Below are 129,566 nucleotides of genomic sequence, written 5' to 3' on the forward strand. Positions count from 1 at the left end.
TGGTCTCTTGTGCTGGGCTACATAGTGGGGACATGTGCTTTGTATACACTGGTCTCATATACTAGTGGGTATATGCATTTTAAAGAGGGGGTCAGAATTTTGTGCCTAGGGCACCAAAATGCCATGCACCATCCCTGGATGGTGGTGTTGTGTGCACTCTGTATGGAAATATTATTCTCATTGTATATAAATATATATAATGTCCTATAAAACATGCAATAAGAAAAATGTGAATATTAGCTTTTTTTCCCAAAAAAGGTGATTTATAATACTGTAAGCCGATATGCTGGTTATACAAATAGAAAGTTACAAAAATATATGTGAAATTCTAAAAGTGGAGAGACATTTCATCATTACCATGTTATAGGATTGCTATATAACGGGTGAGTCAAGAACTGGGAATAATTCATGGCACATCTGTGACTAATCCATGGCAAAAGGTTAAATTTACTGTGAAATCTATACACTCATATTTATGTGCAGAACTCCATATACAGTATGTGAATTGTACTGTAAAATTGCCATGTCTGTAGTTTCTCTACGCTCAACTTCTGACCTTTGTGACTGTAAAAACAAATGCATCCTTAAAGGGGTTTTCTGGACTACAAAATATTGCTAACATATTCATATAATGGTGCCTTAACCCTTTGTTTTGGCCATCCTGTTTTGGGCCGAGCACTTCTTTCACCCACATCTTTAAACAGCCATGACTTTTAAATTTTCGGTCATCAGGGCTTGTTTTTAGAGGGTTGAGATTAATTTTGTAATGGCCACATTTTGGGGGTGCATAGAATCTGCTGATGAACGTTCATTAAAGGAGGTTTCCAGGGAAAAAGAACACATACTTACCATGCTCTGGCTCACAGTTCCTGCGCTGCTCCAGTACTTGCGTCCAAGCAGAAGTTCAGAAGGTAGGAAGTGGTGTTGGATCACATGAACTGCTTTATCCAATGAGTGGCCTCCTTAGATGTCACTTCCTTTTTCCAGTGAACTTCACTTCCTGTTTTGTTTCTACAGTCATCTAGAACCCCTTTAACCCTTAATTGGGGGAGAAGATTAAATTCCACAGTTTTTTAAAAAGTTTTTACATTATAAGAGACTACAAAAAATGAAATGTTTCCACTCATAATAATTTTATTACTGCTTTTTCAAGAGCTTATAGAAATGGACTAGATATCGAGGACATGGATAGACAGTGCAGTGGTAGGAAGTGGTTCATTACAGATTGGAGCAGCACCAGTCTGCTTAATGAAACAGAAAGCAGACAGCGCCATTCTCAGTGTTGTGGCTAAACTGAGTCACTGCAAATACAAATAAATGGATGCTGAGCTGCAGTAACCAGGTCTGACCACTATACTGCGAATGGTGTTTATGCATGGTGTCGGGCACCCACCAATCTTGTATTGAGAACCTATTCTATAGATATGTCATCAATGTTTTTAGTCTGGAAAACCCCTTTAATTTTTTGTTCTAGAGTTTTGACTGTATTCCTTAAGGCTTTTTATCTAGAATCTAGACGATAGCCATTTACGGACACTATCATCTCCAGCATTGATCCACCGATACAGAAGTGAAATATCCATTTCTGAAGAAATCCCCCAACCTTCAATCTCTTTTATATAAATCAGAATTAGCTTTATGCCAGGGAAGTTAATTGGTTATTGAGAACTTTGATGCGGCAGTTCTTTAGGGAGAAGGAAGATAGATGACTTATATAAGACCTTGAGATTTTTACATCCTTTTTGTCAAAGCTCCAGTTAGGCTTAAATTCCTCCCAGAGGACCGACCCTGTTCCACATCCTATAATGTATTTCCCGTACCGGCCGGGTAATTATCCGGCAAAACCAGAATTCTACAGCTCTGTCATTTTCAATAAAAAAATAAAAAATTACAAAGGAAATTAAAAGGGAATGAAAATATTAAATATGTATTTTTGAAACATTTAGCAGCATTGGATATTAAAGGGACGCTCCGCTATACTATATGATGCCTAATCTAGACCATGGAGTGTCATGCTGCACTAGGTATAAGATGTTTAAACTGGAGTGATAATTTATTGGCCGGTGGCAAGGTTACAACTTAACACTCATCCACAGGACAGGTAATAAGTGTCTATTGATGGAGATCTGACTACTGAGGTCAGGAGAATAAGGGAGGGGCCCCTTGCACAGTTCATCCATCACAATAGAGCATCATTCACATAGTTGTGCTGCCACAGTGATGGGGGCCCACCATCTTAAAACTCCAGGAAAAAGACCCTACCAGCCTCCAAATCGGTTTGTCTACTGAGCAGAACTCTGAGGTCCAGTATTGGGCGAGAGAATGAGAACACCAGAGGATCACCTTGTACTCTGGTGGGCCAGTACAACACTGGGTTGGCAGTGCTCCTGCATGACCACTGTATCCACTCACACAGGGACATATTGCAGCTTTTCCAAGTTAACTGGGGGAGCTTCCTCACATTGCTGCACTCTTAGCTTTGTGCATCCCTCTGCTCTGAGTAAAGGATGTTGGAGGCTTCTGGTTGAATACTAAAGCTAGGGGAAACGAGTCAATGCAGGTAGCTAAGAGCAAAGCAGTCTGAGAACACACAGCTGCCAACTTTGATTGGATTGTTCAATTTGACGACTTCTTTTAAGGACCCATATGGAAAAACCCTGGATGGGCACACACATGCTTCCACATAATACATGATAGCGCTGAGTTCTTTTTTGCAGAAGTTCTCCGACTTTGGTTAGTAATGGCAGTAGGGAATAGTAAACCCTACATATGGTCAGATGCCGTGGAAATTTCCATACAGTGATTTTATAGGAACTGAGAGATCCTAGTACTACGTTCTCCTTGCAAATAGGCAAATGATTCCAGGTATTATAGGAAATATATCAGAATATATATGATATAGCACATAATATAACACATATATATATATGGTATAAATTATTCAGTACAGCACATGGCAGTATGAATCATGACATGAGATAGGGGGCAGTACAAGGGTTCATGTACAGGAGTAAATTGCAGAAATTTATTAAAGGCACCAGGAGTGTAATGGGGAGGATAATATACGAGACACAGGGGACGATTGTATGGGAAGCCAAGTAATCATTACTGAGCTCCTGACATGGCGGAGTAAGCACATATGAACATGAGAAGGACATATAAACCCCTTGCAGATGTCAAGCTCAGTTTAGTACCTAACATAGAGCGTACCCTACAATTCTTATATACCGGCATCCATACAGGATGATATAAAATGGCTCAAAATGTCCACTTTATATGGGAAAGTTATTCCCGCAGACAACTAAAATGGGATAGTTGAGTGGTAAGTTATACACTGGCATTGATATTCCACTCAGTATTGCTGTATAGCAGAGAGCTCCCCCTGGTGGTGACTGCTGGTTGGCAAAATTGAACAACATAAAGGTGTATTTAGCAGTTGCATTGTCCAAGTGTGTAGTGCTCCTGCTTCCCAGACACATGTTGTAGCTCTTTGCAGAAAAGTCTGGTGAATGGGAAGGAGCTGCAATGCCAAGTACAGTCACTTAAAAATGGTATGGCGCTGTGCTTGGTAGTAGAGGTATGGAAGAAGCAGAAAAAGACTAACTATATGACTGTAATAAGTGTTTTCTAATCATAAACATAGCTGGATTATATTCCTTTTTCTATATAACAGAGTATGCAGCAGTAATAATCCATATCATAACTGGTAATGTCTATTAGATATTCAAAGTTTCCTTTAAGTAAAAGCAGATAAGCCATTATCTTAGATAATTAGTCTAAGATCGTTAGTCTAACACATGTAGTACAAATCATACACATGGGCATATGGCTACAATGGCTTAAAGGGATTTTCCAAGGAATCTGGAAAACCCTTTGTGGGCCAGGCTTGCTCTGGCACCTCTAGTGTTCAGGCCTCTTCCCTGTTAGGAGGTTTCCTTATACCAGGGGACAACAAAGAAAGTGAAACTGGACAACAGAAGTGAAGTCCTGTAGTCCGACGAGGCCACTCATTGGCTGCGCGGTGTCCTCTGAACCCATCCCAAAAACCAGAAGTATGAGAGGGAAGTGGCTTTGTTGGCTTACAGTGGGAATGTAAAAGTGAGAATGGCTAAACCTTCAGGTGGTGAATCCCTTTAATTCCTTAAACTGCACTCCAAGAATGATTCCACGTGTGATGTTGTCTCTTCTGATTTCGAGGAGTTAATCATTAAAGGCCTCCCTTCGAGCTGCGAGTAGGCGGCATTACCTCAGAGCGGCGGACATATGTTGTATCTGCATGATTAATATCATTACTGGAAGTCTGCAGGTGATCAGCACAGATTTCTCACATACAAGAAAGGATTTAGGAGGATTATTTCCTGGAGTTGTCACATTCTTTGGTGGTTTACCCAAAGGACTTTGTCTGGTCACCTCAAATGACCTTTACGTATCTAGATCAGTCTCTAGGTAATTGCTATCTCTGGCGGTTTTATGAGGGTGTTGCAGTATATGCATGTACTCATTTCCAGGCCGCAGTTTTACTTTCCCTTATACCGCACCCACATGTATGAGTACTAGGGTCACCACCAGAGTCTCAGAGTTGGGTTTCTTGGACCCAACAGATAATACTATTCTTTGGGCCCACAGAGATCCTTCTAGTCTCCATATAAGGCTGCCTTCTACTGTATGAATAGGGTCCATTATCAGGTTAGAGACTGGGCTCACCGGAGGATCTTCTGGTCCTCTCCTGGGCCCGTCCAACACTGGTCACTATCGTTGTATCAATAAATATTGGGCACAAAAGGGGGAAGCAAAAGTACCATCCACATTAGGAGGAAGTTGAGCAAATACAAAATTACTCTTTTGGGTCATATAACAAAAAAATACTTCTTTGGGCCCACAGAGATCCTTCTAGTCTGCATATAAGGCTGCCTTATACTGTATCATTGGGGTCTATTATTAGGTTGGAGCCTGCGCGCACCGTAGGATCTTCTAGTTCTCCTGTGGGACAGTCTAACACAGGGGGACGTAAAAGTACCTTCCATATTAGAAGGGAGTTGAGCAAATATAAAATTGTTCTAATGGGTTCTATAACAAAAAAAAATACTTGTCAGTAACTAGACAAGTCAATACATAAGCTTGGTTTGGGAATATACTCCTACCAAAATTGCCAACTTTTTTTTTTAATCCGCAGCCTGGGATCCTGGCTCGAGGATTACGTTGTGAAAATTCTGTGGTGACCCACTTCTATGGAAACCATGCACCTTATTATGACATTAATGGACTATGTGCTGTTCAGGCAGTAATAGGACTCATCTTTTCTTCCAGACCTCCTTTTTTTGGGAGCTTCCTTGTTGTCTCAGGAGAGTTGGCATGTATGACCCCCACCTGCCAAGCAGTCCTTGGCATGAACACGATGAACCAACGTCATGCTGGCTCATCAATCTACCAGTGGATCTTCTAGTCCAAGGATCTAATTCAATTATAGGACAATTGGTTAAGTAGAAGACAACCCAATTTTGAGATGGTTTTGGGCATTTTCTTCAACGATGACTCCTAAATAAATTCTTAGATCTAATTGATGACTTGTCCTCTTTATACAATGATGGCAACCTGGATGGAGGGTGGTACTCTGATTTGCATATCCACCAGATATTGAAGACCTATGACATTATTGGCCTGTCCTAGGAGTCTTTGATTCTGTTCATATTGCAGGGTTGTAGATGGATAAGAGTTGGTGGAATATGTGATATTTGGTGCTGAAGGGTTGGGAAGGGGTATGGCGGATCGCCAACATGCCACCAAAGTTTTCTGCCAAACCCTACAGAGGCAGGGACATCAGGAGGATTTACCCTGCTCCAGATCCCTGTTCCAGCTTTGTTCCAATACTTCCAATCTTCGGATTCGGTGCATGTCTGGAACACACAGGACCCATTTCAGCCAATATATGGTCTCCTCCGACCACAAGTGACATTACACAGCCCCAGGAGGCCACAGATTTTCCGAAGCTCTGATCTCTGCCTGGACTCTATGCCACAGACCACAATTCTGGGAAAATCCCTTTAATCTTTGCCCCATGTAAAGGTAGATTGGCACAGAGAGCTCTATCCCATTACTTGTGAAAACTGTTAACCTGAGTAACTGCTAATCTGAGGATACAGATGAACATGCACATGTGCGGTGTGTACCCCTTTAAGGAATATGTAACTGAACATATGGTTTTCCTTATGTAATTGGACTCGGGGGTAAGCAGATCCAGTAGATGGCCTGATATTGCTGTTCATGTACTTTTATGGTTCTTTGTGTTGCCGCTCCTATTGATTCGGTAAATGTTCTTTTGATGACACGCTCGCTTGTTGTGTAATTGTATTTTCTCCAGGGGAATTATTATTCTATGAGATAATAACTTCATTTTCCCAATGTGGCAGCGATTTCGTATCCAGCGCTGTATACATCTCCCACAATGGAGTAGTTAGGCCTAAATAGTTCACAATTTCTATTATAGATTTCCTGACTCCTAGTACAAGTGAAGGATGTGGCTTTTATTATTATAATACATACTTGATTGCAATGTTTAACCTCCAGCGTGGCCGACCGCGTCATAGGTGTCACACGGAGGCTTGGCTAAAAGCAAAAGGAATGGGGTATGACCATAGAAGGTATAAGCTTAGGGTATTCGTATTTCAGCAATCAAATATTAATGTACAAGTTGTTGAAAATAAAAGTATAAAAATGGATGCAAACGGATGCGACAAATACAACAGATACGTAAAAAAAAACTTGATGTGTGACCAAAAATGTATCAATTTTTAGACATATACATTGCAGCATGCGTCTTAATGGATGCACAAAACGAACCCAGTCTTATTTCATTTTTCCAATATACTTTCTGTAGCAATTCCTCATTGTTTCTAGATCTCTGCTTGCTGTCATTCTGTAGAAAACTTCATTGGTTACTTCCTGTGGACAAAAACGAGTTCCTGGTCATGTGATGTGACACAAGAGCACGGCTCGTTACATCCCTGGACATGTGATGTCTAAAAAGTGTGCAGCTCGCAATATCCCTGGTCATGTGATGTCACATAGCTACACGGCTCATTATCTCCGTGGTCATGTGATGTCACACAGGTGCACTGCTCGTTATAACTTGATCATGTGATGTCACACAAGTGCCGGCTCATTGGAGCTCATTTAATAAGGGTCCGCGGACCGCACTATCGTCTGGATTTCTGATGTGCGGCACATTTAGAAGGGGATTGTGTTGCACACGATCGGATTTTGCCACATCGGCGATGGCTTTCATGTAACAGAAATCGGGGGCGGGCCGCCGGACGATCCGACTGATTCAGACTAAGCGCGGGATTTAACATTCAAAATTGTGCCGCGTCCAATGCACTTACATGCACCGGGAAGAAGAAGGTGAACTCTGGCGGACCTGAGTGGGGAACGACACATTCAAGATATCGGGCGCACGATCTACATGGATCGCGGTAGACTTCATCCTCGTCAGACAACGCACCTTGGGAATCGTGCACGGACCAGGTATGTATATGTGCACCATTGTGTCCCATTACTGAATTTGTAATGCTGCTGGTTCGTGAGTTCACTGCAGAGGGGCCCACTGAGGCTCTGTCACCAAGGGGCCTACTGAAACCTGGAGCCGACCCTGGTCATAATACAAAAATAATACACACACCTAATGTGTCATAGGGCCCAGGGAAAGAAAAATGCTACATACTCTTGTGTTGGGGGAATGTTAGTACATAAAATTGGCAGCAGTTTAGCAGGTTTCTAAGTTTTAGAGCAGGTTAAGCTAAAGTCAAAGCTGCACCTACCAACGAGCAACATCCAGACATAAACCGTATGTATTATATATGCATGTTCACAATGTGGAGATAAGGATATTGCCGAAATGTTTCCCTCTTATCAGCCCGGCATAAGCTGTCTGCGACGCAGCACAATGTGATTAGGAAGAGTACGGTGGGAATATCTCCTCGTATACAGCCCTACCTATATCACACCGTAAGTGCTGATAAACCCCCGAAACTACTACATACACAGAATCATAGCAGGATCATTATTTCTTTATCACTGATGTAGACTGCGCACCAGGCATCCCGAAAAACGAGTGACGGTGTACCAGAATGCTGTGCTTCTGTCCTATATTGTAACACTATACAGATGAATAATACTCTACTATTTCCACTAGTATGTAGGGTAAGGATCCAATTCTCAGCTTTATTCATGTTCACGAGCTTTGTACCTTTCGAAGAAACTCTAATTAAAAAGGGAATAGTAACCGCGGCAGAGAAGACGATCCAATCAGGGGAAATGTAAGACTCCTAATAAGGTAAAAGGAGTTTTATGTAATTTTCTTTTCTCCAATATTTAATTTAGACCTAGCGCCATATGTGCCATTGACAGAGGCTGCACCACTGCAGCAGAAACAGCTGAGCCCCTGAGGCTAAATCCTGTTGTAGTGTAAGAATCCATTACGTCCTGTCTTCCTCGCTTTATCTTATGGACTAAGATCTCCATCACTATTTGGCGGTATGATTTGTTATGTTACTTGCATAGTGGAAGCGTACAACTTTCTATGACCGAAACAGTGATGTCAGGCTTCTGGGGTAGTGAACCCCCTGGACCACCACGGACGATGACACAAGACGACACCTGGGACCGGAATCTAAGTGGCACCCAGTCTACACCAGAGCCCACCGCAGGGGGATGGTCTTGCTGCTGCGTTGTACCACCATGTCGTTTCATAGGTGCGACTAGCCCGCAGTGGCAGCCAAGTTTGAAGTACACAATAGGCAGGTTCAAGGACAGGGACGGAGCAGGAGGTCAGGAGGTCAGGGCGGGCAGCGAAGGAGCAGAATTGGGAACAGGTCTTGGGTCACAACGAGAGGTCAACACTCGGGAAGGAAACACAGTAGGAAGCTTTCTTATAGGCATGATGCTGGGAAAAGCCGTTTTTTCGAGAATCCCAGAAATGGCAAGTTGGAATCAGCGGCGCGTTGGCCCTTTAAATCTGCGAGTGCCGGTGCGTGCACCCTAGGGAGCTGGGACGCATCTGAGTCCCCCATCTGAAGGGCAGGTCAGGGCTTATCTTCTACCTAGTGGTTAACAATTAGTAAAGGCACCACCCCTTTGAGTGGGTTAACATAGGGTGTTTCTAAAGAAAGTAAACTGATACCAACGCACAAGCCGTACCCCCAAGTTTTTTACTCTGAACCATGGCAGAATGCTATAGAAGTGGATCGGTAACATTTTGACCAATAAATGGCCCTTCTTCAGGATTCATAGCAAATGAAGGGTTGTTTGTTGAAACCTGACGAAACAAATGCTACAGATTTCATATGATCATCCAACCAGGACCGGTGCCAGCACTGGGCATACTTGGACACAAAAGGCTGTCCATAAGGACCCCATGGGGGTGAGTGAGGGCTGTCTCTAATGAATCTATAGGGAGGCTTTATATTAAATAACCATGAGGGGCTGTTTGGGTTAATAAACTAGGGAATATTTTAGGGAACTGGAGAGTTTCTGATTTTTTAATGCCACCTGCAAAAGGGCCCAGTGAGGGTCTGTCGCCCAGGGGCCTACTGAAACTTGGAGCCGACTCTGCTTCCAAGTATGATGAAGAGATGTTCTGTCCCGGTCTGTGGTAAGTTAAGACAAGACGACCCACCCCTTTAATATTAAATCTACAGCTTTCTTCCGAGATCCTCTCCTAAATACAAGGTTTTAATTAGAATGGCGGCGCCTTCAGCTATAAAACACCTATATTTCAGTTCTGCATAAATATCACAGTGTGATATTTGACTATTAGTCTCACCTCACATACAATTTAATCTTATTTTTCCCATTTTCAATTAAAAAAAAGAAAATCTCTGTGTTTTTTTTTTTGTTTTATAGTTTTATTTAATGAAGTGTAGAAACGGATTAACAATGAAAACTCAGATCTCGTAAAGAGAATTTCCATTCCTGAGAATCTTCCTGCAGATAAATCCTCATAATGGACAATTACGGACACTTAATGGCGGCCTCAGTCAATGGCGGGCGGGTAATTGCTCTGATATAATAGAGGGACCATGATACCCAATATTATATCAGCTGGAGTCAGATTATTGTGCCGGCCCGGCAGTGACGTCAGGAGATGATCTCCATTTACTTTCATCTGTAGCCTCATTGTTATCTTACATATACCTATAATTTGGATTATTGAATGGAGACCCTCCCCCATTCTAATTTCCAATATATGGAAGTCTTTTCCATCAGTAAAATGAATCTAATATGTTGGAATATTTTTGAAAATGATTTTTTTTCAAGCTGCAGTAATATAGAGGGAACCCTTTGCTTTCACCTTCCTCCCTAGCGTAGCGATAACACCCACATCGCTGTACCCTAGTGTAGAGGCAGGACCCACATCGCTGTACCCTAGTGTAGAGGCAGGACCCACATCGCTGTACCCTAGTGTAGAGGCACGACCCACATCGCTGTACCCTAGTGTAGAGGCACGACCCACATCGCTGTACCCTAGTGTAGAGGCACGACCCACATCGCTGTACCCTAGTGTAGAGGCACGACCCACATCGCTGTACCCTAGTGTAGAGGCACGACCCACATCGCTGTACCCTAGTGTAGAGGCACGACCCACATCGCTGTACCCTAGTGTAGAGGCACGACCCACATCGCTGTACCCCAGTGTAGAGGCACGACCCACATCACTGTACCTTAGTGTAGAAGCACGACCCACATCGCTGTACCCTAGTGCAGGGGCACGACCCACATCACTGTACCTAGTGTAGAGGCATGACCCACATCGCTGCACCCTAGTGTAGAGGCACGACCCACATCGCTGTACCCTAGTGTAGAGGCACGACCCACATCGCGGTACCCTAGTGTAGAGGCACGACCCTTATCGATGTACCCTAGTGCAGGGGCACGACCCACATCACTGTACCTAGTGTAGAGGCATGACCCACATCGCTGCACCCTAGTGTAGAGGCACGACCCACATCGCTGTACCCTAGTGTAGAGGCACGACCCACATTGCTGTACCCTAGTGTAGAGGCACAACCCTTATCGATGTACCCTAGTGTAGAGGCACGACCCTTATCGCTGTACCCTAGTGTAGAGGCACGACCCACATCGCTGTACCCTAGTGTAGGGGCACGACCCACATCACTGTACCCTAGTGTAGAGGCACGACCCACATCGCTGTACCCTAGTGTAGAGGCACCACCCACATCCCTGTACCCTATTGTAGAGGCACGACCCACATCGCTGTATCCTAGTGTAGAGGCACGACCCACATCGCTGTACCCTAGTGTAGAGGCACGACCCACATCGCTGTGCCCTAGTGTAGAGGCACGACCCACATAGCTGTACCTTAGTGTAGAGGCACGAGCCACATCGCTGTACCCTAGTGTAGAGGCACGACCCACATAGCTGTACCTTAGTGTAGAGGCACGAGCCACATCGCTGTACCCTAGTGTAGAGGCACGACCCTTATCGCTGTACCCTAGTGTAGAGGCACGACCCTTATCGCTGTACCCTAGTGTAGAGGCACCACCCACATCGCTGTACCCTATTGTAGAGGCATGACCCACATTGCTGTACCCTAGTGTAGAGGCAGGACCCACATCGCTGTACCCTAGTGTAGAGGCACGACCCACATCGCTGTACCCTAGTGTAGAGGCACGACCCACATCGCTGTACCCTAGTGTAGAGGCACGACCCACATCGCTGTACCCTAGTGTAGAGGCAGGACCCACATCGCTGTACCCTAGTGTAGAGGCACGACCCACATCGCTGTACCCTAGTGTAGAGGCATGACCCACATTGCTGTACCCTAGTGTAGAGGCACGACCCATATCGCTGTACCCTAGTGTAGAGGCACGACCCACATCGCTGTACCCTAGTTTAGAGGCACGACCCACATCGCTGTATCCTAGTTTAGAGGCACGACCCTTATCGCTGTACCCTAGTATAGAGGCACGACCCACATCGCTGTACCCTAGTGTAGAGGCACGACCCTTATCGCTGTACCCTAGAGTAGAGGCACGACCCACATCGCTGTACCCTAGTGCAGGGGCACGACCCACATCGCTGTACCCTAGTGTAGAGGCACGACCCACATCGCTGTACCCTAGTGTAGAGGCACGACCCTCATCGCTGTACCCTAGTGCAGGGGCACGACCCACATCGCTGCACCCTAGTGTAGAGGCACGACCCACATCGCTGTACCCTAGTGTAGAGGCACGACCCACATCGCTGTACCTAGTGCAGGGGCACGACCCACATCGCTGTACCCTAGTGTAGAGGCACGACCCACATCGCTGTACCCTAGTGTAGAGGCACGACCCACATCGCTGTACCCTAGTGTAGAGGCACGACCCTTATCGCTGTACCCTAGTGTAGAGGCACGACCCACATCGCTGTACCCTAGTGTAGAGGCACGACCCTTATCGCTGTACCCTAGTGTAGAGGCACGACCCTTATCGCTGTACCCTAGTGTAGAGGCAGGACCCACATCGCTGTACCCTAGTGTAGAGGCACGACCCACATCGCTGTACCCTAGTGTAGAGGCACGACCCACATCGCTGTACCCTAGTGTAGAGGCACGACCCTCATCGCTGTACCCTAGTGTAGAGGCACGACCCTCATCGCTGTACCCTAGTGCAGGGGCACGACCCACATCGCTGTACCCTAGTGTAGAGGCACGACCCACATCGCTGTACCCTAGTGTAGAGGCACGACCCACATCGCTGTACCTAGTGCAGGGGCACGACCCACATCGCTGTACCCTAGTGTAGAGGCACGACCCACATCGCTGTACCCTAGTGTAGAGGCACGACCCACATCGCTGTACCCTAGTGTAGAGGCACGACCCACATCGCTGTACCCTAGTGTAGAGGCACGACCCACATCGCTGTACCCTAGTGTAGAGGCACGACCCTTATCGCTGTACCCTAGTGTAGAGGCACGACCCTTATCGCTGTACCCTAGTATAGAGGCACCACCCACATCGCTGTACCCTAGTGTAGAGGCACGACCCACATCGCTGTACCCTAGTTTAGAGGCACGACCCACATCGCTGTATCCTAGTTTAGAGGCACGACCCACATCGCTGTACCCTAGTGTAGAGGCACGACCCACATCGCTGTACCCTAGTGTAGAGGCACGACCCACATCGCTGTACCCTAGTGTAGAGGCACGACCCACATCGCTGTACCGTAGTGTAGAGGGACGACCCACATCGCTGTACCCTAGTGTAGAGGCACAACCCTCATCGCTGTACCCTAGTGTAGAGGGACGACCCACATCGCTGTACCCTAGTGTAGAGGCACGACCCACATCGCTGTACCTTAGTGTAGAGGCATAACCCACATTGCTGTACCCTAGTGTAGAGGCAGGACCCACATCGCTGTACCCTAGTGTAGAGGCACGACCCACATCGCTGTACCCTAGTGTAGAGGCACGACCCACATCGCTGTACCCTAGTGTAGAGGCACGACCCACATCGCTGTACCCTAGTGTAGAGGCACGACCCACATCGCTGTACCCTAGTGTAGAGGCATGACCCACATTGCTGTACCCTAGTGTAGAGGCAGGACCCACATCGCTGTACCCTAGTGTAGAGGGACGACCCACATCGCTGTACCCTAGTGTAGAGGCAGGACCCACATTGCTGTACCCTAGTGTAGGGGCACGACCCACATCGCTGTACCCTAGTGTAGAGGCACGACCCACATCGCTGTACCCTAGTTTAAAGGCACGACCCACATCGCTGTATCCTAGTTTAGAGGCACGACCCACATCGCTGTACCCTAGTATAGAGGCACGACCCACATCGCTGTACGATAGTGTAGAGGCACGACCCACATCGCTGTACCGTAAAGTAGAGGGACGACCCTCATCGCTGTACCCTAGTGTAGAGGCACGACCCTTATCGCTGTACCCTAGTGTAGAGGCAGGACCCACATTGCTGTACCCTAGTGTAGAGGCAGGACCCACATCGCTGTACCCTAGTGTAGAGGTAGGACCCACATCGCTGTACCCTAGTGTAGAGGCACGACCCACATCGCTGTACCCTAGTGTAGAGGGACGACCCACATCGCTGTACCCTAGTGTAGAGGCACGACCCACATCGCTGTATCCTAGTGTAGAGGCACGACCCACATCGCTGTACCGTAGTGTAGAGGGACGACCCACATCGCTGTACCCTAGTGTAGAGGCACGACCCTTATCTCTGTACCCTAGTGTAGAGGCACGACCCTTATCGCTGTACCCTAGTGTAGAGGCAGGACCCACATCGCTGTATCCTAGTGTAGAGGCCCCACCCACATCGCTGTACCCTAGTGTAGAGGCACGACCCACATTGCTGTAGCGTAGTCTAGAAGCACGACCCACATTGCTGTAGCGTAGTGTAGAGGCACGACCCACATTGCTGTACCCTAGTGTAGAGGCAGGACCAACATTGCTGTACCCTAGTGTAGAGGGACGACCCACATCGCTGTACCCTAGTGTAGAGGCAGGACCAACATTGCTGTACCCTAGTGTAGAGGCAGGACCCACATCGCTGTTCCCTAGTGTAGAGGCACGACCCACATCGCTGTACCCTAGTGTAGAGGCACGACCCACATCGCTGTACCCTAGTGTAGAGGCACGACCCACATCGCTGTACCCTAGTGTAGAGGCACGACCCACATCGCTGTACCCTAGTGTAGAGGCAGGACCCACATCGCTGTACCCTAGTATAGAGGCACGACCCTTATCGCTGTACCCTAGTGTAGAGGCACGACCCACATCGCTGTACCCTAGTGTAGAGGCACGACCCTTATCGCTGTACCCTAGTGTAGAGGCACGACCCACATCGCTGTACCCTAGTGTAGAGGCACGACCCACATCGCTGTACCCTAGTGTAGAGGCAGGACCCACATCGCTGTACCCTAGTGTAGAGGGACGACCCACATCGCTGTACCCTAGTGTAGAGGCACGACCCACATCGCTGTACCCTAGTGTAGAGACCTCACCCACATCGCTGTACCCTAGTGTAGAGGGACCACCCACATCGCTGTACCCTAGTGTAGAGGCACGACCCACATTGCTGTAGCGTAGTGTAGAGGCACGACCCACATTGCTGTAGCATAGTGTAGAGGCTCCACTTTCATTGCTATATCCTATTGTAATGGACAAAATGATGGCACCAGTGTACAGGGCTCGGTAGGTGCATCTATAACTAGGGCATAGTCATATGTATTATAGAGGCAAAACATTGAGATATTGGGGCTGCGGATCGCATTTCGGTCGGACTGTTCATGGTTTACTAGGTTTGCACCGCTGTGACAGGGATTTAGAAGGGGATTGTGTCGCACAAGATCGGATTTTGGCGCAGTGCATGGGTTTTCATGCGACATAAATCGGGGGACATGCTGTCGTACGATCCGACTGATTCGGATTGAGCGCGGGATTTAATATTCAATGGACTTACATGCACCGGGAAGAAGAAGGTGAACTCTGGCGGACCTGAGCGGGGAGCGACACATGCAGGATATCGGGCGCACGATCTTAGTGAATCGCGGCACAGTGCATTGGAGTCGGGCAATGCACTCTCAGGGATCTCGAGAGGCTGGGTAAGTAAATGTCCCCCATTGTCTCAAATGTCAAGTTATAGGGGGTGAAAGAAGCCAGGGACTTCTGATCTTGCTTCAGTCGCTGGGCATATCCATTTATGTGCCATATATAGGTGTGTTGTAATATTATGTGTTATTCATACAACACATGAGTCCCAGGACATCCTTTTATTTCAGAAAGGAAAAGTATACTTCTACATCTGAATACCAAAAGCTAATGGTCCCATCTTTATAGGCAATGTCTGGAACTTTGTTGCCATCTTGGATCAAGGGCAAGATATAACAAATCAGACTGAGGTAATCGATTTCAGAGACCATTCAGGTCTTCTCTGCTACATGACCATGTTCTCATTGGAAAAACTTGCCTTTGATCCAATATGGCAGCTTTTGAGAACTAGATACCTTGTAGCACTGGTCTATATACCTTATGGACTTTCTGAGGCTCCCGGGCCTGGGTGCAAACCCTGTACCCCATCAGTTATGTATATTCATATATATCTATGCTTCTTCACCGGACAGGCCCAATTACTTTATGACACGGTGGGTTAAGTTGTATCAGTATCCTTCCTACTTTTTCTGTAGGAAGATTATGAACCAGATTATGAGCTTTTCTAGACAATGTGATTTTGAGATATTGGGGGTCATTTACTAAGGGCCTCGATTCGCGTTTTCCAGACGTGTTACCCGAATATTTCCGATTTGCGCCGATTTTTCCTGAATTGCCCCGGGCTTTTGGCGCACGCAATCGGATTGTATCACATCGGCGCCGGCATGCACGCGATGGAAATCAGGGCTGTGGCGGAACAAAATCCCGACAAATTCGGAAAAATCGCCGCATTTAAAAAAAAAAGTGTCGCTGGACACACGCTTACCTTCACTCGGCCCGGCTTGGTGAACTCCAGTGCATTCAGCGCAGCAGCGACACCCGTTGGACGTCGGAGGAACTGCCTTAGTGAATCGCCGGAAGACCCGAATCCACCACAGAGAACGCGAATGGACCGGGTAATTAAATCTGCCCCAATATTTCACAAAGTGTTGTGCTATATTTTATTCTATATTGTGAATTGCAGCCTCTCACGTTTTGCCGCCATATTGTATTCCATAAATTCCACAAATTGAAGCTAACTGATGACACATCCATAAGTTATAAAAATGAATGTGACATATATTATATTGTGATATAATAAACTATAATAATAGACACCTTCTACGACCTGCCACTTCTGCCTTGCTCACATTATTCCTGCTCCCCCCCACACCAGGTTGGATGTCTCATCCCCCCTTATTATCCACACATCATCCTGTCCTATCGTTCATCCCAAATACCATTGTTCCCCTGAGCCCGCGTAGTCCTGGCATTTCCACCTACGCAGTAAACGCTGGACCGCGTGATAAGAGACTGGAAGAGACAGACACCACCGACTGCATCAGATTGTTAGCGGGAGACAATAATCCACTTATTAAATTACGGCCTGCGCTAATGTTATGTAATGACCAAATTAAATTCAGAGAAATGGATTTTTTTTTCCTGGTTGGCGCGTGCGTCTATACATCTGTTCTCCATCGCTCGGGAGGCTGAGGGTCTCCATACAGAGGGATAGAGTTGTGTTCATGGCTTTCATGTCAGACTTGTACAAGTGGCACCGATAACATAGAAATCAAATATGACTTCAGGCTGCCAGTGCGCCCAGACAAAAAGCCAAAAGGCGGCCATTTATTCGCGGCTTACCTGCTTACATTATGGAGTAAGCGGTATTGAAAGAAGAGAAGCGGCGGCTTTTGTTGTGCATTCGGGAATCCAAACACAGCTGCCGCTTGCAGCCCGCGTCTCTTCTCCAAACACATCTGTTCTTCAGGGACCTGTTCTGTTCTCATTTACAGACCTGTAATCCCCTTTCATACGTTTTATCACACGCGGCCTTCGCTGCTTTAAATAATAGTGGCTTGGGGGTATTCCGCCGTCTTTAAGTACAGAAATAACCCCCCCCCCCCATCCCCCCTAGTGGGATCAGCATTAACACTTACTTGGTCATCGCGCCCGCAGTTTGGGTTAATCCCTCCTTTAATGATATGCATAAAACAAGCAAAGGACTTCATAGAATTTGACTGGCACAGCAATCGCGAAATAAATACCTAGGGGAGCCTTTCTAATCTGCTAAGATGGTGCTTTACCAGCAGTTTAAAAGCGAGGTGTTGGCATCAGCAAATCTGGACTATCCCGTATCCTGTATAATCGCAGGTTGGCACGCTCAACATTGATTGGCAATAGAGGGCCTAGGGATCGAGGTTGCCTGCTTTTATTCCCATGACTGGCACCGTTGGAGATTTCTCTTGTCAGAGACTGGATGCTTGTGCTGTTTAAGGGCTCGGTGCCCCCAGCTTTTGGCAGTGGACCTGCTGTTGTGACTGGCAGTGCCAAGGCTTTCACCCAGCACTTAATGACTGGCACAGCCGGGGTACTTCTGCTCAGCGGAGCCGAAGATGGTTTGGCAGAAGAAGCCTGTTTACTGGCAGTTTTGTCTATATTATAGCAGCTGCCAGCCCAGGTGAAGCATATTGAAAGGAGGGCATGATGCCCAGACTGCCACCTCCTGCTGGCCTTCTAATGAACCGGGGCATTGCTTCCTGACCCACCTTATAGCACTCAACTCAAATGTACCTTCATATAAACAGCCCAGAAGAGCACCATTATTTCATAACTAGTAAGAGGGGATTTTCTAGGATTCCTTTTCAAGATTTGGGATGATCCCAGCAAATATGTGAACAAGTTGGCAAGTTTTTTAAAATTTGCCAGGTCAAGTTCTGAGCCATAAATGCAGAACAAGATTACTCTTGCTCCAAATAAATTATAGAACCCCCGGAATGAGAGTCTCTATGCCCCCATTATTAAAAGACCATTTTCATATCTCCCAACTTTCCAAAAAAGCATAGAGCGACAAAAGATTTGTTGGGATATAAATTATAAGGGCCTAAAACACCCCAACCTATAACACCCCAACCCTGTCCCAATTTTTTACTTAGTGTAATGCATTACTTCCTTTTGCAACTGTACAATGCTCCCCTTCTTATATTGCCTCCTAATGTGCCCCGTCAACTAATAATGTCCCCATTTTGGCGTCCCCACTTATACTGTCCACTCCTCAGCTCCCACTCTCCATCTTTAGTTTACTTTTATACACCACCCCTACTTAAAGGGGCTTTCCCACAAACTAAAGTTAGGCCCTATCCACAGAATAGGACCTAACTTGCTGATAGTACTAAGACCCCCACAGATTGCGAAAACGTGGGGTCCATTATAGCCCTCGTCGCTCCTCAGTCTAATGGAGCAGATGGCCGCGCATGACCGTTCTGCTCCATTAGTCTGACAGAGCGACGAGGGGTCCGACGAAGGCACATGGGACCCCATCAGACCCCTCATTTTCGTGAGCTGTCGGAGTCTCAGCACTGAGACCCTCACTGATCAGCAAGTTCAGCTCGAACCCTTACCCAAAACCATCCTTTCCCCTTTGCTTTCTTATGTAAATATTGAAAAAAAAAATTGAAATGCAAGTTCCCGCATAGCGACCTATATCTCTATACTACTGTGTGCGGCTCTCGGGATGGTAGGTGCAATGACATCATCACATTGCCTTACATCACAGAGTAGCTTGCTGTTCAAGTATGTCAGGAAATTCATGTGACATCACAGTAAGCAAGCTACTGGGACATCCTCCTGAGTTATGTGACATCATGTCGGGAGCTATTTCCAGATAAGTATGACATCACAAGTGAATTTATAACCAGGTTATGTGATATGACTGGGGATTTCCATCAGGAAAACTGCAGTGACATCACAATTTCCTGCAGTGACATCATCCAAGTCTCTGGTGGATGGGGGTTTCCTGAACAGCAGTAGGGGGTAATCCAAGGTTTCCCACATCAAAGACCCCAGACTAACTTTTAACAGGCGACTCTTACACCTAGCGCGCTCCACACAAATCTTCTTCCGGATGTATATATTGGATGTGGCAGAACAATTGACTTTGCTATTGTAAGCCATGAATGGCAATGAGCGGAGTGTGTGGAGTGTTAGCGCACATTTCCCCGGAGACTCCATTACGGAGAAAGATCTGATTAATGTATATGTTACATGCGATAATAGTTGTGTACATTTCCAAGTTGTCTGTTTTAATTTTCTCTTCCGTGGTGACACAATTTACGCCATTATTTAGTGTATCCAAGCTTTGCGTTAAACACGGGAACACAATGATGTTTGTAAACCCTTTCCTTGCTGGGTAAATTGGCCCATGCCTTGGCCTCGGCTATACGGACCGGTGGGATGGTCCGGTCTCATAACGTCACATCACAGATTTTATGTCCCTTGTACATTGTAGAGACATTAGAAGCCTCGAGAGTCGTGGAGAAAGAGACAAGGAAAATATTTGCATGGTGATTCTTCTCGGGAAAAATTTCCCTTGCGTTCATCCTAGTGTTAAATGCTAATCTGTCTGCTATCAGGGAAGAATGGAAAAGGAGGGGAGAGAGAAGCGCGATGGAGAGAACCCAGTTTAGCAGAGTACAGGCAGAAGACGGAGATGAAGGGAGCGTATAATATGAAAGGTAGATGGGAGAACCGATAAACACAAGAGGCCGGCACAAAGATTAATTAAAGTATAAAGAGCTGAATTCCGGCAGAGTATCAGCTTACCAAAGTAATCTACAAGAACCGTATGTTAAAGGGATTTCGGTATGACTCAAAGGGGTTCTCCAATCCCCTATATCACTAATAAACTTTGCCTAAGATAGGACATTACTAATTAAACGTAGTGAGGTTGTTGAAACCTGGATCCCCTGTCCTTCATGCCGCTACCCAGAGGCCTAGACAGGCAGCAGGCTGCCCCGGCCATAGTGTATTATCCCTCTGGCCACAATTCAATGAGAACTGGGACTGGTCTATATACGACAGACTGAGCAGAGTTTACCCAAACTCCATTCAGATGGGGTTACAAGGGTCCTTTGTTCCTGTGAACATTGGTGGTCCAAATAGTTGGACCTCCAATGATCTACAATGCATCTTCTATCCTATAACTAGTGGTAAAGTTGTGTCATAAGGATGGGAGTACAGGGACCATCATTCAAGGGTTGGACCCCCACCAAATTACAATACTATGTTTAGAGATATTGGGGCTTATTTAGTTTTCGGGTTTTGCGTGGCTGTGACAGGTATTTAGCAGGGGATTGTGTCACACGGGAATGGATTATGGCGCAGCGGCGCCGGCTTTCATGTGACAGAAATGGGGGGACGGGCCGTGGGACGATCCGACTGATTCAGACTGAGCGCGGGATTTAATGTTCAAATAGTGTCACAAGACTAAGCACTTACATGCACCAGGAAGAAGAAGGTGAACTCCGGCGGACCTGAGCGGGGAAGCGACACGTGCAGGATATCGGGCGCACGATCTTAGTGAATTGCGGCACAGGGCATTATAGACGGACAATGCACTTTCTGTGAACTCCGCAGACCAGGTAAGTAAACATGCCCCAATTTGTATTCATAGGTAAATTACTCCATTCAAGTGAGATTACAAGATATTCTAATAGTTGGATCCCATGTATCTGCAGTGGCAGGGTCCCAGCTTAACAAGGTGTTAAGGTGGGATTGCAGGGGGCGCTCATTCTCATGACCAGTAGAATTCAAAATGGTTGTACCTTTATTAACCTACAACATATCCTCTATCTCATAGGTGTCAAAAATGAATCTGTCCCCTGTCCTTGTGTTATCCGGCCCCTCACCTTTTTCCCTGCCCTTATGCGTCACTAGTCAGGAGAGTAGCATAGGGTCTCTGACCTTTCCCCATTCAGCAACAGCAGTCTTTTTCTCTTTTCCTGTGTGTGGTGGCTGTACACCGTATAAGTGAAGAAGCTAGAGAAATGCCCTCTTTTCTGCAGCACATTCATTATAATGCCCCTCTTCTGTGGCCTATTCTGTGACAATTGGCTACTGTGAGGGGCACTGTGACAATTGGCTACTGTGAGGGGCACTGTGACAATTGGCTACTGTGAGGGGCACTGTGACCATTGGCTTCTGTGGGGAGCACTATGACTATTGGCTACTGTGGGGGGCACGGTGACAATTGGCTACTGTGGGAGACACTGTGACAATTGGCTAAAAGAGGGAACTGTGATTGTTGGTTAAAAGGGGACATTATGAGAATTGGGGGTGCTGACATAATAAGCCCCAAAGAGACTAGTGAAGGGGCTGAGGACTGTTGTGGGGGTGGAGTTTCAGGGCTTCTAGAAGGCTCTTGGTGATTGGCCCTTTACCCCTTCCTGAGTGAAGTCACTGGAGGCGGTCTTTGGGGGCGGGTAAGGACCCACCCGGGTGTTTTAAAAGCTCGAGCGCACATGGGGGGGCCTCTTTCCTTCTGCCCTCAGGATCGAAGAGGTGTGAAGTCTCCCTCCCACCCTGCCCTCAGAATAAATGCTTTTCAGGTGTTCTCCTACGGGTTCTGGCTGTTTTCTTCTGTTTTTCCACAGATGTCACAGCATAGGCTGAGTTGGACACAGGCCAAAGGCGTTTTGAGGTTTCCCACATGCCGGCTGCCGGGCCGCAGTCGCCATTCGGGTGAAGTCCCATCCCAAAGTTTGAAGAAGTCTATGGGCCTACCATGTTATTAATTTTTCAAGTTTATTACGTTATTTAATAATTTATGTTTTTTTTTATAAAAATAAAAATGCTGTGGCCTTCCCACGTTACCCAAACAGTAAGTTTCCCGGTTCTTTATTGTCATTTTGGGTTTTAAGTACAGGGCCAAATACCGGATTTAATAAGGTTGGGTTTGTTACTCCCTACAGTCCTGTTGGCTACTGGTTGACACTGTGGGGCACATTTACTTACCTGTCCGAAGAGTTCACCCGAAGTGCATTCTTCCGATGATAATGCCCTGTGTCGCGATTCACTAAGATCGCGCGCCCCATATCCTGCATGTGTCACTTCCCCGCTCAGGTCCGCCGGAGTTCACCTTCTTCTTCCTGGTGCATGTGAGTGCTTGGCTTGCAACACAAAGTTAAATCCCGCGCTCAGACCGAATTGGTTGGATCGTCCGACGGCCGCCCCCCGATTTATGTTGCATGAAAGCCAGCGCTTGTGGTAGAGGATATTCAAGAGATTGGAAGTCTTCAAATTTACAAATTCTCAAACCAGTGGATGCATGATAGGTAGTCTTATGGGAATGGGAGCACCAGGGAGCCGTGTTCTCCTGAACTGTAGAGTCCCAGCGGCTGGACCTTCATCGTTTTGCAACTTATCTTTTATTTTTGGGGATAAAGATTTTCCAGAGACACCTGCAGCCCTGAGATTACTGTACAAGTTTCTAGACTATAATATGAATATGGTAATATCTGATCTTATACCGTATACTGCACTCGCCGGCTTTGCCTCACTGTACGGAAATGTAATATTTATATAATTAGCGTGACAGAAGTTACAATAATTGTTTGTGCCAGTGCAGATAATGGCAGTAACGTGCCAAATACTGTGTAATTAGAAGTCAGTAAACCGCAGTAATTGCAGAAAAGGCAATACAGTGTAGTTAGAAAAACACACAAAGCAAAACAGCGGAAACTTTCAGGGTAAGAAATAGAATTATATATAATCACAATGTTCCTGTTCTTCGGGATACTGGTGGGAAACTATGAGGTTCTAGGACTAAAAAATTCAAAGGAGTTTTCTAGTTTCTTAATATAGATGAGGTGCAGTAACCCAGCCTGGCCACTACACTGAAAATGGAGCTGTTTTTCTCACTCCATTCTCTGTACTGATACCCTCTGATATACTTTTCCTAATTCAAGTTACATTTCCCATCATGCTGATGACTTTGCATAGATGGAAGGGATAGAGGCTCATCTAACCACCTTACATTTGCTTTGTCTGAGACCTAAGGGCAGTAAGTAAAGGACCAATGAGATAGAAATGATGTCCTCTACCTTAAATTACAGATTCTCAGTGTATCCTATATGATGTAGTACCATCCTGTCTCCACCGACGTAGACAGGGGGAGCAACGTGAATCCATCTCTCGTAGAAATGAAGTTTCTGCCTAAAGTTCTGATGTCTATGTGACGCCACCTCCATTTGCCATTTGGTGGTGATCGGAGGCCCTCTCTTGGACTGTAGGTGAAAAAAGAGGTACCGATAAGTATATATGTTTTTTAAAAAAATTTTAATCAGGTCCTGCTGCCTATAATTCTCAGCTGTTTAAGTACTGGTGGCTGGAAACTAGCTTCAATACAGTGCTCACAAAAAGTAGAGAAAAACTTACTCTATACCACTCTCTCCCTCTCACATCGATCACACAGCATGTTATAGAGAAGTACTGACACAAATGTAAATAAAGCACATGGGGTGAGATAGAAACTTACTTTTAACTCCAGCAGCCTTTCGTCTCTCACTCTACTGTATCTCATGCTTTCCCTCTCAATTGACTTCTATGTAGTCTGATACTTCTGTGAACTGCCGGCAGGAAAGATTTAAAGGCAAATCTTAATTTAGGATAGAGAGAGGAGGAAGAGAGTCTTATGGGTGGAGAAAGAATCACTTTTCTCTCATAACATATATTACAAAGTATCTCGTAGTCACTATACAAAGGTTTTTGAAAAATTACTGACCATGTATTATTACCCTGGTGTTATGTATTTGACTGGGTCCATAGATATCTATTGATTTTCTTGGGGCATACAATTTACATGGAAATAAATTGAATTTCAGGGAATTTGTTTGTTTCATTTTGTAGAAATATAATTCTCTTTATATGAAGTAGATGCTCCCCAAGGTATTCAAAGCATAACAATGCAGCTGTGTTGTCTACCTGGAGGGGTTAATATCACCTTATAGCATATCCTATATATTCATTTCCCTGATGTCACTTTATATATTTATCTTCCCACTGGTGATTATTAAAAGATTACAACTTCCCTACAATTTTAATATTTTTCGCATGAAATACACTTGGTCTCCTCAGTTCTTTTCAGGCCCCGGGAGCTGTTTTATCACTGCTTAGGATTTATTACTCCCTGATTTATAAGTACAATTTTCAACAACACATGGAGCCTTTAACAGAACGGAGCGATAAGGCCGGTGATTTGGTGCACAGTCGGCCCGAAATGCTCAGAGATTCCAGGATTTACAAACTCCAGGGAGACTATCAGATGCAAGACAAAGGAAGTAAAAGGAGATTTATTCCATCGGCCTCCCGTGTCCGGGGGATCAGGGAGAAGGAGTATTTAGTACCTGATTAATAAGGTTTCATTAGTCCACTATGAACCTGTCCCAAATATAGGATGAACCAACAGGATTTATATAAGTTTGTATAAACTTGACATAAAATACATGTTTAATTTTGTTATAGTGGTTCCCCACCAAATATACTATGCCCCTCTCCATTCAGGTCTATTGGAGTGCTATTTTTGGCGCTCCCATACACTTGAATACTTGAGTAGCTGCGCATTCACAACAATTCAGCCATGGGAAAGGGGGGTCAATGGTTTTCGAATCTGAGTTAGGCGGGACCTGCATCTATCATGTATTTTTTTTACATATTTTGTGGTTGCATCATAAATATACAGAATGAGAATATATAAGATATATATTTATATATATATATATATATATAAATATATATATATATATTCTGCCCACCTTGACCCACTGGTCTGACATTATAATAATAATAATAATAATCTTTATTTATATAGCGCCATCAAATTCCGTAGCGCTTTACAAATCATAGGGGACACATACAACTATATTACATTACAAAGAACAAACAGTCATATAGAACAATAGGAGTGATGGCCCTGCTCACAAGAGCTTACAGACTATGAGGATGAGGGGGTGACACAAGAGGTTGTAAAATGGTCCAGCCATTCTTTATAAGGGAACAATATAAAATAATTTAATAAATAATTTACTAAACAACGATGTTGCTGCTTGAACCAGCCATCAGCCGCCATCTTATTTATAGGGTCCAAGGTGAAAAAGACTGCAGAGAAGCCTGGAGCTTGGTATATATCAGTTGTTTGCCAGATAACAGATGGGAGATAGGATGGATTAGTAAAGGGAGAGTTGACATTTCATGCAGTTAGCGAGAGTGATAGGCTTGCCTAAAGAGATGGGTTTTAAGAGCACGTTTGAAGCTTTGGAGGGTGGGTATTAGTCTCAGAGTCTGGGGAAGGGCATTCCAGAGAATTGGTGCAACTCGGGAGAAGTCCTGGATACGTGCATGGGAGGTTCGAATTAAGGTAGAGATTAATCTATTGTCACTGGCAGATCGAAGAGCACGGGAAGGGCGATAGACTGAGATGAGAGAAGAGAGATAGGGAGGTGCAGCATTATTCAGAGCTTTGTGGATGAGGGTTATTATTTTAAAGTGAATACGGAAGGAGACAGGTAGCCAGTGCAGTGATTGGCACAAACTGGAGGCATCCGTGTAGCGTTTGGCCTGAAAGACGAGCCTGGCTGCTGCATTAAGAATAGATTGAAGAGGAGAGAGTTTAGAGAGTGGAAGACCGATTAGTAGGGAGTTACAGTAGTCTAGTCGAGAGTGAATAAGTGCAACAATTAGCATTTTAGAAGTTTCAAATGTCAGAAACGGCCGGATTCTGGAGATGTTTCTGAGATGCATACGGCAAGAGCGAGCAAGAGATTGAATATAAGGTGAAAAGGAAAGGTCAGAGTCCAGCACAACCCCAAGACAGCGGGCCTGCTGCCTCGGTGCTATAGTGATCCCACAGACCGAGATGGAGGAGAGGTCAGGGGTGGTTTGGTTAGTAGATGGTGGAAAGACAAGAAGTTCAGTCTTAGAAAGATTAAGTTTCAAGAAGAGAGAGGACATGATGTTAGAGACAGCAGAGAGACAATCACTAGTGTTCTGGATTAAGGCAGGGGTGATGTCACGTGCAGAAGTATATAGCTGGGTGTCATCAGCATAAAGATGATAGTGGAAACCAAATCTGCTGATGGTTTGTCCAATGGGGGCAGTATAGAGAGAGAAGAGGAGAGGGCCTAGGACTGATCCCTGAGGAACCCCGACACTGAGAGGAAGATGAGAAGAGAAAGATCCAGAAAAGGAGACACTGAAAGTGCGGTCAGAGAGATAGGAAGAAAACCAAGAGAGTGCAGTGTCCTTTAGGCCAATGGAGTGAAGCATCCTAAGGAGGAGCTGGTGGTCCACAGTATCGAACGCTGCCGATAGATCCAGGAGAATAAGGAGAGAATAGTCACCTTTGGATTTTGCAGTGAGGAGATCATTGGAGACTTTAGACAGAGCAGTTTCAGTGGAATACATAGAGCGGAAACCAGATTGCAGGGGGTCAAGGAGGGAGTTAGCTGAGAGATAGCGGGTTAGTCGAGAATAGACCAAGCGTTCCAGGAGTTTGGAGATGAAAGGGAGGTTAGAAACTGGTCGGTAGTTAGTAGCATTGGATGGGTCCAGTGAAGGTTTCTTTAGTAAAGGGGTAACAATAGCATGCTTGAAAGAAGAGGGGACGACACCAGAAGAGAGAGATTGAAAATTTTAGTGAGGTGATTAGATTATTCTCTGCCTGACTCCTGGCACTGGAATCTCTTGACCAGCCCGGGTCGGCCATCATCGTATGACTGTTGCAGCAAAGTTCAGATCCCCAAAGGTTAAAGGGTGAAAATGGACAGGTCACTGGGATAACGCCCCTTGGGATTAGCCATAAGTCAAACTGGTTGGGTAATAAGTGCCCCTCTCCGTGGCGTGTCTCCTCCCGGCCCGAACTCATCTCTCCACACTCCTGCTCTCGTCCGAAGACGCAAAGCTGATAGGCGCTGGCACTTCCGGGTTTTCTTAAAGGCCGGCTGTTCCGATGATTCCCCGTCAGATCTTTGAGCTTCTTGCCATAGTGAAAGCTTCCTGTGTTCCCCGCGTTCCTGTCCCCATTCCTTCTCTGCTGAATTCCTATTGCTGACCCCGGATCTGACCTCTGACTCTGCATCTCAGTGGACTGCCTGTACTACGTTCCTGTCCCTGAGGTTGAGCATGGATTACGGCTCTGTACTACAACCTTGGCTGCCACCGCGGGTTAGTCGCACCTGTGGAGCGCCCTGGTGGCACCCTGCCGCAGCAAGTCCATCCCGCTTTTCGGCGGCTCTGGTGAAGACCAGGGGCCATTTAGACTCCGGTCCCAGGTGTCGGCTAGTAACATCTCCCCCGTTCGACAAGGGGGTCCACTGACCCTGAACCCTGACAATAACCTGTAGCTCTAGAAGTTGTTCTTCTCTCCTCTGTCTCCTCAACCCTATAGCGGACATCTATGCTTTCTCATCCCATTGTACCTTAACAATCCGTATCTGAGGAAGGTCTGCAAGACCGGAAGGTTGCAAACTAATTTGTTTTGCTTTTCGTTACTTACAATAAAGAATGTCTTATGTTGCATCACTTAAGGAGTGCCAAGTTTTTGGTGTTTAAAACTACAATGGATTGGTATCCTTCATGAGCACCAAACTAACTCAACATCTAGTTTGCCCAATTTTGGATTGGTTTATTGTCAGTTCACAACTATCTGGAGATACAGTTCAATACTTAACTTATACAATGCAAATGGTGAAGTTCCCCCTGCACAGCGCTCTATATCTTTTAGTGGCTGTACATGGTATTGCAGCCGAGAACAATTTACTTATCAGGTCACAAGACAGATGGACACAACATCGCTGGGCGGGGGAGCAGAAGCAGCACTTACCAGAGTGATAAAAATCCCCTTTGTCGTGGATATTGAAGGTTGGATTCCCCTTTTCTCTCCTGAGTCGGATATTCATAAGAATAGGAATTCAAAATGAAATCCTATACTATTCCTTTAAGTAAAGTAGTCGTAGTATATCTCAATCACTTGTGGGTGGCCATGTAGTTAAATCTTCCATCGATCATTGATCTTTTTTTTTTCCGTATTTTTTTCAATGCTTCCCATTGACTTTTTCTTCTAGTCAGTGAAAGCGTTTGGGGTTTTCGGGAGCGTAAAGTGATCATCTTAAGCTAAGACCCATTAAAATTCCTCCCCTTGTATTTCGAAAAGTCAAAGTTTGTATTGTGAACTCCTTCATTTTGCCGAACCGATGCGCAGACTGGGAGACGGTGGCGGATCTGTCAGTCATCGGCTGTGTTTGTTGAATTCATGCATGTAGGGAATAAGTGATTATCATATAACAGGATTTAGATTTCCTGCACCCTCTGGAAATACTTTAACCCCGTTTCTACATTGCATTATTGATATGCAAAAGTCTTTAGATTTTTTTTTTTTCTTCCCGTGGCTAAGAAAGCAAAAGATAGATAATTGACTTGATACTATGGAGAATTAGACTGAACCAGGTGGTCGCGAGAGGTAAGGAAAGGGAAGGAGGGGGGTCATTTATACCAATACCGCCCTCTGCATCCTTCTATGTTACCCCCCACCATGCAAAGATTAAAGGGATCCTGGACTTCCCTCAGCCCAGAGCTGCGGGGATGTGGCTAACACCCATCATTAGCGGCATGAGTAGTGTCAGCAAATTAAAAGGAAACTAAGGCAGGATTTGGGAAACGTTGAAATCCCATAGTGTATCTAGCTGACCTCATTAGTCAGGAAAACACAGGATTCTTCACAGTAAGATACGATTCCCTGGAGAAGAGATAATATACTCATAGGCTTCCTGCCGCTTCATACGGTTAAAGCTCCCACTTTTACGACCACCTTGACTAGAAAGGACCCAATTTTTACCCGAAACGTGCCGAACTTCTCCAAGACGTCTCAGGAGACCCTCCTCCCCCTCATCTGGCAAAAATTCCGGATGAAATATAAACGAAAAAAAAAAAATCAACATTCATCCCAGAAATGTAATGAGATCGGTTTTCCTGACCCACTTCTGGAAGGTTTTTCCTAGGAGGCTCACACTATTTTGATTCACGATAATAACAATAAGGCCAAGTGGCGCTGCATTACATGTTATTGTCCTACTTACACCAGGAACAATGAGAATAATTACACACAAGGCTCATTTTATATCTGGGGGAAGATGGGATGAATAATGGATGAGGAGGAGAAATGTGCACTATTTTTTTTTTGGGATTCCTTTTTTTAGTCTGATGCTTGATGTATAGGGGGCGTAACTATAGGGGGGTGAAGAGGGCGCCCAATCATCTGGGTTCAGTAGGACTTTGTTCACCATATGAAGAGATCTAAACTTATAATAGCACATGGTAAGTGCTCACTGATTTTGATATTGGGGCCTCCTGACTCTTTGCCTGTGGGATATGCCAGGATTGGGCAGTTGGGTGTCAACATGTCTGATCCTTTTGATCTTAATTTTTCTCCAGGTTGAGCTTATGTACCGGGGGACATTGATGTAAGGTTGGTAAGAGAAGGGGTAGAGCCCTCAAGTTGGCCATAGACTTGAGATATTTATCTGCAGATGTAGCTTATGTTATTTATATATGATATTTTAGGGTTTGCACCAAAAAGTTATCCCTTATCCCCCCACTGATCAGGAGAACAGGACCCCCAGCAATCTGGAAAATGGGGGTCATGTTCTCACTAATGGGTGAAGCTCAACCTGTTGCTCCATCCATTACTGAGAATGGGACCCCTGCTCTCCAGAATGCAGAGGTCCCAGCAGGTACCAATCAGTCTGTTATCTGGAAAATATAATAAAACCCCTTTAATGTTTTTGACCCTTGCCACAATGCAACACTTAGGGGGCTTATTTACTAAGGGTCCGTGAATTGCATTTCCGTCGGACTGTTCATGGCATTCGGGGTTGCGGCACTTGGACAGGTATTTAGAAGGTGATTGTGTTGCACAAGATCAGATTTTGATGCAGCGGCGCCGGCTTTTATGCAACAGAAATGAAATCGCAACCAATGCACTTACATACACCGGGAAGAAGATGGTGAACTCCGGCGGACCTCAGCGGGAAAGCGACACATGCAGGATATCGGGCGCACGATCTTAGTGAATCGCTGCACAGTACATTATCCTCGGACAATGCACTTTCGGGAACTCCTCCGGACGGGTAAGTAAATATTAATATTCAGACTGGCCAACCGGGGCATAAGAGAATATTCTGGTGGGCCCAGGTTCTAAATAAATACTAGAACCCAAAGATTCAACCAAAGACAACCCAAATTTGGAGGCTAATAGGATCTTTTTCTTAGGGGGTTAATGGGATCCAGAATAATTTCCTCTGGTCGGCTTAACAAACCCTAGTCAGAAACAGAGAAAGAAAGATGGATGGATAGATATGTGTGATAGAGCATGAAGTATATAGGTTATATAGTTAGATAGGTATACATGATATCAGAAATGATGCATATAGATGCATGGATAGATAGATAGACAGATAGATAGATAGATATGAGTTAGATAGATAGATAGATAGATAGATAGATATGAGTTAGATAGATAGATATGAGATAGATAGATAGATAGATACATAGATAGATAGATAGATAGATAGATATGAGTTAGATAGATAGATATGAGATAGATAGATAGATAGATAGATAGATAGATAGATAGATAGATAGATATGAGATAGATAGATAGATAGATATGAGATAGATAGATAGATAGATATGAGTTAGATAGATAGATATGAGATAGATAGATAGATAGATAGATAGATAGATAGATATGAGTTAGATAGATAGATAGATAGATAGATAGATAGATAGATAGATATGAGATAGATAGATAGATAGATAGATAGATAGATAGATAGATAGATATGAGATAAATAGATAGGATTTCCGTGAAGCGGTGGTGACATATGGATGGCTGTGTATGTGCTGGCTTTGGATCTGCTTGCTCAGGTGGTGACTGCTATCTGGGACTCTCTGACAAGGCTGATTGAAATGTCAGCAGTATCTATCATGGGAGCCCTTTAAGTAAATGTTGTGCTCAGACGCATGTGAAAATCTCCCTTGCTCATCTATATAGCGTTTGAGAAACATATTATAATACTCTCCAGGAGGTCTGTAAATGTCACTGAGAACATTTGGGCTGAAACAATACTGTAGGGAGGACATATGAAGCAATGTGGATACAGCATGATCCCGGCTAAATATGGAATATAAACCCGACCCCTCCCCAAAGACAGAAGACAGTCATTGCCCTGTCCAAAAATATCTGCTATACCCATGTGTTCTTGTGACAGCTGATCGGCAGGGGTTCCTGTAAAATCCGGGCTTTATTCGCAAGCAGAGAATGATATACAAGTGCAATCAGAGCTATATCAGTCACTACACTGTAGGGTCCATTTACAATGGATGTGAACAAAGCCTTAATAAATAACACAACCGATGATACCATTGACAGTCATTCTGAATGTTCACTATCAATAGTGATGAGAATGACCAGATTTGGGCCTACAACCACTGAATCTGCCTCTACCATACACCTGCAGTAAAATTTACCTTTTCATTCCCTATAATGGACTTGTTCTTCTGCAGTACATTCACCACAACCCAAGTCAGTTATAACAATGAAGGAGATCCGGTTCCTGGACGCTGGGCCATTACAGAACCTAAGCTTATATCAGCGATTGCACGAGGACAAGTGCCAAAAGTACAACCAAAACTCACACAGCAATTTAAGCCGTAACTTATTGCTCTGTCACAGATTTCATTTGTATCAGTGTCTACAGGACACCAATGTAGTAGAAATTCAGATTATCATAGTAGGTTCCCTTCAGGGTCCTCTGAACAGATAGAATTTTCCGAGCCCGGAGCAGAAGCTCTAATGATAATCCAGTTCTGTCCATACCCAGGCGTTCACCCCAGCACAGACGTTGACTTGACTATGATATGGATATCCTATGACTAGGATATGTCCCTTTAAAATAGCATTGAGTGCGGGAACCTCCTGGACTGCCTGGGACTGCATGAGGAGGCCTTAAGTCTTGTGAAAATCTGTGCTGGGGTGAAATCTTAGGTGCCAACAGAGAGGGCTCTGGATACCACCTCTGGAACCGTGCCATAGGTTCGCCACCACTGGTATAGACCATTGAAGGACATAAAGGAGATCTAATAAAGGTGGTCTAATAGAATGACAACTTTGTTTTAAAATCTGATAGATATGGGGAGGTTGGAAAGTAGGTGCACACCAGTACAGGAACCACAACGCGTTTTGGGCTTCGAGACAACTCCTTTGTCAAGTGGATTTTGGCTGAGCTTTTTGACTTGGTGGAAACAGCAATGGAGAAAGATTGACAAAAAATAAAGATAGACAAAAAAAATCCAAGATCACAGTACAGATGGGTGCATACTATGTAGAGCCGGGCAATGAGCCCTCCAAAAATAACAAAAATAAAAATAAGCAACACTCCAAAGAGTATAATAATCTTATGCAATGTGTCTCATACAGATGTATAGATAGATAGTAGAAGATGAACTGATAAGCAAAGTAGGGGATTGCAAGAAATATATGGGCAAATGTAGAAATATACAGATAGATGGATATATTGGCGAACAGATATGAGGTGGCTGGATGAATAGATGGAAAGGAGGTGGGTCGATTGACAAATGGAGAAGCATGAGAAGGGTAGATAGCAATAAGACACACAAATATGATATAAATAGATAGATAAATGTACAGATATTGTAAATAGATATAAAATTATAAATAGATAAGAAATAGAAAAATATCAGATACATAGGACAGCACGGTGGCTCAGTGGTTAGCACTACAGCCTTGCAGCGCTGGGGTCCTGAGTTTGATTCCCATCCAGGTCAACATCTGCAAAGAGTTTGTATGTTCTCTCCGTGTTTGCGTGGGTTTCCTCCGGATACTCCGGTTTCCTCTCACACTCCAAAACATACTGGTAGGTTGATTAGATTGTGAGCCCCATTGGGGACAGGGACTGATTTGGCAAGTTCTGTGCAGCGCTGAGTAATCTGTGTGCACTATATAAGTAAATGAATTATTAATTATTATTATTATTATTATAGATGGATGATATGAAAGAGAAAATAAATAGTTATGGTATACAAAAAATACTTTTGTCATAAATCGAACTACATAAAATAAAAACTGATATCGAGAGACTGTGAAAAGCCTCTGGGGGTCATTTACTAAGGGCCCGATTCGCGTTTTCCCGATGTGTTACCCGAATATTTCCGATTTGCGCCGATTTTCCCTGTATTGCCCCGGGATTTTGGCGCACGCGATCGGATTGTGGCGCATCGGCGCCAGCATGCACGCGACGGAAATCGGGGTGCGTGGCCGAGCGAAAACCCGACGGATTCGGAAAAACCGCCGCATTTAAAACAATAAAAGTGTCGCTTGGGACGCGCTTACCTTCACTTGGTCCAGCTCGGTGAATTCCAGTTCTTTCAGATGCTTTTCAGCGCAGCATCGCCACCTGGTGGACGGCGGAGGAACTACCTTGATGAATCCCGGCCGGACCCGAATCCACCGCAGAGCACGCGCCGCTGGATCGCGAACGGACCGGGTAAGTAAATCTGCCCCTCTGTGTATGAATGAGGATATAATACAGAGCGTGGTGCAGCCCTGGTCCTATAGGTAGGTATAGCACTTCTACCGCTTCTTGTGTTTTTTTTTTTAAATAACAATAAAAAAGTGGCTAAAAATGTAAAAACAAACAAGACGTGCGGAGCATTAATTAAATGGAGTCATTTGGAAAAATAATCTTGTATGATGTGTTAATTGTCAATTAATCATTCCCATCGTTATTGTTCCTCCCCCCTCTACACTGACAATTGGGGTCTGTCACCCCGTAGCTGCATCGCTATATGCAAAAATGTCAACCTTTCCCTAGCAGATCCGTGGAGGAAATTACATGTTACATCTGGGACGAAAGCGACCCCCCCTGCCCCCTCCCTGTTGTCACATTGAGGGATAACGTAGTGTCATAATTAGACAAATTATCCAATATTAAAGCCTGGTGATGCGCACGGGCCTGGCCCTGGGGACCGTACATTACAAGGTGATTAGGGCAGACAGAAACCATATTAGAACCTGAGATGCTTCTCCTCCCCAGGGAAGGTGGTGGACAAACAGAGGAAGGAAACATCAATTTGTTAGAGGCTAAAATATGGTGTTAATTTACGGTGAGAGGAGGCCGCTGTCGCCATGTTGAGGCCGCTACCTGAGATCTTAAACAAGCGAGAACACGTTCCATAAATCCACATTAAAAAATAAAAGCCGAGGCGCGGGGAGCCGGCGATGCTCATAAAAACCTATTACCGCCGCTTGTTTATTGTCAGCGCCGCTTGCTACAGCGCTTTGTCTCCTGTTTCTTAAAATTAAAAAGTGAGTTATTGTAGGAAAAGAGGACAACATGGCGGCCATTAGCCAAATGTAAAGTAGAACATCTTGTCCTGTGAGAGGAGGGAAGTCGGTAGCGCCCGGGCTAGGGACTGCTTAAGTGTCATTATACCCTATTGTATTGATCGATCTATCCTTTTATATGGGTACAGAAAGCTCAAACAACTAAATAAGTGGTGCGAGTGGGGGGACGCTTCACAGGGCCGGGTCTCAGGTCCTCCAAATATAGATGAACAGAGCAAGCAGCACTCCAAAGATGGAAATTGTGGAAAAAGTGCCGGTCTGTATTTTATATTCAATGCAATGTTTTGGCTAATGTGTAGCCTTTTTCAACGAAGTGCTGCTGCTTGTTGGAGAGCGGCTTTTTGTTGTGCGGCTTGTTGGTGTGTGGCTTGTTGGAGAGAGGCTTGTTGGAGAGCGGCTTGTTGGAGAGGCTTGTTGGAGTGCGGCTTGTTGGAGAGCGGCTTGTTGGAGAGCGGCTTGTTGGAGAGCGGCTTGTTGGACTGCGGCTTGTTGGAGAGCGGCTTGTTGGAGTGCGGCTTGTTGGACTGCGGCTTGTTGGACTGCGGCTTGTTGGACTGCGGCTTGTTGGAGAGCGGCTTGTTGGAGTGCGGCTTGTTGGAGTGCGGCTTGTTGGAGTGCGGCTTGTTGGTGAGTTGGTGAACAGATTGTTGATGGAGTGCTGCTTGTTGGAGCGCGGCTTGTTGGAGTACGGCCTGTTGGTGTGCGGCTTGTTGGAGAGCGGCTTGTTGGAGAGCGGCTCGTTGGAGAGCGGCTCGTTGGAGAGCGGCTCGTTGGAGAGCGGCTCGTTGGAGTGCGGCTCGTTGGAGTACGGCCTGTTGGTGTGCGGCTTGTTGGAGAGCGGCTTGTTGGAGAGCGGCTTGTTGGAGAGCGGCTTGTTGGAGAGCGGCTTGTTGGAGTGCGGCTTGTTGGAGAGCGGCTTGTTGGAGAGCGGCTTGTTGGAGAGCGGCTTGTTGGAGAGCGGCTTGTTGGAGTGCGGCTTGTTGGTGTGCGGCTTGTTGGAGTGCGGCTTGTTGGAGAGCGGCTTGTTGGAGAGCGGCTTGTTGGAGTGCGGCTTGTTGGAGTGCGGCTTGTTGGAGTGCGGCTTGTTGGAGTGCGGCTTGTTGGAGAGCGGCTTGTTGGAGAGCGGCTTGTTGGAGAGCGGCTTGTTGGAGAGCGGCTTGTTGGAGTGCGGCTTGTAGGAGAGTGGCTTGTTGGAGAGCGGCTTATTGGTGAGTTGGTGAGCAGATTGTTGGAGAGCGGCTTGTTGGAGAGTGGCTTGATGGAGTGCTGCTTGTTGGAGCGCGGCTTGTTGGAGAGCGGCTTGTTGGAGTACGGCCTGTTGGTGTGCGGCTTGTTGGAGAGCGGCTTGTTGGAGAGCGGCTTGTTGGAGTGCGGCCTGTTGGTGTGCGGCTTGTTGGAGAGCGGCTTGTTGGAGAGCGGCTTGTTGGAGAGCGGCTTGTTGGAGTGCGGCTTGTTGGAGAGCGGCTTGTTGGAGAGCGGCTTGTTGGAGAGCGGCTTGTTGGAGTGCGGCTTGTAGGAGAGTGGCTTGTTGGAGAGCGGCTTATTGGTGAGTTGGTGAGCAGATTGTTGGAGAGCGGCTTGTTGGAGAGTGGCTTGATGGAGTGCTGCTTGTTGGAGCGCGGCTTGTTGGAGAGCGGCTTGTTGGAGTACGGCCTGTTGGTGTGCGGCTTGTTGGAGAGCGGCTTGTTGGAGAGCGGCTTGTTGGAGTACGGCCTGTTGGTGTGCGGCTTGTTGGAGAGCGGCTTGTTGGAGAGCGGCTTGTTGGAGAGCGGCTTGTTGGAGTGCGGCTTGTTGGAGAGCGGCTTGTTGTAGTACGGCCTGTTGGTGTGCAGCTTGTTGGAGAGCGGCTTGTTGGAGAGCGACTTGTTGGAAAGCGGCTTGTTGGAGTGCGGCTTGTAGGAGAGTGGCTTGTTGGAGAGCGGCTTATTGGTGAGTTGGTGAGCAGATTGTTGGAGAGCGGTTTATTGGTGTGTTGTTTGCTCTTTTAATCTATCCTTTTGTATGACCATGGCAGAATACTTACATGTACAATATCCATAATCTACTTATCAATATTACATTCTGGTATTTCAGCCTTATAATTAAATTGCAAAATTGAGTAGAGATGAGCAGAACTTAGAGATAATACACACAGCGATGTCACAGTACAGGCATAATACACACAGTGATGTCACAGTACAGGGATAATACACACAGTGATGTCACAGTATAGAGATAATACACACAGTGATGTCACAGTATAGAGATAATACACACAGTGATGTCACAGTATAGAGATAATACACACAGCGATGTCACAGTACAGGGATAATACACACAGTGATGTCACAGTACAGGGATAATACACACAGTGATGTCACAGTACAGGGATAATACACACAGTGATGTCACAGTACAGGGGATAATACACACAGTGATGTCACAGTACAGGGATAATACACACAGCGATGTCACAGTACAGGGATAATACACACAGCGATGTCACAGTACAGAGATAATACACACAGCGATGTCACAGTACAGAGATAATACACACAGTGATGTCACAGTACAGGGATAATACACACAGTGATGTCACAGTACAGGGATAATACACACAGCGATGTCACAGTACAGAGATAATACACACAGTGATGTCACAGTACAGAGATAATACACACAGTGATGTCACAGTACAGGGATAATACACACAGTGATGTCACAGTACAGGGATAATGCACACAGTGATGTCACAGTACAGAGATAATACACACAGTGATGTCACAGTACAGGGATAATACACCCAGTGATGTCACAGTACAGGGATAATATACACAGTGATGTCACAGTACAGAGATAATACACACAGTGATGTCACAGTACAGGGATAATACACACAGTGATGTCACAGTACAGGCATAATACACACAGTGATGTCACAGTACAGGGGTAATACACACAGTGATGTCACAGTACAGGGGTAATACACACAGTGATGTCACAGTACAGGGGTAATACACACAGTGATGTCACAGTACAGGGGTAATACACACAGTGATGTCACAGTACAGGGATAATACACACAGTGATGTCACAGTACAGGGATAATACACACAGTGGTGTCACAGTACAGGGATAATACACACAGTGATGTCACAGTACAGGGATAATACACACAGTGATGTCACAGTACAGGGGTAATATACACAGTGATGTCACAGTACAGGGGTAATACACACAGTGATGTCACAGTACAGGGGTAATACACACAGTGATGTCACAGTACAGGGGTAATATACACAGTGATGTCACAGTACAGGGGTAATACACACAGTGATGTCACAGTACAGGGGTAATACACACAGTGATGTCACTGTATAGGAATGATATACACAGTGAGTACAGGTACATAATCTACAAGTACCTAATTATATAAACCAATAATTTCACAACACAGCGATGATGCATTGGGCTCTACACAAGGTATAATACACACATCAGCGTGTAGATGTGTTGGGCCCCATAGCTCCGGGTATGTCAGTTACCCTGGTATTGCCCATGGATCATTGTGACTGCTCCATCTGAGACATGCACTGGAAGAATATTTATCCTGCTGGAAATTCTTGGATTTTTATGGATTTACAAGAACTGGAAAAAGACAATATACACTGTCATCTACAATGTCAGGTGTGGATCCCCTGCGAGCCGGATCTGAGAAGGCGGCAGTGATTCATCTCATGTGATCATACAGGAGACATTCATCTTGTGTCTATTCCTGCTGCAGGAGTCTTCTATATTGTGCACTGGTGAAGGGGCTGCCATTTAAAGGACCCCCCTCCCTCCAGTGTAAATAGGGGAAAGATATTCATGGACTCTCTCAGCAGATGCTAGTTTTTTCCTGCAGATAAGGGGGGGGGGGGGGTGCAGTGACGATGATGGTCACCGCTTCTGGGATTACATCTTAGAAATGTAAAATCAGAATTTTGTAAAAAATTTTTTTTTGTATTCCTCACAAGCTGAGTCTGTGTAATCCTTGGAGGGCTGAGCGTGCTGGAAATGTGTTTAACTCTTTACGCAGTGCTCAATTATGAGATCCCTGAAGACGCCGAAGAAAATTAATTATTGCAGATATTAATATTCTTGTAGGTTTACCTTAAAAATCGGCGCAGAACAAGGATAAGAAGCTGAAAATTCCTATGAACCATGTGCCTCCTATACAGATCTCTGCTTGTTGTCAACAAGCATCTTTCTTATCCTGCAAGAAAACAGAACAGAACCTTTCAGAAATGGCTATTCCTCTAGACATTCCAATACACATGCACACCTGGCTTAGCTGAGCATGCATGTGTTCTCAATGTGGAGAAAAGAGAACGTAGCTTAGGCAGCGTTCACACGTTGAATTTACATTGCATTTTGAAACTGAGAAGAGGAGATTTGCCTCATTACACTTATGTTAACATTTGCCTTTACAAAACGCAGTGTTAACACATGTGTAAACATTATGTTAACCCTTTCAGGACCTGGCCCTTTTTTGTTTTTTCATTTTCATTTTTTACTCCCCATGATCAAAAATCCATAACTTTTTTATTTTTCCATGTACAGAGCTGTGTGACGGCTTATTTTCTGCGTAACAAATTGCACTTCATAGAGATGGTATTGAATATTCCATGCCGTGTACTAGGAAGCGGGAAAAAAATTCCAAATGCAGTGAAATTGGTAAAAAAACGCATTTGTGACATTTTCTTGTGGGCTTGGATGTTACGGATTTCACTGTGCGCCCCAAATGACATGTCTACTTTATTCTTTGGGTCGGTACGATTACGGGGATACCAAATTTGTATAGGTTTTATAATGTTTTCATACATTTAAAAAAATTAAAACCTCCTGTACAAAAAATTTTTTGGGGATTTTGCCATCTTCTGGCGCTAATAACTTTTTTATACTTTGGTGTACTGAGCTGTGAGTGGTGTCGTTTTTTGCGGATTTTGATGACGTTTACAATGTTATCAATTTTAGGACTGTACGACCTTGTGATCACTTTTTATAGAATTTTTTGATTTTTTTAAATGACAAAAAAAGTGCCATTTTCGAATTTGGGCGCGATTTTCCGTTACGGGATTAAACACAGTGAAAAACCGTTATCATATTTTGATAGATCGGGCATTTTCGGACGCGGCGATACCTAATGTGTTTATGATTTTTACTGTTTATTTATATTTATATCAGTTCTAGGGAAAGGGGGGTGATTTGAGTTTTTAGGGTTTTTTATTATAATTTTTTTTCTTTTAACTTTTTTTTATTTTTATTTTTAGTACTTTTCAGACTCCCTAGGGTACTTTAACCCTAGGGGGTCTGCACGATCCTATCATATACTGCCATACTACAGTATGGCAGTATATGGGGATTTTACTCCTCATACATTACAATGTGCTGATAGCACATTGTAATGCATGGGTTAACCAGAAGTAGCCTCGGGTCTTCGCGAGACCCGAGGTTACCATGGCGACGGATCGCCGCTCCCCGATGACGTCACGGGGAGCGGCGATCCTCGAAAAGATGGCGGCGCCCACGCGCCGCCATGCTTTTGAAGCCGCAATGCGGCGATCGAGGTGAAAACACCCGCGATCGGTGCTAGCACCGATCGCGGGTGTTACCGGTAAGCCTTTGCTGCAATATGCAGCAAAGACTTACCGGCTATGGAGAGGGCTCAGCGCGTGAGCCCTCTCCATGCACCCGCGGCCGACCCGTGACGTGCTATTACGTCACGGGTCGTGAAAGGGTTAAAGGGGTTGTCCACAAATTATTCATATTGTTAGTGTAATGAAAAGTTATTACATATTCCGATATACTTTCTGTATCAATTCCTCGTGGTTTTCTAGATCTCTGCTTGCTGTCATGCAACAAAAAGGCTTCACTGTTTACTTCCTGTAGATAAATACCGATCCATGATCATGTGACACATGTGCACGTCTCGTTAGCATGACACAGTTTTGATTACAATGGGGCACATTTACTTACCCGGTCCAGTCCCGATCCCGTGGCGTGTTGTCCGACGCTGAATCGGGTCTGCCAGGATTCACTAAGGTCGTGCACCCGATATCCAGCAGGTGTCGCTGCTGCACCGAGATCCGCTGGAGTTCACCTTCTTTGTCCCGATGCATGTAAGTGCTGATCTTGCGACACAAATTATTTTTTAAATTCCGCGGTCTTTCCGAATCCGTCGGGTTGCCCGACGGCCACACCCCCGATTTTTGTTGCGTGAAAGCCGGCGCCGATGCGACACAATCCGATCACGTGCGCCAAAATCCTGGGGCAATTCGGCGCAAATCAGAAATATTCGGGAAACGCGTCGAAAGTGCGGCGTTCGGACCCTTAGTAAAGGGTGTGTTATAACGAGCCATTCATCTGTGTGACAGCACATGACTATGGACTGGTGTTTATCTATACGAAGTAAACGATGAAGCTTCCTGTTGTATGACAGCAAGCAGAGATCTTGGAAACGTGATTTGTAAAGTGCTGCAGAATTTGATGGCGCTATATATATAAAAAAATGATTATTATTATTATTAAACTGTAAAGAATAGATACAGAAAGTTTTATAACTTTCAAACAATATCAATTATTTGTTGGAATGTGCTTGAAGTGGACAAACCCTTTAACTTTTGAATTGTGTTAATGCAATGTTATGACACATTTCAAAACGCTTTGTAAATGACATGTGTGAACGCAGCAGACACCTCTGCTGGCTTATCCACTGGTGGACAAGGGCTCAGACAATGCCAACATACCCAAGAATCCAAATTCACACAATGGGGCTTATTTACTAAGGGTCCTCGGACGCACTTTCATCGGATTTTCCAACGTTTTCAGGATTTTCTCCGCTGTTGCAGGTATTTATCTTGGGAATTGTGTCGCACTCGATCGGATTTTGGCGCAGCTGCGCCGGCTTTCATGAGACACAAATCGGGGGACGGACCGTCGGATTTGGACTGAGCACGGGATTAATCTTCAAATTGTGTCGCAAGATCAAGCACTTACATGCACCAGGAAGAAGATGGTGAACTCCGGCGGACCTGATCGGAGAAGCGACACATGCAGGATATCGGGCGCATGATCTTAGTGATCCGCGGCATTCCGGTTGGACAATGCACTTTCAGGGAACACGTCAGGACGGGTAAGTAAATGTGGCCCAATTTTATCAATTCCCAGCAAAATTTATACAAAGTGCTACCTGTATATTATAAAGAGGTTCTGGAGCAGTTACTGTGTATTACACTGATCTTTACCCCGTAACACAAGGACCACCACTGATGGGACACTTATATCTATTTTCCTGATACCTACCACCTGCTCTTTCATAAAAATTGGGGTTAGCAGTCCATCCTAGTTAATCTGGGGGTGGCTTTGGGTTTTGACACATGTACCTGACTGAAGGTTCTGGGCATCCTAGCAAACACACCCCACTAACCAGAAAAACTGAGATCTGCTGGACTCTATCACCAAATTTTACCCCATTAAACTAGCAGCCCCCCCATCCTAAAGAAATGTCCTTAATTCCCTCTTTTGTGTGAAATCTCACCCGTTTACCTGTATGTTAAAATTTTCTACAAAGTTGTGTGACAATGAGCAGAGGACAGTCAACTGTAGAGACTAGAAGATGAGTTTTATTGCGGACGCCCTTATCCTGTATCTCTGGTTCTGTAGATCACAGAACCACAAGCCTGAAGCAATCTGAAAAATGAGAACCCATTCATGAAGGGGTTAAAAAGTTGGTGGTCTTGCTTTTTGTGGGTCTAATTATGCACCCAAATAAGTGCCTGGAAACTATAAGTGAAGGAAAAGTATTAAGATTCAAAAGCTGTTGGGAATAACAAGAGAGTAAGCTGCTGGTGGGGAGGACAAAATAAGAGGGGGACCTGCTCGGGACGTAAATAAGAGGGGGAACTGTGGAGGGGTGAAATAAGAGGGGGACCTGCTCGGGGGGGGGGGGGGTAAATAAGAGGGGGAACTGTGGAGGGGTGAAATAAGAGGGGGACCTGTTTGGGGGGGGGGGGTAAATAAGAGGGGGAACTGTGGAGGGGTGAAATAAGAGGGGGAGCTTTGGAACGGTAAAGTAAGAGGGGGGAGCTGTGGTGGGGGTAAAATAAGAGGGGGATCTGCTCGGGGGGTAAATAAGAGGGGGAACTGTGGAGGGGTGAAATAAGAGGGGGATCTTTGGAACGGTAAAGTAAGAGGGGGTAGCTGTGGTGGGGGTAAAATAAGAGGGGGACCAGCTCGGGGGGTAAATAAGAAGGGGAACTGGGGAGGGGTGAAATAAGAGGGGGAGCTTTGGAACGGTAAAGTAAGAGGGGGGAGCTGTGGTGGGGGTAAAATAAGAGGGGGGAGCTGTGGTGGGGGTAAAATAAGAGGGGTAACTGTGGAGGGGTAAAATAAGAGGGGGAGCTTTGGAATGGTAAAGTAAGATGGGGGAGCTGTGGTGGGGGTAAAATAAGAGGGGGGAGCTGTGGTGGGGCTAAAATGGACTCATTTCATATAAAAGAGGGAATTTTAGGACTTTTCATCCCCTGCCTGAGGGGGCTGTGAGTTTAATGAGGTAAAATGTGGTGACACGTCCCCTTTTAAGTTTTCCTATGATCTGACTAAAAAAAAGTTTGTGCACCCCCTGTTAGTAGTAGTAGTGATAGAAGTCTATATCATGGAGGATTCATTTATCATATAACATGTATGTATTATCTATGCTCGTGTAGTGTAGCCTCTCGCATTCCTTCACAGTCCCTCAGCTCTATGTATAGGGCACAGTCCTGTCACTGGCGGCTCTTCCCGCCATTTTTACTTTGCCGTCCAGCGCTGAAAGGGTGTCGCCGCCCAGATGCAGCCAGGTGGATGCTGAGCCGGGGACCGCGCTGTGATTGGCGGGCGGGCCGTGACGTCACGGATGCTTAGCGCCGGCCGGCCGGGGGTGGGGGGCAGTCGGTGTGTGGAGCTCGGGGGGAGCGGGTGGGAGCCGGGAGTTCTCCGAGCACAAGGTGGGATGTCCGGGCTGAGGAAGTGTGAGGAGGGGGCTACACTACCTTCCCACTGATCCTAGAGAGACAGCATGGACTCCGAGGGAGGGGCCATCCCCTGGGAGGACACAGGTAAGTCTATCACTACAGGTATAGGGGACCCCAGGGGCCAACAGGGAGTTTTTGGGGCAATGCAAAAATTTTGGCATCAACCTAAATTAACAAATATCCCCCAAAAAGTCAAATTTTGACTTTTTTATTTGCAAATGGCTGAAATAAACTTTCTGGACAATTTTAATAAAACCATATATGGCGTCTGTGAGTAACAACCTGGTTAGTAAAATTTTCTAGAATTTTGGAAAATTCTTTATGGAAAAAGTGCTCCGGTGAGGGCGATCGTCGTGGGAAAATGTATCGGTAAGGGATGTAGGTTCTATAGTGGTACCGGGTGGTATCGGTGCAGCCCATATCCCAATATCAGGGCACAAGGTGCAGAATAGGGAGCCCAATTCTACCATAGGGGGTGATATTAGGTTACAATGTAGCATGTCTGGTAGGAAATGGTTAATAGTGCCCATTTTTGGGGCTGTATAAGAATCCATGTAGATCCATGTAGATGCCTGATCCGAGTTGGGATACCGATGCACGGGGGGAGCTGAATGCTATAATTAGACGTACCCCAGAGCTGTGCTCATCATTAGAATAATTAATAAGACACCCAAGAGGATTGGGACAGCTGCATCGTCTATAGCAATGCGTTTGACCCGCGCCTGGCATGAAAAGGGCATAAACAGAGAATATAACACCCGAATTTATAGTAGGAAACATTTGCCCCAAGGTGCAAACAAGCAAAGTAAGACTAAGGCTGTAAGCTCAATGTTTGCCCCAGGTTAGGGGTGGGGCAAGTTGAAGGTGTAGCAGAGCTGAGTTTGCCAGCTGGGTGATAGGTCCTATAACACAGACAGGACTGTATTGATAGCTGCCACCAAGTCAGCTCTGCTACATCAGGTAAGCAGCTGCTTCATTCAATGTAACCTCAAGCATAAGGAAGTGAGTGTATTTACTCTAATGATACTGTAGCGACAGACGAGGGGTCAAGGATCAATGTTTTTTATGACATTTGTTGCGATGGGTCGGGCAAAACGAAAGGTAAATCGAGGGAACTTCTTATGGGATTTCATGCGAAACCTTTCCAGGTTCGGATCTAAGGATCTAATTGTTCAAGTGTGACGTACAGATGTAGCAGTGCTGAGTTAGACTAGCAGAGCCGGGTTTGTTGCCTGACTCGAGGCGTCTGAGATTGTTATCTGCGGTTGTACAGAAAACTGAGAATTATCACAGTGGACATCAAGGGCAAGCCCAAAATAGTGCAGAAGTAGTAATTCAGCCCTGCTATATCTGAATGCTAGAAAGTGAGAGACGTTTAAGGAGCAGAATAATGCGCTGTGTAGAGGTAATCCTTATACACAGCAGTGTCTGGGGGAGGGGGGCAATTGCTCAATGTGTGATTACTGCAAAGGGATACAACAGAGATGTAGAAGGATGATATTGTGTGTAGTGAGATCTGAGATGGAGATGTGTACAGTGTATTGTAAGGTCTGATACAGTAGAAGTGCAGAAGTGTCATGTACAGCAAGGTAAGAGGAAGTGTAGAGGAATGATACTGTGTATGGTAAGGTCTGAGAAGATGTAACAGGTTGATCATGTGTTTAGCACGATCTGGAAGGTGTTGGGGAATGATACTGTGTATAGAAAGGTCTGAGAAAGTGTTGAGGAATGATACTGTGTATAGTAAAGTCTGGGGAGATGTAACAGGACAATACTGTGTATAGTAAGGTCTGAGACGGTGTTGAGGAATGATACTGTGTATAGTAGGGTCTAGGAAGATGTAACAGGATGATACTGTGTATAGTAAGGTCTGAGGAAGTATTGAGGAATGATACTGTGTATATTAATGTCTGAGAATGTGTAGCAGGGTGATACTGTGTATAGTAAGGTCGGAGAAGGTGTTGAGGAATGATACTGTGTATAGTAAGGTCTGAGAAGATGATGGAGAGGTGTTGGTTGATGTATAGTAAGATCTGAGAAGATGCAGCAGAATGACACTGTGTAAAGTAAGATCAGAGAAGGTGTTGAGGAATGATGCTGTGTATAGTAAGGTCTGAGAAGATGTAGCAGGATGATACTGTGTAAAGTAAGATCAGAGAAGGTGTTGAGGAATGATGCTGTGTATAGTAAGGTCTGAGAAGATGTAGCAGGATGATACTGTGTATAGTAAGGTCTGAGAAGATGTAGCAGGATGATACTGTGTATAGTAAGGTCTGAGAAGATGTAGCAGGATTTTACTGTGTATAGTAAGGTCTGAGAAGATGTAGCAGGATGATACTGTGTATAGTAAGGTCTGAGAAGATGTAGCAGGATGATACTGTGTATAGTAAGGTCTGAGAAGATGTAGCAGGATGATACTGTGTATAGTAAGGTCTGAGAAGATGTAGCAGGATGATGCTGTGTATAGTAAGGTCTGAGAAGATGTAGCAGGATGATACTGTGTATAGTAAGGTCTGAGAAGATGTAGCAGGATTTTACTGTGTATAGTAAGGTCTGAGAAGATGTAGCAGGATGATACTGTGTATAGTAAGGTCTGAGAAGATGTAGCAGGATGATACTGTGTATAGTAAGGTCTGATAAGATGTAGCAGGATGATACTGTGTATAGTGAGGTCTGAGAAGATGTAGCAGGATGATACTGTGTATAGTAAGGTCTGAGAAGATGTAGCAGGATGATACTGTGTATAGTGAGGTCTGAGAAGATGTAGCAGGATGATACTGTGTATAGTAAGGTCTGAGAAGATGTAGCAGGATGATACTGTGTATAGTAAGGTCTGAGAAGATGTAGCAGGATGATGCTGTGTATAGTAAGGTCTGAGAAGATGTAGCAGGATGATACTGTGTATAGTAAGGTCTGAGAAGATGTAGCAGGATGATACTGTGTATAGTAAGGTCTGAGAAGATGTAGCAGGATGATACTGTGTATAGTGAGGTCTGAGAAGATGTAGCAGGATGATACTGTGTATAGTAAGGTCTGAGAAGATGTAGCAGGATGATACTGTGTATAGTAAGGTCTGAGAAGATGTAGCAGGATGATACTGTGTATAGTAAGGTCTGATAAGATGTAGCAGGATGATACTGTGTATAGTGAGGTCTGAGAAGATGTAGCAGGATGATACTGTGTATAGTAAGGTCTGAGAAGATGTAGCAGGATGATACTGTGTATAGTAAGGTCTAAGAAGATGTAGCAGGATGATACTGTGTATAGTAAGGTCTGAGAAGATGTAGCAGGATGATACTGTGTATAGTAAGGTCTGAGAAGATGTAGCAGGATTATACTGTGTATAGTGAGGTCTGAGAAGATGTAGCAGGATGATACTGTGTATAGTAAGGTTTGAGAAGATGTAGCAGGATGATATTGTGTATAGTAAGGTCTGAGAAGATGTAGCAGGATGATACTGTGTATAGCAAGGTCTGAGAAGGTGTTGAGGAATGATACTGTGTATAGTAAGGTTTGAGAAGATGTAGCAGGATGATACTGTGTATAGTAAGGTCTGAGAAGATGTAGCAGGATGATACTGTGTATAGTAAGGTTTGAGAAGATGTAGCAGGATGATATTGTGTATAGTAAGGTCTGAGAAGATGTAGCAGGATGATACTGTGTATAGTTAGGTTTGAGAAGATGTAGCAGGATGATACTGTGTATAGTAAGGTCTGAGAAGATGTAGCAGGATGATACTGTGTATAGTAAGGTCTGAGAAGATGTAGCAGAATGATACTGTGTATAGTAAGGTCTGAGAAGATGTAGCAGGATGATACTGTGTATAGCAAGGTCTGAGAAGGTGTTGAGGAATGATACTGTGTATAGTAAGGTTTGAGAAGATGTAGCAGAATGATACTGTGTATAGTAAGGTCTAAGAAGATGTAGCAGGATGATACTGTGTATAGTAAGGTCTGAGAAGATGTAGCAGGATGATACTGTGTTTAGTAAGGTCTGAGAAGATGTAGCAGGATGATACTGTGTATAGTAAGGTCTGAGAAGATGTAGCAGGATGATACTGTGTATAGTAAGGTCTGAGAAGATGTAGCAGGATGATACTGTGTATAGTAAGGTCTGAGAATGTGTAGCAGGATGATACTGTGTATAGTAAGGTCTGAGAATGTGTAGCAGGATGATACTGTGTATAGTAAGGTCCGAGAAAGTGTTGAGGAATGATACTGTGTATAGTAAGGTCTGAGAAGATGTAGCAGGATGATACTGTGTATAGAAAGGTCAGAGAAAGTGTTGAGGAATGATACTGTGTATAGTAAAGTCTGAGAAGATGTAGCAGGATGATACTGTGTATAGTAAGGTCTGAGAAGATGTAGCAGGATTATACTGTGTATAGTGAGGTCTGAGAAGATGTAGCAGGATGATACTGTGTATAGTAAGGTCTGAGAAGATGTAGCAGGATGATACTGTGTATAGTAAGGTTTGAGAAGATGTAGCAGGATGATATTGTGTATAGTAAGGTCTGAGAAGATGTAGCAGGATGATACTGTGTATAGCAAGGTCTGAGAAGGTGTTGAGGAATGATACTGTGTATAGTAAGGTTTGAGAAGATGTAGCAGGATGATATTGTGTATAGTAAGGTCTGAGAAGATGTAGCAGGATGATACTGTGTATAGTTAGGTTTGAGAAGATGTAGCAGGATGATACTGTGTATAGTAAGGTCTGAGAAGATGTAGCAGGATGATACTGTGTATAGTAAGGTCTGAGAAGATGTAGCAGAATGATACTGTGTATAGTAAGGTCTGAGAAGATGTAGCAGGATGATACTGTGTATAGCAAGGTCTGAGAAGGTGTTGAGGAATGATACTGTGTATAGTAAGGTTTGAGAAGATGTAGCAGAATGATACTGTGTATAGTAAGGTCTGAGAAGATGTAGCAGAATGATACTGTGTATAGTAAGGTCTGAGAAGATGTAGCAGGATGATACTGTGTATAGCAAGGTCTGAGAAGGTGTTGAGGAATGATACTGTGTATAGTAAGGTTTGAGAAGATGTAGCAGAATGATACTGTGTATAGTAAGGTCTAAGAAGATGTAGCAGGATGATACTGTGTTTAGTAAGGTCTGAGAAGATGTAGCAGGATGATACTGTGTATAGTAAGGTCTGAGAAGATGTAGCAGGATGATACTGTGTATAGTAAGGTCTGAGAAGATGTAGCAGGATGATACTGTGTATAGTAAGGTCTGAGAATGTGTAGCAGGATGATACTGTGTATAGTAAGGTCTGAGAATGTGTAGCAGGATGATACTGTGTATAGTAAGGTCCGAGAAAGTGTTGAGGAATGATACTGTGTATAGTAAGGTCTGAGAAGATGTAGCAGGATGATACTGTGTATAGAAAGGTCAGAGAAAGTGTTGAGGAATGATACTGTGTATAGTAAGGTTTGAGACGATATAGCAAGACGATACTTTGTAAAGTAAGGTCTTAGAAGATGTAGCAGAACTATACTTTGTATAGTAAGGTCTGAGAAGGTGTTGAGGAATGATGCTGTGTATAGTAAGGTCTGAGAAGGTGTAGTAGGGTGATACTGTGTATAGTAAGATCTTGGTAGGAAAAAAATTATAATTTGCCATGCATAGTAAGATTTGACAAGGTGTACAGGATGATATTGTGTGTTGTTATTATTATTATTATTATTATTAGATTTGAGAAGATGGCAGAGATGTCATGTATAGTAAAGTCTGAGCTGATTTGAAAGGATGATACTGTGTATAGAGTAAGGTCTAAGAAGATGTAAATGAATGATCTTGTGTGTAATAAGGTCTGAGAAGATGTAGAAGAATGACCGTGTATAGAATAAGGTCTGAGAAGATGTAGAAGAATGACCGTGTATAGAGTAAGGTCTGAGAAGATGTAGAAGAATGACCGTGTATAGAGTAAGATCTGAGAAGATGTAGAAGAATGACCGTGTATAGAGTAAGGTCTGAGAAGATGCTGGAAAAGTGTGCTCATTTGGTTGTAAGCTCAAAGAGAATATTTCAGAATTGTATGACGTCATGCCTGAGAATATGTTATAACATGATCTCACACCTTTTTATGATAAGGTCTGAGAAAGGTTTAAAAAATAGTATTTTATATGTATGGTCTGAGAAGTGGTGGAAGAATTGTGTTATGGAAACACAATGAAGAAATGTGGTGCACAGTAAGGTCCAGGAAAATTCTGGAGAAGTGGAATACATGTAATCTGAGGGTGTATAATTGCATAGCGTCATGTCTAAGGTGCTGGGGAATTATAAAGGTCTGAGAACTTCCTGAATCAAATATTTAAGAGTATTAGATAAGGTCATAGTGTGTTTCAGAATAATATGTTATGTGGCCTGAGAAAGTGATAAAGATTTTGATATTTTTGTTATGTTATGTCTGAGAAAATGCTTCAGTAATATATCCAGTAAGGTCTAAGAAGAATTGTGTTACATGATAATGTCCAGGTGGACCAAAGCTCTGATAATAAACCATAGTATCGTATTTAGTAAGGTCAAAGAAGCTGCTGGAGAAGTGTGTAATATATTGCCTAGCATCATGTAGAAGAATAACTATGTGTAGAGTAAGGTCTATGCAGATGTAGAAGAATGGTCAGAAAAACAAAAGGTATAGAGGTGTAGAGTAAGGTCTGAGTAGTTGTAGAAGAATGATAGTCTATAGAGGTGTAGAGTAAGGTCTGAGTAGTTGTAGAAGAATGATAGTGTATAGAGGTGTAGAGTAAGGTCTGAGTAGTTGTAGAAGAATGATAGTGTATAGAGGTGTAGAGAAAGGTCTGAGTAGTTGTAGAAGAATGATAGTGTATAGAGGTGTAGAGTAAGGTCTGAGTAGTTGAAGAATGATAGTGTATAGAGGTGTAGAGAAAGGTCTGAGTAGTTGTAGAAGAATGATAGTGTATAGAGGTGTAGAGTAAGGTCTGAGTAGTTGTAGAAGAATGATAGTGTATAGAGGTGTAGAGTAAGGTCTGAGAAGTTGAAGAAGAATGATAGTGTATAGAGGTGTAGAGTAAGGTCTGAGAAGTTGAAGAAGAATGATAGTGTATAGAGGTGTAGAGTAAGGTCTGAGTAGTTGAAGAATGATAGTCTATAGAGGTGTAGAGTAAGGTCTGAGAAGTTGTAGAAGAATGATAGTGTATAGAGGTGTAGAGTAAGGTCTGAGTAGTTGTAGAAGAATGATAGTGTATAGAGGTGTAGAGTAAGGTCTGAGAAGTTGAAGAAGAATGATAGTGTATAGAGGTGTAGAGTAAGGTCTGAGAAGTTGAAGAAGAATGATAGTGTATAGAGGTGTAGAGAAAGGTCTGAGTAGTTGTAGAAGAATGATAGTGTATAGAGGTGTAGAGTAAGGTCTGAGTAGTTGAAGAATGATAGTGTATAGAGGTGTAGAGAAAGGTCTGAGTAGTTGTAGAAGAATGATAGTGTATAGAGGTGTAGAGTAAGGTCTGAGAAGTTGTAGAAGAATGATAGTGTATAGGGGTGTAGAGTAAGGTCTGAGTAGTTGTAGAAGAATGATAGTGTATAGAGGTGTAGAGTAAGGTCTGAGTAGTTGAAGAATGATAGTCTATAGAGGTGTAGAGTAAGGTCTGAGAAGTTGTAGAAGAATGATAGTGTATAGAGGTGTAGAGTAAGGTCTGAGTAGTTGTAGAAGAATGATAGTGTATAGAGGTGTAGAGTAAGGTCTGAGAAGTTGAAGAAGAATGATAGTGTATAGAGGTGTAGAGTAAGGTCTGAGAAGTTGTAGAAGAATGATAGTGTATAGAGGTGTAGAGTAAGGTCTGAGAAGTTGTAGAAGAATGATAGTGTATAGAGGTGTAGAGTAAGGTCTGAGAAGTTGAAGAATGATAGTCTATAGAGGTGTAGAGTAAGGTCTGAGAAGTTGTAGAAGAATGATAGTGTATAGAGGTGTAGAGTAAGGTCTGAGAAGTTGAAGAATGATAGTGTATAGAGGTGTAGAGTAAGGTCTGAGAAGTTGAAGAAGAATGATAGTGTATAGGGGTGTAGAGTAAGGTCTGAGAAGTTGTAGAAGAATGATAGTGTATAGAGGTGTAGAGTAAGGTCTGAGAAGTTGAAGAAGAATGATAGTGTATAGGGGTGTAGAGTAAGGTCTGAGAAGTTGAAGAAGAATGATAGTGTATAGAGGTGTAGAGTAAGGTCTGAGTAGTTGTAGAAGAATGATAGTGTATAGAGGTGTAGAGTAAGGTCTGAGTAGTTGTAGAAGAATGATAGTGTATAGAGGTGTAGAGTAAGGTCTGAGTAGTTGTAGAAGAATGATAGTGTATAGAGGTGTAGAGTAAGGTCTGAGAAGTTGTAGAAGAATGATAGTGTATAGAGGTGTAGAGTAAGGTCTGAGAAGTTGAAGAAGAATGATAGTCTATAGAGGTGTAGAGTAAGGTCTGAGTAGTTGTAGAAGAATGATAGTGTATAGAGGTGTAGAGTAAGGTCTGAGAAGTTGAAGAAGAATGATAGTGTATAGAGGTGTAGAGTAAGGTCTGAGTAGTTGTAGAAGAATGATAGTGTATAGAGGTGTAGAGTAAGGTCTGAGAAGTTGAAGAAGAATGATAGTCTATAGAGGTGTAGAGTAAGGTCTGAGTAGTTGTAGAAGAATGATAGTGTATAGAGGTGTAGAGTAAGGTCTGAGTAGTTGTAGAAGAATGATAGTGTATAGAGGTGTAGAGTAAGGTCTGAGTAGTTGTAGAAGAATGATAGTGTATAGAGGTGTAGAGTAAGGTCTGAGTAGTTTTAGAAGAATGATAGTGTATAGAGGTGTAGAGTAAGGTCTGAGTAGTTTTAGAAGAATGATAGTCTATAGAGGTGTAGAGTAAGGTCTGAGTAGTTGTAGAAGAATGATAGTGTATAGAGGTGTAGAGTAAGGTCTGAGTAGTTGTAGAAGAATGATAGTGTATAGAGGTGTAGAGTAAGGTCTGAGTAGTTTTAGAAGAATGATAGTCTATAGAGGTGTAGAGTAAGGTCTGAGTAGTTGTAGAAGAATGATAGTGTATAGAGGTGTAGAGTAAGGTCTGAGTAGTTGTAGAAGAATGATAGTGTATAGAGGTGTAGAGTAAGGTGTGAGAAGTTGAAGAAGAATGATAGTGTATAGAGGTGTAGAGTAAGGTCTGAGTAGTTGTAGAAGAATGATAGTGTATAGAGGTGTAGAGTAAGGTCTGAGTAGTTGTAGAAGAATGATAGTGTATAGAGGTGTAGAGTAAGGTCTGAGAAGTTGTAGAAGAATGATAGTGTATAGAGGTGTAGAGTAAGGTCTGAGAAGTTGAAGAAGAATGATAGTCTATAGAGGTGTAGAGTAAGGTCTGAGTAGTTGTAGAAGAATGATAGTGTATAGAGGTGTAGAGTAAGGTCTGAGAAGTTTAGGAAGAATGATAGTTTATAGGGGTGTAGAGTAAGGTCTGAGTAGTTGTAGAAGAATGATAGTGTATAGAGGTGTAGAGTAAGGTCTGAGAAGTTTAGGAAGAATGATAGTTTATAGGGGTGTAGAGTAAGGTCTGAGTAGTTGTAGAAGAATGATAGTGTATAGATGTGTAGAGTAAGGTCTGAGAAGTTGAAGAAGAATGATAGTGTATAGAGGTGTAGAGTAAGGTCTGGGTAGTTGTAGAAGAATGATAGTGTATAGAGGTGTAGAGTAAGGTCTGAGTAGTTGTAGAAGAATGATAGTGTATAGAGGTGTAGAGTAAGGTCTGAGAAGTTTAGGAAGAATGATAGTTTATAGGGGTGTAGAGTAAGGTCTGAGTAGTTGTAGAAGAATGATAGTGTATAGATGTGTAGAGTAAGGTCTGAGAAGTTGAAGAAGAATGATAGTTTATAGGGGTGTAGAGTAAGGTCTGAGAAGTTGAAGAATGATAGTGTATAGAGGTGTAGAGTAAGGTGTGAGTAGTTGTAGAAGAATGATAGTGTATAGAGGTGTAGAGTAAGGTCTGAGAAGTTGAAGAAGAATGATAGTGTATAGAGGTGTAGAGTAAGGTCTGAGTAGTTGTAGAAGAATGATAGTGTATAGAGGTGTAGAGTAAGGTCTGAGTAGTTGTAGAAGAATGATAGTGTATAGAGGTGTAGAGTAAGGTCTGAGTAGTTGTAGAAGAATGATAGTGTATAGAGGTGTAGAGTAAGGTCTGAGAAGTTGTAGAAGAATGATAGTGTATAGGGGTGTAGAGTAAGGTCTGAGAAGTTGAAGAAGAATGATAGTGTATAGAGGTGTAGAGTAAGGTCTGAGAAGTTGAAGAAGAATGATAGTGTATAGAGGTGTAGAGTAAGGTCTGAGTAGTTGTAGAAGAATGATAGTGTATAGAGGTGTAGAGTAAGGTGTGAGAAGTTGAAGAAGAATGATAGTGTATAGAGGTGTAGAGTAAGGTCTGAGAAGTTGAAGAATGATAGTGTATAGGGGTGTAGAGTAAGGTCTGAGTAGTTGTAGAAGAATGATAGTGTATAGAGGTGTAGAGTAAGGTGTGAGAAGTTGAAGAAGAATGATAGTGTATAGAGGTGTAGAGTAAGGTCTGAGTAGTTGTAGAAGAATGATAGTGTATAGAGGTGTAGAGTAAGGTCTGAGTAGTTGTAGAAGAATGATAGTGTATAGAGGTGTAGAGTAAGGTCTGAGAAGTTGTAGAAGAATGATAGTGTATAGGGGTGTAGAGTAAGGTCTGAGAAGTTGAAGAAGAATGATAGTGTATAGAGGTGTAGAGTAAGGTCTGAGAAGTTGAAGAAGAATGATAGTGTATAGAGGTGTAGAGTAAGGTCTGAGTAGTTGTAGAAGAATGATAGTGTATAGAGGTGTAGAGTAAGGTGTGAGAAGTTGAAGAAGAATGATAGTGTATAGAGGTGTAGAGTAAGGTCTGAGAAGTTGAAGAATGATAGTGTATAGAGGTGTAGAGTAAGGTGTGAGTAGTTGTAGAAGAATGATAGTGTATAGAGGTGTAGAGTAAGGTCTGAGAAGTTGAAGAAGAATGATAGTGTATAGGGGTGTAGAGTAAGGTCTGAGAAGTTGAAGAAGAATGATAGTGTATAGAGGTGTAGAGTAAGGTCTGAGAAGTTGAAGAAGAATGATAGTGTATAGAGGTGTAGAGTAAGGTCTGAGTAGTTGTAGAAGAATGATAGTGTATAGAGGTGTAGAGTAAGGTGTGAGAAGTTGAAGAAGAATGATAGTGTATAGAGGTGTAGAGTAAGGTCTGAGAAGTTGAAGAAGAATGATACGTGTGTAGAGTAGTCAGAGAAAGTCTAGAACAGGGGTGGGCATTTCATTTTCCCATGGGGCTACATGAGAAATTGGAATTGTTTTAGAGGCTAGAGGGGCCTGAATAATATACTTAACTCAGTTCTTCCCAAAACCTATTAACTGTATTCACTATATATACTATTTCTACGTTTAAATAATACAGTAAATAAAACATTACAATGATTCACAAAAAAATATGGAGGACCTGATTGCATTAATATTTAATGATGGGGAGGGGAGCTCAAATATTGCAGTGAGCTCAGGCGAGCCGGTTACAGATTACAGAGGGCCGCATGTTGCCTGCGGGCCATGTAACAACCGCGTCTGGCTTAGAAGAATGATAATGTGCTGAGTAAGGCCTAATAAGATGTAGAAGAATGACAATGTATAGAGTAAGGTCCAGGAAGATGTCAAAGAATGATAATGTGCAAAGTAAGATCTGAGAAGATGCAGCAGAATGACTGTGTGTAGAGTAAGGTCACAGAAGATGTAGAAGGATGATAATGAGGGTTAGGAGAGGATTTTTTTGATAGATGGGAGATAAAGTAGGGTGGCTCAGCTGACTATGGACATACATAGTATTAGAAGACTCTATATTACAGTGATTTTTTGAGAACTTTGGAAGCTGTGGTAGAGATGTATTTATACATGGTTTTGGTATTGGAAGATGTAGTCCAGGTACAACACATATGGACAAGCCTCAGACAATGTAGTGGAGTTAAATATGGAAACTTCTTAGAAGAAGTAGTGGAGTTCATGACTGATTTAGCAAGCTCTGTGCAGCGCTGTATAATCTGTGAGCGCTATATAAATAAAGGAATTATTATTATTATGAGCGACAATTTAGAAGATTTAATAGAGTTCGTTATTGACACCTCATCAATTATGTAGTAGATTGTGGAAAAGTCTTAAAAGATGTCTTAGAAGTCTATTATACATGATCATTTGTGTAAGAATAGTAGTGGAGTTAATTTTGGACAAGTCTTGGAAGTTAGAAGAGGTACATTACTTATGGACAGGTCTGCGAAGATGTAGTAGAGGTCCATTACACAAGGGCAGGTCTTAAAATAAATTAAATAACAGATTATGGACACTATGTAGTACAAATAATAGGGGTTGCTTTGGACATGGAAAGGACTTAAGATGTAGAGTTGATTACGGACACATTGTAGAAGATGTACAACTTGTCAAACACAGTAGAGGTGAATTGTATGTGGACAGATCTAAGATGCTTTGTTATGGCAAAGTCTTAGAAGATGTTGAAATGTTTCTTTATTAGTGGGTAGGTGGGCAGTGCAGTTGATTATGGACAAGTCTTGGAAGATGTAGCAGAGTTGCTATACTATAGATATACAGTATGGCTCAGAAGATGTAGTAGAGTTGCTATACTATAGATATACAGTATGGCTCAGAAGATGTAGTAGAGTTGCTATACTATAGATATACAGTATGTCTCAGAAGATGTAGTAGAGTTGTTATACTATTGATATACAGTATGTCTCAGAAGATGTAGTAGAGTTGTTATACTATAGATATACAGTATGTCTCAGAAGATGTAGCAGAGTTGCTATACTATAGATATACAGTATATCTCAGAAGATGTAGTAGAGTTTCCATACTATAGATATACAGGATGTCTCAGAAGATGTAGTAGAGTTGTTATACTATAGATATACAGTATATCTCAGAAGATGTAGTAGAGTTGCTATACTATAGATATACAGTATATCTCAGAAGATGTAGTAGAGTTGTTATACTATTGATATACAGTATATCTCAGAAGATGTAGTAGAGTTGCTATACTATAGATATACAGTATGGCTCAGAAGATGTAGTAGAGTTGCTATACTATAGATATACAGTATGGCTCAGAAGATGTAGTAGAGTTGCTATACTATAGATATACAGTATGGCTCAGAAGATGTAGTAGAGTTGCTATACTATAGATATACAGTATGTCTCAGAAGATGTAGCAGAGTTGCTATACTATAGATATACAGTATGTCTCAGAAGATGTAGTAGAGTTGTTATACTATAGATATACAGTATGTCTCAGAAGATGTAGTAGAGTTTCCATACTATAGATATACAGGATGTCTCAGAAGATGTAGTAGAGTTGTTATACTATAGATATACAGTATATCTCAGAAGATGTAGTAGAGTTGTTATACTATTGATATACAGTATATCTCAGAAGATGTAGTAGAGTTGCTATACTATAGATATACAGTATGGCTCAGAAGATGTAGTAGAGTTGTTATACTATTGATATACAGTATATCTCAGAAGATGTAGTAGAGTTGCTATACTATAGATATACAGTATATCTCAGAAGATGTAGTAGAGTTGCTATACTATAGATATACAGTATGTCTCAGAAGATGTAGTAGAGTTGCTATACTATAGATATACAGTATGTCTCAGAAGATGTAGTAGAGTTTCCATACTATAGATATACAGTATATCTCAGAAGATGTAGTAGAGTTGCTATACTATAGATATACAGTATATCTCAGAAGATGTAGTAGAGTTGCTATACTATTGATATACAGGATGTCTCAGAAGATGTAGTAGAGTTTCACTACACAATAAAAGACCTTTGAAGTTGATTATGGACAAGTCTTGGAAGATGTAGTAGAGTTGCCATACTACAGATGTACAGTATGCCTCAGAAGATGTAGTAGAGTTGCTATATACAGTATATAGCAGTATAGATTTACAGTATCTCTCAGAAGATGTAGTAGAGTTTCACTACACAATGAAAGACCTTTGGAGTTAATTATGGACAAGTCTTGGAAGATGTAGTGGAGTTGCCATACTATAGATATACAGTATATCTCAGAAGATGTAGTAGAGTTTCCATACTATAGATATACAGTATATCTCAGAAGGTGTAGTAGAGTTGCTATACTTTAGATATACAGGATGTCTCAGAAGATGTAGTAGAGTTGTTATACTATTGATATACAGTATGTCTCAGAAGATGTAGTAGAGTTGCTATACTATAGATATACAGTATATCTCAGAAGATGTAGTAGAGTTTCCATACTATAGATATACAGTATATCTCAGAAGGTGTAGTAGAGTTGCTATACTTTAGATATACAGGATGTCTCAGAAGATGTAGTAGAGTTGCTATACTATAGATATACAGGATGTCTCGGAAGATGTAGTAGAGTTGCTATACTATAGATATACAGTATGTCTCAGAAGATGTAGTAGAGTTGCTATACTATAGATATACAGTATGTCTCAGAAGATGTAGTAGAGTTGCTATACTATAGATATACAGTATGTCTCAGAAGATGTAGTAGAGTTGCTATACTATTGATATACAGGATGTCTCAGAAGATGTAGTAGAGTTTCACTACACAATAAAAGACCTTTGAAGTTGATTATGGACAAGTCTTGGAAGATGTAGTAGAGTTGCCATACTACAGATGTACAGTATGCCTCAGAAGATGTAGTAGAGTTGCTATATACAGTATATAGCAGTATAGATTTACAGTATCTCTCAGAAGATGTAGTAGAGTTTCACTACACAATGAAAGACCTTTGGAGTTAATTATGGACAAGTCTTGGAAGATGTAGTGGAGTTGCTATACTATAGATATACAGTATGTCTCAGAAGATGTAGTAGAGTTTCCATTCTATAGATATACAGTATGTCTCAGAAGATGTAGTAGAGTTGCTATACTATAGATATACAGTATGTCTCAGAAGATGTAGTAGAGTTGCTATACTATAGATATACAGTATATCTCAGAAGATGTAGTAGAGTTTCCATACTATAGATATACAGTATATCTCAGAAGATGTAGTAGAGTTGCTATACTTTAGATATACAGTATATCTCAGAAGATGTAGTAGAGTTGCTATACTTTAGATATACAGTATGTCTCAGAAGATGTAGTAGAGTTTCCATACTATAGATATACAGTATATCTCAGAAGATGTAGTAGAGTTGCTATACTTTAGATATACAGGATGTCTCAGAAGATGTAGCAGAGTTGCTATACTATAGATATACAGTATATCTCAGAAGATGTGGCAGAGTTGCTATACTATAGATATACAGTATATCTCAGAAGATGTAGTAGAGTTTCCATACTATAGATATACAGGATGTCTCAGAAGATGTAGTAGAGTTGCTATACTTTAGATATACAGGATGTCTCAGAAGATGTAGCAGAGTTGTTATACTATAGATATACAGTATGTCTCAGAAGATGTAGTAGAGTTGCTATACTATTGATATACAGTATATCTCAGAAGATGTAGTAGAGTTTCCATACTATAGATATACAGTATATCTCAGAAGATGTAGTAGAGTTGCTATACTATAGATATACAGGATGTCTCAGAAGATGTAGTAGAGTTGCTATACTATAGATATACAGTATATCTCAGAAGATGTAGTAGAGTTTCCATACTATAGATCAGTGATGGCCAACCTATGACACACGTGTCAGTGCTGACACGCATAGCCATTTTCAGTGACACGCGGCCGGTGGAGAGTTAAGTTTCATCCTCGGCTCCTACATGGCCAGGTGCACTAGCCAGGAGGCTGAGAGATTGTCCAGCACATTGTAATAAATAGATGTAGTATGGCAGTACATGGTAGGATCAATCACACAACCTAGGATTAAAGTACCCTAGAAGTTAAATAATTATACATATTTGTTATTTAAACTATAAATATCACAAAATTATGTTTTTTTTTGTCAAGGTGACACACCACCCGAGTTATGCTCGGTTTTTTGGCGAATTTTGACACACCAAGCTCATAAGGTTGCCCATCACTGCTATAGATATACAGTATATCTCAGAAGATGTAGTAGAGTTGCCATACTATAGATATACAGGATGTCTCAGAAGATGTAGTAGAGTTGCTATACTATAGATATACAGGATGTCTCAGAAGATGTAGTAGAGTTGCTATACTATAGATATACAGTATATCTCAGAAGATGTAGTAGAGTTGCTATACTATAGATATACAGTATATCTCAGAAGATGTAGTAGAGTTTCCATACTATAGATATACAGTATATCTCAGAAGATGTAGTAGAGTTTCCATACTATAGATATACAGTATGTCTCAGAAGATGTAGTAGAGTTGCTATACTATAGATATACAGTATATCTCAGAAGATGTAGTAGAGTTTCCATACTATAGATATACAGGATGTCTCAGAAGATGTAGTAGAGTTGCTATACTTTAGATATACAGGATGTCTCAGAAGATGTAGCAGAGTTGTTATACTATAGATATACAGTATATCTCAGAAGATGTAGTAGAGTTGCTATACTATAGATATACAGTATATCTCAGAAGATGTAGTAGAGTTTCCATACTATAGATATACAGTATATCTCAGAAGATGTAGTAGAGTTGCTATACTATAGATATACAGTATATCTCAGAAGATGTAGTAGAGTTTCCATACTATAGATATACAGTATATCTCAGAAGATGTAGTAGAGTTGCTATACTATAGATATACAGGATGTCTCAGAAGATGTAGCAGAGTTGCTATACTATAGATATACAGTATATCTCAGAAGATGTAGTAGAGTTGCTATACTATAGATATACAGGATGTCTCAGAAGATGTAGCAGAGTTGTTATACTATAGATATACAGTATATCTCAGAAGATGTAGTAGAGTTGCTATACTATAGATATACAGGATGTCTCAGAAGATGTAGCAGAGTTGCTATACTATAGATATACAGGATGTCTCAGAAGATGTAGTAGAGTTGCTATACTATAGATATACAGGATGTCTCAGAAGATGTAGTAGAGTTGCTATACTATAGATATACAGTATATCTCAGAAGATGTAGTAGAGTTGCTATACTATAGATATACAGTATATCTCAGAAGATGTAGTAGAGTTTCCATACTATAGATATACAGTATGTCTCAGAAGATGTAGTAGAGTTGTTATACTATTGATATACAGTATGTCTCAGAAGATGTAGTAGAGTTGCTATACTATAGATATACAGTATGTCTCAGAAGATGTAGTAGAGTTGTTATACTATTGATATACAGGATGTCTCAGAAGATGTAGTAGAGTTTCACTACACAATAAAAGACCTTTGAAGTTGATTATGGACAAGTCTTGGAAGATGTAGTAGAGTTGCCATACTACAGATGTACAGTATGCCTCAGAAGATGTAGTAGAGTTGCTATATACAGTATATAGCAGTATAGATTTACAGTATGTCTCAGAAGATGTAGCAGAGTTGTTATACTATAGATATACAGTATATCTCAGAAGATGTAGTAGAGTTGCTATACTATAGATATACAGTATATCTCAGAAGATGTAGTAGAGTTTCCATACTATAGATATACAGTATGTCTCAGAAGATGTAGTAGAGTTGTTATACTATTGATATACAGTATGGCTCAGAAGATGTAGCAGAGTTGCTATACTATAGATATACAGTATGTCTCAGAAGATGTAGTAGAGTTGTTATACTATTGATATACAGGATGTCTCAGAAGATGTAGTAGAGTTTCACTACACAATAAAAGACCTTTGAAGTTGATTATGGACAAGTCTTGGAAGATGTAGTAGAGTTGCCATACTACAGATGTACAGTATGCCTCAGAAGATGTAGTAGAGTTGCTATATACAGTATATAGCAGTATAGATTTACAGTATGTCTCAGAAGATGTAGTAGAGTTTCACTACACAATGAAAGACCTTTGGAGTTAATTATGGACAAGTCTTGGAAGATGTAGTGGAGTTGCTATACTATAGATATACAGTATATCTCAGAAGATGTAGTAGAGTTTCCATACTATAGATATACAGTATGTCTCGGAAGATATAGTAGAGTTGCTATACTATAGATATACAGTATATCTCAGAAGATGTAGTAGAGTTGCTATACTATAGATATACAGTATATCTCAGAAGATGTAGTAGAGTTGCTATACTATAGATATACAGTATGTCTCGGAAGATGTAGTAGAGTTGCTATACTATTGATATACAGTATGTCTCAGAAGATGTAGTAGAGTTGCCATACTATTGATATACAGTATATCTCAGAAGATGTAGTAGAGTTTCCATACTATAGATATACAGGATGTCTCAGAAGATGTAGTAGAGTTGCTATACTATAGATATACAGTATATCTCAGAAGATGTAGTAGAGTTTCCATACTATAGATATACAGTATATCTCAAAAGATGTAGTAGAGTTTCCATACTATAGATCAGTGATGGCCAACCTATGACACACGTGTCAGTGCTGACACGCATAGCCATTTTCAGTGACACGCGGCCGGTGGAGAGTTAAGTTTCATCCTCGGCTCCTACATGGCCAGGTGCACTAGCCAGGAGGCTGAGAGATTGTCCAGCACATTGTAATAAATAGATGTAGTATGGCAGTACATGGTAGGATCAATCACACAACCTAGGATTAAAGTACCCTAGAAGTTAAATAATTATACATATTTGTTATTTAAACTATAAATATCACAAAATTATGTTTTTTTTTGTCAAGGTGACACACCACCCGAGTTATGCTCGGTTTTTTGGCGAATTTTGACACACCAAGCTCATAAGGTTGCCCATCACTGCTATAGATATACAGTATATCTCAGAAGATGTAGTAGAGTTGCCATACTATAGATATACAGGATGTCTCAGAAGATGTAGTAGAGTTGCTATACTATAGATATACAGTATATCTCAGAAGATGTAGTAGAGTTGTTATACTATAGATATACAGTATATCTCAGAAGATGTAGTAGAGTTGCTATACTATAGATATACAGTATATCTCAGAAGATGTAGTAGAGTTGTTATACTATAGATATACAGTATATCTCAGAAGATGTAGTAGAGTTGCTATACTATAGATATACAGTATATCTCAGAAGATGTAGTAGAGTTGCTATACTATAGATATACAGTTTATCTCAGAAGATGTAGTAGAGTTTCCATACTATAGATATACAGTATATCTCAGAAGATGTAGTAGAGTTGCTATACTATAGATATACAGTATGGCTCAGAAGATGTAGTAGAGTTGCTATACTATTGATATACAGTATATCTCAGAAGATGTAGTAGAGTTGCTATACTATAGATATACAGTATATCTCAGAAGATGTAGTAGAGTTGTTATACTATTGATATACAGTATGGCTCAGAGGATGTAGTAGAGTTGTTATACTATTGATATACAGTATATCTCAGAAGATGTAGTAGAGTTGTTATACTATTGATATACAGTATGGCTCAGAGGATGTAGTAGAGTTGTTATACTATTGATATACAGTATATCTCAGAAGATGTAGTAGAGTTGTTATACTATTGATATACAGTATGTCTCAGAGGATGTAGTAGAGTTGTTATACTATTGATATACAGTATGGCTCAGAAGATGTAGTAGAGTTGTTATACTATTGATATACAGTATATCTCAGAAGATGTAGTAGAGTTGTTATACTATAGATATACAGTATATCTCAGAAGATGTAGTAGAGTTGTTATACTATTGATATACAGTATGGCTCAGAGGATGTAGTAGAGTTGTTATACTATTGATATACAGTATATCTCAGAAGATGTAGTAGAGTTGTTATACTATTGATATACAGTATGTCTCAGAAGATGTAGTAGAGTTGTTATACTATTGATATACAGTATATCTCAGAAGATGTAGTAGAGTTGTTATACTATTGATATACAGTATGTCTCAGAGGATGTAGTAGAGTTGTTATACTATTGATATACAGTATGGCTCAGAAGATGTAGTAGAGTTGTTATACTATTGATATACAGTATATCTCAGAAGATGTAGTAGAGTTGTTATACTATAGATATACAGGATGTCTCAGAAGATGTAGTAGAGTTTCCATACTATAGATATACAGTATGTCTCAGAGGATGTAGTAGAGTTGTTATACTATTGATATACAGTATGGCTCAGAGGATGTAGTAGAGTTGTTATACTATTGATATACAGTATATCTCAGAAGATGTAGTAGAGTTGTTATACTATTGATATACAGTATGTCTCAGAAGATGTAGTAGAGTTGTTATACTATTGATATACAGTATATCTCAGAAGATGTAGTAGAGTTGTTATACTATTGATATACAGTATGTCTCAGAGGATGTAGTAGAGTTGTTATACTATTGATATACAGTATGGCTCAGAAGATGTAGTAGAGTTGTTATACTATTGATATACAGTATATCTCAGAAGATGTAGTAGAGTTTCCATACTATAGATATACAGTATGTCTCAGAGGATGTAGTAGAGTTGTTATACTATTGATATACAGTATGGCTCAGAGGATGTAGTAGAGTTTCACTACACAATGAAAAGCCTTTGGAGTTGATTATGGACAAGTCTTGGAAGATGTAGTAAAGTTGCTATAAATAAAACCAGGTCTAAGAAGATGTATCAGAGCTAAATTATATTTAGACTGTTTTAAGAAGTGATAGTAGGTATTATAGTAGATATAAGCAGTTCTGAGCAATCTTACTAAGGTTTAATATGGACAGGTCTGAGAAGATGGTGTAATATTCCTGTACATTGACATAACTCCTGTAATTGTTGTCAGATATAATATAAATTACATCCCGGTGGCAGCTTTGAGACAGTACAGGATTCTTGCGGGAAGTATGACTAGGTGCTCGAGACATTAGGGACAGTGTATCATAATGTCATAATGTGTTAACATATGTTGAATAGTTATGGAATTGCATTATAAGTGAATGTATCTGAGACTGTGCCAGGGAATTGCATTATATGTGGGCTGACTGCGAGAGTAGAGAGTAATTGCATTACCTGTGGACAGACCTTACATGAAGTGCAGGAGAATTGCATTACGTGTCTCCTGACAGAGCAGCGTGCATGACAATTGCATTATTTGTGGCAATCTGCAAGTGAAGATGGATTACATTACCATGTGGTCAGACGGGGAGGGCGCGCGCTAAATGTTTGGTCTAAGTAGTTCAAGGGGCATGTACATAATATAGAGAGGGCTCGCTAATAAAGTGTCATGTCTCATCAGGATGAAGAGTTTGTCTACTCTTAGGCCAATTGCATTAGGTCGAGACTACAAGTCAGCAAAATGGGACATATTAACTAATAAGTTCCACACAATTTATAATTACAGAAAGATAGATAGACATTGGGACATACTGGGACTGCAGGCTTTATACATAAAGTTGCAAGAAATATTAAGTGAACCTTTTGGATTTCTGCCAAAATTCCGGATGTTGCAACTTTCCCTCGGCATTGGCATCCTGTTACTCCAAGAGCACAATGCAGAAACTTTGTTGCCTTCACTAATTGAAACATACTTAAACAGAACAGTGTCTATGGACCATTCCCAAGTTTGTGTGAGACCACCCGGAAGTTCAAAAGTTCTTCTAGGAAATGCTGTATGGAAAGATGGGCCAAAAGTAGAACTTTTTTAGGTTCAATTACACCAAAACCTTATCCAAAATGTGATGCTTGGTGGGCAGAGATTCTTGGTTTTGGGCTGCTTTTTTATGATCTTTTAGGGAACAAGGTGTGTGACTACACTAAACAGGGCAATGTAACAGCTACAGTCCATGACCTCAAATTTAAAGGAGCTGTCCAGCTGCATCAAGTGCCACATCAAGTTTACCCCTGTCCACAAAATAGGGGATAACTTGCTGATCGGTAGGTTTCACAGTGGAACATGAGAACAGGGGGTCATTGAATCCCCAGATAAACCGATAAGTTTGTCGCAGATGCATCTGCTGCTTTATTCATCTCTTTGGTGCTGACAGAGATAGGCAAACACCATACTCAGCCATAGACAATGAGCGTCAGCTCAGAAATCCGATCCGTGGCTGAGTGCAACTCAACCCCATTCTTGTTATCTATTTGGGTCCTAACATTCGGACCCCCACTGATCTAGACATTATCCCCTACCCTGTGGATGAGGCAAGTTGAGCATCTTGCCCCAGGCAGCTTCAGCTGCAGAAAGATAGGAGGGTTGCGGTTTTCTGCTACAAAGCAGGATATGCCACTTACAAATAGTGTCTCTTCACACCTAATGGGTGCAGAACCCACTAACTAAAAAAAAAAAATAACCTGATACATTAATACTGGATGGGGCGGAGAAGGGGTCTCAGGCGGCTTGCCTCAAGCAGTTTAGGTTCACCCCTTTAAGTAACAGCGAAGCAACAAGACAATAACCAGCAGCACATAAAACAGCTAAAGAATTACTGAAGATGATTTGTGTTTTGGAATAACCGAGTCATTATTATGACCTTCAACCCAATTGTAACCCAAAAAGGAAAACTGCGCACGAGGCATCTCATAAATATTGATGAGCTGCAACACATTTGCAGAGTTGCATTGTGTTTGTCTATAATTGTGACAGATTTTATTTGTAATCAATGCAGGAATTCAGATAATTCCAAAGGATTCACTCTGTAAGTGTCCAGCCAAAAATTGCCATAATTGCATTCGATAAATACATCCTAATGTCATATGTGTCTGGAGATGAACCTGCAGATTCATGGGTTATTCCTGCAGAATGGGTTAAATAGTCAAGCACAAGTTTGGGATATTAAATGGAAGTTCTCAGATGTTGTCACATTCCGTTTGCTTTATACAATTTACTTAAACCTCTAAAAAAGCCAAAAAATAGGTTTGTACATTGTCCTGATTTCTGCTGGGGAAGATTCTCAGAGTATATTGTTTTCTCCAGGCTGCAGGAGGTTTCATATCTGTATACACAGCATATAGGATCGGAGACCTTAGGACGGGTCCCCTTTAAGGCCAGCCAGCTTGTCACAACCTGCTGTTCAACATGAATGACTGAATTAATCCCAGATTACTGCAACGGGAAAATAACTGGTAAATTGGCCTCAGAATGATGCGCGCCTCTGAAAGTAGGTAATTTTGGGAGCTATGGTTCATGTAGTTTGCAGTGGTATAAAATATAATTACACATAATGATTAGTTATCAGACAGCCCTCATTTTATACATTATGTCAGCACTATAAATACAAACAAACTACAGGAACAAATTGAATTTATCCGAGCGTGCCCTGATTAGCATCACATTGTTAGGCATCTGCTTTTTAAAGTGAACATGTCACACTGAACATGCGGTATAATCTGCAGGCGGCATATTATAGACCAGGAGGAGCAGAGCAGATTGTACATAGTGACCTATCTGCAGGCAGCATGTTATAGAGCAGGAGGAGCTGAGCAGATTGTACGTAGTGTCCTATAAGCAGGCAGCATTTTATAGTATGATGTACATAGTGTCCTTTCTGCAAGAAGAATATTATAGGGCAGGAGGAACTGAGCAGATTGTACATAGTGTCCTACCTGCACGCAGCATGTTATACAGCAGGAGGAGCTGAGCAGATTGTACATAGTGTCCTAACTGCAGGCAGAATGTTATAGAGCAGGAGAAGCAGAGCAGATTGTACATCTATAGGCAATGTGGTATAGAGCAGGAAGAGCCGAGCAGATTGTACATAGCGTGCAATCTGCAAACAGCAGGTTATAGAGCAGGTGGAGCTGAGTAGATTGTACATAGTATCCTATCTGCAGGCAGCATGTTATAGAGCAGGGGGAGCTGAGCAGATTGTACATCTACAGACAGTATGTTATAGAGCAGGATGGTTTGAGCAGATTGTACATAGTGTCCTATCTGCAGGCAGCATGTTATAGAGCAGGAGTAGCTGAGCAGATTGTACATAGTGTCCTATCTGCAGGCAGCATGTTATAGAGCAGAAGGAGCTGAGCAGATTGTACATAGTGTCCTTCTAGTGTTTAGTGGTGGGGCAGTTTTCTGCAGTGCCTCTGGTCCTATGATGGAGGTTTTCTGTCAGCAGGTCACATCATGTTAAGAGATTAGGTAGTATATATGTGGAGGTTATAGGTTGTGTTCTTATATGTCAATATTAATATTTTGAACTGGATTCACTAGTCAGTAAGTAGCCATTGGGGGCAAAGAAGAAACAGGGAGTGAGGTGAGTTAACTAGGCAAAGACTTGAGAATGGATTGGAAGGGGGGGGGGGGGGAGTATTAGATGAGAAGATACAGAGTTTCAGTAGTCTGGGCGGGAAATGATGTGGAGGAGCACTGGCATTATTGTGTTGGATCAAAGTTTAGGACACCGCAGGAGGTGACTTGGATGTGTGGTTTGAAGGTCAGGGTGGAATTGAAGATAACCTCAGGCAGCAGGCTTGGGAGCCTCTGGAAGCTGTAGATCCATTAACTGTAATTGACCGGTGTAATAGGGGGAAAGGTAATGAATTCGGTAGCCTGCTGCGCTGCGCCATGGTGTCATGGAGGGGGTTAAGGGAAAATATTGCGCAGCAGGGGAGAGCGGTAGTTAGAGTAGCAGTGAGGGACTCTTGATATCCGATATACATAGTTGCAGTAAGTAGCAGCACTGGAAATTTGTTACAATTTTGGGTCATATCGGTCACCTGGTGTTTATGGATGAGTTTACGCCCCTCATTAAGGTACATTTTGTAAGTGTATTGTTATGAAATCGGATAACTCTCCACAGAAAATTGTTACAATGATGCATCTGGGTACCCCATTCTCTATCGACCCATACCAAACTTGGTGGTGTTACCCCTAAAATCAAGTTTGTTATGTGATATAGAGGGGTTCCTGGAGAGATACAGTTTTGAAATTTGCAAGGGAATGAAGGCAACCCCTCTGACCCTATCCTGTAAGAGGGGGGATTATAACTTTGGGTTATGACCATATTATTAGGAAATTCATAATTTTTCTTTGATAGACTTCTACCTTATTTCTTCTACTTTTGGTGGGAACAGACTGAGTCACTGTTGGATCTTCCTTTGATTCTATGTGGAGGATGTACTTTGTCTTGAAGGTTTGCTAATTAGAGTTCCGTTAGGAACCAGAGTCACACGTGGCGTTTGTGATGCGTTTTTTACATGTTACAATGCGTTTGGCTGGTATGAAAGCGTTTTTAATTATTGCTGGGAATGTAAGCAGCTGTGATAACATTTAGATACAGCTGCTTACACTTCCAGCAATAAAGAAAAACGCTTTCAAACCTGCCAAACGCATTGTAACATGTAAAAAAAACGCATCACAAACGCCACGTGTGACTCTGGTTCCTAACGGAACTCTAATTAGCAAACCTTCAAGACAAAGTACATCCTCCACATAGAATCAAAGGAAGATCCAACAGTGACTCAATCTGCCAAGGTAACATGTAAAAAGGGTTGCATCCACAAATGCCAAGTGTGAATGCACCCTAAAACTTTACAACTTCTTTAGTTAATTTTTGCAGAGAAGTTTGTATCTATTATTAGTGCTAGACTGTAGATTATGAGATGACTGAGCAGGAAGTGTGTTGCACGTCAGACAAAAAAATCTTGTTGGCCATCAAAATTTCGATAAATTTTCGGTAGATTTCGATAAATTTGTCACAAATCCATACACACTCACATAAACCGCGAACCCAATAACATATTGGATGGTCTGCTCTGTGTCTATGGCCCCATTCACAAATCCAGATTATTCCTGTGGCAGAAAAGTAGGTATAGAGGCATTGGCATAATTAATCATACGCTGGTGCTCATGGGCTGCTGTATGATACAGGCCACGCCCCCGTGTCCTGCTGGATAAATTCATTGGGCGGAGCATCCGCCGATCGATACTAATTTTGCGTAAGTTTGGCATTTTTTTTAAAGTACAGAAGCACATGGCAGGAAACCCCTATACCTGCCCGCTCAACCTGTGGCCACGCCCCTGTAAGCCCCACCCACATGGCGTGGCATAATTATGTTAATAATCTAAATTCCTGCAATGCGCAAGAATTTGCATTGATTTCAGTGCTTCTACACCAGAAACTGGCACAGAAGCTCTGTGGGTGCCTTCTACCTACCCCAAATTTTCCATGGGCTGCCACATTGGGATCCTATATGGATATTAGCCACATTTCCTACTGCAGATACTTAGGACATGCCAAAAGCAGATGACGCATAGACTTATTTACCGCTGATTTTTATTTTGGGGGGATATCATCGCTTAACGGTACAAAAACAACATAAATGAGCAGTTTGGGGAATGTGTCATTTGCATCAGTCGTGAGATTCGCTGTCGCTGTGATTCAATTCTATATTAAAATAGACAAAGTGAAGAATTAATATTGATTGACGCGCAGCTGAGTGGCAGGTGAGTGGGAGACGGATTTTAGACTTTTTTGTTTAATGAAGGTCTAAGTAATCTCCACAGAAGAACATGTGTGAACAAAGGGGCTGTAGTAAAAAAAAAAAAGTACAAGTAATATACAAGAGAAAAAGTCTAAAACATCTGCAGAAGGATGAAACAACCTTTACTAAAAAGTGATGAAAGATGTAGAATACTGATAAAGGGATTGTCTGATGGATGACATATAAGGGGGTCATCAGGACTCTCCGTGTCAATCACTGTGTGTGGGCGGGGGGGTAATCAGTACTCTCACTGTCAATCACTGTGTGTGGGCAGAGTAATCAGGACTCTCACTGTCAATCACTGTTTGTGGGCGGAGTAATCAGGACTCTCACTGTCAATCACTGTGTTTGGGAGGGTAATCAGGACTCTCACTATCAATCACTGTGTGTGGGCAGAGTAATCAGGACTCTCACTGTCAATCACTGTGTTTGGGAGGGTAATCAGGACTCTCAATGTCAATCATTGTTTGTGGGCAGAGTAATCAGGACTCTCACTGTCAATCACTGTTTGTGGGCAGAGTAATCAGGACTCTCACTGTCAATCACTGTGTTTGGGAGGGTAATCAGGACTCTCACTGTCAATCATTGTTTGTGGGCAGAGTAATCAGGACTCTCACTGTCAATCACTGTTTGTGGGCAGAGTAATCAGGACTCTCACTGTCAATCACTGTGTGTGGGAGTGGTAATCAGGACTCTCACTGTCAATCACTGTGTATGGGCTGAGTAATCAGGACTCTCACTGTCAGTCACTGTGTGGGCGGAGTTATCAGGACTCTCACTGTCAATCACTGCGTGTGGCCGGGTAATCAGAACTCTAACTGTCAATCACTACGTGTGGGCGGAGTAATCAGGACTCTCACTGTCAATCACTATGTGTGGGCGGGGTAATCAGGACTCTCACTGTCAATTACTGTGTGTGGGCGGGGGAATCAGGACTCTATCAATCACTATGTGTGGGCGGGGTAATCAGGACTCTCACTGTCAATCACTGTTTGTGGGCAGAGTAATCAGGACTCTCACTGTCAATCACTGTGTGTGGGAGGGGTAATCAGGACTCTCAATGTCAGTCACTGTGTGGGCGGAGTAATCAGGACTCTCACTGTCAATCACTGTGTGTGGGCGGAGTAATCAGCACTCTCACTGTCAGTCAGAGTAGATTAGCTGTATTGGTCTTGTTAACCAGTCCCATAGGCTTGTATAAAACAGCAGTGTAATGCATAAAGGAAGGGTTGAAGTTGTAAGGCTTGTGCAAAGAGTAGCATTAAGATAGTCTCGAGTGCACTACCTATCATTTTTTTTTACCACATGTCAAAATTTTGATGGGTGGAAGCCTGGGAGCTGAGACCCCACTAATAGTTTGAAAGAGTGGTGACCCCTTTGATAGGTATGCTTTAAGATTACCATTTGCAACAGGCTGTGGAATTGTCCCTTTACCACAGAGAATCAGCTGGGCAACTATAAGGCACCCAGTCACTTTGATGAAGTCCATTGCAGTATATTTAAGTCAGAGGAAAGAAAATAACATGAAGAGGAAAATACGGGCCAAGCAGATGGATGCAACCTCATTAGAGCAGCTAAGACACCGTATAATGGGGCTATATGTAATAGAAGGCTGCATATGGTAAACGTGTGACTATGCGCCAATGATGATTAAATATTTTCACTTTAATGACGTTTGTGTCTAATTTGTTGATGAATGTTACAGTAATAATCTTCATTTACATAGAACCAACCTATTCAGATGTACTGTACCAGCAAAATCAGAAGGAGGGCATTTTACCATATTGTCCAAGGCAGCCCATTCTAGGAAACTAGTGCAGCTCCAGAAAAGTCTAGTGGAAAAGTTTAGAATATGGAGGATGTTATTTTTGGTTATAGAGGGTATAGGTAAGAGAATAGATATGAAGAGGAGATGTAGCAGATGTACAGAGGTTTTAGAGTAGTAAGGGTGAATTGTATTTTATACAGGATGGGCATCAGTATAGTGGCCTCAGTGTAGTGGTATCAGAGTCGTGGCATCAGTGTAATGACATTAGTATCATGGAATCAGTGTAGTGACCTTAGTAATAAGAATCAGTATTAGGACATCAGTATAGGGGGATTCAGTATTGTGGCATCAGTACAGTGTTATCAGTATTGGGGCATCAATATAGTTGCACCAATGTAGTGGTATCAGAATCGTGGCATCCGTATCGTATCATCAGTATCATGGAATCAGTATAGTGGTATCAGAATCGTGGCATCAGTGTAATGACATTAGTGTAGTGGCATCAGTATCTTGGTATCAGAATTGTGGTATAGGGGTATCATTATAGTGCTATCCGTATTGTGGCATCAGTATTAGGGCATCAGTACAGTGGTATCAGAATCGTGGCATCAGTGTAATGACATTAGTATCATGGGATCAGTATAGTGGCCTTAGTATTGAAGAATCAGTATTAGGACATCAGTATAGGGCAGTGATGGCTAACCTATGGCACTGGTGCCAGAGGTGGCACTCAGAGCCCTTTCTGTGGGCACTCAGGCCATCACCAGAGATGACTCCAGGTATCTTCCTGCAGTCCCAGACAGCCCAGGACTTGCTGTGCACAGAGCTATTTTAAAGTGACAGCTCTACCTGGGACTATTTTCTGCTTTATTGGTGTCCTCAGGTGCTGGTATCAATGAAATCTGTGACAGAGAAGGGAGTATAAATCACAAATTAAATTTTTGTGTTGGCACTTTGCGTTAAATAAGCGGGACTTTGTTGTAGTTTGGGCACTCAGTCTCTAAAAGGTTTGCCATCACTGGTATAGGGGGATTCAGTATTGGGGCAGCAGTACAGTGGTATCATTATCATGGCATCACTGTAGTGGCATCAGTATCGTGGTATCAGTATTGTGGCATAAGTATAGGGGTATCAGTATTGAGGGAATAAGGATAGAGGCATCAGTATCATGGCATCAGTATTGCGGCATCAATTTAGGGATTTTGGAGATGGATGAGCCTGACATCATAACTAATGCACAGCCAAAGGGCCATAGTTTTTTTTTTTAAATCCTGAAATCCGGATTTTCATAGAGTTTATCATCGACATGTTAATATGGACATGTATGTTGTGTGTCTATGAAATATACAATGTGGCATGTGACAGAAAGGGGAAAATCTCAGCCATGAAATCTGAAGTTGCCTCAGGGTCACGGGAGCAGTCCTTGTCAAAATGTTGCCTGAGGTCACGAATGGAGAGATGACCCTTATCATGAAAGTGTAAGATCAGGGCTCCAGCCTTCCACCACTCGCATGTAGTAGTCAGTGTGACATGTAGGGAAGTATCCTATACTATACAAAGATTCTAGAATTTTGTGTTGCAATTACCTTGGCCGGCTTAGTACATAAGCCAATTACTAGAAGCCACCATTCTGAGCTGGACTCAGACGTTCTATTAGAGAACTATTATTATTGACACTATATTGCGGTATTATTTAACCACAATTATTAAATTACTACTTATAATACTTACATATTACTCTCTAATTTCTTCCTTCCATCTACCAGAAGTTTTGACCACACAAAGCAAAAAGTTTAGTCCTGGATATCAGTGTAATCATATCTTTTCTCGATTAGCAGCAGGACTGTGAAATTTGGATTTATATTTCAGGATTGTAGCTGGACTGGGTTCACTCTGGTGCACTGGTGTGTGAGATCTCACAGCAGGTCTTCTCCCCTCTGCTCTGAGTAAGAGCACTAGAAAGTTTCTAGATATTTAGATATTACAACAGAGGGTAGGATCTGCGAAGCAGTTTAAATGCAGGTATCATAGACCACGCCGGTGTGAGGACACATCTTTAGTTCCCTAAGTAAAGCTACAATCGTGGAATATAAACTGACGACAGAGCACAGCAGTGTGAGGACATACCCCTAGCACCAGGGATGAATCTAAGCTCCCTGCTTAGAGGCGAGTTAAAGAACGGTGTCCCCTCCATCTCGCCCAGAAGTTATATATCAGGTTATTTTATATGGTAGGTGGGGTCTCCTTTCAGTGTCTCTCATGGGTGAGAAGATTCAGGTGTGAGTTCCTGCTTTGAAGTAGGTGACTGCGCCTCTGATGCTGTCCCCCATCTTGCTGAGGTGGTGCTGCTTGAGGCAAGGAGCTCAACTCACCTCATGGTTGGTACACCCCAGCCTAGCGCACTTGGAGAAGCTACAATACTGGAATATTAGACCATATTTCACAGTCCTGTTGCTACTTACAATATACACAAAGGTATGATTAAACATCTCTCCAGGCACAATACATAACACTAGCTGCAGAGAGCTCAGTGCGCAGTAGTGTGAGGACAAACCCCTAGAGCACTTAGTGAAGCTACAAACCTGGAATATACATCCATATTTTACAGTCCTGCTGTAAACAATGCACACAAAGGGTATTATTACACAGATCTCCAGGGACATTGCCTAATACTGTCTACAAAGCACAGCAGTGTGAGGATAAACCCCCTAGAACAGTGATGGCGAACCTTTTGGAGACAGAGTGCCCAAACTACAACCAATACTCATTTACATGTCACAAAGTGCTAAGATGAGAATTAAAGTAGTAATTTATTGATCCCAGCTGTATCACAGGTTTCATTCGTATTAGTGAGTTCACCAATACAATAGAAAGATGGAGAAATTTGGATTGTAGCTTCCCTCCAGGGGACCCAGAGCAGGAGCTCCAAGGATAACCCTTCTCTATCCTCACCTTCTTGCTTCTCCTGTAATGCTGGCAGCCAAGGATATTGCTTTAAAATGGCACTGAGCATGGCACCTCCCGGGCTGTCTTGGACCACAGGAGGAAGCTTTGAGTCCTGCCTGGCAAACTCTCTGTTGGCATGAAGGCCTAGGTGCCCACAGAAAGGGCTCCAAGTGCCACCTCTGGCACCAGTGCCATAGGTTCGCCACCACTGCTACTAACAATGCTATAACACAGATCTCCAGGGACATTGCCTAACACCATCTACAAAGCACAGCCGTGCAAGGACAAACCCCTAGAGCACTAAGTGAAGCTACAATCCTGGAATATGAATCCATATTTCACAGTCCTGCTGCTACTAACGACACACACAAAGGTATTATTACACAGATCTCCAGGAACATTACCTATCACCATCTACAAAGCACAGCAGTGCGAGGACAGACACCTAGAGCACTTAGTGAAGCTACTATCCTGGAATATAAATCCATATTTCACAGTACTGCTGCAACATACACAAATGTGTGATTACACATCTCTCCAGGGACGACACCTAACTCTGGCTGCAGGTTTGTATAGTTAACTGACTCCTGATAGACCTCCTTTAGTAGGGTTTCCATTGGATAGCTCCATTGCAAAGGTGGGGGTCCAGCCCTTTGCACCCTCACCGGTGAGAGCTCCACTGTGGGGGTGCAGAGTGTCGGACCCCCACCATGTCTGATCGGTGAGGGTGCTTTTGGTTTGTGCTCCCTCTGGGTCACCCATCGTCTTTAAAGGTGATGCACCCCGCACTTGTTCTCTTAAAGGCCTCCACAGATCTCACACTTAGTACAACCCCCGTGCACGTTTTACTAAATGTCCAACATTGCGCAGGAATCCGCAATACGCTTTAATTAAAGGTTCCATCGCGCGGTCTTTGTGTTCTTGCATAGAATATTGAACTCATTTCACACTTCCTATGCAAATAACCCGCCTGTCAAGCGAGAGACAGGACCCGCGAGTGAACCGGCGAAATCCCAAGATGCTTTGCAATTCACATCTTTCATTCGCTATATCTTCTCCGTAGAAATGAAACCCCCTTCACCTTGACAAGGCAACGGCTTCTCTATGACCTACCTGCAGAAAAAAAATAGGCCAAAGCTCTGAACTCCTGGTTGCTGGAGGCGAATCTAGGCTATAAAGGCTTTTATTGTCAGGATACGGAGGAGGAAGTTTCTATATTTATGGGGCACAAACACAGTTGCACGCGGCACGTGGCTAAAACTGGCATCTCTGCTAATAGGGCCATTCAGTTATTATAAAAGGAGCTATGATACTCTGATGGGATTGTATCCATATCCTTGTATTTCCACACAAAGATTCCGGAACAATAGAGTCTATACATGGCTACAAGTATCAAATGCCAATATTAGACTACGTGCCTTTAAGGGAAGGTTCAGATTGCATGACATTTGTATTCTTCTGACTAAGCGGAGTGCACCGACCTTGTATGACACCACACAGGGGGGTCGGGGGTCCGTAATATGGACACACTAATTTATTCATATATTGCTACTCGGATGAGAATGGAGTTATAACTTGAGTGCATAGTAGTCAAAAAATCTGTTATTTTGCCCAAATCCTGCGTATGATCACTGATCCTTAGCACAGGCAATTGATTTCAGATCACATCACATTTACGTTTAATTAATAGGGCAGCACAGTGGCTCAGTGGTTAGCATTACAGCCTTGCAGCGCTGGGGACCTGGGTTCAAGTCCCAGGGTCAACATCTGCAAAGAGTTTGTATTTTCTCTCTGTGTTTGTATAGGTTTCCTCCAGGTCCTCCAGTTTCCTCCCACACTCCAAAACATACTGGTAGGTTGATTAGATTGGGAGCCCAACTGGGGGCTGGGACTGATTTGGTAATCTCTGTGCAGCGCTGTATTATCTGTAGGCGCTATATAAATAAATGAATTATTATAAATCAAGTGGTCTGGTACAGCACAGTCCTAGTGAATGAGCTGCAATACCAAGCGCAGCCACTATAAAGCGCCTGGCAGCGTGCAAGGAACAAATCCAGCCCGTTCTTTGAATTATCCCTATATCCTTTTACATTTTAGCTCTATAATAATTAGCTTCCACTTGCTGAAATACTGGATATTTTATAGGTTTTGACATGTTAAATTTATATTTTACAGCATAATACATTGGTTTAAGTCTATAAACTTTGAATACATATCATTAATGGTAGCACTAAACCCATTAATAAGAAGTACAAGATTTACCCAGTTCCTCATTAAACTAACAAGGAAAACATCAGATGATGAGATGTAGACTTGCTAATTTAGCAGCCTGCACCTCTCGTAGGTTGTGTGTCTTTACTTCAAAGGGTTTTCGAAAAACCCAATTTTTAGTGCATTAATAGGGAATTAGTATGAAGAACTCAAGTACTATTAGAGGGATGGCTCTGCAAGATGTATGGCAAGATGACCAGAATTGTAAGATCAAATGAAGTATAATTTAAATTTTTTTATTTTTTAACATTTTTTTAAAATGTATAATTTTTATTTAGTACCAATTAAATCAGGTGGTTCTGCAGGATATGATAGAGGGAAAGAAGCCGAGCTCTGTGATATATAGGATTATTTGATTTGGAACAGAATTTTATTAGTAAGTAGAGTAAATTCTGACTGGACTCGTAGTAGAGACAAAGAGTCATAATTACTCCACCCACACAATGTAATTGGCAGCAAGACCTGATTATTTCACCCACACAAAGTGAGTCCTGTGAGAGTCCTGATTACTCCACCCACACACAGTGATTGACAGTGAGAGTCCTGATTACTCCACCCACAGACAGTGATTGACAGCGAGAGTCCTGATTACCCCGCCCACACACAGTGATTGACAGTGAGAGTCCTGATTACTCCACCCACACACAGTGATTAACAGTGAGAGTCCTCTCTCTTACCCAAAAGTTCTGCTCCAAAACAATAAACCTATATATTTCACAGAGCTCAGCTTCTCTCCCTCTATCATGTGAATAACATACATTAACTGAAAGTTACTAATAATTATGTTTGCACACAAGCTAATGAAGTTATTATTTTTCATAATCTCACAAAATTATAACATGAACTTAACAATAACATTTTAATTTAATTTAATTGCATAGAATCTTGAGTCATTATATGTATACATAAAAATTAAAGACGTTGTCAACCTCCAGGAAGCAGTGAGTGATAGGATAGTTAAAGGGTTTGTCCACTTCAAGCACATTCCACCAAATAATTGATACTGTTTGTATAATGAAAAAATTATAAAAATTTCCAATACACTTTCTGTATCAATTTTTTTAATGATTTTCTAGATTCTACTTGCTGTTCTCTTGCTGTTATGCAACAGGAAGCTTCATCGTTTACTTCCTGTGGAGAAACATTGGTCCATGGTCATGTCATGTCACACAGGTGCATGGTTCGTCATTACACACAGCTCTGATTACTCATATAACGAGTTATGCACCTGTGTGACATCACATGACCATGGACCGGTGTTTATCTACAAGAAGTGAACAACAAAGCTTCCTGTTGCATGACAGCAAGAACACGGCAAGCAGAGATCTAGAAAACCGTGAAGAATTGATACAGAAAGTATCAACCACTCCTCTATCGTGAAAGACAACATGCCCTCTCCCCCTACAACTTTGTGTCGTTACATAGGTGTCTCTCTGCCGATTCTGGCGCAGTTGGAATTTTTTCTCTAGCCCCCACCGTTCCTGAGAAATCTGTGCTTTTATTTTTGGCCACCAATATGCTAATTCATATCCTTACTGTCAGGTGGGTGGTCCTTATCTGGGTCCGCCCACCTGACACATAACAAACTAACGGCTTTGATTGCTTGTGAACGCTGGGGGCTAGAGAAAAAATTCCAACTTCGTCCGAATCAGTGTAGAAAGACCTATGAAAGGATGGAGATAATAGAAGAGGTAACTTGCCCTTAATATCACAAATGGCAGGGTAAATTTTTGAAACTTTTATCCAGGGATTTTCCGTATATCTGATGTGAGCACAAGACGTCCTATTGCTTCTTCCCATCTGCCCTTTGCTGATTAATGTCTGCAAGATGCAGACGCAGATCCAAAAATAGCGGATTTTTTTTTTCTCTGTAGCTGCCCCCTTTTTTGGTAATTCCAGTAAGTGGTCCCTGTCTCCTTCCATCACTGTCACCATTCCAACCTGAGCGTTTTCTCGTGTCGGAATGAGTGAGCATATTACTCGCATCTTCATAAATCAAGACTTTTTTCCCCTTCATATGAAAAGACGCGTCTATTTATCCTGTTCTGAGGCTTTTTCTCACCCCTCCTCCCTTACCCCCGGAGACAAGCATCTGGGTTTAATTTGGTATTTGCCTAATAGTTGGATATGTCACGGCGGTGTCAGGCTGTATACTGATTAGGATTGTGCTATGATTGCTGTCTGCTCCCTGCCTTGCCTGGCTCTGACTATTGACAGACTTGTCTTTTTAAGGGGCCACCACTGATAAGGCGGCTTTATGAGTAAGATGCTTTTCTTTCTGGTGCAATGTGTGCTACACAGCACCGGGGGAAGTCTAACAGAGTTAATTAGCAGAACAGGGTCATTATATTGGCATAAAATGTCTGTAGCGTATACTGCATGCAGTGGGAGGAAGCTTCTTCTTCTTCCTCTCGCTTTACTCCCATGAGACAGTGAATTAGGGCTTGCAGATGGGGGCTGGGAGCTTACCTTACTATCCTATGTCCATATTGTCTATCTTCATCAACCTCACCTCCTCTCTAGCCCACCTTTCCTAATCTGACCCCTCCCTCTCCCGTGTAACATGCAGTAAATCTCATCAGATCTTCCCATTCTGCACAACTTTATCAGCTGTTAGAAGATGCTATATTATGAGTGTGACTCGCAGGTTTGCAGTCAGGGACTCCTGCTTAAATTTCTATCATAGGTGATATCCATCTTTCTATCTTCATCAACCTTCCCTCTTCTCTCGCTCACCTTTCCTAATTTGCCCCCCTCCCTCTCCCACGTAACAGGTGAATTAGGGCTTGCAGTCAAGAGCTACCTGCTTAGCTTCCAATCATATGTCCATATTGTCTATCTTCACTAACCTCACCTCCTCTCTAGCCCACCTTTCCTAATCTGACCCCTCCCTCTCCCGTGTAACATGCAGTAAATCTCATCAGATCTTCCCATTCTGCACAACTTTATCAGCTGTTAGAAGATGCTATATTATGAGTGTGACTCGCAGGTTTGCAGTCAGGGACTCCTGCTTAAATTTCTATCATAGGTGATATCCATCTTTCTATCTTCATCATCCTTCCCTGTTCTCTCGCTCACCTTTCCTAATTTGCCCCCCTCCCTCTCCCACATAACAGGTGAATTAGGGCTTGCAGTCAAGAGCTACCTGCTTAGCTTCCAATCATATGTCCATATTGTCTATCTCCACTAACCTCACCTCCTCTCTAGCCCACCTTTCCTAATCTGCCCCCTCCCTCTCCCGTGTAACATGCAGTAACTCTCATCAGATCTTCCCATTCTGCACAGTTTTAGCAGCTGTTAGAAGATGCTATATTATTAGTGTGACTCGCAGGTTTGCAGCCAGGGGCTCCTGCTTAAATTTCTATCATATGTGATATCCATCTTTCTATCTTCATCAACCTTCCCTCTTCATTCGCTTTCCTTTCCTAATTCGCCCCCTCCCTCTCCCGTGTAACATGCAGTAACTCTCATCAGATCTTCCCATTTTACACAGTTTTAACAGCTGTTAGAAGATGCTATATTATTAGTGTGACTCGCAGGTTTGCAGTCAGGGGCTCCTGCCTAATTTTCTATCATATGTCCATCTTTCTATCTTCATCAACCTCCCATCCTCTCTAACCCACCTTTCCTAATCTGCCCCCTCCCTCTCCCGTGTAACATGCAGTAAATCTCATCAGATCTTCCCATTTTGCGCAGTTTTATCAGCTGTGAGAAGATGCTATATTATTAGTGTGACTCGCAGGTTTGCAGTCAGGGGCTCCTGCCTAATTTTCTATCATATGTCCATCTTTCTATCTTCATCAACCTCCCATCCTCTCTAACCCACCTTTCCTAATCTGACCCCTCCCTCTCCCGTGTAACATGCAGTAAATCTCATCAGATCTTCCCATTTTGCGCAGTTTTATCAGCTGTGAGAAGATGCTATATTATTAGTGTGACTCGCAGGTTTGTAGTCAGGGGCTTCTGGTTAAATTTCTATCATATGTCTATCTTTCTATCTTCATCAACCTTCCCTGTTCTCTCGCTCACCTTTCCTAATTTGCCCCCATCCCTCTCCCGCGTAACAAGTGAATTAGGGTTTGCAGTCAAGGGCTACCTTCTTAGCTTCCAATCATATGTCCATATTGTCTATTTTCACCAACCTCACCTCCTCTCTAGCCCACCTTTCCTAAACTGCCCCCTCCCTCTCCCATGTCACATGCAGTAATCCCATAATATCTTTCCATTTTGCACATAGCTGTGAGAATATTCTATATTATTAGCGTGACTTGCAGGCTTGCAGTCGGGAGCTACCTGCTTAGCTTTTCTATCTTCACCCCTCCTCTCTAGTCCACCTTTCCTAATCACCCCTCCCTCTCCCGTGTAACATGCAGTAAATCTAATCAGATGTTTACATTTTGCACAGTTTTATCAGCTGTGAGAAGATGCTATATTATGATTGTGACTCGCAGGTTTGCAGTCCGGGGCTACCTGCTTGGCTTTCTATCATATGTACATCATGGTGGCTGAGTGGATAGCACTTCTGCCTTGCAGCGCTGGAGTCCTGGGTTCAAGTCCCATACAGGTCAACATCTCCAAAGAGTTTGCATGTTCTTTCTGCGTTTGTGTGGGTTTCCTCCGGGTCCTCCGGTTTCCTCCCACACTCCAAAAACATACTGGTAGGTTGTTTAGATTGTGAGCTCCATGGGGACATGGAACAATTTGGCAATCTCTGTGCAGCGCTGCATAATCAGTAGGCGCTATATAAATAAAGAATTATTATTATGTCCATATTTCTATCTTCATCAAGCTCCCTTCCTCTCTCGCCTCTCCTGTCCTAATTCGCCCCCTCCCTCTCCCGCATAACATGCAATAAATCTCATCAGATCTTCCCATTTTGCACAGTTTTATCAGCTGTGGGAAGATGCTATATAATGAGTGTGACTCGCAGGCGTGTGCTGCTGACATGCTTAATAATGTATGACACTTTCTGATAGCGCACTAAGTCGTGGTCAGGGATTAAATAAATTAAGGCCTCTTAGATTGCTTCCATCGCTCACTGAATAAAATCACATTTTACTTCTCTCTGGTGGCTTGTTGCATAACAAACTGTTTCCATATGTGCTACTACAGCATAAATACGCCATATATAGGGGGTCCTCCTACTCAGCACCCCACTTTACAGCATAAGCATTAAACAGCTTAGTCTGCAGGACTGGCTCAGATTCTTGTAGAAACAGACAATCCATGTATAAAACACTAAATAAACTTGTTTGACACTTGCAAAACTTTACTGACTCTTTCCCAGACTCTGGTGTAGCTAAACTTCATTCCCCAAAGGGCGGGAATACTTTGTCTTAAGCTGAGTCTACAAACTCAAAATCACCACTTTTGTAAGTTTTGTTATATATCTTCCAAATATATCTTTTCCGTTTTCCAGTGATCTGTCATTTTAGAAAATATGCTAATTTTATCTTTGCAAATGAGCTTCTCGGTGCACAAGGGGCATGGCCATGTCTGTCGGTGCACCTGTTTTCTTAACATTATACCTCTCACCATTGCCCATTTACTCAGCGGTTGTTGTATAGTATATAAATCCGGTGTACAAAGAAGAAAAATGGTGCACCCGCAGCAAAAAGCCACACCCCCAGTGCACCACTGATGTAATTTGCATAAAGATAACATTTTAATTTAGTTCGTAATTAGCTTATAAAATTCCCTTTTCAATGATTTGGGAGCTGGTAGAGTTCTTTTATTGGAAGGTTCACTAACTTACCTTTGGTTGGAGCTTTATATCATTTATGTGTTATATGTTATTTATCATATATCATTTATGTTATCATAGGACAGTGATGGCGAACCTTTTAGCGTCCGAGTGCCCAAACTGCAACCCAAAACCCCCCTTATCTATCGTGAGGTGCCAACTAAAAGCAGTAATTTATTGCTCCCTGTTCAACAACTTTCAATCATATTTGCCTCCTGAGGACAGCAACATAGTAGAAAGATGGAAAATTTGCATCATTTTAGTTTCTTTCCAGTTTCCCTCTGTACACAGAGAATCGTTGGGCGGGCAGGAGGTCCTCCAAAGATAATTCAGCCCTGTCAACTCATTCTCCCTCTTCCTACAGTCCCAAGTAATGAAGTAAGTATAAAAAAAATATCACTGAAAGCTGCATCTTTTAAGTTGCTTGGAACTGCAGGAAGATTCTTTGAGTCCTGTCTGGTGCGGTGGGGCGATGGCCTGGGTGCCCACAGAAAGGGCTCTGAGTGCCGCCTCTGGCACCCGTGCCATAGGTTCACCACCACTGTCATAGGAGAATGCTCATTACCATAGCTCGATCCTCAACATAACCTCCTCTGTGACCATCCACGCTATCTGCAAGTCTCACCCTACTCTCAGAAGTCAGATGTCAGCAGTTTTAGTTTGTAATGTCCCATCCAGCGAGCCATTACAGATACACAGAGAGTGCAGCTTTTACTGTTATCCATTTGGGGTGGGGGTATAATGGATCACCAGGAAGGCAGCAGCCGAGTGATCTACAGTTCATGCTCTCTGCCAACTTAAAATAAATTTGAGACAAGAATTGCATGAGGACAAACCGGAAAAAAGAAAGCGATCCGTTATTACCTCCAATGACCCCTTCCCCTCTCTGTACCTCATCAGGTTGTTTTCTGTCAAACATGCAACATAGCAGTGGATGGGTAGCCTGCTCATTTTATGCTGCCCAGTCATTGACGCTATCAAGGGCATCAGGACTTAGTGCCGCCAACTCATTGGGTATGTAAGTAGATACATAAATAAACACATCTAGAGGTCATTTACCTACAATGAGCCAATTGGCTTCAGTTTTCTGAGGGCAAGGGAGCAGGATTACATGTAGGTGATGGTTCATGGGTCCGAATCCTCATGCTAGTCCCTTTAAATGAACCCAAATCATGCCAGCACTACCTAAAAAAAAAGTCAGTGTTTTCTGCAATATTCAAGTGTTTGCAGAAGTTTCCTCACTTGTTGAATGAAGTTCCTTTCTTTCTATTTCTCTTGGCTCTCGTATACAGGATCTTCTAATTGCCTCATTTCCATGATGAGACACATAATCTATCAATTTCATAGGACATTAGGGTTCTTTGTCTCTTAGGGGGGTAGGCTAATGAAACTCACAATTGTTGACTGTCCCGTGTGCCTAGGGACACGTTTAAATTTGGAAGTGAACTTTCATTAGATTATCCTGCCGCACGAGAGAATACAATAGCGAGGCGTAATCATTTTATCATTATTTATACAAACCAGACATACCGGTCATGTCAACACTTGACTGTTTTCATATATCTTATTTTAGGTGGTCATAGTTTTTATTTATAGAGAAATAAATTTAAATAGTGAAATGTTAAAGTTTCGGCCTGCTTGCTGCCGGCACTAGAGGGAGCTAAGAAGCACAAAACTTATAGCTTGTAATGTGGAGACATGTAAGTCCTGAAGTAGATCTTAATCCCATCCACGGAAGGCCCATTTCTGCTCTTAAATTGTGAAAGAGGGATTGTATGCCCTGTCCCATTCTTAGTCCAGGTCAGCCTGAAGTTCCCTCTACTTTTTTTGAAACTTAGGAACTGTCCCAGCAACTTTTTAGCAATTACTTTTGTACTGAATATTGCCTGTACAATACAAGTACTAGCATACAGTGCCATACTTGTCCTGAATTTGCCAGGATTGTCTCCAATTTCTAACAAAACTAACCCTGAAAAGTATCAGCGTTAATGCAACTCCACCTAAAAGTAGTCACCCTGTCTGTGTTGAGGGCGAGACTTGAAGAGGACTTAACTCCAACTCCTTTTAATTGGCGCCATTACGCTGATTTCACCATTCCTAAGAAATTAATGTCAATAATTTCAGATTGCTACAGTGAAATGGGCAGAGCCAGACTGTCTGCACCAGCCCTAGACCAATCTGATTATCCTACTATTCGGTGGTCCCGAGCTGGAGAAAATGGCCTGGCACTGCCCATTTGACAGCAGAGAGCTGAAAATATTGACATGGATTTGCTCGGAAACTGTCGGGGCTACATAAACAATTAAGTTACTGCTTAAATTGTCGCATTGGCACTTTGCGAAAAATACGTGGGTTCTGGTTGTTGTTTGGGCACTTGGTGTCTAAAAGGTTTGCCATCACTGCCCTATGGCTACAACCATGCCCATGTGGTCTCGACAGAGAACTGGTTTTTGGTAAAGCTCTTGGTGGTCTAGAGCAGAGATGGAGTTAATGGAGTCCATGGTGGTCAAGGGCAGTCAATGGGGCACCTGTCCGACGGAGTTCACCCAAAGTGCATTGTCCAATGATAATGCACTGTGCAGCGATTCACTTAGATCGTGCGCCCGATATTCTGCATGTGTCACTTCCTCGCTCAGGTCCGCCAGAGTTCACCATCTTCTTCCCGGTGCATTGTAAGTGCATTGTCTTGTGACACAATTTGCTCAGTCGGAGGACGGCCCGCCCCCAACTTCTGTCGCATGAAAGCTGTCGCAGCCGTGTCACAATATGATCGTGTGCGACACAATCCCAGCGCAAACCCGTGTTAAATACCTGTCACAGCCACGCAAAATCCGAAAAAATGCGCAGACCCTTAGTAAATAAGCCCCAATGTTTTTCACTCTTCCGTTGCTCCTGAGAGGGGGCACCCGATGGCAGATCCCAAGGTTTTGTCCAGTTGCTTCGAAAGCTTCCGCACTAGTTGCCTAAATGAAATATGAAATTTCCAATTTACCCGTCCAAGGTAAAAAAAACTATAGCAGAACTAAACCAAAACGACCCCTCGCGCACCAGTCCCAATGTCTCCGGATTTACTCACCACATCCGCAACACAAACAAATTCGAGTGTGACTTTTCTTATCCCTTTCTCCCCAGGCGCCAAAAATAGATTTTAAGCTTGACTGGGCGGCGTGCCTGGACAGTCCTGTGAACATCGCCGCTTTATGCCAGTATAATGACAATAATAACACCTTACTCTTATCCAAAAGAACATGTATGCCAAAAGCTACAAAATCCCTCGAGAACTTAAAAAAATAACATAAAAGTAAACACGAGCGCGACGCTCACACAGAAATACATTAGCGGGAACATCATTCATTCTAATAAATATATAACCACTTAAAAATAGTGCGCAACGTTCGCCAACCCGGCGGTAATTACCGGTTTTATGGCATTTCGCCGTCCTCCTCTGCTGTTTAATTGTGCATTAAAACGTTATATCTGCCTGATGTCGCCTTTAACTAACTCTTTGCCACCTTCATTCATCAGGCTCCCCATAGCACACCCACGCAGTGCGTTTCCAGGGCTGACTCCACCACTCCATCATTACAGGGTGTTGTTGGTTTACCAATCTATGTCCCCCTGCTGTTACCCACTAGAGAGGGCATTAATCATAGCTGCCCCTCCCGGGATATCCCCCCCCCCTGGACTTGGTTTACGGGTGGCATAAAACTAATTAGGCAGGTTTTGTGTTATCTGCTTTTTTTTTTGTAATTTCAACGCTTCCATGGAAACTGCAAGGTTTTGATGTGTTGTTCAATCTGTGGTCCTTTTTTTTTTTTTATGAGAACGCTGTCTTCTCGGAATTGACAGGTGTGTTTTTTTTTGTATCTGCTTCCATTAAAGAGAATACCTATTCTGTTGGCCGGTAATGAGCGAGAGAAAGGTCGTCGCGGGTCGTGCTACCCTGCTCGCCGATACACTTGTTATAGGCGCTAATTACCGTTTTCTGTTGCTTAATATCTCGTTGTGGGGCACCACTGGAAGTTTTTTTTTTTTTACTTTAAAAGACCAGTTCTATTCTTAATTTATCCTTGATTCAGGAATAGAATGTTGCCACTATTGTAGAATGTTGTGAACACTGACATTGTTACCACCGGAGACCACACATCATGGTGTAGAAGGAGGCAGACCAAGGCCGGATGGCTGGATCCTCGAATGGTGGGCTTCAGTGCCGATGCTGCTGACTCTCACGTTAAAACCCACAGGGGTGTAACTTGAGGGGGTGCAGAGATTGCGGTCGCACTCGGGCCCAAGAGGTTTAGGGGGCCCTTATGGTGTCACTTTCCCATATGAGAAGACTATTACTATAAACCATACATTATAGTCGAGGGGCCTGGCACAGACTTTGCACTGGGGCTCATCAGCTTCTAGTTACGCCACTGCATAGCGACACACGTCTTATTTCCTGGTACTGTCATGGTTAATGAGGGTGCCCATGATTGGGATGTCTCGGCTTTTCCTTGGGACGGTGAGCCAAACAATGGTCCCTCAACTTGTATTTGAGCTATCCTCAGTGGTGGCCTGTGGTAGATTGTAAATCAACTTCTCCTGCAGATGATGACAGAGCTGCCATGTCCCACTAATGAACTAACTTTCCAGGGTGGACACTCCATATAGAAACTATCCTCATCCCAAATACCTTGTGTCATCTCTTCTTCAGGCCAGGACAATTAAAAAATAATAATGAACAAACTCAATTCTTCCTGGTGTGTTGATGCCAGGACCAAACAGCGGGCGGAGGAGGAAAAGGTGCAGGAATTTCCTCCTTGTCTTGTCTTGTATTTCCTCTTCCGACCACATGGACAGACTGACAAAGTAGGTCAACGTATGAGATGCTAAATTACGCTTATCCTATTTTTACCCGGGAACACATGTGTAAAGGTATTTGGAATGAGGATAGTTTATATAAGCATCGTCCATCCTGGTTAGTTAGCTCTTAAGTGGGACATGGCAGCTCTGTCATCTGCTGCAGGAGCAGGAGATTCACAATTTACCATAGGCCACCACTGAAACTAGCTCAGCTACAGGGTGAGGGAAGAATTGCCCATTGTTTGGAACAGTAAAAGAGTAAAACTGCATAATTAAAGTGATTGTCATACTTACCTAGGCCCTGCGATCGTGGCAGTTTCCCCCTTTTGCAAAAAGTTAATTTTCATGGGGCAACAAACCTAAGTGCACATCTTTTTAGACCTTTTTTAAATAATTTTAAAGTATATATAAATAATACGGCCATACAGTATACATGTGATTTGCATATATTGCCTGCATAATACCACCAACATAATATGAAGAGGATCCTAGAATACTAGAGCGCCGTAGGATTGGTGCATAATACTTCAATACAATTGTTAGATAATACCGCTATACATCTACATCATTCTATATGGCTGGAGACATACACTAAGAGGAAAATATTATGTGACTCCAAATTAGTGATAAATTAAGCATTGGGGTAACAAATATAACACAGTGCCCTCCGATCAATATTTTGGACAGTTGTTCTGATAAATCCTAAAGCATATATAAAATAATACCGCCATACAGTGTTTACGTAATTTATTGTATATATAACCAACCATAATAGGAAATATCATACATTCTAGACTGTCATATGGTTCTTGCATAATACATTAACATAATCACTAAATAATACTGCCAGGGGTGGATTATACAGCCATGGGCTGTATGAATATTATAGCCCCCCCAAGTCTAGAATCACTTCCTACATCTGGTACTAGAATCAGCTTCTTGGGGAATGAAGGCTGATTCCAATCTGTGATTTCAGGACCTTCAAAGGTCCTGAAACAGCTCTTGTGCACAAGTGTATTGAGCGTATGAACATATTTCGTGGGTGAAAGTCCTTCTGAGTTTAAAATTTGGTGGGTGATTTGAGTGACCATGGGCCCCCTTGAAGGCTCGGGCCCCGAGCTACCACCCAAACCAGCCTGTATTATAATCCACTACAGAATACTTCCATACGTTGCTAAATAAATCTGGACTGAGACATCAAAAGAATAGAAAATGTTTATTCTCTCTGTATTATATGTGGGGCTCTCAGTATTAAAGGAAACCTACCACTTGTAGTGGCAGGTTTCCGATAGCAATACCGGGCACCAGCTCAGGGTGAGCTGGTGCCGGAGCTTATTTTAGTTAGTGTTTTAAACCGCGGTATCGCGGTTTAAAACACTTTTTAAACGTTATAGCCGGCGCAGGCAGGTACGCGCTCGGCGCTTACCATGCACGCGGCTCTCATTCACTTCCTATGTAGCCGCGTGCACGGTAAGCGCCGAGCGCGTACCTGCCTGCGCCGGCTATAACGTTTAAAAAGTGTTTTAAACCGCGATACCGCGGTTTAAAACACTAACTAAAATAAGCTCCGGCACCAGCTCACCCTGAGCTGGTGCCCGGTATTGCTATCGGAAACCTGCCACTACAAGTGGTAGGTTTCCTTTAAAAGAGGGTATGCTGGGGGTGGGCTGGACAGGAAGCTGAGGTGTAACTTCAGCCAATAGCATCAAAGCAGGAAGTGATGTCGGAGAAGGGGAAATGTTGTTCTTTATGTTTTTATTCACATTTAGATCACAGTAGTGATGGGAATTCCGGCTCTTCTTAGTGAGCTGGCTCATTAGGCTCTGCTCACTAAAAAGAGCAGGCTCTTCTGGCTCCTGTACAGCTCACTTTAATAGGGAGCCGCAGGCCAGTAAGTCACCCCACACCACTCCACTTTTAACCCGATTTTATCGGGTTAAAGGGGGCGCGGTGAGCCATTCATGGGCGGGGTTTAGTGAGCCATTGGCAGTAGAACATTTAACCCTCATAAGATAAGTAGAACATAAATGAAGCAAAGTATTTAGGAAACAAACATGATATAACCCGCTCCAGTCAATGTCTTTCAGCAGTCACTTTTATTATTTCAAAAACATTCGTAAAATAATACCGCCATACAATGTACAAGTGATTTTTTATATACAAGTCCCATATAACAACAATACTAAACTGCCCTATGGTTGCTGGATAAAACTCCAATACAATCACTAAATAATGCCGCCATACCCCTGTAATCAAGGTTTAAAAAACTACCGCGGAGCGTCACAAAGTAAAGTAAATTCTCCTTTTAATTTGTAACTTTCCATCGATTCTAATTTCCCATTAAGCAGATAGTTTAAAAATACAATCAGAGGCGTAAAAAGGTTTAAATTTGCATCAGGACAAACACTATAGCGGAGCTGTAAACATTAATAAATCATGTCAGTCATCTGGAAACTCCATTAAAATGATGTATTATTCATGGTTCCGGCGGTAACATGTATTCCACATACCTAGTGACAGCTGATGTTACAATGACAGACAGACCAGGGAGGAATTTTTGGAAATTTTGCAATTTTATGTGGACATATGATGATCCGTTGAAGGCTGCAATACCACAAATAACCTGTGGATGTGTGTGGCGCTGTTTTAAGAAAAGAAGAACATATCCTTTAAAGGAACTCTACCATCAAAATCCATCCTGATAAACCAGGGACATTACTCATAGATCCAGGCACCGGGACTGTGGTAATCTTCTTATATTTGTTATCCAGGGCCTACTTCCTTCCATCCAAAACTTAGCTTTTATAATTATGCTAATGAGCCTTGCTGCTGCAGCTTGACAGGCTGTTACAATGATTAAGACAGGTCTCTCCTCCCCCTGCACTTCCTGCTGCTGCTAGATTACACAGACATAGAGAAGAGGGAGAGACATGTTCTACTCATTGTAACAGCCAGTGAATCTGCAGCACAGAGGGGTTATGGTAATGCCCCCAGAACTTTTCAGGCTCCCCCGGCACTTCCTGCTGCTTCTAGATTACACAGACAAAAAGAAGAGGCAGAGACATGTTCTACTCATTGTTACAGCCAGTGAATCTGCAGCACAGAGGGGCTATGGTAATGCCCCCAGAGCTCTTCAGGCTCATTAGTATACTTTAAAAGGTTGATTTTAAATAAGAAATATAGGAAGATTACCACAGTCACGGTGCCTGGATGAGTATATCCATGCTTGATATTGATGGTAGATTTCCTTTATTCGAAAGTAATTCTAGGAATGCAATGGTTAACTGCTTACCCAGCACAGCGCCATATACTATATAGTGGCTGTACTTGGTATTGCATCTCGGTCACATTCACTTCGAAAGTGGTAAGCTTTAAATAGGAGAATTAGATATAAGGTCATTGGCTTGTGAAGAGGACATAAGACTCTTATCATATAAAGAGGGAGTGTGGTGCAGCTTTAACGAATAGGGACAGTAAAGGAAGTGACGTCACAGCAGGAAATGACGATGGGGCCCTTTTTATTCACATTTAGACCACTGGAGGCAGTAGAAGAAACAAGATACTATTACATTTTACCATCAAAGCAGGGGTGCACCATCTATGAGGCGACTTGAGCCTCTTGCCTCAGGTAGCACCATCTGCAGCAAGATAGGGGGCAAATTTTGACTACACATTAGCCAGGAATAATCAACATAGCTTGATTTAGCTCCCTGATAGGTCTCCACTCAAATGGCGTCTGTCACAGACACACCCCCTTTCCTGTTCATGTCAGTGGAGGGGGCGTGTCTGTGACTTACAGGCGTCGCTCCTGAATAATTCAGCAGCCAATTTTAATAGAGGATCCAAGATGGATGTAAAGAGAGGAACTGATGCACCCGAAACAAAACGGACAGTACCAGGTATTTTGACTATATGTGTCTAAGGTATAGTCAGATTTAGTTATCTCCGGTGTAGGGTCGCTTTAAGGTGCATTATCCCTCTAAGAAACTTTGCTACCCAGGAATCTACCCAGAGATCTATGAATAATTCATGAGACGTGTTAATATATTTTTTTAAATCTAATATTGAGATGGAATCCAAGTTATTCCCGAGTTTCTGTCCCGTCTCCGGTGCTGGTAGATCCTCACCGGTGGATGTCTATGATGTCCCCCGAGCCATCACCAGCTAAAATAACCTCAATGTCACTGACTAAGGATTGGGTTTTGGGGGCATTGGAGCAGCTGCTTAAAAGCTTTATGCAATCAGCGGATTAAAGTTTTATTTCACTTACAAAACACTTCAGCAAATCTGCATGTATCTTCATCCTGGCCGTATCATTACCGCTTTAATGACGGGGCGCCCGCCTCTTATAGAGTTTATTTATAACACAGCGACGGCGGCTTCACGTGTCAAGGTTATACCGGGGGTGAAGGCACCTGATGGGCGTCTCGAGAGCTCACAGATAGAAACACGGTACAACTATAACATCTGGACTCATGTAGTGCCTAAATAATGCCGCCATACAGCGCCATCTAACCGTAATATACAACAAACAGTGTATATGTATCACACAGTCTACAAACAATGCCATCATACCGTATAGTGTCTCCAAAGTATCGCCATACAGTAACATATCTAACTACTATAATTATAATAATTCCTTTATTTATACATATAGCGCACACAGATTACACAGAGCTTGCCAAACCCTGTCCCCAATGGGGCTCATAATCTAATCAATTTACCAGCATGTTTTAGAGTGTGGGAGGAAACTGGAGGACCCAGAGGAAACCCACACAAACACGGAGAGAACATACAAACTCTTTGCAAATGTTGACCTGGATGGGACTTGAACACAGGTCCCCGGTGCTGCAAGGCTGTAGTGCTAACCACTGAGCCACCATGCTGCCCTACTGACTACTATAGGCTGACCACATAATACTGCTGTAAGGTGAGTATGTGCAGTGTTAAAATTATAGTGCCATCCTGTATATTAGGGTATAGATAGAATTACTGGGGTCACCGCAGGGGGAAAAAGAAAAACAGATGACTGTGAACTGAATGTGGTTATCTGTGGTTGGGTAACCGTTTCAGTGATATTATTCACAGTTATTTAGGGCAGAAACTTGGATAATTGGGACATCCCTGGTGGTCTAGGGGGGTAAAAATTTAGGAGATTAGCAGAAAACATCACTTGTGTTCGAGTCTAGTAAGAAAGTTGATAGGCTCGTCACTGGTAGTCTGGGACAGTAAGAAAGTGAATGGGTTTTTCCTTGGTGGTCTGGGGCAGTAAGAGGGTTAATGTGTTCATCTCTGTGGTCTGGGGCTGTGAGGAGGTTAATGAGAACATCACTGGTCTGGGCTTGAATTATAAAGTAAATGGGCATGTAACTGGTAGTCTGGGGAAGTAGGGAGGTTAGTTGGTATATCCCTGGTGGTCTGGGGTAGTAAGAGGGTTAATAGGAACATCACTGGTGGTTTGGGCCAGTAGGAAAGTTATTGAGCACATACTGTAACTGGTGGTCTTGGGCAGTAAGAAAGTTAATAGGTACATCCCTGGTGGTTTGTGGCTAAGGAGGTTAATGGGAACATCCCTGGTCTGGGCTAGAAAGAAAGTAAATGGGTAGATAACTGGAGGTGTGGAGCAGTAAGAAGGTTATTTTGCACATCACTTGTGGTCTTAGGTAGGAAGAGGGTTAATGGCAACATCGCTGGTGATCTGGGGTAGTAAGAAAGATAACAAGCACATTACAGGTGGTCTGGGGCAGTAAGGATGTTAATGGGAACATCACTGGGGTTCTAGGTCAGTAAGGAGGGCAATTGGCATTGGTGGTCTGGAACAGTAATGAGGATAATGGGCAAATATACGATAGTCTGTGGCCGTGATCTGGGGCAGTGGAGAGGTTAATGGGTATGTCACTGGTGGTCTGGGCAAGTGAGGAGGTCAGTGGTCATTTTACTAGTGGTCTGTGGCAGTAAGGAGTTTAATGGGAACATCACTAGTGGTCTGGGGCAGTAAGGAGTTTAATGGGAACATCACTAGTGGTCTGGGGCAGTAAGGAGTTTAATGGGAACATCACTAGTGGTCTGGGGCAGTAAGGAGTTTAATGGGAACATCACTAGTGGTCTGGGGCAGTAATGAGGTAAGTGGGCATATAGGTCTGGGGCAGTAAGGAGGTTAATGGGAACATCGCTAGTGCTCTGAATCAATTATGGGGCTAGAGAGCATGTCATCCATGGTCATGAAAAAGAATGGGATAATGGATGCATCCCTATTGGTGTATAATCATCAGGGGTCCAGGAGATCATAACCCAAGTGATTGTACCCTGATGAATGGCCATCAGTGATTAGGTCCTAGAGAACCCCTATAACTGTGTAAGCCAAACTTCTTGCATCCTCATGACAAGGCATTGCAGGCAATTTACATATACATTACCTGGAGGAATTATAGAGGGGCAGCACAGTATGAAGCTCTAAGAAAACTTGCTCCAGCATTGCTATATTATGGGGAATAAGCCTGACTATACCAGGCTTGTCAGGAGAGGTGACATGGCGGCGGCAGGCGGTGGTGTGATGGCAGGCGTTATCAGCCGTCACTGACATGAAGCACAGCTATAGTGACTGCCCATGAGTGGGATGTATCACTGCCTGAATGCCATATAACTGCTACTTGCCACACTTATCTTTTCATGTTTGCAAACCATGTAATCTTTCTTAAAGTTCAAGAAGCGTCATCAAGTATCAGAGCAGACAGGCGGCTGCGGTTACTGGCGTGCGTGGGGTAAAGAGCTTTCAAATTAAAGGGATGAGATTGCTGTCTCACTTCAGCCACAACTGCAAGTTTTTCTCACTTGTAACCCCCGATTGATATATAACATGCTGCCTGCAGATAGGTCACTATGCACAATCTGCTCATCTCCTCCTGCTTTATACAGCAACATACTGCCTGCAGATACCACACTATGTAAGATCTGCTCAGCTCCTCCTGCTCTATAACATGCTGCCGACAGACAGGACACTATGTATAAACTGCTCAGCTCCTCCTGCTCTATAACATGCTGCCTGCACATAGGACACTATGTAAGATCTGCTCAGCTCCTCCTGCTCTATAACATGCTGGTTCTAGATAGGACACTGCATACAATCTGCTCAGCTCCTCCTGCTCTATAACATGCTGCCGACAGATAGGACACTATGTATAAACTGCTCAGCTCCTCCTGTTCTATAACATGCTGCCTGCAGATAAGATACTATGCACAATCTGCTCAGCTCCTCATGCTCTATAACATGCTGCCTGCGGATAGGACACTATGTCCTACCTGCTCAGCTCCTCCTGCTCTATAACATGCTGCATGCAGATAGGACACTATGTACAATCTGCTCAGCTCCTCCTGCTCTATAACATGCAGCCTGCAGATAGGACACTACTTACAATCTGATCAGCTCTGCTTGCAGATAGGACAGTATATGCAATTTTCTCACCTTCTGCTACTCTATAACATGCTGCCTGCAGATAGGACACTTCTTACAATCTGCTCAGCTCCTCCTGCTCTATAACATGCTGACGACAGATAGGACACTATGTATAAACTGCTCAGCTCCTCCTGCTCTATAACATGCTGCCTGCAGACATGACACTACTTAGAGCTCCTCCTGCTCTATAACATGGTACCTGCAGATAAGATACTATGCACAATCTGCTCAGCTCCTCATGCTCTATAACATGCTGCCTGCGGATAGGACACTATGTCCTATCTGCTCAGCTCCTCCTGCTCTATAACATGCTGCATGCAGATAGGACACTATGTACAATCTGCTCAGCTCCTCCTGCTCTATAACATGCAGCCTGCAGATAGGACACTACTTACAATCTGATCAGCTCTGCTTGCAGATAGGACAGTATATATATATGCAATTTTCTCACCTTCTGCTACTCTATAACATGCTGCCTGCAGATAGGACACTTTTTACAATCTGCTCAGCTCCTCCTGCTCTATAACATGCTGCCGACAGATAGGACACTATGTATAAACTGCTCAGCTCCTCCTGCTCTATAACATGCTGCCTGCAGACATGACACTACTTAGAGCTCCTCCTGCTCTATAACATGGTACCTGCAGATAAGATACTATGCACAATCTGCTCAGCTCCTCATGCTCTATAACATGCTGCCTGCGGATAGGACACTATGTCCTATCTGCTCAGCTCCTCCTGCTCTATAACATGCTGCATGCAGATAGGACACTATGTACAATCTGCTCAGCTCCTCCTGCTCTATAACATGCAGCCTGCAGATAGGACACTACTTACAATCTGATCAGCTCTGCTTGCAGATAGGACAGTATATGCAATTTTGCTACTCTATAACAGTAGCTACTCTATAACATGCTCTATAACATGCTGCCTGCAGATAGGACACTTTTTACAATCTGCTTAGCTCCTTAGCTCCAACCTGCTTGCTTCCTGAAGATTTCACTTCTTATTATGGCAACATGTCCACTCTTGGTAACTTACACCTTCTAAACACTACCCCCTCCTCCTGATAATGCCCTATAAGGGTATATAACCAGGATATGTGCCATTAAATCCTCCCATATCACTTTTTAGTGCACAACCTGTTTCATGTATCTTTTTGATCTCGCTCTGGTTATAGATGGTAACTGTGTAAATGTGGTGTCACTTTGTGACATCAGGAGAATCTGACATATCATCGAATTAACAGGAGTCACCATGTGTCCCGTATTCCTGGAAAATAGAAATGTTACAGTTCAGTCTCACAAGTCTAGCAGGTAGAAGAGATGTCACAAGGAAAGATGTGGGAGAAATACACAGAGGATGGTGGAATTACTGGTATCATGCTGCCATCTGCTGGCACATTAGTAAACTGCACTCTACCTATATATACTTAGTGTAATTACATAATGCGAGGCATCTGTTTACTATAAAGCGTCACCAAATGGCTGGGGCACACGACACACAAGACAACAACTAAATATAAAGTGTAGAGTGATGTAGTGTAAGTACACTTCGATTAGATAGCACCCTATATTCCTGATCCCACTGCTGTGATCCGGATAAGCCAGTTTTTTCTCCATTGTGCAAAACCAGGTCAAAGCAAGATGGCGCCATTAAAGGATTTATTCAGGAATCAATCAAATTGATCAATCAAATAAATCAATACAAATTATTAATTTCAATCCTATCCAATCAAATTTCTATTCATCCCATGCAATTACAGCTTCTTGCTCAGCACCATGTAACCAGGGTGCAATAATCACTATCTGATATAGGGGGACTATTGAGAGGATCAGCAATCAATATTAACTCCTGGAACATTTCTTTAATCTGCAAATCCCAGACAACCCCTTTAAACCAGCCACAAGTTTAGAAACCTTTATAAATCTGACGTCTGCTTAGCCTTAGATGGAAGATTTCCCAGCATCCCCCCCGCCCATCATTTGCAGCCACTTTGTACAAAAATAGCTCAGCTTCTGCGGCTTGGGACCGGAGTTACTGTCTCGCTCATTAAAATGACACACTAATTAACTAATAACAATGACCCAAGACGCTCATTCCCATCATCTCGGAAAGCCATTATACAAGGACCATGGAACATGTCGGACCTCCTCAGCCACGTCCTAATTGAGTCTGCCAACAGTACGCTCCGTGTCTTTGAGTAGAATTCTCTTGGTAATAACATTTTTGACAATTTATTATAACTTTTCTCTCTTTTTCTTTTTTTTTCCCACCCTGTAGAGTTCTTCTACAACTTATCCACCCCTCGTTGGCCGGGCAGAATGGAGAACGACACCTGGGAGAATTCAACTAGTCTTCCCACCCAACCTCTCAACAACACCGAGGAGGTTTCGGGTCAGTATCAAACGATGGAAATGATCTTCATTGCTACGGTGACGGGGTCTCTGAGCTTGGTCACAGTCGTGGGTAACATCTTGGTGATGCTCTCCATCAAGGTCAACCGGCAGTTACAGACGGTCAACAACTACTTCCTCTTCAGCCTGGCCTGTGCCGACCTCATCATCGGCGTCTTCTCTATGAATCTCTACTCTGTCTACATCATAAAGGGCTACTGGCCACTGGGTCCCATAGTGTGCGACCTATGGTTGGCGTTGGACTACGTGGTCAGTAACGCTTCAGTCATGAACCTTCTCATCATCAGCTTTGACCGATATTTCTGCGTTACCAAACCGTTGACCTATCCAGCTCGAAGAACCACCAAGATGGCAGGGTTGATGATCGCGGCGGCCTGGCTTCTTTCCTTTGCACTTTGGGCGCCCGCCATCTTGTTTTGGCAGTTCATTGTTGGGGAAAGGACAGTGGAAGATAGGGAGTGCTACATTCAGTTTCTTTCAAACCCTGCGGTTACTTTTGGAACAGCCATCGCTGCCTTCTATCTTCCAGTGATCATCATGACCATCCTTTACATTCACATTTCGTTGGCCAGCAGAAGCCGTGTCCGCAGGCATTGTCCGGAGACCAAACCGGAGAAGAAGAGTAAACCCATTAGCTCCATGAAGAGCCCTCTCATCAAGCAGACAAAAAGCCCTCCTAAATCCGAGATAGTTGAGTCCAAGGGCGAAGGGGAGAATGGGGTGAAAAATGGTAAACTAGAGAAGTCATTGACCAACCTTCAATCGGTGGAAGAAAAGGAGACCTCTAATGAATCCAGTTCAGCCAGCATGACCAACCACCCGCAGGAAAAGCAGGCCAATGATTCATCCTCTGGTGTCGTCTTAGCCCCAACTCAAAGCTTACAGCAATTGCATCCAAGGGTCAACGCCGGTTCAAAGTGGTCCAAAATTAAGATTGTGACCAAGCAGACGGGCAACGAGTGCGTGACAGCGATTGAGATAGTTCCCGAATGTTCAATACCTCTACACCAAGATTCCACCCTGCCCAACACTCGCCCAGTCAACGTGGCTAGAAAATTTGCCAGTATAGCTCGCAATCAAGTCAGGAAAAAAAGACAGATGGCGGCCAGGGAGAAGAAAGTCACCAGGACCATCTTTGCTATACTGCTGGCTTTCATTCTCACGTGGACACCTTACAACGTCATGGTCCTAATAAACACTTTTTGCGAAACGTGTATCCCCGAGACTATGTGGTACATAGGTTATTGGCTCTGCTACGTGAACAGTACTATAAACCCAGCTTGTTACGCCTTGTGTAATGCTACCTTCAAAAAGACCTTCAAACATCTCCTCATGTGTCAGTATAAGAACATCGGCATGGCCAGATAGGCCTTTGAGAACGGACTGTACCTGGGCTATGCTTTAAAGGAAGAAGAACAGTGACAGTATTGAAAGACTTTAGAACATCCTCAATCTTGGGAGACCTAGTCTTGGCCAGGAGGATTGGAAGAAACAAGTCCTGTGTGGGGGATAGTGTTAACCTGTCTGTCGATGGTGGACACCTATGAGTCGGTGGAATTGACACCTTGACTAGGGATGTGTTGAGGGACTTAATCACCAGGTCGACCATCTACCAGGCTTTATTATACAGCTGCTCAAAACTTTCCTTGGTCTTCTACAAAGGTTCCTCCATCCTGCAGAGCGTTGACCTGTGGATGTGACATCTCAATGTTCTCCTAGATATCGTTTCACGTAACTATAGCCTTACCAATCATCTTCCTTCTCAAACCCTTGGTGCGACTTCTAGGAACCTCAACATATCAATCATCCAGAGGTCCAATACTACCATCCATGAGGCACCAGCACCTGTAGATAATACTTTGGGTTGGTCGGATCTGGGTGTGGTAAAATGATGTCTGGAGGACCTGGAGAACTGTGGCCCTTCGTGTTCTTGGACATCAAGTTGTCTCTTTATATAGGTGATTTATATATGTGCAGATGTCATCCATAGGACCCATCTAGTCACCATATCTCTTATATTGGGCTACAGAGATCTAGAGGTATAGATACTGGGCCACAATGCGGACAGGGCCCAACACCAACAATAGGCCATATATTAAGCAGCCGTCCGCTTAAGAGGCAGAGAGAAGTTTGGGCCCCGTCAGGCACCAGGGCCCCAACTAGTCAGAGTCATCCTCCCCATCTAGTCATAACTAATGCCCATACCAACCATGCCACCTAGACGTATCTAGAGGATCCTTGAAGACCAGAAGATCTGGATTGATCGCCCAATTTCAAGTGACAATCGACAAGAGAAGGAAGAATAGAATTTACGACTTATAATTTTGTATTACAGATTGTTACATATATCATAGACATTCTAATATCATTTCTGCATGATCCTGACAAATGGTGGTTAACCTCTTTTATTGCTCGGGGCCTTCACGGAAGACCTAGAGTAGTCACCTGTGCGATCACATGGGATGAGCAGTTATCGCACCACCTTGTGGCAGGCCAGAGTCACTACAAGCTGTATTGCATGGGCAATCTGATTAATAAAACTAATCTGGATTGGGGACACTTAAGCTAAAACCTAAAATTCCATCTTCTGTTACTTTATAGCTAATCTATGTCTACAAGTTAGACTGAGGAAAAGATGTCTGCCCCCATGATCAGTATTATAGGGATATTTAAAGGGATATTGTCTTCAGATTTTACCCCATCAAACTACCAGCCCCTCTGGTAGGGGTTGAAATGTCCTTTCTATAATTCCCTCATTAATGTGAAATCTCACAACCTATGAAAAATCTCCTCCCAAGTCATCTGAAAATGAGCAGAGAAGAGTCATATTTGCCCGAGATGAGTCAAATTTTGAGGCTGCACAGGAAGCTTCAATTCAGATAGTTCTGTAGCACCTATACATGTTCTAGTGTTATATGAAAGATAAGAATCTCATCTTTCAAATCACTTCAGGCTTGTGGGTTTTTTTACAGAACCGGAGATACAGGCAGTCTAAAAAATATCTACAGCTCACATTTCAAACTATGTCTGTAACCGCCTGAATCACAAGTTCTGTAGATCAAATAAGCCACAAACCTGAAGCGAGCTGAAAGATGAAATTCTTATATGTAATGTGACACCAGCTGCAGGTTTTGTCTGAGACGAGTCACTTTTTGAGACTGCAAGAGTAGAGTCACTTCAGATGTCCTTATCTTCTGTTCTATAGCACCTAGAAACATGCATCTGTGTCATTTAAGACTCTCATCTTCTCATTTTTTTGGGAGGGGGGAAAAGGTAGGCATTGGATCTTTATATGTAGCTAACTTTTCGAACTGTGTCTTCAACTGCTTGTATCTCTGGTATCTAAAATTCTTATCTTTAATATGAGACCAGCAGCATATTTCTAGGTGCTATAGAACAGAAGAAAGGGGCATTGCCTATCTTCCTGCAGCCTCTAAACCTGACTCTTCTCTGCTCATTGTCAATTGACTTCAGAGGAGATTTTTTTCTTATAGGTAAATGTGTGAGAGTTCACATCAAAGAGGGAATTTTAAAAGGACATTTCATACTGTAACTGAGGGGGGTAGTAGTTTCACGGGGTAAAATATGCATCCCTTTTAGAAGAGAAGTTTTATTGATAATATATACTTTTATAAGATTTGTACTTTAGATTTAGGGTTTCTTTAAAGGACATCTACCACCAGGATGAAAGACTGTATGCAAATGAACCTAAGGGGCTCCAGGCTCCATTAACACCTATGTAGCCTGGAGCCCCTGAGGCTCATTTGCATACAGTCCTTCATCCTGGTGCTTTAAATTCTAGGCCTGTCACTTGCACTGGTGACGATGACAAGTCGGTGACAAGTCCCATGAGATTTGATATTATCAGTGTTGGGTCCAGCTTTGGGTCTTTCCGGTTCTGATATCCATGTGTGCACTTTAAGCCCCGATCAGTCCAGTTTTTTTCCATTCATTTTCTATCAGGTCGTGGAAGATCCTATTTTTCTGTAGCCATGGCTAATCTTTGTATAACTTGGGCCAGAAGTTTATATATTGCTATGTGTAGTGCTATCCCGGACAGCGCCATTCCATGCATGAGATTCCAGAGGAAATTCTATCCCAACAAGAGGCCGGACTGTGGATGTGGAGCCTGGAGCGGCTGCCACCATATAGGACTGTCTCGGATTTCATCAGGACTCGGGGGGGAAAGTGCGGAATAGATATATGAGGATTTAGAGAACTGGCAGAAGGTTCTCTTTAAATTATTTTTTGTTACCCCTAAACATTAATAAAGATATGTGTTATATAAGCTGAAAGCGATGGAAGTGGATTTTGTGTTGTTTTTTGTTTTTTAGCTAAAATTTCTATGTATCTTGTTGGGTATAAAGCATATCAGAATATCAGATGTGTTATATCTGCTTATAAAGTATAATGGGGGTCATTTACTAAGGGCCCGATTCGCGTTTTCCCGACGGGTTACCCGAAAATTTCCGATTTGCGCCGATTTTCCCTGTATTGCCCCGGGATTTTGTCGCACGCGATCGGATTGTGGCGCATCGGTGCCGGCATGCACGCGACGGAAATCGGGGGGGCGTGGCCGAACGAAAACCCGACAGATTCGGAAAAACCGACGCATTTTTAAAAAACAATGTGTCGAAAATTGCACTTACCTTCACTCAGCCCGGCTCGGTGTATTCCAGTGCGTCCCGATGCTCTTCAGCGCAGTAGCGCCACCTGGTGGACGTCGGAGGAACTACCTTAATAAATTCCGTCCGGACCCGAATCCACTGCAGAGAACGCGCCGCTGGATCGCGAATGGACCGGGTAAGTAAATCTGCCCCAATGTCTTCCCTCATCCCCTTCTTCACGATTCTTAAAAGAGCACTCCAGTTACAACTGATTCATTATACCTTGTGTAGCGTCTGAAGGAGGAACAATGAAAATGAGATCCTGCTCCTCCCTTGTGGTGCTGCACCTTGTATTATTCTATTAATTACTCGTAGCTTTGACTGGAGTCTTCCTTTCAAAATTAAAAGATGCAGTGCCACTTTTGACCACCAGGTGGAGACAGTCTAGTGCATGTGTATTACACTCAGGATATCACGCAGCAAAGGATGCAGACTGCATGACCTGTGATGATCTCTTTCTTCATCAGACTCACAATCTTATTGTCTATGAAGTCAGGGAAGATGGATGAAGACTACATTAACTCCACAGAGAACACCAAGTTTTAAAGGGAACCTGTCACCAGATTTTACCCAATTAAAGGGAACCTCTCACCAGGGACCTCATTTTCACTTAAGACAGGATACAGAAGCCCATTACAGCTGCAGTGCAAATCTGCCTTTATGCTTTCTCCAAACATTTGCATTACAGTATAATTGTGTGTTATAACTTACCTTGCATCCTGCCAGAATCCTCTGTGTAGTTCCAGGGGTTGGGCTTTGGTTTGGATGCTTTTCAAAAAAAACAACATGTGACTTGTCTGTGCTGCTCACTCCTCATCTCTCAGCCCCACCTTTGTGCTCCTGTACAACTCCTCCCTCCCACAATTATGTCAATAGGCTGTGAGCTCTGTGAAGGAGCAGGAGGGAGGAGCTATACAGGAGCAAAATGGTGGGGGCTGAGAGCTTTTGGATAAACACAGGTCCCTGGTCATGTGATGTCACACAGGTGCTCGGCTCATTATATCCCTGATCATGTGATGTCACTCAGGTGCTCGGCTCGTTATATCCCTGGTTATGTGATGTCACACAGGTGCACAGCTCATTATATCCCTGGTCATGTGATATCACACAGATGGCCATCCCCTTTAATGGGGTAAACGCTGGTAAATCCCTTTAATCCTGCTGTGGTTCCTCTCAAATTTAACTGAGGACCCTAAGGTGATGAGATCAGAGTGCTGCCCTATATAGATCAGATGCTCTCTCTCTCTCTCTATATATCTATATATATATATATATATATACACATATGAACAGTGATAAGATAGGAATCCCAATAATTGTGATCACACCCCCTATAAATACCCCTTATATCAGTGGTCACTGCAGTGCTTTCAATATTAGCAGTCACAATATCCCCAATAATTACTGCGATTACTGTAGGACCCCATTAATAACAGCGATCACAAGAAAAACCCAAACATGACATTGTGTAATACAAGCAAAGACCATAGGAGACACAGAGAGGGTGAGAGCCAGTAGATTCAGGTTTTTGACTGTGTGACAAGTTATTACTGCAGCTCTGGAGAACAAGACGCTGCTCCAAAGAGAAGAAGAATCTCAGTACAGTTTATTATCTAAGAAATGGGTGTGTACATGAGGAGTAACTGTTTCTGGTCATTCTATAACTCGTATCATCAGTCCGTATCTGCAAACATTTCAGTCCTCTGGTGCTGGTAGATGGAGCCTTATCTGCTGTGACTCACTTCTCCCCCTCCCATCTCCATAGACCTCTATGGTAGAGGGAGTCCTAGCTGCTGTGACTCCCTACTCCTTCTCCCTTCTACATAGACTTATATGGTAGATGAAGTCCTAGCTGCTGTGACGCACTTCTCCCCCTCCCTTCTCCATAGAGTCTATAGTAGATGGAGATCTAACTGCTGTGACTCTTTTTCCCCCCTCCCTTCTCCATAGAGGGCTATTGTAGATGGAGACCTAGTTGCTAGGACTCACTACTCCCCCTCCCTTCTCAATTAAAGTCTATGGTGGATGGAGTCTTAGCTGCTGTGACTCACTTCTCCCCCTCCCATCTCCATAGACCTCTATGGTAGATGGAGACCTAGCTGCTGTGACTCACTTCTTCCCCTCCCTTCTCCATAGACTTCTATGGTAGAGGGAGTCCTAGCTGCTGTGACTCCCTACTCCTCCTCCCTTCTACATAGACCTCTATGGTAGATGGAGTCCTAGCTGCTGTGACTCACTTTTCCCCCTCCCTTCTCCATAGAGGTCTATAGTAGATGGAGATCTAACTGCTGTGACTCTTTTTCCCCCTCTCTCCTCCATAGAGGTCTATGGTAAATGGAGTCCTAGCTGCTGTGACTCACTTCTCCCCCTCCCTTCTCCATAGACATCTATGGTAGAGGGAGTCCTAGCTGCTGTGACTCCCTACTCCTCCTCCCTTCTACATAGACCTCTATGGTAGATGGAGTCCTAGCTGCTGTGACCCACTTTTCCCCCTCCCTTCTCCATAGAGGTCTATAGTAGATGGAGATCTAACTGCTGTGACTCTTTTTCCCCCTCTCTCCTCCATAGAGGTCTATGGTAAATGGAGTCCTAGCTGCTGTGACTCACTTTTCCCCTTCCCTTCTCCATAGAGCTCTATAGTAGATGGAGATCTAACTGCTGTGACTCTTTTTCCCCCTCCCTTTTCCATTGAGGTATATGGTAGATGGAGTCCTAGCTGCTGTGACTCACTTCTCCCCCTACCTTCTCCATAGACCCCTATGGTAGATGGAGTCCTAGCTGCTGTGACTTACTTCTCCCCCTCTCTTCTCCATAGAGGTCTATGGTAAATGGAGTCCTAGCTGCTGTGAAATAAAACCGCCTTCCAATACCCCCACATAGTATTCTGCCCCCTTCCCACCCTTTCCTATGCCCGTATTGACACCCACCAACCTATAGTGGCCACCTACTGGGAGAACCCCTCCACCCCTCCTAATACTTACCCATCCTCATTCCCCTGCAGCAGTTCTCCTCTTTGCTTTAGTGATGGAAACTCCGGCTCTTCTTAGTGAGCTGGATCATTAGGCTCCGCTCTGTAAGAGCCGGCTCGGCTCTTCTGGCTCCTGAATGGCTCCCTATTAACAGTCCAGCCAGTCACCACACTCCACTTTAAACCCGTTTTTATCGGGTTAAAGGGGGCATAGTGAGCAAATTAGGGGAGGGGTTAAATGAGTGATTGGCTCACACCAAAGAGCCATCACTACTTTGCACAATAGTGGAGCAGGGAGGCAGCGGATCCCTGCTTCACCATTATATTCAATTCAATCTACCTCCAGGGGAGGTGTGAGATAAAGATGAATTTGGGACATACTTCCTACCCCATGGGACAACAGAATAAACCCCAAATTCTGGGACCTTTTTATTGATTTATGCAAACTATGTTGGAACGTCACTGACAAGTCTCTTAGAGCAGAACTATTCTAGTTGCCCATGGCAACCAATCAGAGCACAGCTTACATTTCACCACAGCTTTTTATGAAATTAAAGCTGAGCTCTGATTGGTTTCCATGGGCAACTAGAACAGTTTTACCTCAGAAACTTCATGATAAATCGCCCCATATAAGTTTTCTCACAGCAGTAATTTACTTGTGTCCCTCTGGGGTTACACTGTCCTTCCTCTTACCAGGAAATACTTGTGGCTTTAGGATAATCGGGACGTTTCTGTCTGAAGCTTCCACAGTATCGTAGCCAAATATGTGTCCGCAGAGGCCAAATCCCCGGATTTCTAGGAATATCTCTGTTCCAACCACAGGCAGAGATGAGTCACTAAGAGAAGCTCAGTCCGACAGATGAAAAGGACTGCGGAATGTGATCACTGCGTCCCTGTGGGTGTCTGCTACGAAATCTCTCGCTGGCCGGGTGTTCCCAGATTATTAGGATCTTTGTAGGACAAGGGCACCGGGGCAGAATTAATTTACATGGGCGGAAGCATTAATGTCACCTCGAAAACAACTCATTGTGTGGTCAGGACTGATTGTGCTCCCTGATCTGTGACATTACAGTTTTATAAGCTACAGTCATATCCAAAGAGAACTTTCTCTGGCTTGTAGTTGCTTATCTGTGTGATATATGATAGTAATTGAGCTCCTCCTGCTCTACAACATGCTGCTTGCAGATAGGACACAATGTACACTCTGTACAACTCCTCCTGCTCTATAACATGCTACCTGCACACAGGATACTACATACAATCTGTTCAGATCCCCCTACGTAGATAGTGTCCTATCTGCAGGCAGAATGTTATAATATGGTCTACACCTCAAGCTCTATAACATGAAGATAGGACAACATGTACAATCTGCTCAGCTCTACCTGCTCTATAACATGCTGCTTGCAGATAGGACACTATGTACAATCTGCTCAGCTCCTCCTGCTCTATAACATGCTGCCTGCAGATAGGACACTATGTACAATCTGCTCAGCTCCTCCTGCTCTATAACATTCTGGCTGCAGATATGACAACATGTACAATGTGCTCAGCTCCTCCTGCTCTATAACATGCTGCCTGCAGATAGGACACTATGTACAATCTGCTCAGCTCCTCCTGCTCTATAATATGCTGCCTGCAGATATGACAACATGTACAATCTGCTCAGCTCCTCCTGCTCTATAAAATGCTACATGCTGATAGGACACTATGTACAATCTGCTCAGCTCCTCCAACTCTATATCATGCTGCCTGGAGATAGGACACTACGTACAATCTGCTCAGCTCCTCCTGCTCTATAACATGCTGCCTGCGGATAGGACACTATGTACAATCTTTTCAGCTCCCCCTGCTCTATAGCATGCTGCCTGCAGATAGGACACTATGTACAATCTGCTCAGCTCCTCCTGCTCTATAACATGCTGCCTGCAGATAGGATACTATATACAATCTGCTCAGCTCCTCCTGCTCTATAACATGCTGCCTGCAGATAGGACACTATGTACAATCTGCTCTGCTCCTCCTGCTCTATAACATGCTGCCTGCGGATAGGACATTATGTACAATCTGCTCAGCTCCTCCTACTCTATAACATGCTGCCTGCCATGGGCCCCCTATAAGACCATGTAATAAAAGTCAAGAATAAAACACCATTTCTACAAATTCAAACTGTACATTTAATTAAAAACAACAAAAAAAACCAACCAAAAAAGTAAAAAAAAAAAAAAGAAATCTCCTAAAAAACACGGAAATATGAAACCACGTACATTACGTATAGGAAGAGGGGGGTTTATATACTTGGGGGGGGGGGGGGCGATGCATTCAGAGATCAGACAGGACTGTAAGGTGGAGGCTCGGAGGATAAGTCTAAGTTTGTCAGAGGAGAGATAAAGATTCTTTTCTTTTTACACTTTTTTTTTTCTTTTCTTCCTAAAGACATTTAGTGATTAAAAAATAGAAATATTGGGAGAGGGAGGTCAGGGTAGAGTGCATGTCGGAGATAGGTTTTAAGGGGCTTCTGCAGATTCCATTATTCTTGAGGATGTTGAACCCATGGAACGTTCTGGGGGCTCCGGCTTCTCATCTTCTAGTCCTTTCCTTTACCTTTTTTGCCTGGAAGAAAAAATAAATTGCTTTATGGAGTCTTTTTCCATAACGAAACAGAACAATAGCCCCCCCCCCCCTTCCCCCTCCCCTCTACTCAACCCTACCACGATCTCCCACCCACAACTCCACCAGTTTCTTCCAGGCCTCATCAAGGCCCCTAGGACCTCATCTGCCCTCATCTCTACTTCTTCTTGACCAGGACCACCAAGGACCTCATCTGCGCTCATCTAGGTCTCGTCTATTCTTCTTCTTCTTGACCAGGACCACCAAGGACCTCATCTGCTCTCATCTAGTTCTCATCTCTTCTTCTTGACCAGGACCACCAAGGACCTCATCTGCTCTCATCTCTTCTTCTTGACCAGGACCACCAAGGACCTCATCTGCTCTCATCCATGTCTCATCTCTTCTTCTTAACCAGGGTCACCAAGAACCTCATCTGCTCTCATCTATATCTCAACTCTTTTTCTTCTTGACCAGAGCCACCAAGGACCTCATCTGCTCTCATCTTGGTCTCATCTCTTCTTCTTCTTCTTCTTGACCAGGGCCACAAAGGACCTCATCTGCTCTCATCTATATCTCAACTCTTTTTCTTCTTGACCAGAGCCACCAAGGACCTCATCTTCTCTCATGTAGGTCTCATCTCTTCTTCTTCTTGACCAGGGCCACAAAGGACCTCATCTGCTCTCATCTAGGTATCATCTCCTCTTCTTCTTACTGACCAGGGCCACCAAGGACCTCATCTTCTCTCATGTAGGTCTCATCTCTTCTTCTTCTTCTTCTTGACCAGGGCCACCAAGGACCTCATCTTTTCTCATGTAGGTCTCATCTCTTCTTCTTCTTCTTGACCAGGGCCACAAAGGACCTCATCTGCTCTCATCTATATCTCAACTCTTTTTCTTCTTGACCAGAGCCACCAAGGACCTCATCTGCTCTCATCTTGGTCTCATCTCTTCTTCTTGACCAGGACCACCAAGGACCTCATCTGCTCTCATCTAGGTCTCATCTCTTCTTCTTGACAAGGGCCACTAAGGACTTAATCTGCTCTCATCTATATGCGATCTCCTCTTCTTCTTGACCAAGGCCACCAAGGACCTCATCTGCTCTCATCTAGGTCTCATCTCTTCTTATTCTTGACCAGGGCCACCAAGGACCTCATCTTCTCTCATGTAGGTCTCATCTCTTCTTCTTCTTCTTCTTGACCAGGGCCACAAAGGACCTCATCTGCTCTCATCTAGGTATCATCTCCTCTTCTTCTTACTGACCAGGGCCACCAAGGACCTCATCTTCTCTCATGTAGGTCTCATCTCTTCTTCTTCTTCTTGACCAGGGCCACCAAGGACCTCATCTTTTCTCATGTAGGTCTCATCTCTTCTTCTTCTTCTTGACCAGGGCCACAAAGGACCTCATCTGCTCTCATCTAGGTATCATCTCCTCTTCTTCTTACTGACCAGGGCCACCAAGGACCTCATCTGCTCTCATCTAGGTCTCATCTCTTCTTCTTGACCAGGGCCACTAAGGACTTAATCTGCTCTCATCTATATGCGATCTCCTCTTCTTCTTGACCAAGGCCACCAAGGACCTCATCTGCTCTCATCTAGGTCTCATCTCTTCTTATTCTTGACCAGGGCCACCAAGGACCTCATCTTCTCTCATGTAGGTCTCATCTCTTATTTTTCTTGACCAGGGCCACCAATGACCTCATCTTCTCTCATCTAGGTCTCATTTCATCTTCTTGACTAGGGCCACCAAGGACCTCATTTGATCTCATCTTGCTCTCATCTCTTCTTCTTCTTCACCAGGACCTCCTAGGTCTTTTATAAACTTTAACATAGTTGATAAATGGGACTTACCTTTGGTTTTGATCTTGATGGAGCACGGTTTGGAGGCCTGCACGGTTTGCTCACATTCTGCATTGAATAGGGCCTTCTTCAGGGTTCCAGAGCGGTTCTTCACACCAGTCTCGGCATTACATTCACCCCAGTTCTCAAACTTGTATTTGCAGTCGGCTGTGGAATAGGAGACAGAGAAACGTAAGTTACACAAGACCACGATCAGTTATCGCATGAGAATCCAAAGTCTCTGAATAGTCATGAATAGTTAGTATTGGCCATGGAGAGACAAGTAATCCATATCCTTGTCTATGTTTTTAGTAGCAGCAATTCAATGCAGAGACTGAGCTAAGATATCAGCAGGCTAAGTGGTGGGTCTGCCTCTCACAGCAACCCAGCAGTGTGAGAAAACACCCTCAGTTCACTTGGAGAAGCTACAATGCTGAAATATAAATCCATATTTCACAGTCCTGCTGCTACTAACAACCCACCCAGATTAGATGAAGTTACTATCCTGAATATAAATCCATATTTCACAGTCCTGCTGCTACTAACTACCCACCCAGATTAGATGAAGTTACTATCCTAGAATGTAATTCCATATTTCACAGTCCTGCTGCTACTAACAACACACCCAGACTTGAAGAAGTTACTATCCTGAATATAAATCCATATTTCACAGTCCTGCTGCTACTAACAACACAAAGCTACAATTACACATCTCTCCAGGGACAATACCAAAAACTGACAGAGCACAGCAATGTGAGGATTCACTCCCACTGCACATGGAGAAGCTACAATCCTGGAATATAAATCCATATTTCACAGTTCTGCTGCTACAAACTACACACACGGAGGTATGATTACACAGATCTCCAGGGACAACACTTGACACTGACTGCACAGAGCACAGCAGTGTGAGGACACACACCCAGTGCACATGGGGAAGCTACAATCCTGGAATATAAATCCATATTCCACAGTTCTGCTGCTACTGACAACACAGACAAAGGTTTGATTACACATCTCTCCAGGAACAATACCTGATCATACTTTGATCTCAATCTCTCCCTATCTACAAAAATAATTTAAAAAAAAAACCCTACATAAATTTCTCACCTCCGAATGGTTTCTTCCAGTTGCAGGGCACCTTGCACTTGAGTTTACGAGTCTCCTCTTTGCATGTTCCTTCCCGGGTGCCTACACCACAGTCTTTGCTATTTGGGACGCAGGCGCCCCACTTCCATTCTGCGCAGTCCGATGTTCCCTTCTTACCTTTGTCTGTTGAGTACAATACAAAATGTAAAAAAAATTAAAAATTCTACAGAATTCCTAAAATTTTTAATTAAAGATGCTGGAAAAAATTTAAATAATATAATGTTCTTAGGTCTTAAAGGGAACCTGTCACCAGGATTTAGCTCACTAAACTCCAAGCCCCCTCAGGTAGGGGATAAAATATCCCATCCTTTATGTGAAATCTCACCCATTTGCCTATAAAACTCCCCTAATTTCAGGCAAATATGACTCCTCTATGAAATGAGTCAAGCTTAGAGGTTGCAATTCAAACGCCCTTCTCTTTTGTTCTATAGCACCTTGCTCTGTGCTTGTTGTGGCATTTTAAAGATACAGATCTCAAATTTCTAATCGCATTAGACTTTAGCTTTGTGAGCTACAGAACCAGATATACAGACAGCTAAACAAATAGTTGGAAATGCAAGCTGCAGATAAAAAGCCAGTTCCTGACTATTTCTTAACTGCCTGTATGTCCAGTTCTATTGTGCACAGAAATTCAGAGCCTGATGTGACCTGAAAAGACGAAAGTGTTATCTTTAATATGACACCAGCAGCATGTTTGTAGGTGCTATAGAACCAAAAGGAGGACGGTTTGAATTGACACCTCCCTGCAACCACTGTGAATAGTCACATTTACCTGATTTTGGGGAAAAAATAATAGAGGCATCTGAAGGCACTGTAAATTTAGATTTTTGATTTAGATTTCTCATAAAAGAGGGAATTCTAGAAAGGACATTGCATACCTTACCCGCAGGGGCTAGTAGTTTAATAGGGTTGAATCTGATATCCGATCTCACTTTTGTAATGCTAGTCTAAAGATGAAAGTCTCATCTTTAATATGACACCAGCAGCATGTTTGTAGGTGCTATAGAACCAAAAGGAGGACGGTTTGAATTGACACCTCCCTGCAACCGCTAAATATGACTCATCTCATGTGAAGAGTCACATTTACCTGACTAAATTTTAATCTACATGTAAAAGTAAAATGACAGGTCGCACCTTTTTTGTTCTTAGCAGCCTGAGAGCTCACAGCGAGGATGGCCACCAGCACAATGACACACAAAGCTCGCAAGTCCATTCTGTGGAGACAAAACGAAAAGCTGCAAATAAATAGAAAGTTCCTGATTCATAATGCAGAAGCAAACCTCATATTCTTTGTAAATTTCTCTGGTTTAGCACGGATGGGTTTCAATACCTGCGATCATCTGTGATCTGCATGGGTGCCTGGCAGAGAGTGTTCAACTTCCCTGCAGTGCCCCCACAGGGGAAATAAAGTATTACACAATTCTTATTCAAATCAATATATATATATTTTTTTGTTGGATTATTGCGCTTTCCTGAAGATCAATATTAGATCAGTTTGGATCGAACATCCGACAGCCCTTATCGGTCAGGTCTATAGCCCTTATCGGTCAGGTCTATAGCCTCAGATTTGGGACGGAGCCAAAAACACCGTTCTGCTCTCATCACTTGATTTAGTACAGCTATAAAAAAAACGGAATGATATTTGCACGACACATGCAAAAATCACACCTATTTTTTCTTGCCCCTCTGCAGATAAACATCCAGGTAGTGAAAAATATGGGAATATTAGTTGGCTTGGATCCAGATTTTTGTAATGCTCCGGCCATTGAAAACTAGACACAATCTCTGGTAAACAAGAGACCTGATCTACATATACAATGAATCCACCAGTCACTTGCAATTCTCACTTTGTTTTTGGGCTGAGCCCTAGCTGCTGTGACTCACTGCACCTCTCCATAGACTTCTCCACCTTCTACTCTCCATAAACTTCTCCACCTTTCCATCTCCATAGACCTCTCCACCTTCCCCTCTCCATAGACCTCTTCACCTTCTTTCCATAGACTTCTTCTCCTTCCCCTCTCCATAGACCTCTCCACCTTCCCCTCTACATAGACCTCTTTACCTTCTTTCCATAGACTTCTCCTCCTTCCCCTCTCCATAGACTTCTCCACCTTCCTCTCTCCATCTTCCCCTCTCCATAGACCTCTCCACCTTCCCCTCTCCATAGACCTCTCCTCCTTACAATCTCCATAGACCTCTTCACCTTCTCCTTTCCATAGACTTCTCCTCCTTCCCCTCTCCATAGGCTTCTCCACCTTCCTCTCTCCATAGACCTCTCCTCCTTCCCCTCTCCATAGACTTCTCCACCTTCCCCTCTCCATAGACTTCTCCACCTTCCCATCTCCATAAACTTCTCCACCTTCTGATCTCCATAGACCTCTGCACCTTCCCCTCTCCATAGACCTCTGCACTTTTCCCTCTCCATAGACCTCTGCACCTTCCCCTCTCCATAGACCTCTGCACCTTCCCCTCTCCATAGACCTCTGCACCTTCCCCTCTCCATAGACCTCTGCACCTTCCCCTCTCCATAGACCTCTGCACCTTCCCCTCTCCATAGACCTCTGCACCTTCCCCTCTCCATAGACCTCTGCACCTTCCCCTCTCCATAGACCTCTGCACCTTCCCCTCTCCATAGACCTCTGCACCTTCCCCTCTCCATAGACCTCTCCTCCTTCCCCTCTCCATAGACCTCTCCACCTTCCCCTCTCCATAGACCTCTCCACCTTCCCCTCTCCATAGACCTCTGCACCCTTCCTTCTCCATAGACCTCTGCACCTTCCCCTCTCCATAGACCTCTGCACCTTCCCCTCTCCATAGACCTCTCCACCTTCCCCTATCCATAGACCTCTCCACCTTCCCCTATCCATAGACCTCTCCACCTTCCCCTCTCCATAGACCTCTATGTAATCTGAGTTTCTATAGAATTCAGGAGAGATTTAAGAGTGAAAAGCAGATTCGGAAGGAAGTAGAGTGAACAATAGGAGACAAAGTAAGTGAAGAAGGAAGCAATTCCCTCTGATAAGATGGATTACAGTGATTCTTGTAGTCACTTGAGCTATTGATTTATGCAAAGTCTGTAGAATAGGTAGTGACGATAGGGGAAGCTATATACCCCCCCCCCCCCCCCCGGCCACTTTTGATGTCTTTTGATGTCATTGACCAAGAAGCCATCAGACCCTTGTTCCTGCCATTCACTTGAAACAAGAAGACTCCTTCAATGCCGAGCAAAGTCTTGAGTAAGACGTATTTATCCTTACAACAGAGGCCTATTGTTCTCCATCAGACACCAAGTGCAGTGGATTTAGAGCTATGGCGGCCTCTTATTATGTATGCACCGACACTAAAGCTACATCACTGTTTACCAACCCTAGAATTACCCTCGAGAGCCAAGAGCCAAGAGCCACCCCACCCCAAATGTCCTACTTCTGACCTAGATCCATCATCTAGATGTCCCAACCTTAAGTCCATCATATTTGTTCATTTTTGATGTGGTTACAGAAAACTATGAAAAGTATGGACCTTCTTGTGGTCCTTCACACAGTGACCCTTGAAGGGGTTTCCATGAGACGGAACATTGATTCGACAAGTCATAAAGGTCTAAATTTGGCCGAACAAAGATAACAAATTCTAACAACTTATGGAAACTGAGGATCGGGCTTGGAGAAGTTTGGTATGCCAACAAGCATTTGCCAACAAGCATCGAACACATGATCTGGTGGACCAGCCAACATCAACTATGTATGGAGACCTCAACAATTGCCCAGGAAGTGGTGGTCCTGTTGGTGGATGGTCATTCTCCATCCATGGAGGCCCCCGAAACAGAGAAGTGGTCATGGGAAATCAAGAGGTTTTCCGTATTAGAAGGACTTTGATTTTCCATTGGTGACCAAGTGTGATCAGGTCCCACCACTGGAGCTCCCTATGATGAACCAAACGAAGAGGCAACTTCAACTAGTGGATCATTTCTCCACCACTGTCAGACAGACGTGTATCACGGTCCAGTATCTGATACCAGACCCAATGGATATGGGGGTCACCATGTAGGGTTCAGTGGGGCAATAGAACAGATAAATGCCCTCGTCCTTTCCTCCTACTTATGGGTTGGGGATAAACCGATCCAAAAAGTGATGTTCAAAACCAAGACTTCTCCACCAATATAAAACATTTAAAAGGGATACGGCCATTTACGGCGTAGTCACATGATGATCTATATACAGGGGTGTATTTTAAAGTGCAGTCACACTCAGCCCTGGAGTCTTAGGGAGTCCTAAAGTGTCCCGTTCCCATATGAGGAGACCAATATATAGTTGGGGACCTGGTATTTTGGATTTGTTATCCAGTAGCGTTAAAGGGGCTCTCCAGTCATAGCAAGTTAGACTTGTATCCACAGGATGGGGCCTAACCGAATGATCATGGGGGTCGTATCCACAGATGAAGATCACTGCACTTGTCTATCTCTGTCACGCCATAAAGATGAACGGAGCAACCAGCACATTCAGGACTGGCTGCTACAGTCATCTCAAGTGCAACACGGGTACAACAGACCCCTGTTCTTGTGATCCGTGGGGGTCCCATCACAGAGACCCCACTGATAAGCTAGTGGATACCCCTTTAAAGAGACCTACTAGGAGATCCAATCTATTGAACCTGATCCTTCTTATGGGATCAGTAGGACATTGCTGTGGTGACAATGCAGCACTGGTGGCTGGGGATGCATGTACTTGTCTGCATAGAAATCTTACGGAGAGAGTCATAGCTGCAGGCTATGTTTTCTTACAGGACTACCCATGTAAATAAATGGGTGACCCATGAAAGGTCAGGCCCCCGCCCCTTGTTTTACAGCTTCACAGTCCTGTTTTCCCTGACATCTGTTGTGTGTAGACTTCTAGTACCTTGCCCTGTACAATGCTGGGCTAACAGCCCCAGGCACATTCCAGCCACAGGACCCAGCATGGTGCTTACCCCAGGGGGCAAATTCCCATCTGGGACCTAGATTGGTGATTAGAGAGTCACACTGCAGCCGGCCATGTGCACACAATTCCTAATCCTGGGGCTATAACAGCAATAAAACAGCACAAAGGACAAGAACAACAAACTAGGGAGACGTCTCTGGCAGACACAGGGGTGTAGCAGAGCCGAGGTTGTTACATGAATGGAGACTATATGGTGATGTAAGGTATAGGAGAAACGCAGCTAAATCAGAAAAACCCAACACTGCTACATATAATAAACTGATTATTACTGTAATAATATACGGTATACAACCTCTCGCACTTATGATCGGTGGGTTCCCACCGTTTATTTGAGGTGCCAAATTTGACTTTTTAGAGGTTTTAAAGTCAGCAGCAATAGTGTTGGTGGTGTTGGCAGCCAGGGCGATGGTGGTGCCGGCAGCCAGGGGGATGGTGGAGTTGGCAGCCAGGGTGATGGTGGTGTTGGTAGCCAGGGTGATGGTGGAGTTGGCAGCCAGGGGGATGGTGGTGTTGGCAGCCAGGGGGATGGTGCCGGCAGGCAGGGTGATTGTGATGTTGGCAGCCAGGGGGATGGTGGAGATGGCAGCCAGGGAGATGGTGGAGATGGCAGCCAGGGAGATGGTGGAGATGGCAGCCAGGGAGATGGTGGAGATGGCAGCCAGGGAGATGGTGGAGATGGCAGCCAGGGGGATGGTGGAGTTGGCAGCCAGGGTGATGGAGGAGTTGGCAGCCAGGGTGATGGGGCAGTTGGCAGCCAGGGGGATGGGGGAGTTGGCAGCCAGGGTGATAGGGACTTGGTTGCCATTACCCTAGCTGCCAACTCCACTATCACCCTAGTTGTCATCATCATGGCTGCCAACACCACCATCAGCCTTGCTACCTACTCCATCATCACTATGGTTGACAACTCCACCATCACTATTGCAGCCAACACCACCCTCATCAGGGGGCCAATGTAGTGATAGCTGTTGTCCATCCACTGACTCTCTAATATCACATGGGGAAACACTAAATTTAGAATTCTGTAAACACGGTCACCTGTCGTGAACTTCTCTCCTATCCAGTTGCAGCTGTGTCCATCACTAAAGACAGGAGTTTGGAGCACAGATGAATGTCTCCGATTGTGTCACCATTTGGAAAAATTCTTAGTCTACAATTATAGTCTCTACTATTGACTGTGTCTTCCACTCCACAGGAATCCATGCACAACATCAAAACATTGATTCCAATCAGGAGCGTGTAATACCTTCTATGCCCTGTGGTGGTGCTGTAGCAAAACTAAGCAGTTGATTCTGAGTTACCGCAACAATCACTGCTGATCAGTGAGGTTCCCAGTATTTTGTGAACATATACAGGAGGCCAATTCAACCAATAGAGATGGTTCACCACACTAACCCCATTAAAGGCTTTTTAGGGCCAATTTATTCAAATGCCAATGTTATCTAACATCTATCTATCCATCCATCTTCTATCATATATAAATCTATTAGGATTTTTTCTTCAATCACTGGGAGAAATGCAACATGGAAAAACTCTTAAGGTTTTTATACAGTAATAACTAACACTGCACCAAAAACGGCAAAGTTTTTCAATTAAGTTATTCCTTTCCTGAGATTCCAAGCAATAATAATAATAATAATCCCTCATGGATATCTATAAAAAATTATCTTCTTGGTTTTAGCTCCTGCACCCCCAGGCAACAAAGTAGTTAACTTTTTTTAATAATTGAACTCTTAAAATCTTCTCAATCCCCGAACCCTCCATTTCCCCCCCCCCCCCCCCTTAAAGTCAATAATCTAATGTTAGCGTTGGCCGAGAGCCACAACTTCTGTGGATTTTCTACACACACAGGATCCAGGAGCCGCATTTCATGTCATGTTCCAGTCTCCAAATTCAGGATTACGCATTAATTGCCCAATTAACTTTAACTGGATCGCGGCGCTTAAGGAAATGGGGGACTCGCGCTCGATGGGGAATCCACAGGTCGAGAGCGTTTGGATGTCGGTCAAATACAACATATTAAAAGCTGCATAAATATTTGAGAAGCCACAAGAGAGAGTTTAATGGAGTTTAATGGAGTGGGGAAGAGGCGACAAGAGGGGGGGGAGGGGGGGGAATACGTAAGAGAATGGGGGGGGGGGGGACTTAGAGGAGGTGAAGATTTGCGTAATGATATTTCCAAGCCAAGTTAATTTAGGGCACTTGTTACTCTTTGGACAGAGAACAAAAAGCAACACAAAAATTCTAAGAAAAAAAAGTTCCATATTCCCACTTTACGCAACTTTTTTACTGCTACTTATAATATAAGTCATCAACCCATTCCATAGAGACTCAAAAAATCCACAGTTGGACCAAAAAATCTAAAGTTTTCTCCAAATGACATCACATCCACATTTCACATAAACTTAAAAGATTTCTAAACATTAGAAACTTTCTAATTCCAGTTCACATTTTTTTTGGAAAATTGACATTAAAATTAGAGGAGTTAAAACTTAAAAAAAAAAGAAAAAAAATAGAAGAAATTCTAACTTTTTAAAAAGAAAACTTCTAAATCCAAAAGTTTTTGAAACTTTTTACAAGTCGATTCACTTGGTAACGCTGCAGGTCCCCCCTTCCCCTCTAAGATTTCGAAGAGTGAATATATTCTTCGCCTCCCCAGGGGGTTCACTTCTGGATAAAGTGGGTGGAATTTGAGGGGAGCATTCTTTTGTAGGTACCAGAATAAAGAAGGTTTTTGTCCCCCCCTCTCGCCGGCTGCTTGGAGCGATCGTCCTGATTTATGATTTATACAACCGCTTTTGTCATTTAAACGATGCCAGGGGCCCTCGAAAAGGGGGAACGACGGGTACGAGGGGGCATCTAGAATGCATTCCAGCGCACAAAGAAAACTTTTAGAACTTTTTAGATACAAAGTATTTTTGCAAAAGTTTATATTTTTTTTTCCACTCCTTGGTACCAAGTTCTTCACCCAGCATCCTTCATCTTGCCCTCTTTACCTCAATACCTTACAAGACTACTTCTACTCAACTCTTAACTCCTCCAATAACCTCCTCCAGCAGTTTGATAGTGGTGGTATGTTATTAGGCTGGGGGGGTTATTTGGTCATCTCTGGGGTCAAGACCCTTGTGACCTTGAGTAAGTGCAACTAAGGAGGGGAGGTTGTCCTGGAGGAAGCATCTTGTTCGGGCTAGTCAGATGCATTCTTCTCCTCCGCTCAATGAGGCTTTGATTCGTTCAGAATTTTAAGATCTGAGGGTTGACGTTCTTCTGCCCAAGTTAATAATTGTCCCACACGAGAATATTTCGGAATGAATGAAATTGCTACAATTTCAAGGACAATGGATAAACCTTAAAGGAACAAAATGTTCTCCTCTATACCCAGAGCCCTGAGCATCTCCAAGGGTTCTAAACTTCTCCAAACTTTTTGGCCCCTTCCCGAGTTCCTCTGTTGTCTAGGACAGAAGGAGCTTGGATCTTACCTGTGCCTCGGCTCTGGTCTCCTGGTCCTGGTTATGTGTGGAGTAGAAGTACAGGCAGCAGAGAGCACTGTGTTCTTATCTCTTCCTTTGTGTTTCCCAACTAGTTTCAGCTAGTTGGACAGAAACCTTTCAATTATCTGCTCAGCTGACACCAGTAGGGAGTTTTCCCAAACTCTGCCCAGCTCCAACCCTCCCCCTAAAGTATAAAGAAGAGGGGAGGAGGTGGTGGTGGAAGGGGAGGGGTGGGCTATACTAGCCATTTCACATTAGCCAGCTGTGCCAAATCTGGAGGATCTGGCTCTATACCTAGAAGACCTAAGCTTCTAAGTGCTGGAAGGTGTATGAGCCCTCCTCGAAAACTGAAGACATTGGGGGACATGCATGGTTTAACCTCTTACTTACCAGACACAAAACTTCAGATGACTGCAGAGAACTAATTCAGGAAAGTTACATTAGTGTTGACCCGGAACTCAAATAATTGTAGCTAATCGAGCGGAGTTCACAATGAAAATTTGGTTTGGTAGAGTCACGGTCGGGTCAATGTGCACGTGTCATTGTCTAACCACCAATGGATCCGGTCCCAAGTCATCTGTTTTGGGGAATATTATGGGGTTAGGAAAATGTCTCATCAAATGTAGGTGTTGGCGAGACCATGGTTGTCTCATCACATATGGTGGGCTTTGAGGAGTTGTCCAACAAGACCATCGTATCACCTATCTTGGGTCTGATTATTGGGGATCCCATTTCTGAGACCCCAACTGATCACAAGAAAGGGGGTCCTGTATCCCTTTAAAAATGGGTCTGAATGGATCTTCTACCTCCACACCCACAGGTGTAACTTGAAAACAGTGGTCTGCAAAATCCATACCAGCTCCACGATGATAATGTATCACTGCTCCGACAGACCGGATCTGACCGTGGTACGGTAGGTGGTCAGCCAATTTATTATAATGGGTAACATGTTGACTTGTTCCATAGACTTGAAGGCAACCCCTTCTACACCGGACCCTATCAATAGACATCTAAAGGCATCAGTTCATGGAAACAATAGGTTACAATGCATGCGGCCACTTGAGGTTAAAGGGTCCATTGGGTAACTACCCTCTATGTATGTGGGTAGCTGAGGGTAACTACCCATATATGTTGCCCTTTTGATTATTCTAGTCTTATGTTTTTTTAGCATCTATGACATGACAAAATTAACTATATTCTATTATCCAATTTTGAGGAAATCCAGGTTAACTAATTTTTCTAGATCGTCTCCGATAAATGACGTCCAGGATGGGGCATGTTGAATTTTTTTTAATGCTTGACCCTTTTGTTCTCAGGGACATAACCCACAGCTTCAATTGCTTTTAGCATTAGTTTATTCCTCTCTTCTCATACAAAAGACCTGCATGCTAGGTCCAGCTGAGTGTGCATGTCCATGGAGGGAATAGCTGTTGTATTGACTGAAACATTATGAAAGGGTATGAGAATAGTAATGGGAGGATGGTCCCATATGTCCCATCAGTATCTTCTTGGTAGCATTGTGTAATACACAGTAGGGCGTTGTATAGGGGATATATTGTTACCCCTTTAAGTTATTGTGTAATGAGCTGCTCCATATAAACCCCCCAATATCTTACCCTTATATACACACCTGCATCTGCCAGTAAGGAAGCACATAATAGCAAAGTTTCCATCCACAGTTATACTGACAAGTTCATACAAGCTCCCAACTATGGGGATGATATGATCTTTCCTGTGGTCAGACAGCAGGGGAGGGGATACGAACCACAGGAGATACCAGGCCTCTCAGAAAATTATTTTACATGATTTTCATTCAGTTTCCTCAGTTATATACAGAATAAATATAATTTAAGTGAACCCATCACCTTGGAAATGAAGCACAATCATGTTATATAGCAGGAGGAGCTGAGCAGATTGTATATAGTGTCCTATCTGCAGGCAGCATGTTATATAGCAGGAGGAGCTGAGTAGATTGTACATAGTGTCCTATCTGCAGGTAGCATGTTATAGAGCACGAGGAGCTGAGCAGATTGTAGCATGTAATAGCATATTATCTGCAGGTACCATGTTATAGAGCAGAAGGAGCTGAGCAGATTGCACAGTGTCCAATCTGCAGGCAGCAGGTTATAGAGAAGGAGGAGCTGAGAAGAATATATATTGTCCTATCTGCAGGCAGCATGTTAAAGAGCAGGAGGTGCTGAGCAGATTGTACATAGTGTCCTATCTGCAGGCAGCATGTTATAGAGCAAGATGAGCGGTAAAGATTGTATATATTGTCATATCTGTAGGCAGAATGTTATAGAGCAGGAGGAGCCGAGTAAATTATAGGGAGAACAATAAATCTGAGTTTAGCAGACTTTGCAGTAACTGAGTGATATTTTCTTTGCAGAACCAGAGGTGTCACCTACTTTAGTGATATCAGCTCTACTATTCCTTATATGTTACAGAGGAAGAAGAAAGCTGGACATAAATCCTGCAATGTTCCTTATAACAGTGAAGGATGAATTAATGCCCCTGATAAAGCCTTCCAGGATGGCAACAAAGGGGCTCATTTACTAAGAGTCTGAATGCCGCACTTTCGTTGGGTTTCCCGAATGTTTCTCTTTTGCCCTGAATTGCTCTGGGTTTTTGGCGCACGCGATCGGATTGTGGCGAATCGGCGCTGGCTTGCATGCGACAGAAATAGGGGGACGTGGTCGTCGGACAAACCGACGGATTCGGACATACGGCGGAATTTAAAAAAGGAAATGTGTCACAAGATCAAGCACTCACATACACCGGGAGGAAGAAGGTGAACTCCGGCGGACCTAAGCGCAGCAGCGACTGATGCAGGAACTCAGACGTACGGACCTTAGTGAATCGTGCAGAAAACTCATAGGACAACGCACTGCGGGATTGCGACAGGTCCGGGTAAGTAAATCTGCCCCAATGTTTCTTTGTTGTAAACATATGTGTCTCCAAGGTAACAGACTACAAACAAACCCTGCATAGTCTGATCCTGTGATCAGGTCTTATTTTCCTCTGCTATATAATGTGCAGGTTTTTTCAGATTTCACCTCCGAATACGGCGTCATTAGATTGTCAGCTCATACGGTCGAGAACCAGAGCATCTTACTGACTATGGATGAAAAATCGGAGATTTGTGGCCTGTAAAAGTCTTCCCATCCCAATATTTCGGTGAAGCTGGTACAGGAGTCTATTGGGGGGGAGGGGATGGGGCACCAGCTTTATTTCAGACTTGATGGCTTGCCCATTCTCTACCCCCGCCACTCTTTTAATGAACTGCATCTTGAGTGGTTTACAAACAGCTCTCTCTCCCCTGCAGTTAAACCTTTGTGCTTTGAGAAACCGAAGAGAGCAGGGGGGGAGAGTTTGTATCCTATTACAGCCCCTACTCCAATAGGCGATGAGGAGCAGCGGATGAGGGGGGGGGGGGGGGTTCCCTCTCTTGACCCGGAGCAGCCTGATTCAGTCCCTGGCGACTGAGTGTTGAGCTGTGAGTAATGTGTTACTGCAGGATGTTACTCCAGGCCCCAGGTTTAACCCCTCTCCTGCCGCAGGCTGTAAAAGTTTTCGCTTTCCTTCCAATTATACATTCCCGGGTTTCTCCTCCTAAGAGCATGCACTCTAAATTTCAACGCCGTCAGCATATTTTACTTGGTGATTTTTTTTTTATTTTCACCAATATTGTCAAAGTGGCAAAATTTCAACATCATGAACGAGTCATTGGAGATTGCGCAGAAAATTTGTGTGTTGTGTCTGGCACGCTATGGGGGGGGGGGGGGGGGGGGTCTGTAGGTAGCTGTAGTGTGGGAACGGCTGGATTGTATACACAGGTTGTCATATGCATCAGTCCATACATAAAGCAGAGCCCAGACTGTGCTAATAAGCCTGCAATCCCTGGTAGCACCAGGCTCTCTCCATCACCATCATCTTGCGATATATATACACGAATAACAACATATGTATAAAAGTGCAATAAATATTAGTTCTATGGATGTATAATTCATATAATTTTGTTTTAAATTGATATAAGGAATTCAAATGGGTGTCTCCTATCACACAGGGTCAACGTGCATCTACTGGTATACTACACCACACAGGGTCAACATGCATCTACTGGTACACTACACCACACGGGCCAATGTGCATCTACTGGTATACTACACCACACAGGGTCAACATGCATCTACTGGTATACTACACCACACGGGCCAATGTGCATCTACTGGTATACTACACCACACAGGGCCAACGTGCATCTACTGGTATACTACACCACACGGGGACAATGTGCTTCTACTGGTATACTACACCACACAGGGCCAATGTGCATCTACTGGTATACTACACCACACGGGGCCAACGTGCTTCTACTGGTATACCACACAGGGCCAATGTGCATCTACTGGTATACTACACCACACGGGGCCAACGTACATCTACTGGTACACTACACCACACAGGGCCAATGTGCTTCTACTGGTATACCACACAGGGCCAATGTGCATCTACTGGTATTCTACACCACACGGGGCCAACGTGCTTCTACTGGTATACCACACAGGGCCAATGTGCATCTACTGGTATACTACACCACACGGAGCCAACGTACATCTACTGGTATACCACACCACACAGGGCCAATGTGCATCTACTGGTATACCACACAGGGCCAATGTGCATCTACTGGTATACTACACCACACAGGGCCAATGTGCATCTACTGGTATACCACACCACACAGGGCCAATGTGCATCTACTGGTATACCACACAGGGCCAATGTGCATCTACTGGTATACTACACCACACGGGCCAATGTGCATCTACTGGTATACTACACCACACAGGGCCAATGTGCATCTACTGGTATACTACACCACACGGGGCCAACGTGCTTCTACTGGTATACTACACCACACGGGGCCAACGTGCTTCTACTGGTATACCACACAGGGCCAATGTGCATCTACTGGTATACTACACCACACGGGGCCAACGTACATCTACTGGTACACTACACCACACAGGGCCAATGTGCTTCTACTGGTATACCACACAGGGCCAATGTGCATCTACTGGTATTCTACACCACACGGGGCCAACGTGCTTCTACTGGTATACCACACAGGGCCAATGTGCATCTACTGGTATACTACACCACACGGAGCCAACGTACATCTACTGGTATACCACACCACACAGGGCCAATGTGCATCTACTGGTATACCACACAGGGCCAATGTGCATCTACTGGTATACTACACCACACGGGCCAATGTGCATCTACTGGTATACTACACCACACAGGGCCAATGTGCATCTACTGGTATACTACACCACACGGGGCCAACGTGCTTCTACTGGTATACTACACCACACGGGGCCAACGTGCTTCTACTGGTATACTACACCACACGGGGCCAACGTGCTTCTACTGGTATACTACACCACACGGGGCCAACGTGCATCTACTGGTACACTACACCACACGGGGTCAACGTGCATCTACTGGTACACTACACCACACAGGGCCAACGTGCATCTACTGGTACACTACACCACACAGGGTCAACGTGCTTCTACTGGTATACTACACCACACGGGGCCAACGTACATCTACTGGTACACTACACCACACAGGGCCAATGTGCTTCTACTGGTATACCACACAGGGCCAATGTGCATCTACTGGTATACTACACCACATGGGGCCAACGTACATCTACTGGTATACTACACCACACGGGGCCAACGTGCATCTACTGGTATACTACACCACACGGGGTCAACGTGCATCTACTGGTACACTACACCACAAGGGGTCAACGTGCATCTACTGGTACACTACACCACACGGGGCCAACGTACATCTACTGGTACACTACACCACACAGGGCCAATGTGCTTCTACTGGTATACCACACGGAACCAACGTACATCTACTGGTATACCACACCACACGGAGCCAACGTACATCTACTGGTATACCACACCACACAGGGCCAATGTGCATCTACTGGTATACCACACAGGGCCAATGTGCATCTACTGGTATACTACACCACACGGAGCCAACGTACATCTACTGGTATACCACACCACACAGGGCCAATGTGCATCTACTGGTATACCACACAGGGCCAATGTGCATCTACTGGTATACTACACCACACGGGCCAATGTGCATCTACTGGTATACTACACCACACAGGGCCAATGTGCATCTACTGGTATACTACACCACACGGGGCCAACGTGCTTCTACTGGTATACTACACCACACGGGGCCAACGTGCTTCTACTGGTATACTACACCACACGGGGCCAACGTGCTTCTACTGGTATACTACACCACACGGGGCCAACGTGCATCTACTGGTACACTACACCACACGGGGTCAACGTGCATCTACTGGTACACTACACCACACAGGGCCAACGTGCATCTACTGGTACACTACACCACACAGGGTCAACGTGCTTCTACTGGTATACTACACCACACGGGGCCAACGTACATCTACTGGTACACTACACCACACAGGGCCAATGTGCTTCTACTGGTATACCACACAGGGCCAATGTGCATCTACTGGTATACTACACCACATGGGGCCAACGTACATCTACTGGTATACTACACCACACGGGGCCAACGTGCATCTACTGGTATACTACACCACACGGGGTCAACGTGCATCTACTGGTACACTACACCACAAGGGGTCAACGTGCATCTACTGGTACACTACACCACACGGGGCCAACGTACATCTACTGGTACACTACACCACACAGGGCCAATGTGCTTCTACTGGTATACCACACGGAACCAACGTACATCTACTGGTATACCACACCACACGGAGCCAACGTACATCTACTGGTATACCACACCACACAGGGCCAATGTGCATCTACTGGTATACCACACAGGGCCAATGTGCATCTACTGGTATACTACACCACACAGGGCCAATGTGCATCTACTGGTATACTACACCACACAGGGCCAATGTGCATCTACTGGTATACTACACCACACAGGGCCAATGTGCATCTACTGGTATACTACACCACACAGGGCCAATGTGCATCTACTGGTATACTACACCACACAGGGCCAATGTGCATCTACTGGTATACTACACCACACAGGGCCAATGTGCATCTACTGGTATACTACACCACACAGGGCCAATGTGCATCTACTGGTATACTACATCACACAGGGCCAATGTGCATCTACTGGTATACTACACCACACAGGGCCAATGTGCATCTTAGTATACTACACCACACAAGGCCTTGTTTACCTGGTTTTGGGAACCATAGGACGGATTGGCCATTTAATCCACCAGGAGAGCCGCCCACTTCCTAAAACCGCCCTTAACCAATTGTACCTGCGTCTTAAAGACGCACATACAATTGATTATTAACACACAGACACAGGGCACCTTAGAAAGTAAATTTAGTAATAACACGGGTCTCTACAGGAGGAAACACATGTCGACAGTCTTGTAAGGTGGTCAAACTTTTTGGATATTGTTGGCATTATAAGGGGTATAGTCAGTGCACCACTCAAGTAGGAAACAAACACACGTCAAATAATTTCTAAGAAAGTCAGATCTGGCTTTTGAACTACAAAGGTTAACAAGAGGCAACTGGCTTGGCGGTTACGCTCTCCTACCTAGTTCCATAGGGGATGCAGGGCACTGTCGGACATGATGATCAATGACCCTCTTAAGAAGAGGCTTGACCCCAAGCACGGTGTAATGAGCTGCTCTCTATTCATAGCCGAGATTGCCTTAATGTGTTCTCCTACCTGGTGAGAAGATTCCAGTCCTTAGTCAATAGTTGTGAACATATGCAGGAGCGTCCATTGTCTTCTCCTCATCATAAAATTAGCATTTCTATTCATTGACATCATTGAATTACAAACCTTATTTTAATAGTCAATGCTATTGTGTATTAGAGCCTAATGTTAATCTAATTTAAAGAACAAAAAAAGTTGAGGGTGATATCTGGAAACCTCTGGATTAGGAGAACCTGGGATTATAAGCATATTATGAAATAAAACTGCATTCGGGGTGGAGGGTCATACGAAAGAACTGTGTTGACATAGTCATATCTCATAGTATGTTTGGTATCTAAGGGCTTGGGTGGAGGCCAAAGGTATTAGTCATGTCTGAGTTATGGTACATAACATAAGGGGATTCTGGTATGGCCAGATCCTACAGAAGATGGTCAACGGTCATCCAGTTGGGAAATAGGAGGTTTCACAACCTTCCGCGTTGGCATCATGGGTGTTGATGAGCCCAGTTCATTGTGAAGTCTCCGGATGCACCACCATCTAGTTATAAACCGCTTCTAGAAGTAACATGAGCACTTAAATAGTTCCCCTGGATCATCAAAAATGGGATTTTATTGGATGAGTAGTAGCAGCCACATATAGACCTGAGGAGACCAAGGATGTGAGTCAGAAGGCAAACCACCATTGATCTCAGGAGGCCTGCAATTGGACCTTCTTCAGTAATGAATCATGCCTCAACACCTGGTCTTGCAGAGTTGTCTTTGTTTTCCAGAACTAGGAGAAAAGAGAGGGGATTATGGGTATTATGTAGGAGACACGTTAGCTTCCTCATGGTCCATATGTGGACCATGTTTAGGTTGAAAGAATGTGAACGACTTGGATCAGAACCTAAACAAACTGTGAATGTGAATTATCAAAATCAGGGTCAACCCTTGCTGTTGCCTTTATACTTGATAGCTAGGTTCTTCAAGATCCACCAGGACGTCTTTCCAGCGGAGCAGAGAGTGGCCAACAGGCCTCAAACGAAGGACAGCTTGGTGCTTTAACTCTTCCATATGTATGACGATGAAGTCGCTTATACAATTTTCCCAGCTGCCAATTCTTTTTAGTTTTTTCCAAGAGTCACAAAGAACGGCAATTTACATAACGTCTCGGATCTCGTTTTGGTCTCCAGGTGCAGGCATGAGATGTTCTGGAGGATGAAAGAGCACGGCCATGTTTAATAATCACTCAAATTAAGAGTCTGCTCACACAGAAGGTGGAAAGCAATGACCCCATAAATGTGGTCTCACAAATCAGACCTCACACTAACGTCGTTATGTGAAGCAATGCAGCGATATTACTTCCTATAGAAATGAGAACTTCAAAAATAATTTAAAAAATATAAAAAATTAAAAGGGAACCTGTCAGGACGATTTGGGACACTAAACCACCCACAGGTCCAAATAATGTCCTGCCTTCGCTTCCTGTATCACAAGAGGAGGTGCCGACAGGTTTGATGATATAAGTCTGATGTGCCTCATCGTACTCACATAGGTAGCTAGGTAGATAGGTAGGTATACAAGTTTATTTTTTTACATTTTTCCCACATACAACCTCCATAAGGACCTGTAGTTGGTTCAGGGTCCCAAATCAACCCAACAGGTCTTTTTTGGGGTTAAAGGAATACGTTATCCTCTGCAAAAAGTAGCGTGAGCTATAGATGGCACATAAGCGGAGCTGGAAGAACAATGGAATGCAGACTTTGAAAGAGCTCCAGTTTTTTTTCCGGCTGTAGCATTCCCAGTAAAGCAACAAAAAGTGAAGGGTTTTGAAGGTTTCTCAATAGGGCGTATGATCGAGTCTGACAGAAATGACTCACACGGTTATAGAGAATATGTAGAAGCCCCGAGGGTTTAGAAGTCCACTGTTCAACCAAAGCCGCTCACTGTCACTCCAGGGATGGAAGAGACGGCTCATGCTTCTCTGAGGGATGGAGGGCCACATGCGTGTGCAATATGGCATCTCATTATGTCAGTTCCAAATGGAAAAGTTGCATATTATGCAAATTAGATACAGTTATACATGAGTTTTTACAAACATTTTGGTGTATATTTACAATTGAGAATTTAGGAACCACCACCCAAGTCAACTACAA

At 43.4% G+C, this 129,566-nt stretch overlaps 2 protein-coding genes and 2 long non-coding RNA genes across 5 annotated transcripts; 1 reads left to right on the plus strand and 3 right to left on the minus strand.

Moving 5' to 3' along the window:
* Positions 1-884: 884 nt before the first annotated feature.
* LOC140069055 (uncharacterized) lies at positions 885-39,172 on the minus strand. The gene is made up of 3 exons (XR_011848702.1): positions 39,092-39,172; positions 24,020-24,110; positions 885-1,038 (listed from the first exon to the last, which is right to left on the minus strand). It is a non-coding gene; the product is annotated as an uncharacterized lncRNA (long non-coding RNA).
* A 4,748-nt stretch (positions 39,173-43,920) lies between these two features.
* Positions 43,921-102,215, plus strand: CHRM4 (cholinergic receptor muscarinic 4). 2 transcript variants are annotated; one of them, XM_072118802.1, is made up of 2 exons: positions 43,921-44,076; positions 97,788-102,215. In XM_072118802.1, the coding sequence occupies exons 1-2, from the start codon at positions 44,037-44,039 to the stop codon at positions 99,287-99,289; spliced, it is 1,542 nt and encodes a 513-aa protein (XP_071974903.1). In that variant the 5' UTR covers positions 43,921-44,036; the 3' UTR covers positions 99,290-102,215. The 2 variants fall into 2 exon arrangements, with proteins under 2 accessions (XP_071974903.1, XP_071974904.1); XM_072118803.1 differs by lacking the exon at positions 43,921-44,076 and adding an exon at positions 44,830-44,952.
* A 5,672-nt stretch (positions 102,216-107,887) lies between these two features.
* On the minus strand, positions 107,888-119,775 carry MDK (midkine). Its single transcript, XM_072118804.1, has 5 exons — positions 119,600-119,775; positions 112,282-112,361; positions 111,109-111,270; positions 110,011-110,166; positions 107,888-108,166 (listed from the first exon to the last, which is right to left on the minus strand). The coding sequence occupies exons 2-5, from the start codon at positions 112,358-112,360 to the stop codon at positions 108,141-108,143; spliced, it is 423 nt and encodes a 140-aa protein (XP_071974905.1). The 5' UTR covers position 112,361; positions 119,600-119,775; the 3' UTR covers positions 107,888-108,140.
* On the minus strand, positions 108,334-109,994 carry LOC140071262 (uncharacterized). Its single transcript, XR_011849100.1, has 2 exons — positions 108,536-109,994; positions 108,334-108,490 (listed from the first exon to the last, which is right to left on the minus strand). It is a non-coding gene; the product is annotated as an uncharacterized lncRNA (long non-coding RNA).
* Positions 119,776-129,566: the final 9,791 nt, after the last annotated feature.

This window comes from Engystomops pustulosus, chromosome 7 (genome assembly GCF_040894005.1).
Source record: "Engystomops pustulosus chromosome 7, aEngPut4.maternal, whole genome shotgun sequence".
Lineage (NCBI taxonomy): Eukaryota > Metazoa > Chordata > Amphibia > Anura > Leptodactylidae > Engystomops > Engystomops pustulosus.

Coding starts and splice junctions, on each gene's coding strand:
- MDK (XM_072118804.1), bottom strand. CDS start 112,360: ATGGACTTGCGAGCTTTGTGTGTCATTGTGCTGGTGGCCATCCTCGCT. Junction 111,271..112,281: donor GGCTGCTAAGAACAAAAAAG/GTGCGACCTGTC, acceptor TGTACTCAACAG/ACAAAGGTAAGAAGGGAACA. Junction 110,167..111,108: donor CTGGAAGAAACCATTCGGAG/GTGAGAAATTTA, acceptor CCTATTCCACAG/CCGACTGCAAATACAAGTTT.
- CHRM4 (XM_072118802.1), top strand. CDS start 44,037: ATGGACTCCGAGGGAGGGGCCATCCCCTGGGAGGACACAG. Junction 44,077..97,787: donor CATCCCCTGGGAGGACACAG/GTAAGTCTATCA, acceptor CCCACCCTGTAG/AGTTCTTCTACAACTTATCC.